At 42.9% G+C, this 143,950-nt stretch overlaps 4 protein-coding genes and 1 long non-coding RNA gene across 12 annotated transcripts; 1 reads left to right on the top strand and 4 right to left on the bottom strand.

Moving 5' to 3' along the window:
• Positions 1-33,516: 33,516 nt before the first annotated feature.
• Positions 33,517-37,085, bottom strand: LOC128408479 (uncharacterized). Its single transcript, XR_008329102.1, has 2 exons — positions 36,185-37,085; positions 33,517-34,109 (listed from the first exon to the last, which is right to left on the bottom strand). It is a non-coding gene; the product is annotated as an uncharacterized LOC128408479 (long non-coding RNA).
• Positions 37,086-40,709: 3,624 nt separating this feature from the next.
• Positions 40,710-65,398, bottom strand: EOGT (EGF domain specific O-linked N-acetylglucosamine transferase). 2 transcript variants are annotated; one of them, XM_053378247.1, is made up of 17 exons: positions 65,296-65,398; positions 64,055-64,197; positions 61,085-61,309; positions 58,892-58,992; positions 58,182-58,290; positions 57,953-58,047; positions 56,921-57,025; positions 54,979-55,085; positions 52,572-52,675; positions 48,408-48,500; positions 47,269-47,340; positions 46,953-47,039; positions 45,538-45,606; positions 45,326-45,387; positions 43,686-43,805; positions 41,671-41,773; positions 40,711-41,265 (listed from the first exon to the last, which is right to left on the bottom strand). In XM_053378247.1, exons 3-17 carry the CDS (start codon positions 61,292-61,294, stop codon positions 41,119-41,121), a joined length of 1,584 nt encoding a protein of 527 aa, XP_053234222.1. In that variant the 5' UTR covers positions 61,295-61,309; positions 64,055-64,197; positions 65,296-65,398; the 3' UTR covers positions 40,711-41,118. The 2 variants fall into 2 exon arrangements, with proteins under 2 accessions (XP_053234223.1, XP_053234222.1); XM_053378248.1 differs by lacking the exon at positions 46,953-47,039 and having other exon boundaries at positions 40,710-41,265.
• A 5,168-nt stretch (positions 65,399-70,566) lies between these two features.
• Positions 70,567-110,579, bottom strand: TMF1 (TATA element modulatory factor 1). The gene is made up of 17 exons (XM_053378246.1): positions 110,195-110,579; positions 87,304-88,547; positions 85,389-85,492; positions 84,431-84,557; positions 83,828-83,933; positions 81,954-82,096; positions 80,522-80,688; positions 80,116-80,272; positions 79,548-79,640; positions 78,686-78,842; positions 77,536-77,728; positions 76,490-76,559; positions 76,312-76,404; positions 75,352-75,471; positions 74,086-74,232; positions 72,521-72,646; positions 70,567-71,673 (listed from the first exon to the last, which is right to left on the bottom strand). Exons 1-17 carry the CDS (start codon positions 110,358-110,360, stop codon positions 71,530-71,532), a joined length of 3,357 nt encoding a protein of 1,118 aa, XP_053234221.1. The 5' UTR covers positions 110,361-110,579; the 3' UTR covers positions 70,567-71,529.
• Positions 110,580-111,680: 1,101 nt separating this feature from the next.
• UBA3 (ubiquitin like modifier activating enzyme 3) lies at positions 111,681-128,077 on the bottom strand. 7 transcript variants are annotated; one of them, XM_053378237.1, is made up of 17 exons: positions 127,963-128,077; positions 124,514-124,634; positions 123,188-123,268; positions 121,323-121,405; positions 120,462-120,542; positions 119,192-119,235; positions 118,903-118,967; positions 118,146-118,301; positions 117,962-118,064; positions 117,233-117,346; positions 116,958-117,011; positions 116,276-116,312; positions 116,121-116,202; positions 114,617-114,717; positions 114,302-114,365; positions 114,152-114,206; positions 111,681-112,882 (listed from the first exon to the last, which is right to left on the bottom strand). In XM_053378237.1, exons 1-17 carry the CDS (start codon positions 127,980-127,982, stop codon positions 112,794-112,796), a joined length of 1,350 nt encoding a protein of 449 aa, XP_053234212.1. In that variant the 5' UTR covers positions 127,983-128,077; the 3' UTR covers positions 111,681-112,793. The 7 variants fall into 7 exon arrangements, with proteins under 7 accessions (XP_053234212.1, XP_053234214.1, XP_053234213.1 ...); XM_053378239.1 differs by having other exon boundaries at positions 124,514-124,657; positions 127,963-128,035; XM_053378238.1 differs by lacking the exon at positions 127,963-128,077 and adding an exon at positions 127,691-127,753 and having other exon boundaries at positions 124,514-124,657.
• On the top strand, positions 127,468-142,824 carry ARL6IP5 (ADP ribosylation factor like GTPase 6 interacting protein 5). The gene is made up of 4 exons (XM_053378245.1): positions 127,468-127,555; positions 129,806-130,097; positions 140,394-140,611; positions 141,361-142,824. The coding sequence occupies exons 2-4, from the start codon at positions 129,922-129,924 to the stop codon at positions 141,531-141,533; spliced, it is 567 nt and encodes a 188-aa protein (XP_053234220.1). The 5' UTR covers positions 127,468-127,555; positions 129,806-129,921; the 3' UTR covers positions 141,534-142,824.
• The last annotated feature ends 1,126 nt before the right edge of the window (positions 142,825-143,950 follow it).

The raw sequence follows: 143,950 nt of genomic DNA, 5'->3' as shown, positions 1-143,950 counted from the left end.
TAGTCTGATGGGTTGATGCTGGAGTTACTAATCCCTGGAGTCGTGGATCCAGCAAGGGTTAAAATCTAATGGAGGATTCTGTTGTTGAACTAGTCAGGCGATTCCTTTGGCATTAATGGACATATGGACTATTGTTACTATAACGAAAGAAGTTGCCCTGTGCCAGAGGGCACATGGGTGGTACTGAGAAAAACCTATGTGAGAGAGCTTGAGAGCAGCCAGGAGAGAGAGAGAAAGAGATGCTTGATTTCTGCTAGAATCTAAGGCTGTCACTGGGAGAAGTAAGAACTTTTGGGGTGTTGATGCTGTGAGCCCCTCTATCCCAAACTCGGGTTGTATATATGTGTAAATAAACCATATGTCCTAAAGACACCACAGTCTCCGCTGTCCCTCATTCTGAGGAAACCAAACATTGGGTAAGCGCCTGGAAGCCCTGGCATCTCACACTACCTGGAGATTGGGGTGGCATGCAACAGTATTTTGCTAGGAGTACCCAGGCTGAAAGTTGCTGCTACCTCCCCTGTATAATTTCCCTCCCTTGTCTCACCAATAGATTTGGAATCAAGCTTCATTGAAATCAATACCTGGTTGGTTTCAATAGGAATTTATTTACAAGTTTGTGTGCTTAAGGATTGTAACTTAAAACTGTTCAAAGCTCCATTAGGAAGGCCAGGAAGGCACATGGATTTATGTGGCTCTTTACCAATTACATGTGTGTTTAGAACTGTAGCCCAAATCCTCAACACATGTTCAGGTGGATCCTCTTTAATCTTTTAGCAGCAATTTTCAAGGTTTCCTTTCTTGGTTATTGTTTGGCGTTTGTTATTTTCATGTAAGCTGCCTTGAAACTATATAGTGTAGGGCAGGTGTGGGGGACCTGGTGCCCTTGCATTGTTGTTGGACTACAATGCCCATCAGACCCAGCCACTGGCCAGTGGGGATGATGGGAATTGTAGTCCAGCAACAGCTGTTTCCCCTTCTCTGTTATAGGGGATACCGTATTTTTTGCACCATAACACTCACTTTTTTCCTCCTAGAAAGTAAGGGGAAATGTCTGTGCGTGTTATGGAGGGAATGCCTATGGGTGGCATGCCTACGGATTTTCCTCCTCTAAAAACTACGTGCGTGTTATGGTCGGGTGCGTGTTATAGAGCGAAAAATACGGTAAATACATTGTAGGGTGTCCTTTGAAATAAGACTAGAATGTTTACTCAGATGCTAAGTTCCACTTTGAGTTGTATAAGAGTGCACAGGACTGTAGTCCCTGCATGAAATTTTCTCCAACGTCATCTAATCTGATTTTAATTGAGGACATTATATGCTGATGACTCACTGTAGTAATTGTGTTATTTTTATTCTAAATACCCTTTAGTTTTATTAACTTTACCTCTGCTGGTGATATGTTCTTTTACTGATCCCAACCAATGGTTGCTGTATAAATTATTTTCTGCATTTGCAACTCTCTCTGTTAACCATTGGATAGCTTGGATTTGATAGCAAAAGTCAAGCTTGCATGGCAGAAGTCCGAGTGTGTTGCCCAATCTTAAACCTTAAATGGTAAATTCAAGAATTAAGATTTTGCAGCATTTATAGGGTTGCTACCTGCTTTTTAAAAAATCACAGTAGTATCTGAACTGAAGTGATATGTTTGCAGTCCAGATCCATGTACCTGAAATTTGCAAATTGCGTGAGAAGAGGGAGCAGATTGGCTAGAATAGTGTTCCCCCTCTTTCCAAATCATTTTATATCATTTGATGTCCTCCCGGCTGCTCAGTTCCATACTGGAGCCTGGGAGTTAACAAGAGCATGAGAGAAAGAGAGAGAGAGAGATGACTTAGGAAGAAGGGACTCAATTGATCAGGGTACCGTTTCTCCCTCCTTAGCCGTTCCCACCCCATGCTGTCACTTCCCTTACTGCTCCACTGGGCAGTGGGTTGTGTTCAGGCAGAAAGAACGACTCAAATGGCAGTACAGGCAACAAGGCAGAGCAGGGCAAAGCACTCCTGAAACCAGTCTGCTCCCTTCCCCAGACACATGAATGAATGGATTTACTTTATTCGGTCCCAGACCAGCATAAGCAAAACATCTAAATAAACAACACAACAGTATGAATCTAAGCGAATAATTATTAAATAAATGGGAGCAAGAACCAACCGTAGATTAAAACATATACATAGAATACTTGATTAAGCATAAATAATGGGTGAATAAAAACTAATAAGAATAATTTTAAAAGACTAGTTAAAACAGCTACAGTGGAACCTCGAGTTGCGGACGTAATCCGTGACGGAGGCACGTTCGCAACCCGCAACATTCGTAACTTGCAGTGCCGCGTCTGCGCATGCGCGTGACACGATTTGGTCTTCTGCGCATGCACGAGCAGCGAAACCCAGAAGTAACCCTTTCCAGTACTTCCGGGTTTACCACAGTCCGCAACCTGAAAACACGTAACCCGAAGCATTTGTAACCTGAGGTACCACTGTATATGGAGTGAGGCTTCAATGATACAGATCTAACAATATGGGCCTTCATTTTAGGACTGATTTGTAGCATAGACCATCCTTCGAGGAGTATCTATCATGGCAGTGCAGAATCTGGCAATGGAATATGTGTCTTCTGGGCTTTTGTCCTGTAGTAATAGGGAGATGTTGTGTTGTTCTGAACACCCAGGGAACTTATATAGGATGGGCTGGATAAACCTGGCTCGAATATCCCAGACACATGTATATCATTATTATTAATTGCCACTTAAACCACCATGCCAAGGCAATCTACACATAAAATAATTAAAAACAGTGTATATATTTGCCACGGATGACAGAGAACATTAAAAAAAAATCCTGATGGATCAGACCAAGGGGCCTACTAGTCCCCCATCCTTTAATACTGGACAGTCAGATACCTATGAGAAGATTATGACAAGCCTGACATGCAGGTAACAGACCTCCCTAGTTGTTTTTCCTCAATGCCTGGAATTTAGGGATATAGCGCCTCTGGACTTGGAGGTTCCATTTCGGTATTGTTGCTAATACTACTGATAGACCTGTTCTCTGTTAATGGGACTAATCCTTTACAAGGCATCTGTTTTGCCAAATGCAGGAGTTCTTTTGGATTCAGTGACAGTAACGCTGGTGGGGAGAGGTTCGGTGCTTTTCTTAAGTAGCAGCCTTGAATACAGAATAAAAACCAGTGAAACAATCTTTAAGCAGAATAACATAGCGCAAGCCAGATAAAATGCTTCCCCTTTCGGTTATTGGTTGCTCAAGGGAATGACAAAGGAGTGACTGCAGCGTGATTGTATCCCGATAAAATCTGTTCATGCCACCCGTCAAGTTTTTATCTGATTTTTGTTTTAGTGATGTTCATTTGCTTTACAACGGCGTTTCCGTATGCTGCACTGGCTCGCCAGATGCAGCTTTGTCACGCTGGCCACGTGACCCAGAAGTGTCTCCGGACAGCGTTGGCCCCTGGCCTCTTAAGTGAGATGGGCGCACAACCCCAGAGTCTGTCAAGACTGGCCCGTACGGGCAGGGGTACCTTTACCTTTACCTTTATTTGCTTTACAAGTCAAGCTTTGTTTACATCAAGGGCATGCAGATATTTTATGTACTAATTCTTATGTACTAAATTTAATTGTGATTTCTTTAGCATTCTGAAAGTTGTGATTGTCCTGTATGTTGTTGCTTTACTCTGCTGTGGTCTATGTACTAACACAATAAATGTTATTCTGAATTCTGGCATCCAGTGAAGTTGAACATTTGGAGGACTGGGGACAGAGAAAATTGGCCCGAATATAAGCCGCACCTGCAAATAAGGTGCACCTTTAAACTTCAAGGGGGGGGAGGGAAAAAAGACAATACCCAAATATAAACTGCTCCCTCAAAATTGGGTTACAGACTGAAAATCTGCGGTCAGTAGAATTGTAACTCCGAGCCAATTTAAACCTTTGATCGTGGAAGCCCGCAAAAGTTACCGTACAATCGCTAAAATTGCAAATCACTATTAAATTGCTACAATTCCGCAGGCACTCACTGGAACATGAACAGTCTCAAGCTCACAAATTGGCAAGAAAACATTTTTGGTTCTATTTTACTGTATATCTGTTTCAGCAGTGATATCGTAAAAGCCGATTTTTGTAAGGTCACGAATTTATGCCGCGCTTTTAACTTTTCACTGTCGGAATTGGGGGGGGGGAGTGTGGCTTATATTCAGGCCAATACGGTATGTGCTTTTTCACACAGTGCATGCTTAAACTATGGAACTGAGCCCCAAAAGAGGCATTGATGGCTACCAACTTGGGTGGCTTTAAAGTGGAATTAGACAAATTCATGGAGGATGAGGCCATTAATGGCCACTAACCCTGGTAGCTGTGTTCTACCTCCCTCCATAGTTGGAATCACCATGTTTCTTAATACCAGTTGCTGCTATTTCTGCAGGAAGGGAGAGGGCTTTTCTCTCAGATCCTGCTTGTGGCTTTCTCACACACATCTGGTTGGTACCACTGTGACAATAGGATGCTGTACTAGATGGGTCAGGGGCCTGATCCAGGAGGCTCTTCTTGTGTCCCTATGATAATGCAAGGTTCATGATCACAGGGAGGCAACTGCTGAACACTCTTAGAACCTCCCTTCAGTATTTGCACTAAAGACATGAGGATTTATGACTAAAGAGGGTTCTCCATTCCTGATTTTCACCATGTGAGCCTATTTCCTGATACAGTGGTACCTCGGATTACATACGCTTCAGGTTACATATGCTTCAGGTTACAGATTCCACTAACCCAGAAATAATACCTCGGGTTAAGAACTTTGCTTCAGGATGAGAACAGAAATCGTGCAGCGGCGGCGCAGTGGCAGCAGGAGGCCCCATTAGCTAAAGTTGTGTTTCAGGTTAAGAACAGTTTCAGGTTAAGAACAGACCTCCAGAACGAATTAAGTTCTTAACCCGAGGTACCACTGTGCTGTTTCATGGGATAATAGCTCAAACGCAACACAGCAATCGCGTCCATATTGGCACACCTTTCTCTGCACCATTACGACTGGTGCATAAATCATGGTTTGGGAAGTCCAAAACTGAAAAAGAGGCAGACTGTTGCTGCTGTCCATTGTTGATCTTCTGTCACTTACAATCATATATACTTTGGATTTTAAAAGGGGTTTGTAGACTATTCTAACCACAGGGTACACGAGACATGAAGTAATGGCACAATATTAGATAGTTCAGCGTTCTTAACATCAGAGCCCAGACGCTATGTCAATACTATCTATGCAGCTGTCAAATTATTCTTAAGTGCATCTTTTGCGTTGTCATGCGCACCATCTTTTAGCAAGCGGTGTATTGATATTGAGAGCATGAGTCTTCAGAGTCGTATTCTCCATTGGAATATATGTTTCAAGGCGCACAGGTTTTACAAGGGTCATGGTTCAAGGAGAAGTGGGTCACTGGATGCCTGGCACACTCAAGACGTGATAGCATCAATATGCACTGAGTCTTTTTGTACATTTGCACCAACAACTGCTGGCAGTTGGAGCCTCTGCCAATGAATCCTCTTGAAACATTCTTCTTCCCTTTCTTTCTCTTTGGCAATCACTCATAACCAAGTAAGATGGTCTTCCATGAATATGGTCTTAACAGTATGTCCGTAAGTGACTGTGGAGGCCAATTATGAATCCACACGTCCTTCCACAGTGGGGACATAGGTTTCTGGGCAGGAGTTGATCACGTTGAGGGTTTGCCAAATGTGCCTTCCTCTTAGCTTGTTTCTCCCTTCTTCTTACTTCACAGGGCCCCCAATTTAGTGGAATTTCACTACATGGATCTAAAATTAAGGGAAGGCGCTTTTCCGTGAGCTTCTTTAAATTCCCTTTCCCTAAAATCCTTGCCATGTTTTAAAAGGATTTTGGACCCAAACAGGAATCAGGCCCAGGGAGCCATGTGTCAGAAACAGTTTCAGGGTCAACACCAAGCGCCAACCTACATTCATTTTTGTATAGGTAAAGGAAAAGGACTCCACCTTTGACAAAATGGCTACCATTCTACTCAGAATCCCCCACTTTTTCTAAACACAGATTGTAACTGTCCATATATAAAGGCAGGCATATAGTGTTGGAGTTTGGTAACTATATTGTAGTGATGTGTGGAGAGAAATAGTCTGGTAAGGCTGCTAGTGGAAAGGATAAAGGAAGATTAAGTTTTATAACTGAGGTAAGCAAAGCCATTCTAGGTACATGTGACCAAGATGGATGCATGAAAACAGACTAGCTCATACTAATCAGCTTGAACTAAATAAACTTGGAGAAGAAGGAGGGAAGAGCTGAAAGGAAGCAATATACTTTACCAGCAAGTAGGAACCAGTGAGGAGAAAGAACAGGTTGCTTTTCTGTCCACACACACACACACACACGGGTAACTTATTGCAAGTTCTGTTGCTTTGCTCCCAATGTAGAGTGTACATGCATATTGCAGGGATAGGGATTATTATTGGTATTATTTTCAAGAAGGTTAGAGTGATCATAATACTCATTACTGCCTCTATTTTGATTTTCTCTTTGCTAAATGAAATGACGCAGATTGTAAGTAAACAATAATTATTAAAGAATTGCCAATTAAGAAACAACTAAACAAAGGAGATTCTATAAAGCATCCTTTCTCTTTTGTATGGCATTTTATTCAGAAGCCCGACTCCTGTAGCCTCACTGAATGCTAATGAACAGCATAATAATCTGCCAGGACTAGCAGGGGCTGATTAATTAAGAGCAGAGGGGCAGAATTCAAAAGGGTTGAACTATACTTTCCCCCCAAAATAATTCAATTACATGCTGTAAGCCTAACTGAAATCAACAGACGTTCGTTGGTTACATCAAGCATCCCACCCCATTTGTTCCTATCAGAACAGTTTTCTTCCTTGCTTGTAAGAGGCATAATTGGGACACCCAGGTGTGATGATTCAGGTAACGGAACAAAGCATCCTTGCCCTTATGGCCCATCTGCATCATATCCTGGCTTCAACATGGTTACTCTTGGTTGGACATATTCCAACATTAATGGATCAACGCAACAGTTCTTACATTTGGACTGCAGTGTTATATCACAACATAAGAAAAAATACCTAGAACTTGACAAAAGCCTCAATAAGTGTAACTGCGTAGGTGCATATTTGCCCCCCATTGTCAGGACCTCTATTTCCTTTGCTCCTCAAAACAGACACACATCTTTGTTGTTTACGTTTCTCTATAAAATGCACCCATTAAGTGCTTTTCTCATCCGAGTACCTAAAGCAGTGCACAGCATGAATAACAAGGGTGATTCAAACCACAAAATGAAAGGATACACTGCAGTCACAAAGAGAGAATCCATTCTACATCCTCCTGCCTTGGGAGGTGCAGAAGACCCAAATGCCATGGAAAACATTGTCCTCATTCCCTCAGAGATGAGGGAATAGGCCTTCCTGGCAGCAGCCTCCAGGTTATGGGATGCACTGCCCAGGGAGACCCAGCAATCTGCTTCCATGAGTAGCTCTCTCAAATGTAGGAACAACATGAATACAATGTGGCCCATTTAGCCACACTGTCATGGTCATGTGCCTCCTGATGGAATGATCTCCCTGAGGGGACCTGCCTGGCACCAACCTTGTCATCAGTGGCTCAGTGCATCTGGCTGTTAACCAGAAGGTTGGTGGTTCAAGCCCACCCAAGTTCTGTTAGATCTCAGGCCAACCTTGCCTAACCTCTTCCATCCATGATGGGGAAGCTGTAGCCTCTCCACCATGTACAGTAGTCATTGAACTACAACTCCCATCATTCCTGACCACTGGCCAACCTGGCAGGGGCACATGGGAGTTGGAGCCAAACAATATCTGAAGGACCACAGGTTCCCAGCACCACCTTTTATTAACACCTTGTCCATTACCTATAAAACAAAATACTGCCGAGAGCAGAGTTGTCTATTTTGGACGGGGGAGCCACCTCTCTTCTCGATAGCCTTTGAGTAGCTAGCAATAAATAATGAACCACAGCGAGAAGCAAAGATGGCAGGACTCAATTTTTCATTCAGTTTATTAAAGTCCAGCTTTGATGAACAACTGGGAAAAGGCACCGGAAAGGGGTTTAGCTATGTCTGCAACTGGATGTTTAATTAATGACTAAATGCAAAGGATAAGTAAGTACAGTCTCGCACTTGAGAGTTAAATATCCGATGTACCAATGAAATATGCCGTATCATCGCAGCAATATCATCCGTGCTCCGGATGCTTGCGGGTCATTCATTTGCCACACTTGTTGCTGCTGGATGTTGAGAGTCATGTATGGCAGGACAGGGGGCTGGGGAGCTGGTGAGAAATTAATCAGGATCCATCTGCTTCCCTTCTTATCCCGGACAATTTCATTACAACTAAACCTAAGATTAGAGGATTCTCATATCTGCTTTTTGTCCCCTCTGCGCAGTTTTGGTGCTCTCTGTCCTGGGTGATTAAAGCCGTTTGGTTTAAAGTAAGATTATTTCCAATCTTCCTTTCTTAAGGGAGATGTATAATGAGAACAGCCAGGAATCAAAAGCCGTTCTCAATTACCTCATGTACAAAAAATACTGCAACTCCACTTAAAGGGAGGGAATAAGCGCTAGTGGAAGGCAGACTGTTTTAAATATGCCCCTTTGCAGAACAAGCTCTTCTGTGATTGAGATATTAGACAAAGAGCCCCCACCTCACCCCCATCCACCATATTGCCATTATTTAATCTCATTTCCCTATGAACTTTTACAGATTCTAAGTACAACATCAAATGGTATTATATAACCGTCCGGCCATGTGACAAAACCCGTTGTCACCCATTTCATTCCCCCCTCCCTCTTCCAGATCACTATCTTGCTATTAATCCTGCATTTAATCTTAATCTTCTACATCTGTTCAGGGTTTAGTCAGTTCCTCCAGGGAGGGTCCCAAAACTATACAGAACGTAATGAAACTGCATGAGTTATTCTCAGTCAACATGACACCCACATGAAAGAGCAAACCAGAAAGACTGTTCAATGTCTCCCTGGATGCAGCTAATGGAGAGAGCAGCAGTTTATCATTCATTAATGGTGGTTGGGAGGGAGGGACATTTAACCATTAAGTCCTCTGATGGTAGAAGGCATAAACCCCAGACCTTTATGAGAGCAAGGCAAGGGCTTAGGAGACCTTCATTCAAATCCCTGCTCAGACATCAAGTCCACTGTGTCACCTTGGGCCAGGTTCTTTCTCTGTCTCTATATCTTACCTACCTCACAATTTCCTGAAGCTACGGCAGTCTCTGCCGCGTCTTGATTCTCAGAGGAACATAGACGCTGGGGGAGCACCTGGAACCCCCTGGAATCTTGCTACTGCTCTGCAGTGGGGGCACTGCCCAGCTTTTGGTACAAAACAGAACACTCAGGTTTGTATGCCATGTGGGAGAGACACCACAAGTAGAGCAGCCTTTTCACTGAAGATGGCTGCCCTCAAACTCATCAATGGTGAGTGGGAGAGTTAGCATGCTCATCTCCACTCTTCCCCCTTGTATGCTCTACCTGCTCTTTAGTCCAATACCTGGATAAATTTGAACACTTCTAAGCACAGAATTTAGCATGTGCTTAACGAAATATATGGAATTTCAAAAAATAATGATTGTAATTCTGACAGAATTGTGCCCGTCGTTGCATTTTATTTTTATTTATTTTTTTGTTCAAAGTCATTTTCTGACAGGGCCTGGATGTACAGTGGTACTTCGGGTTACATGCGCTTCAGTTTACATACGCTTCAGGTTACACACTCCGCTAACCCAGAAATAGTGCATCAGGTTAAGAACTTTGTTTTAGGATAAGAACAGAAATCGTGCTCCGGCAGCGCGGCAGCAGTTGGAGGCCCCATTAGCTAAAGTGGTGCTTCAGGTTAAGAACAGTTTCAGGTTAAGGACGGGCCTCCAGAATGAATTAAGTACTTAACCCAAGGTACCACTGTATACCCATTGCTAAAACCAATACTGTTGGACTCCATTTCCCATCAGTTGCAACCAGCACAACTAATGGAGAACAACATTTGAAGGGCATCACTTTGGCTAAAGCAAAGAGTGAAAAGTTCCTACAGGACTTTCTTGCAGCAACTTTTTAAAAGTTACAGCATTCCTGGCAACATATGTGGAGGGTACTAGAGTACAGATCTTAGCACTTGCCGAAAGTTTTTAAAACCACCACTGTCCATTTTTGCACATTAAAAGCCACAAAGAGATTTATTTACCACATTAACCCTCATCTCTTCTCTCTTACTAGATGTTTAACTATTAAAATATTCATCACACAATCCAAACCTTAATGCCAAGTGATTTTCCCCCTTAATACAACCTTTTAAAGGAAGAGCATCTGCAAAAAAATACCTTTAAGTACAGACATTAGTTTGCAAAATTGTAAAACCCCAAGGGGCTAAACAAGGCATGAGTCACACACAGAGAATGACCACACATGAACTCATTAAATACAGCCATTCATCAGATCCAGCACATGAGTAAATTCTAGAGATCTTAGTTAAGAACTTAAAATGAGACAGTCTGTTGCTGTTTCTGGTAGCTAGCATTTCATTAGTCTTTGCATTTCGTTAAATGTAGCTGGACACACAAAATTACAGTTATCTCTTATAAACCATAGAGCCTAGGACTTGCCGATCAGAAGGTTGGCGGTTCGAATCCCTGCGACAGGGTGAGCTCCCATTGCTCGGTCCCTGCTCCTGCCAACCTAGCAGTTCGAAAGCACGTCAAAGTGCAAGTAGATAAATAGGTACCGCTCCGGCAGGAAGGTAAACGGTGTTTCCGTGCACTGCTCTGGTTTCACCAGAAGCAGCTTAGTCATGCTGGCCACATGACCCGGAAGCTGTACACCAGCTCCCTCGACCAATAAAATGAGATGAGCGACGCAACCCCAGAGTCGGCCACGACTGGACCTAATGCCCAGGGGCTGTATAGCCAGAGACATTTTGGCAAATTTTAAAAAATAAAGCGAGATGAGCGCCGCAACCCCAGAGTCAGTCACGACTGGACCTAATGGTCAGGGGTCCCTTTACCTTTACCTTTACCTTATATACAAAAAAACACACAAAAAACCCTCAAGACCCTAATGGTCAATACACACATGCACACAATTAAAAATCTCACATGGTCAAGATTCTTGAGTTAGAATATAAGTGAGGCTCTTGAGTTAGAATTAATCTCAGGTTTTAATTTTTTGTTTTTAAAAGTTTCTAGCTCATATGATTACATTAGAAGGATCGCTGCAAGCATTGATCCTTCCACCCCACATGCACACACCAATTCAGACTCTCACAAGTTTAAAGTTCTTGAGTTGAAGTGCAATCTACATACTTTCATAAGAACCAACGTGAAAAGTATAATTATAAGAAAATGAGTACTAGTGCATTCCTAAACACAAAAGCATCTCTTACTTTTGTTTCATTTCATCAGATTGGAACCAAAGAAAACTAGCTGAAACGAGGTTTTCTATGCCGCCACCTCTGAACTTGGCAGTTCTGCTCCTCTGTTTGCCAAGCAACTGAACTTTCCCTGTGCAGTGTCTATTTGAATGTCCAGAGTTGCCATGTGTCCTCTTTTCCCAGGACACGTCCTCCTTTTCAGGGGTAAAATTTCTGTCCAGGTGGATTTTTTAAAATTTGCCAAAATGTCTCTGGCTATACAGCCCCTGGGCATTAGGTTCAGTCGTGGCCGACTCTGGGGTTGCGGCGCTCATCTCATTTTATTGGTCGAGGGAGCCGGTGTACAGCTTCCGGGTCATGTGGCCAGCATGACTAAGCTGCTTCTGGCAAACCAGAGCAGCGCACAGAAATGCCATTTACCTTCCCGCCGGAGCGGTACCTATTTATCTACTTGCACTTTGACATGCTTTCGAACTGCTAGGTTGGCAGGAGCAGGGACCGAGCAACGGGAGCTCACCCTGTCGCGGGGATTCGAACCGCCAACCTTCTGATTGGCAAGTCCTAGGCTCTGTGGTTTAACTCACAGCGCCACCCGCGTCCCCCTACATATAGTAGGGGTATTTAAAACGAGAGTCATCATAGCATCCTCTTTTTTGCTCTTCTAAATATGGCAACCCAAGTTCAAGCCTCTTAGTTGCCACCATCTTTCAGAAGAGCAGAGCCAGGACTCCCTAGTCCCATTGCTTGATCCCGCTTCAGCACCTGGTATTCCAGGTATGTTGCTGTTAAGGGATATATCACTTGCTTATAAAACTGGGTTCATTATTGGGAATATAATAATTTAATAATAATTTATTATTCATACCCCGTCCATCTGGCTGGGCTTCCCCAGCCACTCTGGGCGGCTTCCAACAAAATATTAAAATACAGTAATGCATCAAACATTACTTTGAGAAACATTACAGCTGAAAAGCAGTGTGCAAATATTGTTAAATAGTTTCCAGAAGGTTGTTGCAGTGTTAACCCATTGCAGCAAGAACAACAAGGTGCTTGTGGCAGCTGAAAGCAGAGATGGGGAACCTCAGACCTGGGGAGTGGGGAGGCAAACACAGTCTTCCATTCCTCTGTGTCTCCCCAGGGCACACCCTTTACTAGCTTTGCTTTGCATCCCCAGTGTTTTTGCCTGGCTGGTACATGTGCTACATAGAAGGGCCAGTCCTGGAGTAAAGAAGAAGAGTTTGGATTTTATATCCCGCTTTATCACTCCCCTTAAGGAGTCTCAAAGCGGCTAACATTCTCCTTTTCCTTCCTCCCCCACAACAAACACTCTGTGAGGTGCGTGTGGCTGAGAGACTTCAGAGAAGGGTGACTAGCCCAAGCTCACCCAGCAGCTGCATGTGGAAGAGCGGGGAATCGAACCCGGTTCACCAGATTACGAGTCTACTGCTCTTAACCACTACACCACACTGGCTCTCAGTTCGATGGAGTTATATCCAAGTGGTTAGCAACCGAAACCATCTGATATTAATTGAACATTTCATTGGCAAGTAAAAAGCTAGGAAAATCTTAGGCAAAACATGCTGTTGTTGCTATTGTTTATTAGATTTATATACCGCCTTTCATCATAAGAGCTCAGGGCGGTTCACAGAATAAAATAAAATGTTAGAGAAACAGCATTTCCACCCCCTTTAAACTAAAGCTGCAATCCTAACTATGTCAAGTCCAACTGAATTACCTTCTAGGTAATTAGTGTTTGGATTGCAGCCTATGTTTCTTCTCCCATCCCTCTTTTTTGTTCCTGTTTCTTTTGCTATCACACAGCCTCCATTGTGGCTTGCACCAAGCTCAGTGTTTCAGAGAACAAGCTGTTTTCCTCTGCATTAATTTTCTGCAAATCCTTTGCTTATTCCTGTTGCATTAATCTTAGGGCTGGAGCCTGTTACTAAGTTGCAATCTTCAATTTCAATGACATTATCTTTTAATTAACCCCAGGAAATTAATGCTTATAGCATTACAAACTAGCCACAGATTTCCTTTCCCACCCCAACCCCCCCCCAGTAAATATTCATTGAAAATGTACATGTACATGTTCATTGAAAATGACCGTTCAAACAGGCCTTTTAAAAGCTGCAGAATGCTTTTGCACAAAAGCTGGGATCCAAAGGATGACTTTAAGCACACACTCAAGGGCTTGGGCATGCTCAGAAAGATTTTATTTTCTTTTTAGATTCCCCCCCCCCCTTCCTTTTGAACAACAGGCCCCAGTTCCGTTTTGCAATTTGCTTTGGGGGAAAACCCTCTGTCTCAAAAACTGTTTTCCGCATTGGAAAAGAGGTGCAACAGAAAGCTCTATTATGCTATGCCATACACCACTACTAGACAAACTGAAAACTGGTGAATTGGTGGGTCTGGATGGCATCCACCCTTGTGTTCTCAGAGAAGTTATATGTGAAATAGCTTATCTACTATTTATAAGATACTACTTATCTTCACGGCCTAGGACCGGGACCACCTCTCCCGGTATGCCCCACGGAGAGCCTCAAGGTCCATAAATAGCAAGACCCTAGTGGTCCCAGGCCCTAAGGAAGTTAGATTAGCTTCAACCAGAGCCAGGGCCTCTTCACCACTGGCTCCGGCCTGGTGTAACGCTCTGCCTCATGAGACCAGGATATGATTTCTTTCCACAGGGCCTGTAAGACAGAGTTGCTCCGTCTGGCCTTTGGCTTGGAGCCAATTTGATTCCCTCCCCCTCTTTCTTTTTTCTTTTTCCTTTCTCCTCCTGTGATGAGACTGCATTTTAATATTTTAATGTTTCTATATTTTAATGTTGTATTTTAATCTTGTTTTTAAGTTGTATTCATTCAGCTTGTTTTTATTATTGCTTGTTAGCTGGCCTGAGCCCGGCCTTGGCTGGGGAAGGCGGGGTATAAACAAAAATTATTATTATTATTATTATTATTAACAAAAAATATTAAAGTTGCTGCTAAGATAAACTTCCATACCTGAGAATGAGAAAGTAGCCAGTATAACAGCAATTTTTAAAAAGGCATCCACAAGGGATGATGGATGTTACAGGTTAGTTAGCTTAACATCTGCCCCAGAGGGTGAAAAGTATTGTTAAAGATAAAAGAACAAAAAATATGAAAGAAAAAGCTTTGTTGAAGAAGAATCAGCATGGCCTCTACAAGTGTAAGTCCTGTCTCACTAACCTGTTAGAGATATTTGCAAGTGTCAACAAGCATATAGAGAGAGGTGATCCAATTGACATAGTGTCCCTGGACTTTGCAAAAGCTTTTGACGAAGTACCTCCCCGAGGCTCCTGAATGAGCTTAACAGTCCTGAAATAAGAGGCGAGGTCTATTGGCAAAACCTATTTGGTGTTTCGCAACTTTCCGACTAGTTGCAGGACCTTAGCCAGACCTAGCAGAGTAAACACAGAATCCATGGAAGCAATTGGCAACTTGGCTGCAGACAGGATGGACGAAGCAGGAACCAGGAACTTGCAGTTAGGTGTTTATTATATACAGTGGACTATTTACAGGAACAGAACAGAACACGGATCTTTAGCTTCCTCTCTCATACATGACTCACAACTCCTACACTGACACACTGAACTAACAGTTAGTAGGCCATTATCACTCCCTTGAGAGAGCTTGACCAATCATGGAGCTGTCTCCATGCCTCTGTATCACCAGGCAGACTTACTCCTTCACATGACCTTTTGCCAAACCTTAATTGACTCTGTGTGAGTAGCTGCACGTATTCAGATTCCCAACAAGGTCCTCTTGGGGAGCGGGGATTAGATTAAGGAACAGGAAGCAAAGAGTAGAAATAAATGGACACTCCTCCAAATGGAGAGAAGAGGAAAGCGGAGTCTCCCAAGGATCGGTATTGGGATCAATCATAGAGTTGGAAGGGAGCTTGAGGGGCATCCAGTCCAACCCCTTGCAATCCAAGAATCTCAGCTAAAGCATCCAAGACAGATGGCCATCCAACCTCTGCTTAGAAACCTCCAAGGAAGGAGAGTCCACAATCTCCATGAATTTGTCTGCGGGTCATGATCAGAGGCGCTAACACTTCTGAATACCAGTTACCGGAAACTACAGGAGGGGAGAATGTTGTAGCACTCGGATCTTACTTGTGGGCTTTCCATAGGCATCTGGTTGGCCACTGTCAGAACAGGATGCTGGACTAGATGGGCCACTGGTCTGATCCTGCAGGCCCTTCTATTATAATAATAATAATAATAATAATAATAATAATAATAATAATAATAGTAAGAATGTTATTCATGCATAATAGTTATTCCCAAACCTGGCCAGGATTTAATGTACATGGGCTCTTACCACCCTATTACATTATCAAATCAAGATAAAAACATTTTTCACTTCAATACTGCCAAATAAGTTAGGTCAAATTGTCTCCTCAAGTATTCACTTTCATCAAATTGGGTTTCTACTAGACCACTAAATTTCTGATTCCCATTCAGTGAGTCCTTAATATAGTCTACGTAGCACAGTAAGCAAACAAGCAGTCTCATAGTATTGGTAATGACAAATGCTTATAAAGCCTTTGATTGCTTAGAATGGGGATTTTTAATCCAGAAATTGAAAACGTATCAGTTGGGGAACAAGTCTATAAAGCAATACAGCAGTGGTAGAAAATAGTGCCTTGGGATCAAGGAACAAAGCAGGGCTCCCCCTAACCCTGCTGCTCTGCATCCCTTTTTACAGCCTCTGGTGGCAACAAAACAAAATCCAGTAATTAAAGGGTACTACTGGGTGAACAGCAAAGAACACCTTTTGATTTTATTTGCAGATGGAGTAGCTCTCACTTTGAGTGACCCTGTAGTGGTGATTCCAGTAATACAAGTCAAGAAATATGAAAAGCAGATGGTCTCCGCATCAGTTACAACTTCCCTTTAGTCATTCCTTTTCAATGCATTTCCCTGTCACTTTCCTAACTGCAAAATGTCTGTTTCTTTTTTCAAAAAGTGTTGCACTTAAGGCAACAGAGCACCTAAAAGCATTTTAATTGCATTGATTTAAATTTACAGTATACAACTTGAAAACCTGCCTTCTGAACTGCAGCAGTCTGGAGGCCCCCTAGAAGTGATAATGCTGAACTCTTTGTTGATCTAGGTTCTAGAGCATAAGTAGGTTTTCACATTTTCTCCAGCGTTCAGGAATTGCTGCCGTTACCTACAGCTAGTTTCAAATACTTCTTCTGATCTGATCGATGAAACAGCTTTACATCAAATGACCAGAATGATATGACACCCCCTTCTCTTTTTGTGTGTTTCAAAACTCTCTCCTGGATTCCTCACTTCAAAGAAAAGCATTAAGGTTATTAAGTGTAGTAATGATTGATTTATTACATAACATTCCGAAGTGTTGTCTTTGAAGCCCGAATTAAAAGGTCTCGTATTCCCATTTTTTTGTCTGAGGGTTGAATGCTAAAAATGCTGAGCGGATCATATCAAAGGCAATATTGTAACCAAGGGCATTTGAAGGAGGTTTCGGAGCATCTGTGCTCCTCTGCACAGATACTTAGCAGTATTTTAATGAAATGCTTAATATTCTGCCTAGGATTCTGGCAGTAGATCTTTCTTCTCGGAGTGGGGGAAACGGGGAGGAGATGAAGCAAATTGTAAGGGCATTCAGATCCAGTTTGGAAACCTTCTTACATGTGTGTCTCCGGTGGAGTTTTCAAGTTATTCGCTGAGGGAAAGCCAGCAATCCAAGTTTATTACGGCAAAAGCCAGTGACACTAAACACCACAAGATCAAACAAAAAGAAATCAACAACAACATCAGAAAAGAAAAAAAAAAGGATTACACAAGGGAACTTCGCAGTGTGCCATTCAACAGAAGAGATTTAAGCTTCCTGATTACTAAAGTGCAAAATTTGGCCACCTCATATGATATTGAGCTTGAGGAATCTTCCAGAAGGTATTTTCGTAGAATTTCGGGGGAGGATTCCAAATAATGTTGTAGGGGTATGAATTTTGATAAAAGCGGCAAAATAAGTTGAACTCGCTCTTCACTATAAAATTCGCAAAATAGAAGGATGTGTGTGACAGATTCTACCTTATTAGACATACAGGGGCAGAGACGCGCATGCATTGGTACCCGCGTGAATTTGCCGTACAGCACTGCTGAGGGCATTGTCTCAAAGCGGGCTCTAGAGAAAGCCCATCTATAAGCTTCGCTAGTGATGTTAGTTAAGTAAGGGGCAGTTGCAAAATTAGGCCAAGCTTTTAAACATCTATACGTCTCCGGGAGTAGGGCGTCTTCTTGTTGTAATTCGACATCGTAAAGTCTCTGAGTGATAATTGCTTTTGCCTTATTCAGAGTTCCAATAAAAAGGTTTTCAGGGTTTAGGCCAATTTGTTTGATCTTATTAGTTATTTGCATAAGCGAAGGAGGATAGGGAACTGCAGCCAGGAAGCAAGGTAACAGTCCCTTAGGATTGTAATGGATTTTCAGCCAGAGGGATATTGCTTGCTCCCAGACTTTTAATTCCACTCTGGGCAGTCCTGCCTCTTGCCTTAAGACTGCATTAGGTGTACACTTTGGGGTAGCAAATAATGATCTTAAGAATTTTGATTGTACTGTTTCAAGGGTCTTAAGGTTGGCAGAGGGGCTAATTTGAGAGCCATACAGGAGTTGAGCTAAAGATTTTGCCTGAAAGACTTTTAGGGCCATCGGGAGGAAGCCAGCTCCTTTCCTTCTGAATAATCTAAGGATGGCATTTGCACTTCTTCCTGCTGATATAGCTGATGTGGTCAGGTGTGTTGACAATTTGGCATTATAAGAAAAAGTAATGCCTAAGTATTGGAAGGTCTTAGTCTGTTCAATGGCGTTTCCCTTTACGCTCCAATTATCTTTCCTGAAGGAGCGGTTAAAATGTACAATTTTGGTTTTGGCAAAATTAATTGTTAACAGTTCAGTGTTACATTGGTCACTAAACTTTCCTAAGGCACGTTTCAGACCCACTTTGGTTTGAGAGAGAAGAACAGCGTCATCCGCATACATTAAAACTGGTACTTTTCTGCCGTTAGAGAACACGGGGGGGGGGGTTCGATTTCACGGCAACATGTGACCAGGGAGTTAACATAGATGTTGAATAAAAATGGGGCTAATAGGCATCCTTGTCTAACTCCTCTTTGGACTGGGATTTCTCTAGAGAGTCTGCCGTCCTGTGCGAGTCTTATCTGGAGGGTATTGTTCTCATGAAGCTTAATCATCAGAAGTAATAACCTTCTGTTAATACCCATATTGGCCAATTTGGCCCAGAGCCTACCCCTGGATACAGAATCAAATGCTGCCTTTAGGTCCACAAAGGCCGCATACAATGACTTTTTCCAATGTTTCACATACTTATAGACAAAATAAACTAACACTAAGCAGTGATCTATGGTGGAACGTCCAGATGTAAACCCTGCTTGTTCAATTTCTAGCAAGTCATTATGATCTAACCATTCACATAATTTTAGGCATAGATGGAGGGAAAGCCAGCTATGTTCCTCATGCAACCACAGGCTGCATTCACACAGCAGTTTATTCCATGTTTACACTGTTTCCCTACCAGGTAATTTTCCCATTATATCTGAGCTTTCTCACAGCCACTTCCAGAACTACAGTGGTACCTCAGGTTACATACGCTTCAGGTTACAGACTCCGCTAACCCAGAAATAGTGCTTCAGGTTAAGAACTTTGCTTCAGGATGAGAACAGAAATCGTGCTCTGGCGGCGCGGCGGCAGCAGGAGGCCCCATTAGCTAAAGTGGTACCTTAGATTAAGAACAGTTTCAGGTTAAGTACAGACCTCTGGAACAAATTAAGTACTTAACCTGAGGTACCACTGTACAGTGGAATGCAGCACAAGTTTAGCACTTACTTCCATATTCTTTGCAAACAGGGGTTTTTCAGGAAGCAAATCACATGAATATATCCGCTTTATATTCTACTGCACTTCCAGAAGTGGCTTCTATGTCATGTGAAAGCTCCAATATAATGTGGAACTGAAGAGTTAGGGGGAAGTTGTGCGACGTGAATGCAGCCACAGTGTTCGACAGACAACCTGGATTGCTAAGTGAAATCCCAGCGTTATGCTAATGCACTGCTCTCAGATTTGACAAGACACACATTCAGCATTTCTCCCCCAGATGATGCTTATTATCTTACCGAGTAATTAATTATAGCAAAACAATGCTTTTAATACCCTGATAACAATGCCTTCCACTGAAAAGATCCTGGTCCACTTTACAAGCATTAAGGAGGAGAGATTTCCAAACACTCATGCTTAAACTGTTATTGATCCACAGAAAGAGGAAAGGTTAAGAGAGTTGTTGACCAAGGATTGCAGACCTTCCAAGTGTCCCTCTTTTCCAGGGGCGTCTCTGATTTAGAGAAGCTGTCCTGGTTTCTGATTTGATCCCGGAATGTCCCATTTTTCCTTAGGATGTCCCTATTTTCACTGGAGAAATGTTGGAGGGTATGCAGTTATCCAACCCCTGAGCTGTCTGAACGCAATTCTGTATAGAGAAGTGTGTTTTTTTATGTTTAATGTTGTATTACATTTTTATATATGTTGGAAGCTGCCCAGAGTGGCTGGGGCAACCCAGTAAGATGTGTGGGGTATAAATAATAAAAGTATCCTTATGGAATGGGATGTCCCTATTTTCATCGGTGAAATGTTGGGGGGTTTGGGGTTGGTATTCTACCAAGTCCTACTCAGAATAGACCCCCTGAAATGATTAAACTGAATTGTAGAGTTGGAAGGGACCCTGAGGATCATCTAGTCCAACCCCCTGCAATCCAGGAATATGCAGCTGTCCCATACAGGGATCGAACCTGCAACCTTGGCATTATCAGCACCGCGTTCTAACCAACTGAGCTATCCAAGTCATTTTAATGAGTTTGCTTCGAGTGAGATTAGCATGGCATACCACCCTAAGGTTCACATTGTGAAGTCAGGGCTGGTGAACAGCCCTGCTGCTGGAACAGACCAAAGGTCCATCAATTCCAGCCTCCTGTCTCCCATGATGGCTAGCCAGATGTTTACAGGAAGTCCACCATCAGGATATGAGGGCAAAAGCCCCTTCCTGCCCTTGCTCCTAATGGCTGCGATTCAGAGGTGGAAGAGCATCCATGCCTGCTTTCTCTGAGACCCCTCATTCACCCCCTGAGTCCATGGTTAAAATTGTCCATGGTTAAAATTGTTGGGTACCTGTTGAGATCCATGCCCCAGACAGGGGGCTCACTGCTAGAGCCTCCGAATTAACTACCACTACTCCTTACTCTAAAGGTGTGGCCATTCACCGTCTTTCTAACAGAAGCAGGCAAGCAAAAATTGATGAAGGAAGGAAAGAGAAGCAGTGACCTGTGAGGGAACTCCAGGAGCACACTTGAGCTTCCAGTTCCCATTGTAGAATGTGTGAGGTGGGTTTTGTTTTGTTTTTGGTTGGAGGTAAGGGTTAGTCAGGTAAAGGGACCCCTGACTATTAGGTCCAGTCGCAAACAGCTCTGAGGTTGCTGCGCTCATTTCGCTTTATTGGCCGAGGGAGCCGGCGTGCAGCTTCCAGGTCATGTGGCCAGCATGACTAAACCACTTCTGGCGAACCAGAGCAGTGCACAGAAACACCGTTTACCTTCTCGCCGGAGCAGCACCTATTTATCTACTTGCACTTTGAGGTGCTATCAAACTGCTAGATTGGCAGGAGCTGGGACTGAGCAACGGGAGCTCACCCCGTCACGGGGATTCGAACCGCCGACCTTCTGATCAACAAGCCCTAGGCTCTGTGGTTTAACCCACAGTGCCACCATATTAATTGCAATTTATCCCTCCAGGCGCCTACATGTGGTGGTTGAACAGAGTTTCAAAATCCCATCCTTGGCAGCAAAATTAATAGCAAAGGAATTAGGCTATAAAACCTTGTTCTGAACAAGTTCAGCTAACAAAGAAAGCTGACATCCCCCACCTAACAAAGAACCAGGCAACAATTTGTAAAACTAAGTTTTAAAATAAGTTTGCTTACTTGATAATCGTGCATTGGCTCATAGCAACAGTGGCAGTAAAACTGTGGAAAAAATACAGTATATTTATATACTGTAACTATAGGTAAATAAAAGGTAAAGGACCCCTGGATGGTTAAGTCCAGTCAAAGGCGACTATGGGGTTGTGGCGCTCATCTCGCTTTCAGGCCAAGGGAGCTGGTGTTTGTCTGCAGGCAGCTTTCCGGGTCATGTGGCCAGCATGACTAAGCCACGTCTGGTGCAATGGAACACCGTGACAGAAAGCAGAGCACACAGAAACGCCATTTACCTTCCCACCACAACGGTACCTATTTATCTACTTGCACTGGTATGCTTTCGAACTGCTAGGTTGGTTTGAAAGTATAACCAGCTGTCAGTATAACCAGTTTCAGGCACCTGCTTGAGATGGAGCAAGCACATGGCACATCTGCCCTCATGGCTTGTCACAAGAAGAGAGAGACAGGAAGTACTATATGCTCATCTCTCATAGAATCAGAGTTGTTTGGAAGGGACCCTGAGGATCATCTAGCCCAACCATCTGCAATGCAGAAATATGCAGCTGTCCCTTACGGAGTTAGAAGCTGCTCCTTCCTCTCCAGAAGAGCAAGGGAAATGACATCACACAGAGTCCACTCTACAAATTGTATTTCTATGGTCTGAGTATCTGCCTATCAACAATACATCTCTGTGAACTTCTCCTGCTATCTAGCAAGAATACGTATTTGTTAGGTTTGGCTGCTAATCTCCCACAGAACAGTCCTTCTCTTTGCTCTTCAGCAAAAAACTCCAAAACTTGGAGGAATCCCAGGAGCAGCCTCTAAAGCACAAGAAGCTCGTGTTTGGGAACAAAGAAAACAACAACAGGGAAATCCCAGCAAAGGGAAAGATGGGGGGAAGTATTCTGTGGACTTGGAGGTTTATCATCAAAATGGATGGAAGGTAGGAAACTACTTTATACTGAGTCAGGCCACTGGTCAAGCTATGTGAATATTGCCTACACTTAGTGGCAGCAAGTCTTCAAGATGCCAGACGGGACAGTCCAAGCCAGGGTTTGGCAACGGAAGACCGTTTTACCGGCCCACGAGCCGCCCTCAAACCGAGCTGACCACTCAGTGAGTCCCCCACATGCTGCACTAAACTGGTGCAGCGCGGTGCGGAGACTCGCCAAGGGGTGCCATAAATCACGTCTGTGCACGTGCAGATACTGGAAATTACGTCTGCGCTTGTCCAGATGCCAAAAATTGTTTCTGCACAGGCACGATTTTTGGCGTCTGGGCATGCACAGAAACAATTTCCAGTGCTGTGGACATGCACAGATGTGATTTCCAGTGTCGTGCTGCCCCAGTCCAGCCCACGGACAATCTCCATGGGAGTGATCCAGCCCATGGCCGGTCAGCCTTGCTGACCCCTGGTCCAAGCTCTACCTGGTGATGCTCAAGGATTGGACTTGGGACCATCTGTCTGCAAAGCAGATGCTCCACCACTGAGCTGCAAATGAACATAACATGAAGTTAAGCATTCATCCTAGAGTTTTTCAAGGCTAGAGCATCCCATAGGTACCCCTTTGCAAGCGTATAGTTGTTACGATGAGAGAGAGATGTGCTCAGAGGCCCCTGATGATGTATCATTTCTAACAGGAGATATGTGTGGGAGCACCAGGACCAGGTAGGTTAAAGGAAGGAGACCATTACTAACCAGCAAAACTTGTTGCTTGCCAAAATGCTTTTAACATTACCATGCAAATTCCCAGTGACAGCATTAAACTACAAGGGGAGAGGAAAGCTTGAAAAAGTCAAGTAGGATCCAGGCCTCTTTAATAATGAATAATGATGCATCAAAGGAAAGAGATGTAAAAGGGCCGATAGGGCAGATCTGGTATTTTAAAGTAACTTAACACCATGGTAAATAAATTATAAGAAAGGTTTAGTACAACCCTGCATGTAAAGGAGGTTAGTGAGAAGGAAACTTTGGGCCTGCGACGGTGTAATTTTCATAATCCAAGAATTTAAAAAGTATGCTTTGAGTCCTTCTACACACAAAAAGGGCTACTTTTTCTGGAGCTCCGTTTCATGAATAATGGGAATCTGGAATCCTGCTTACAAAGCTGTCTAGATAAACTTGCAGGTTCCATGCAATATTTCCATCTGCAGGTGTTTTGTGGCTTACAACAACAACAACAACCCTGCAAAAAATATGCACTATGTGTGACTCAGCCCTTTGTTTTCTATATATAACCAACCACCCTGCTGAATGAAATCATTTCTACCCCAGCCATGCAGAGACCTTATTCATCCAGTGAAGATGAATGCTGGAAGGATTCAGGTCAGGCCAAAGGAAATGCTTGTTCACACATCACATAGTTAAGCAGCAGAATTAGTGGCCACAGGATGCAGTGACAGCTGCTGAACTGGCCACTTTAGGGTTAGACAAATTAGTGGAAAATAGGGCTAGATGAATACCAGCTGCTGGGAATCACAAGTGGAGAGAGTGTTTGGGCATCTGGTTGGCCACGGGGGGAACAGGATGCTGGACTAGGTGGACCTTGGGCCAGATCCAAGAGGGCTCTTCGCTGCTGCCCACTTCTCCAGCTGAGACTATAACTTAACGCTGCACAAAGGGGGTGAGCAAGAAGTCTACTGAAAGGGGTTTCCAGATTCCTCATTCAAAGCTGAATATTTGAGGAAAACCCATGGCCAAGCAGGAATTACAGCCTCTTCAACCCATGCAACGTTGCCTGACTTCCTGCAAACGCTTTAAAAATAATCACCAGAAAGACAGTCCTCCTTGGCTGCCATTCCAAATGGGCACTTAATAATTAAGTATGACTTCTATTTTCTTCTTCTCCTATGAGTAGCTCTCATTTATTTAACAGGACAATTTCTAATCCGCTTTTCAAAGACTCTCCAAACAGCTAAAAAGGATCCAACACACAATGAAACAGCAGTAAAAACAAAACAACAACAGAAGCAAGAAGAGCAGCTAAGAAAAAAATAGATGGTGTGTGTTGTGGGGGGCGGGGGGGGGGAGATGAGATCAGTGTTACAAACAATAAACAGCCCTGAAATCTACTGGTATAGAGCAGTATACAAACTTAATTAAATCAGCAGCAAGAACTAAATATCCTTAGGCAAACAGTCTCCACCTGACACAGAAAAGGCAACAGACTACATGGTCAGGTAAGGCTCTTTTGAGAAAGCATATATCGCAAGAAGAACTTTGTCTCTTTCAAAAGAAACAAATGGCAACAGGAAACTTCGGAGTCCATCCAAATACACAGCTAAGTCTATATACCAGAAGTCCCTCCACTTGAACTTGGAAATCTGAGGACCGCAGCCCCTATGTGGTCATTGGAGTCATGCAATTCTACCAGCATCCCCTGCTCACCTTTGTGCAATCTGTCACATCAGTATAGCCTTAGGTTTTGGGGTATATTATGGACATAATTACCAGGACATATTTGATTTGAATGACTCTGCGACCGAGATGTTCAGACCTCACTTGCAGAATCTACTTTGCAAGGGTTTCTTCACCTGTGGGAAACGTGTATCTGCTTGGCCAGGATGCTGAACTAGACAGGCCATTGGCCCGATCTAGCAGGACAATTCTTATTTTCTTAACTCCAGGTGGGGTCCAATCAGCTAGAACTAGGTGCCAAACAGTGACTCAGCCAGGTAGGCAGTCCACAAATTGGTGATTGGAGCCAGAACCAATCTCACAAACTATTTCATTCCAAAGTCTACTCCCTAGCAACTTTTTTTCAGCTGTCCACTACTAATACTACTCCTATTACTACTTTTTAGATGCTGCTATTGTGAAACAATTGCATGTCAGAAACCCACACTGATCTACTGAGAACCACCTGGAGCTCTACCAAAGGATGTCAAGCCTCTTTCTGCCCACCGCTGCTTTATTTGGCTGCATCACAGTTCACTTAAAGAGCCTTCCCTTTGTTCAGATCTCCTCAGTACCTTTCCATTTCTCTAATGCACTTCAGGAAGCAGGCTATGACGCCACCTGTGACCCGACTGAGTAGGAAACAAAAGCAGCCTTGCCTGCATTAATGATCACTCACAGCTTCGCCTCCTGCTGCCTGTGTCTGTGCAAAAAGTCTCACAGCTCTTCAATCGGAGCCAGCCTGCTTTTCTTTCTTCTCCCGTCCAGGGCAAAATATCTGCGGCATGGCTGTTTGGATGGCAGGTTAAGGAACTCTGGCAAGAAGCTTTGGATCCTAGCTCACCTGAGCATTACCCAGTCACCTAAAAGAACTAGTGTACAAAATGGCTTTGACGTTCTTATATTTGTAGGGCTGCAACATTTAAGGCGTATAAATCTGAAGGTTGGTCAACTAAAGCTCGAGTTGATTAATGGTGGGATGATTTTAATCAGTGAGGGGCAAATATAAAAGCTATTTTGGGCCTGAAGAAGGAAGCATCAAAGAAGGCTTTGCCTTCTACCATGGAGTAGTAACCAAAGCTTTAATCACACATACGTTTAGTCACACTGAAAAGTCAATGAAGAGGCAGGTGAGGAATCCTGCAAAGAACTGGCAGCCCTAATCTTTTTATTGCAGCAAATTTTAGTAAAATTAAAACCAGGGCAAGCATCTGGGATCTTCCAGGTGGTGCAGAAAATCTCCACGCCAGGGCCTTGAACCAGCATTACATAGCGCTCTTGAGGCCTTATCAATAGTAGCAATATCATGGCTGACACACTAGTTAAGCCAGCCTTCCTGCTGCCTTCTAGAGGTCCAATGGTCAAGGATGGTGTGCATTGTAATCCAAAACATGTGGAGAAGACCAGATTGGGGAAGGCTGAATAGTCTTATGAGGTGGCCTTTCCGCTCTGAGTATTCAAAGGATTGTTTACTTGAGATACAGTTGCTGTCAATGGTAAGGAATGGAAACATGGTCCATTTGTTGGAGGAGCCACTTCCATGTCTGCTCAGATCATCAGCTGAGGCTGTTCTCTTTGTGTCTCCCCTTTTGACTCGGACCCTTCCCTTGTTCCCAAACAGCTTGCTCCAGATGCAGTGCATCCCTTGACAGCCCAAAGGTTGCCCATGCTTGTGGGGAAACTCTCATGTCATAATGTTTTTTTATCTTCTGAGCCTGTTTCCATTTTTATGCTATTATTTTATTTCTTCAGAGGGATTGCCTTGCAACAAGAGCCATGCAAATGCCTTGGAAAGGGTGAAAGTACAGATACTCAGAAATGCATAAATAACAAACACATTTTTATTCACCAAGACACTTTAAAATCGCGCTCGTGGTGCTTTGATTACCGCTGCGGCTATTTTGTCTGATGTTTAACCTTGACGTTTCATGAAAGAGTTGGGGCTTTGAGCGTTTCGCAATACGGGGCTTTTAAATTGTTGCTTGCGATTCTCCTTGATAGGGCTGTGCCCTACTACACTGCCGAGTTTCTCCTTCGTCATGTTCTCGATTCACTGGAAAGTGCCCTGAAATTAAGAACAGAGCAGCATTTTACATAAAATAAAAGACCTAAGATGCTCGTCACTTCCTGCGCGGGCAATTGCTGCTTCCCTTCAATGAAATCGTAGCCCTGCAAACCAAAGAAATGCAGTTAGGACGACTTTGACAACGGACAGAATTATTACAGCATCAAGAATCACATCCCTCCATAAATGAAAACATTTCCATGCACACCCAGTCTGCGCAAAGCTCCTCGTCCCAGTCATAAAGATCTCTCTCACCGGAGAACAGCATCCAAGAGGTTAGCTGCTGCTTGTTGCCTGCTAATCTATTTAACCTGCTCTGCAAAAAGACAAACAATTCAAGCTGTGATCATCAGAGGGTGACAGGCGCGTCCTTCCGTCAGCAGACGGCACCTCTGCTTTCTAGCCTGCGGCGTTGGGAGCCCAGTGAAAAATAATAATAATAAGCAGCTCTGATTAACGTGGGTGGAATCTCCAGCTAGGCTGAGCATCCAATGGACCTTGCCAGAATCAGCCAGCCAGGCAGCCCACACAGCGACAGGGTGTGCAGAGGCTTGGCTAAAGATGCATGCCCTGTCAGAAGAAGTGGAGGCAGCGCTCTGTTCCCGCATGGCGAGTGGCAGGAAAGGACAGTGTCACGGAAACTTGGTTTCTAGGACAGCCTCGTGATTTCTGGAGCCCGGTGAAGCTGGGATTGGGCCCTGTGGCAGCAATCTAGCTTGCCTGAGGTAGGCGGGAGAGGAACAGGTGGCATCTGAAACGTCAAGGTTATGCAGCACAAAGTGACTTTACATCATACTTGCAGCTGTGAAGGACTGGAGAGACTCTGGTCGCATCCGCGCCATATATGAAAAGCACAGGGCTTCCCCCAAAGTGTCTGGGGAATGGTAGTTTGTTAAAGGTGCTGTGAGGGGTAAACGACAGTTCCCAGCATTCTGGGGGTGAGGGGACCATTTGATTTAACTGTGTTTTAAATTATGGTGGGGGGTGCTTTGTATTAGAGGTGTTACCTGCTTGCACATCTTTGCATTACATCTACTGTTACCTCTCTTATGTCGGTTTCCAGTGTCAAGATGGAACAAACTGCTGGCAGACCTATGCGTTGGAATACAAGTCTATACAGTGGTACCTCAGGTTACATACACTTCAGGTTACATACGCTTCAGATTATAGACTCCACTAACCCAGAAATAGTACCTCGGGTTAAGAACTTTGCTTCAGGATGAGAACAGAAATTGTGCTGCGGCGGCAGCAGGAGGCCCCATTAGCTAAAGTCATACCTCAGGTTAAGAACAGTTTCAGGTTAAGAACAGACCTCCGGAACAAATTACCGTATTTTTTGCACCATAACACTCACTTTTTTCCTCCTAAAAAGTAAGGGGAAATGTCTGTGTGTGTTATGGAGGGAATGCCTACGGGTGGCATGCCTACGGATTTTCCTCCTCTAAAAACTACGTGCGTGTTGTGGTCGGGTGCGTGTTATAGAGCGAAAAATACGGTAAGTACTTAACCTGAGGTACCACTGTATGAGCATTTGGCCCATGTATGAGTGGTGGCATCCTTAAGGCTCAAAGCTTATAACACTTCCCTGTTCATAAGCTGCATTTAACTCAACCGAACTCGCTTCAGAGCGTACTTGTACAGGATTCTGCTGTACATGGCTGGTGAATGTAATAACGAGAAGTGTAACCTGATGATGCAGCCATTTTTTATCCATTTATTCCAATCCAGTTGTCCATTTCCTCTCTTGCATTAAAGGAAGGCATTCAAAAAGATGCAAAAATATCTCAGTTCTGCAGGTTTGTAGCAGAAGCTGGCTGTGTGTAGTGCTGATTGGCCAGCACCTGTGATGTCACTTAGACAACCCACACACACACACAGCACCAGTTTTTCTATTCCAAGACATTTCCTTTTTTAAAAAAAGTAATAAAACACCTTTTAATTTAAAAAATATAAAAGACATCGCCTTCCCAGGTAGGGTATATCTGATGGCTATATTAGCATTAAACTCCCTGGTATATACATCCATCCTTTGAACTAGAATCCAGGTAGAAAACAGGCTCACATCACAGTTGAAGAATCTGTTCCAAGTCCTCCTTTTATATTACATCAGTCTTCACCCTAAATTATATCAAGTCCTGGGGAAATGTGGTATGCCATTACCACCTGATGCTAGTCTGGGAAGAAACTGTGCAATGCACAACAAGCCTAATTTTTATAGAAAAACTGGACATAATGATGGATCCCAACTCCCCAAATGCCATTACAGTACTCTCCAGGGGGTGGGGAGAGCTCTGGTGGCATCCTTGCTAACATACAATGCTCAACTCTTCCCCTTATGATAATGCAAAGTCCAGTCAGTTCCATCACACACAGGTGCTTTTCCTTTCTTTCTCTCATTTCTTGACTTCCATTTGACTTTCCTCTAGAAACATTCACTTTTTGCTTGAAGGGTATTTTCTACCAATCTGGATTCTATGCAACTGCGAATGAAGGCTTGATATCTGTCTATGCAAATCACTTTCATTACTAATGATTTCACTTTTTCTTCCCTCTCTACTGCAGGCTTTCCCCATCTACCAAGCTTGAGTAATGCAAAAGACTAAATATATTCAAACTGCCTTCTTCAAAAATTCGTTTTGCTTTGTAAAATTGTTGCCATGAAAAGGAGAGCTCACTTCTATTCCTTTCGGTTCTGGCAACTGCCCCAAGTTACCTTAGGTGTGTCTTAATGCTTAGATACTCAGAAAAATCAAAGCCAGTCCCCATTCAGCCTAACAGCAGAGACCGGCTGAAGCTGATAACCAGGCTATTTGGATAATGTTGCTTTGGATATAGTCAAAGACAGGTTCAACTGAGAACATCAAATATGATGGTCAAAACACTCCAAGGTATTTTCACAGCATTTCCATCAAAATTTGCAATATCTTCTATAATCCTGTAGCAATTTTTACTGCTGTAGAGAATAGTGTTTGTTGTCATCTCCCAGGCTATCATTTGATAGTAGAATAACTTGAGGAAGAGCGTTGCCTATTAAATTCACTTTATACATTTTTAGAATCTCGGGTTTGTTCTTTTGCTGGCCTTAACAAAGAACCTGGAAAAACACCTGTTTGTTCTTTCTCTCTACTTTCTGTTTAATTGAAAAGCATGTTCAGGACACACCAAACTTTCATTCTTTCCTGAAAAATAACCCAAGGGAATCACCCCAAAGAAACAGGCCACTTGAATTGTCAAGGAATCACATCGTGCAACCTTTCCAAGCACAGACTGCGTTTCAATAGGATGCAGCAGGAAATGGGAGTTTGCAGAGTGTGTCCTATTTTATCCTCACAACCACCCTGTGCGGTAGGCTAGGCTGACTGTGACTAAGCAGAGAATTTAAACACGTTTCCATAGTCTGGTGCCAGCCAGGACACACATTCACCAACATAATACACCATACTGGGGCTTGGGGTTTTGATTGGTACTTCAGCTGTTTGGTTTTCATTGACTGACAAGGACCTCATGAGGGAGATGTAGGTGGTTCACAAAGGATGCTTAAGCCCCTTTAAGAACTGCAGTACTCATGATCAGAAGCCCCATCTGATGTCTCTGTTGCTGGATTATTCCACTGCAGACTCTAGGTGAGATACCAGATGTTCAGCTGTTCCCCTGGCCCAATAAAAAATTCATTGCACATACAAAGCTGGCATGTCAGGAAGGTTCTGAAACAAATCTTCGCAACATGCTCATTTTGAATGCACAGGGAGTTTTAAATATGAAAGACAAGAGCATTCAAATATGAAATTCCCTCAGCCTACACCCAATGCTAGTCCTGTACGCAAGCTAACCTCCTGGGAATAATGGCAGTCACATCCATTAATCGTAAAGGATCTACTCTGAGTAGGACTAGCATTGGCTGTAATCCTCTGTGTCTGGAGGCCCAATCCAGCAATGGAGGCATCGCATGAAGCTGCTGACTGGTTGCCAGTCTGCATAGCCCCCATTGGCCAAAGAGTTTACCATGTTGAGAGCCAGTACTAGTGGCTGGACACCCTTTTTGGTCTTGTCCACAAGGCACCCTGTGGGCCTATGCAGCTGAAGGAAAACCCATTGTTGGACTCTCTAACCCCATCAGCCCCAGGAAGCATAGTAAATGTCAAATATGATGTGAGTTGTAGTCCAAAGACGTCTGGAGATTCACAGGTTCCCTGTCCCTGCTTGAGGGCCAAATCCAGACGGTATCTAACCAACTGATTATTTATTTATTAAAAAAAGTTAAATACCCCTGTATCATAAATATGTATCGCAACAATATAAAAACCTAAAACCCAGACAATAAAATCATAAAAAGTTAAAAGCAAAAAGAAACCAAAAACAAACACCACTAGACCATTGTGGGTGATGTAGTCTGAATTGTCTGCACAGAACAGAAGTGTCTGGCAGAACAGAAGTGATTTCAACAGGCATTTAAAAGTTGGAACAGAAGGCGCCTGCTGAATCTCTAGTGGCAGGGTATGCCTCAGGACTGGACGAATGACACTAAAGTTTGATTTATCGTTGTTGTCAAACGAGCCTCACCAACTCTGGGAACCAGTTGCCTCTTGAGCCTCTTGGGCTTGCCGATCAGAAGGTCGGTGGTTCGAATCCCTGCGACAGGGTGAGCTCCCATTGCTCTGTCCCAACTCCTGCCAACCTAGCAGTTCGAAAGCATGCCAGTGCAAGTAGATAAATAGGTACCACTGCAGCAGGAAGGTAAAAGGCATTTCCGTGCACTCTGGTTTCCATCACAGTGTTCCATTGTGCCAGAAGCAATTTAGTCATGCTGGCCACATGACCAGGAAAGCTGTCTGTGGACAAATGCTGGCTCCCTCAGCCTGAAAGTGAGATGAGCGCAGCAACACCAGTAGCCTTTGACTGGACTTAACCGTCCAGGGGTCCTTTACCTTTTACCTACAAGGGTTCAGTAGATCCCTGAGGTATCCTGGACTCAAGTTGTTTTAAGCAATGCAGTTGCTTTGGGGGATTACGTTATGTTGGAATACGCCGGGGGGTCTACGCAGCCCCCAAGATTAGACAAACCTCTCCGGGTGTGTTCCTGAAGTTGCACAGCTCCGGGACATCCATAAAACATCAGTCTCAGCACGCTCCAGCGACACATAGCAGATGCCTATGTGCACGCACACCCAGCAGAGTTTAGTGGAAACAAAGTGGAGACTGGTGTGCTCATTCTAAGCTTTTCTTAAGCAGTATATACAGGACAAAGCGAACATGGTGTTCTCTCCCTTCAGCTCCGAGAGAGAACAGAAAGTAAAAAGTACAAAAACACAACAGAGCGGAAGAGATAAGGCTAGCTTCCGTTCTCAGGCTTTCCAAGCCTAGAAAGTAAATACAGACATGTGATGTAACAGTCACACATCAGCAACGGAGGAGGGAAATGCTAACAGGAATGGAATGCTAACATGTTACGTAGGCCAAACCTGCCTGCCCTTAATCTGGCTATGAGGACAAGCCATGTAATGAACAGCCCCCACTTGGCTCACAGGTCAGTCAGGTTGTCTGACACTTGGGAAAAAGAATTTATCTGAAAACTGCTCTAAAAGCATAATGCGTGTTTACTTGGAAGCAAGTTTTTTGTTTTCAGTGATCAATATGTTTAGGATTGCTACATTAAGATTAATGTTATTACAGCACCTCTATACAGGTGAATGTTGAGCTATTTCAACAAAGGTAAACATGGGCTCTCAAACATTCAAAGCATGTAACACATATTCAAAGCATATTACTCCCCCCCCCCAAAAAAATACTGTGAGCTATAGTTCTCTCACACATACACACAGCTACAATCCAAAGCACCCTTAACTAAATACAGTCCCAGAATTCTTTAGGGAAAGTCAGGTTATTAAATGGGTGCTGGGTGTGCTTTAAATGTATGGCATGGGTCTGAGGCATTGTTTGGAAAGTCTTGCTACCTGAGAATCAAGAGATGTACAGAAGTTGCGTGTAACAAGGCTATCAGCCCTGAACATCTGTTCACAGGGACAGTTCCAATTAAAACTAGCATTTTAATCTGCCGTTAAATACATTACAATGTGCTATTTAATCTGTTATCTTGTTTGGTTGGTTGATATTCTTGGTATGTTACAGTTTTAAAATTATGCTTCTAAGACGCCCTGAGGACCTAGATGGTTAAAAGGTGGGGCATAAATCTGAAATACATCAAATTTCAAACTATATGACCAGCTAGTTAATAACTGAATGAATAGCTACTAATGCTTCTACAGCATGCTTTATCGCTCCCGAATTTCATTCCTTGAAGATGCTGGACATACAGATGTGATATTTGACAGTATTCTAGCTCCACCTACTGTCCTAACCTCTATGATTTAGAAGTAGCTGGAAATTGGAAAGAAAAGCTGTCAACGGTTGGAATTTTCTTACTCATCAATTCATATTTTTTTTTAATTAAAAAGATTATGTATTTCAGTGTTTACAGTGAGGAAAGAGAAATTATTTCACAGAATAACACTTTGTAGACATTTAAAAAAAGTTAGCGAGTCATTAGCAGAAGATATCCTAAATGCCACAACCAAGAGACAGAAAAGTACCATAAAACATTTAACTTTCTTTCAAAACCAGAGTAAAAATTTAACAGTCAAATTTCAGCAAAAAGAAACAAAAGGATTATCAGACATTGTCATGGAATAATACTTTCTGCTCATTTGAATTGTTCAGAAGTTGTGCACGACAACCAAGGACACTGCTTTTGGAATGCATTATGACCTCTTCCAAGCCCAAATTCTAACCAATCAAAAAATGAGCTATTCCATTCCTCAAAGAGTTCAGATTGGTTTACATATCACAAAACATTTGCATAGACGGGACTTCCACATAAGGAACACTATCTTATGCATGTAGACCATACCTTAGCCATGATCCTATGTATATCTGGATCACTGCCATGTACACGGGTTGGGAATGTGGTTAACGGTGGCGTGCCAACATGCGCCCATGCAGTCATGATGGCACACACCGCAATCTACATGTACATTAACTCTTCCATTTCCTATGCCTTCCTTCTATGTAGGGATTGTGTAAACATACGAAGTGGAATTCTGTGTAGTGGTTCAGCACCACGTGCAAAGCAGCCTATTGGCCTCAGCAGAGACTACTGGGTGAAGGGGTATTCTTACAGTCCTTGAACTTGTTTAATGGCGGATTCCCTCCGAGCTCCGGAGGGAATCGGCTCCGTAGTGTCTGGGTCTGCCCGCTGCGGCGAAGCGGAGACCCTTAAAATCACAGGCGCGGATACCTGTGAACACAGAGACTCGGCGGGCACCATTTGCGCCCCCCCCAATCCGCGACGGAGCCTTTTTAAAGGCTTCGGAACGGAGGCAGGGTGAGGCGTGGTGCTGAGAGTACTCCCTCGCCTACGGAGTGAAGCCGCAAGCCATTGACAGAGAGCGCCAACTTCTTCCAAGACCGATTGGACTCCAAAACATAAACCCGTGAGTAATACGGAGATTGGAACTTTAAAAATTTCTAATTCTGGATTTGGAACGAGCGGGAAGGGGCTAAAAAGGAAGTCCACCCCCCCCCTCTTTGTAAACAATTTAAAGCAAAGGACTGGGCAGCTAAGGTCGAGAGAATCTGTTTCTTGTTTTTCAATGAAAGATCCTGACTTCACGGTTTTGACACTATAAGAAGATTTACTGGAGGATAAAAAGAATTTTGGGAGCTGAAATTTCACCCCCCCCCCCCCGAGACCCGGGAACGTCCTATGAGAAAGCCTGTTGCATTGAAGATTTTGACAGCTGTCAAGTGAGCTGTTAGTCAGCTAGTTGTCAGCTGGAAAAAGAGAACATTGTTTCTACCGTTTTTGCTGGTTTACTTGGTATAACTTGTTGAAAATAAGGAGGGCTGATACAAAATAACTGGACTTTTGGTTTTGAGTTGAAAGGAACATTAAGGATCTAAAATCCCCCTAGAGGGGTAATAGGGACATTACATCACAAAAATGGTTGGAGTATGTAAATTCCAAGCAGAATTGGACAGAGCACTCGTTCTCTTGGGAAACTTGCAAGATGAATACAATGCTTTGTCTACAAAGGTATCACTACTATACTGGACAGTAAACAACAGCTTAGAGCCTGATAAGGACTTGAAACAGGAAGCCTGTTCAACTGAACAAATAAATGAAACTGAAAGTGTAGATATGATGGAGCAATATGCTGTTTTTGAAGAAAATGAAGGAGGAGCAGGAGATTTGCAGGAGTTAAAGGAGAGTTACAATATGAGGCCTGACATGATGATAAAAAAGGACAATAAAAACTGGATGTGGAAAGCCTGGTCTGAATGGGAGTTTGGAAAATGGAGAGATCCCCTTTGGAGGAGATCTGAAGACCTGAGGATTACAAATTTGTTGAAGGTGAAAGCTGGAGCCTTGGGGACATTTGGATTTGAAAGAAATTTGAAACAAGAGTTGGAGCACCCCATAGGCTTTGCTTTTAAGTATGGAGGACTGGCTGGAAGCAACATGGATTCTGTTGGGCCGGAGCCCCTCCGAGACTTGGGGCTTAACATCAAGGACTATCAAAGAGACCGGCAGAAAGGAACTGAGAGAGATACAAGGGCCTCGGATGTGAGATCTCCAGGCTAAATTAATAACATAAGGACTGATGGATATTGGTTGGGGACTGGAACCGGGAAAAGGGTGGGTGGAGGTTGGGAATCCAAAGGGTACATAAGGATAATTTGCTTTTTATATTTTGTTAATGGTAAGGAAATTGGGTAAATCGTGGAAGGGAAATTTTGGTTGACTTTAGGAAAAAGGTTTAAGAATAATTAATGGGGTATAAGTATTGATGTGTGATATTAATAGGGTAAAACTGGTTTTTTTTTTCTCTTTTTAAATTAATTGAGAATAAGGCTGTTAAAAATAAATAGAGGAAATGGAAAAAAGAAGTAAAGCAAAACAATAGTATGTTAGAACAAATGTTTAAGTTAAGGTAAAGAAATAAGTTAAGGACTTGCTGAACTGACAATTTAAATTGGAATACAAGAAGGGGAGGTGTGAGGAGGTCTGAGAAATAAGGTTAAGAATAATAAGTATCAGAAACTTTATGTGTTTTTTCTATTTTTTGTTTAGTTTTGAATACTATGTACTTTTGTGTGTTTTTTTTGGTTTGTTTATTTCCTGTTTTTGTCTGTTGTGTGTTTCTTGAAAATGCTAATAAATATTTTAATAAAAAAAAATATATATTCTTACAGTCCTTAACATAGTGGAATCCCAGAGCTATCCTTTCTCTCTTCAAATGTGGTAACTCAGCACACCATGCAGTTTGATGCATGCGCTCCAGGTGTGGCTGCAGCGCATGAATATCCCTGTAGATGAAATGAACTAGTTTTGACATCAGATAATCCACTGGAGCAGAGACACCGTTGATATTTGTAGATGTAGAGCAGATATTTATTATCTTTATAGATTTTGCTGGAAGCCACCCAGAGTGGCTGGTGAAACCCAGCCAGATAGGCAGGGTAGAAATATTATTATTATTATTATTAACCAAAGCATCACTGAGTAAATTCCCAAGGAATTGAGTTCGCTACTGGAATGAGATGTGCATTAAGTGCTATGCCCTTTGTTCATGACAGTAAATGATTTTGCAAAAATAACCCTGTAAAATATCTATCCTTCTAAACCAGGGGTTGTCAACCTGGTCCCTACCGCCCACTAGTGGGTGGTAGGGGGTTCTAGGTGGGCGGTAGGGGATTCTACGGCACAAGCTGAATCCTCCTTCCATCGAGCACTGGGAAATTTTACCATCAATAAAGATGCATTAGTGGGCGGTAGATATAAAAAGGTTGACTTACCCCTATTCTAAACTATGGCAGAGTGGTCCACTTAACTCTTAAGTGCATGGCAATACTTATCCTTTGCATTTAGTGTTTAATTAAACACACAGATATGCTTAACCCATTTTCTGGCATCCTTCTCCAGTAATTCATCCAAACAAAACTTCCAACACATGAAAAACTGAATGCTACCCTTTTTTTATTCTCATTGCAGCTCATTATTTATTGCTACTTCAAAGGCTAGCAAGCGAAGTCCTTAGAAATAGGCAACTCTGTTCTTGCCAGTACTTTGTTTTATAGATGGTGGACAAGGTATTTGCAGCAGGGTGGCCCTGCAGACAGAGACGGACTCAAACTCCCACCATCCCCCAACAATTAACGGTACAAATTTGCTTTTTAAAAAATGAAGCTTACAGATCAATGCAATATATATATATTTATTTAAAAAACCAGTGCATTTCAGAAAGTTTTTTTTCCATATGCAAAAAAAATACACTTTTACAGTTCCTTTCAAGTTCTTAATCAACTGTCCTGGTCCAAGGAGAAGACAAATACGTTTCAGAGAACTGTAGCTCAACCTCTGCAATACTTCAAGTCACAAGAGACCTATGTGTAAGCTACTCTTACAATAATTCATTCTCTTCATCCTCCATAGGCAGGACGGCAAATAGGCCCCACAGTATATAAATTAGCTCATGATTGTTAGAAAATGGATGTCAGTAATAGCCATGGTTGTCAGGTACATACCACTCAAGTATTTACATCTACTATAACACTCTCCTTCCTGATTCTGCATACCATTCTCTTCCTCAATGCCCTGATTCTAGGCTGCAATATCTGCTGATCAACTCACTTCAGAAGCTCAAATCATACGCACGTTTGCACCAACATAACTTTCTTGGGGGAAGGATTGTTTTGCGCTCATATATTTGCTTACCTGAGAGTAAGTCCCATTGAAGCTCATGGGCCTTACTCTTGAGTAGACATGCACAGGGTTGCTCTGTAAATCAAGTTACGTGCCGTACAGTATTTCGATCCTGAAGGGACAACTATACTACTGATGTGATTGACAGCTAGCTGTATTTAGCCCCCAGGACACTACACACAACTCAGTACTCAGCAGCTCTGTGCTGAGGGATCTCCTTAAACCAGCCTCCTCTCCTAGGCTACGAGTAGCCGGTGCAGCACTATAACACCGCAGTGCATAATGAAAAACTCACAATAAAATATGGGGGGGGGGGGAATGGTTTTGCAAATTAGAGCGTATGTAAAGTTAAGGTCAGATCTCTTTAGAAACCTGGCAATTAGGTAAAACTATTGCAACAAGAGGCCCAAACAGAATGTACTTAATTGTTAGAAAACAATAGTCTTCTGGCATCCTAAAAACTTCCAAATTTTATTATGGTATATGCTTTTGTGGACTGGGATGCTCTGTTTATCGAGCTTTCATTCATTCTTATCTGTTTTCAGGTAGGCTATACAGCACTGCATCTAACAATTGTTGTCCTGTGTTTTCCACTGCAATTTCCTTCACTTTCCTTACTGCAGATATACCTTCTTTATTTTTAAAAAGGTGCAAAGGTGCAAAAGGGCAGCAAACCCACTTTCATGAATTCACCAGAGTGCAACTGAACCCCCTAAAATAATGATAGCCTGGGAATGACCATAGAATCCACAAAAGCTTATGCCAAAATAAAATCTGGTAGTCTTTTAGGCACAAGACTCTTGGCTGTGTTTCTGACAGCAGAGAAACACCTGTGCCTCTCTGGAAAAAGTTAGAAAGGGCACATGTAAATCTAGAGGGATAACAGTGCGGTTAACTAGACAAATCAGGAACACCACAAAAGGGACAAGTCTTGCCAAAACTAGGAAAATAAAGGACACAAACAAAAGTAAATTGGCAGCTTGCCTCTACCTGATTTTGGGGGGGGGTCTTCCTTTTTCTTAGCTCCTATGCTGCAGCCCCCATTTAGCAGGGCTACCTGAGGAGAGGAATTCAGGAGGACTGGGGGAGCCATGCAGGAAGGAGGTGAGGAGCTCAGCATGCCCCATGCACCTGGAGCCAACCCACTGAGACAAACAGTATCTGTTTTGTTATAGTGCAGAGCTAGGGAACCAGCCAATGAGATGACAAAAGTTGCAAAACGAGTGGGGAACAAACCACTTCTGCTGTCATTCGCCCTATTTGTCTTGCTCTTCTTTGAGCTTGCTAGTGCAACACGCTAAGGAACACTGACCAGGTACTTGCCATGTCTGTGGCCAAGTAGGCCAGACAAGGACGGGCTGAAATGTAACGTATGTCAGAGAGGGAGAACCGTGGCATAGAAGCATAGCTGGCAAGGGCGATGGGTTGGTACACACAAGTGAGAATCCGCCACAATCTGTGGCATAACTGTGATTCGCATAAGGACTTGGCTCACAAGCATTCAAATAGATATATCTGAATGAGTCAACAGAAAGCGATTGCGTGAAGACATGTACACATGGTTACATTTCTTTCAAGGCACTATTATAGTGCAAGCATGAATTATGAAAAGTTAAATTAGTTTAAAGCTTTGGAGACAAACATTGTTCATGTATTAAGCCATAGTTTTCATACCTAACAGCGGGACAGTTTAAAATAAAGGCATTACCAAGAAAAACAACGACATACCCAACTTCCGTGCCAGGAAATGTCTTCCCATCAAGCTCAGCAGTTCTGAATTTCAAGGTTTGCACCTCACTCCCTGCCCCAAGTGCACTACTGCTTGATATCTTAGTTAATTCAGTTTGCACATGACTCATCTTAACTTTGAAATGGGCGGACGCTGATCACCAAAGAATTGATGCTTTTGAATTACAGTGGTGCCTCGCAAGACGAAAAGAATCCGTTCTGCGAGTCTCTTCGTCTAGTGGTTTTTTCGTCTTGCGAAGCAAGCCCATTGACGGATTAGCGCTATTAGCGGCTTTTAGCAGCTTATCGGATAAGCAGCTTAGCGGCTTAGAAAAGGGGGGGGGGAGGGAAAAAAACCTGCAGGAACTCGCAAGACATTTTCATCTTGCGAAGCAAGCCCATAGGAGATTCGTTTTGCGAAGCACCTCCAAAACGGAAAACTCTTTCGTCTAGCGAGTTTTCCGTCTTGCGAGGCATTTGTCTTGCGGGGCACCACTGTATGGTGTTGGAAGAGACTCTTGAGAGTCCCATGGACTGCAAGAAGATCAAACCTCTCCATTCTGAAGGAAATCAGCCCTGAGTGCTCACTGGAAGGACAGATCCTGAAACTGAGGCTCCAATACTTTGGCCACCTCATGAGAAGAGAAGACTCCCTGGAAAACCCTGATGTTGGGAAAGATTGAGGGCGCAAGGAGAAGGGGACGACAGAGGACGAGATGGTTGGATAGTGTTCTCGAAGCTACCAGCATGAGTTTGACTAAACTGCGGGAGGCAGTGGAAGACAGGAGTGCCTGGCGTGCTCTGGTCCATGGGGTCACGAAGAGTTGGGCACGAATAAACGACTAAACAACAACAAAGTAACAGAACTGAAAAGATGAGGAAGCAGATTAGGGTTGCTTAAAAACCTGCAGGAGTGAGAAATACACCAGGACCAAACGACATGTTATGATAAACAGTTTTTCCTGAAAGCATGCTTTAGGTAACCACTTTTATTCTGAAGAAAAAGCAGCCACAGGGTTCCTAATCTGGATCAGGGCCCTGCACTGGGTTCCTACTAAAAATCCACTTACTCACGCGAGCCACTGCTTGCCCCCTGGTGGCCCTGTGCTTAGTTTAAGCACGCATTTAAAAACCACGTTGTTTGTAATGTGTAGTTTGGCCTCCCAGATTCAGCTGAGTTCTTTTTCCACGGTCTCTCTTACTGCTTTGGAGTGCCTTGCAAAAACAGGAGTGTGATGCTATACAAGTCTACTCTGAAGTCTACTCTCAATGAGTTAAATGAGTTAAATCCCAAGTATGGTTTCAACCTTGAAGTCTTAAAAAAAAAGAAGCAGCAGATAGAAGGAAAGTGGACCCACTGCACTTATTTGTAACTTCACCCTTCTTTTTAGCAATGGGGGCAAAACCCCTAAAATAGGGAGGGAAGTAGTGCAAATATTAGCCATCTTAATAAATACACCTTGCAAAATGCAAATTTCTCAAGTAAAATTAGGAAAGGAATTGAGAGTGAGAACATTATTGGGCGGGGGGGACGACGACACACACAGAAATAACAGTGTGAGGGTGGGAACCATGATATGCAACTACCAATCCTTTTAACACTTTTCCTCCCGAGAGAAAAAAAAATTATAATTGTGTATCAGAACAATTGACATTTTATAACGCTGCTGTATTTAAAATACCCTGTGAAATTAGGCAATTAATCTAGAATTCATCGCGTTTTCTCCTAAACGGCCATTTGGAATGCTGCGATACATGATCAGCCGCCGAAAGCACCAGACGGACGAATTCTTCCACGTCGAAGGAGTAATTTGTAAACTTCGGGTGTTTTCCTAGTGTTGGGTGATGCCCCTGAAGAAAAGGGAGTTAAAATGGTTTTAAGGAAGCAAAGCAAGTCAGCTCTTTTCCCCTGGAAAACAAGCAGCAAATTGAGCATGCATTTTAATTCATAACTGCTGATTTATCGATCCTCCCTAAAGCAGCAGCGTCAGTAAGAAAACACCTAACAGCACTGCTATTGATAGTCTGAACTAATGGCCAATTAATTTCATTTCTCTCCCTCCTCCAGCTATTCATATAAAATGATCCTTTAATCAGAGCAGAGAATTTAATTTGGGCTGAAGCAGAAGAATCATATTTCATGTGGAAGAACTGAGATGGGTAAAACATTTTTTATAATAATAATAATAATAATAATAATAATTTTAAAAAAACCAAAAACACAGCACCAAAACACCTTTGCATCCCACCCAGTACCTCATCCTGAGGGAACACTTTGTCCTTCTTTTGCCAGGTGATGTAATGGACGCCTCTCAGCCTTGCAAGGTCTAAGTAGCAGCGCTCGTCTTCACAGTTGTATCTGGAGAAGAAATGATGGGGATTCATTAACAAAAGGCGCAATGGTTCTCTTTAGTGCCTGCCCTTCTCCTGCAGGAAACAGAAAGGTAATCATTCTACTAGAAATTGGAAATGGACAGGCTGCGGCTTCCCCTGCTACAGCTCTTGCTACAGAGAGAGCCAGGGTGGCGCTGTGGTCTAAACCACTTAGCCTCTTGGGCTTCCGGTCGGAAGGTTGGCGGTTCGAATCCCCATGACGGAGTGAGCTCCCATTGCTCTGTCCCAGCTCCTGCCAACCTAGCAGTTCGAAAGCACGTCAGTGCAAGTAGATAAATAGGTATCACTGCGGCGGGAAGGTAAACAGTGTTTCTGTGAGCTCTGGTTTCCTTCACAGTGTTCTGTTGCACCAGAAGCAGTTTAGTCATGCTGGCCACATGACCCGGAAAGCTGTCTGAGGACAAACGCCGGCTCCCTCAGCCTGAAAGTGAGATGAGTCACCTTTGACTGGACTTAACCATCCATGGGTCCTTTACCTTTACTTTACAGAGAGAGCCAAGGAACCAAATCCCCTTGATACTTGGGTTTTGCTCTAGCATTTCCTGCAGCATGCATTAAGGAATGCACTCAAGCTGTCTCTCTCCCTCCCCGCCCCCAACCTTTGATTCAGACTTTTTCTGGGTGGCCTTGGAAACATGCTAGCTGTTTGTTTGAGCTATTTATATACCACTTATGAACCAAAGACTCTAAGCAGTGTATATAAAAATCATAAAATGCATCCAATGGATAAAATAAATCACGATGGTTCATAAAAAACTCCCAGAAAACATCCTTAAAATGCCTGCTGAAGAAAGGGCTTTGTCAGGCATTCAACCGGGGAAGGAGCGGGCTGCCTAATCTAAGCCAGGAAAGCGTTCCATAGAATCAGGCCCACAGGACTGAATGTATGACTCCATGGAGTCATACTTGTCTCCGTGGAGACAAGCCATGCACCTGAGTCATGGGGGCCAGTAACACACACACACACCCTCAAGATCTGTGACTGGGGAGGGATACAAAGGATAACCTGGATCCAAGCTTTGTAAATTAATACAGTAACTTTGAACTTACTAACATACAGCTCAGAGGCCAAGGACATGCGTATGTGCCTGGTAACATGGAAGTTACAGTTCGTAAGACAATAATTTAGATAAAACTGAGCTTTAAAGAACCTCTAAATCTAGGGTTCAGCTACCCCCATCCTAAGACTCAAAAAAAGGATGGCACGCTTCATTGTGCCTGGCTTCTATAACATGGAGGATTATTTCAAATAATAAAGACCCTTTCCTATTAGTAAGGTGAAACTCATCTATAGCAAGAGTTCCTGCTCAGCTCTTTAAAGATAAGATGGCGAGGAGGGAAATGTAAACCTGCCATACACAGTTTTAGAGCAACAAGCAGTAATCCAAGAAAACTTTACAGAGGCCAGATAGACACAGTGAGAAAATGCCCTTTGTCAGAAATCTTTATAGAACTTCTGTGGGTTCATATCAACAGGCCTTGGGCAAGGAGTTAAACTATAAGTTCTTAAGGACTTGTTCGGCTCTCTATGATTTTATTTCTCTAATTCATTTTGCCACCGGGGCATTCCGCATCGCTGGCTGGGTTTAACATGGAGGTTTCCAGCTGCCAACCTCTGCCCAAACAAGTTAGCCAATGAACAGAGTTGCCACACTCCACCTGGTACACATCAAGGAATGTTTCTTCTAACTGTAAGACAGAGGTAAGTTCAGTATCTGCTCTGACGGAAATACAGAGGCGCCATCTCACCCTCTGTGACATGTGTTTGCTTAAAAGCACGGTTTATAAGCCCTTCTTCGGATCAGGACACGGCAGCCCAATTTTCATGCAAATACAAAAAAAGGAGCTATTAAACACATGAGCACATGGAGGCTTACAGTTCAAAGATGACAGCCCAGTCTGGCAGAAAGAGAAGGTGGGTGAGTCCTGCTCCATGCATCCCAATGAATATATCAGAATTGTGCGTGATTTTCAGCTGCTCCTTAAATTCGAGCTCCCTAGAGAAAACGTATAATAAGAATGGCTCTAACATGGGTATGTGTGAGTAGCACAACAGATCATCGTTCAGATAGGTCAAGGATATCTTATGGGGTGAGGAAGTAAGCTATACACCGGAATAAAATTCCTGGTGATGCTCAAGATCTTAGAAGAGCATATTGTTGCACTGGAGAAATTAAAAGGTTGCCATGTAAATGCACCCAGTAAACTGCTTCAGCGTCTGGTCTTTTTTTAAAAAAAAGAAATGTACATTATTAAAAACAAATGTTACTCCAACTCAAATCCATTATTAGCCTCAACATCAGTAATGTACAGCTCATTAATAGTTTTCAAACTTGTACAGTGGTACCTCAGGTTACATACGCTTCAGGTTACAGACTCCGCTAACCCAGAAATATTACCTCGGGTTAAGAACTTTGCTTCAGGATGAGAACAGAAATTGTGCTCCGGCGGCGCGGCAGCAGCAGGAGGCCCCATTAGCTAAAGTGGTGCTTCAGGTTAAGAACAGTTTCAGGTTAAGAACGGACCTCCAGAATGAATTAAGTTCTTAACCTGAGGTACCACTGTACTTCAGAGGGCAATCTGCAGAGCAATCCGACCTGCCCTCCATGTTGGGTTGGGTGAGGGGCGGGGGAGTCTAGATTAGGCCAGAGCTTTCCAAACTGTGTGTCGCGACATGTTAGTGTGTCGGCTGCAGTGTGCAGGTGTGTCACACAAACACTCCCTGCCCTCCTCCCGGGGCTGGATTAGTTTAAGCTCCAGATTGCTAGGAAAACTGAATTACTGTGTCGTGAAATGATGCACGTCTAAAAAGTGTGTCACCAACAAGAAAAGCTCTGGATTAGGCAGAGCAGAGGTGTTCCTTTGTTCATTCTGCGGGACATGTGATCAGGTGGGCTGCTGGCAGGAGTCAGAGGAAGGGGCAAGGGCAAGGCTGAGACAGCCCTGGATCCTGAAACCCTATTGGTCCCATCCAGGGGCTGACAATCCTCTCCCCGCCCCTTTTCTGCCCAAGTCACTGGGAGCAATAGGGCTGCCGATGTGGCCGTGGCCCTGCCCTTCCACAAAGCACTGAGGCTGGGAGGGGGAAAATGTTTTATTGTTCTCTTTATTGATCCTTAACAGCGTACACTTATGCATGTTTGCAAGTCCTAATAATATGTACAGTGGGAATTACTCACTAGTCTAACTATGTCTGGAATTGCAAACGTTCCAAAGATTTCAACAGGATTTACTTCCAGGAAATTGGTCCGTATCCAGTAATGGCTTTACACAAGCAGAAGAGGCAGTTCTCCTTATGGCAAGGTGGGGCAGGCCATTTTCACTGATCTCCTGTAGCCCTCTGTGCTCCCTCAAAATTAACTCCTCTGACAAAATTGAGAGCCTCACCTGAAACAAGCAGAAGCTCTTTCCGCTAGTGCAAAACCACCATGGGACACAACCCGTCATGCGGGTGCAGAAAGGTGAAAATCAAGGTAGGAACAGCTGCAGATCTGCTACGCCTTGCAGGTGTACTTACTTGTACTTGTAGTTCACTATTCGGACTTCAAATAACGGCAGCGTTTTCAAAGCGTTGGCAAGCTAGGGAGGGAGGGAGGGAGGGAGGGGGAAAAGCAACATTTCTGCATGATAATTGCTGTTTTTATTTCCCACCCATTTCCTGCACCCAACCACAGCTTCCTTGTGCCCACTGCTCTTTGGAAGCCTTTACTCAACAGAAAATAATCTAACCTCATTTTGGTTTAATATCTTCCTGTATTCTGTACTCCGGGCGAGTATTGTAACTCTGATTTTCCCATCCTGTTGGGGAACAAGCAAAACAAAAAGTAGCAAAATGAATCCATTTGCAAGTTGAGGAGGAGAAAGACCAGCTGACGGACAATGAATAAATTAGTGCCCTTGATGTAAAAACAATTAGCAGAGTGATTAAAATGTCTTTTCCTTTTAATCACCTTGTTTATATCACACACAGGAGAGAGGCACATTCCTTAAAATGGATTGTTCTAATGTGCACTTTCTGTCGATGCTCCTTCCCCAAAAGCAGTATTTGCAACCAACAACTAGTAAGTCATTTAAGAGTCCCCTTATGGACTTGATCAAGTCCCTCAACTCCCAATGAAACCACAGAGAACTTGATAGCACTACCAGCAAACCCCTTTGTTTTATTCAAGACAAAATGGCCCACGTCACCACAAACCACTGCAGTATCTGAAAAAGTGGAAGTCACACAGACAGACACAGTATGCTTTATATGTTGATGAATTATTGGGGTGCGGGGGGGAGGTGTTAGCCCACCTAACAAGGTTATTATTTCCCTTCCCAATTTAAAAATCCATCGAACCATCGGGGGTAAATTGTGTAAAAAAGAAGAAGAAGAAGAAGAAGAAGAAAGAATTACAAAGGTTTAACTGCATGACACCTATTAATACCAGCAGGAAATCAGGGCGAAATGGTTGCACACAGCTCGAAAACACCAGCCCCTTGTGATAAGCATGAAAGTATATTCTCCAGAAAATATTTTAAAGAACTCAAAAGCAGCCAAATTGATTCCCTCCCCAGTATACACCCTGTGCACGCGCACACACACACGCACACACTTATAGCTCTCTTAATGGAGCCAGCATCTTCCTGTGGATTCAGATATTGGACGAAAAGCAAATGTCACCCCCTGATTTAGCCAAGGGTTTACTGGGTGGCTCTGCTGGGCTTGTTGCTGCTGGAAAACTTGTTCTGGCAGCACCAAGCAAACCACGCAACTGCAGAAATGGCTCAAGGGTTCAGAGCAATGCCTCCTGTCTTCATAAAGAGATAGAATTCGCTACGGCGAGAGAGCTGGTGTACATTTATCACCCTGCATGTACAAGATGCCACAGGGAGCACAGAAGTACTGCAGGAAAGAGGCATCTCCTTCAGTATTTAAATTCTTTGCATCCCCTTCACCATTGCAAGGGAGCTTTCATTCGTCAGGAAGATATGCAAGTCAGTGGAAACAGGAGTGCTCAAAACTACAACGAAACTCAGGACTGTGGGTATCGGAAAAGAGAGCTTCTCAAGCTGTGAGCACGATCCGAAGCAAGAGAGACGGCGCATGCAAACTCAAGCTTCATTCACGATTCTTACAGAACGGCATAGAGCATCACTAATACCTTGGGTCCTTCTTGTGTGACATTTAATCTGTGGAGCACATGCTGGGAAAAGGCTCTGAATAATCCTGTACCATGACAGCTGGATATCTGAAATCACAGCAGACATATAGGAATAAAATGCACCCATGTGCTCAAATTTTAATATTTTTTTGCTAGTAACAAACCGTCCCCCACCTCCAAACAAAGCTTTTATGCATTGAAGTCCTTCTTCTTTAACATATCTCTTTAAGAAGCTCACAAATTTTATTCAAAATTTCTTCTTTTTTTATTAAAAAAAAAAAGGTGGGTGGGTGTGGAACCCAACGTATTTACTCACCAATGGTGTATTATAAAATAAGCCGTACCTCATTCGAGGCAACAGTGTAAAAACTGCTTCTTTGAAGCATACCTGGAAAAGGAGATCATTAACAAGTTACAGCAGAACTCCTGATATATAATTAAAAGAGGTGAATATAAAGCAGGACCTATTAATACTGCAACAGAAGCCAGATCACAGCACCAATCTGAGCCCCCCCCCCTGCGTTAAGCACTGAACAAATGACTGAAACAGAAACAGCATCTGACACAAAGACCCGAGAGGGTAAGATGAGGAAACTTTATAATGGGGGGGGGGGGGAGCGCAAGGTGAAAACTTTCCTGATGGGGCTACATGAAACAAAAGGGGAAGGGGGAATTAAACGCAGCAGACACAATGGAAAACAATGGCAGCTTGCCCCTGGATGGCAGTCGAGCCCCTCTCCCACATTCCTGGAGCACAGACATGCAAAGGTGTGAGAGGTCCTGAGCCTATGCGCATATGCACAGCACACTCACGACTACGTGTCTAGAATTAGGTGGGGTAACTGCTGTTAAAACCACACTCTTTGAAAGGAGGTTAGAAGTCATTCTTTAGTGTCCTTTGTTTTTATTTCTCTTAACGAAAGGCAAATTGAGAAAGCATAAAATGTGCAGAATCCCTTGGTGCGCCTCTGTCCAGATTACTGAATCTCCTACTTAATCCTATGCAAAACCATAAACGTAAACCTGTGTGTGTGTGCAACAGGTCTGCTGCAAGGTACTTTTCTCTCACCTACACCTGCGGAAGTGAACCGTGCAGGTGTAACCTTATAGTATGAATGAAAATCTTAAAACCCTCTACGGCAGGCATGCCCAACAGGTAGATCGCGATCTACTGGTAGATCGTGTGGTGTTCCTGGTAGATCCCGGTAGATCTCTGTGATCCCCTCCCCACCCCCAACAAAAATGGGTAGATCACTGCCCATTGTTTTATACTGTGAGTAGATCGCAGTGCATTGGGAGTCAGATGTCCCTGCTCTACAGCAAGGGTGGTTCAGCTGTAGTTTAAGGACCCATACATATTGGTAACATGATCACAAAACTGAACCAAAAGCACTGACTTCTGGGTACAGCCCTCAGTTTGTTGTTGTTTTTTTGAAAAAGCAAAATATTCCTCACTCTCTTTGAATCGTAGGATTTCAAATGTATTATTTCGTAGTCTGTAAATGCCTTCCACGTTTCGCTGAACAGGTCTCCGTATCCATAGGCACTCTGTGAAAATACAAAAACAAATGGAAGCACAAGTAAGGTTTTAGTGAGAAACGACTGATCATTATTTTCACAGCTTTCAGGCTTATCTATAACCCTCCTGCCTTAAGGCTAGAATCGTAAACACACTGAGCAGGGCAGGGCAGGGCAGAGCAACCTGTGGCCCTCCAGATAGTACTGGACCGCAGCTCTCATAATTCATGACATCGGCCATGCAGCCTGTAACTGAGGGGAACTGGAGTCCACCAACCTCTGGAGCACCACACATTCCCCATTCTTGTAATAGAGAGTATCCCCACCAAACCCTATGGAACTTACTCCCAAGAAAGCATGCATAGCGTCGAACAGTCTGTAATCACCAGCATCCTGCTCTTTCGTTTCCCAAAATTAAAGGGTAGATCCAAACTTTGAATTTGGGTATATTAACGTTAGACCAGCTGATAAACGAAGAGGGTGAATTTTTTATACATGTTCCATCTTAAGAGACAAATACAGATTACCTACAAATGTTCAATGGCAATATCTCCAGATAAAACACTTGCTAACTGCCACCTACGGACCAGCAGCTTTTACAGCCTCAGAGACCCCAGAGATATTGAAGCAGAGATATTGAGATTCTTACGCAACAAAAAACCCCGGCCATCAACATTTATAAATCTTTGTTATTAGCAAACCGATTTGATATACAGGTACTGAGGGAGGATTGGAATAAAGAATTAGAGATCGCAATTTCAACCACACAGTGGGAAACTTTTTCAACTGCTATAACAAGGGTGTCTTCTCTGAACCTTAAATTGAGGCTCATACAAAATTTGAAAAGGGGGGACATTGATCATCCTATTCATTGTTCTGCCCGCATTTGCCTCTGGCCCCTCCCTCCCCAGGCACTGTGGCCCTCGGAAGATTACCCAGAAAGGAATGTGGCTCTTGGATTGTAAAATGATCCCTAGCCCACCAAACACACACACACATTGTACACCTTGTCATATTTGTTTGTTTGTTGGGAAAGATACTGGGTACATTTCTCCCCACTGAGTTCCTGCTTTGTTTCACTCACTTATAAAGAAAGTAACATTTAGTAAGAACTGTAATTTTGCAAGAGCCAAAAGCTACATGCATTGCCTAAAGGGGAAAAAAGCCTCGCTGCCTCTCTTCTGCAAGTTTAAGCAGTTACTTGGCACCACCATCTGGCAATGCAAGGAATTAAATGCATCTCTTTTGTCGATCAGAATGGCATTACAGAATTTCAGAGTGACTGCGGGGAAGCAGCATACATTCTTAAACAGTGCCGCTTCCCAAGAAAAGGTAGTGAGGTGGGAACCCAAGCCATATGTGGTTGACAGTCCTAGAACGGAGAGCCCTAAGTATAGCTGGACTGGGTAGGGATGAAACCAGGGACTCTGATATACAGGTGCAAATAAAAACGTTTTTAAGTGTGTTGTAAAGTTCAATATACAAATGTGACACTAGATGGCGACAATGAGCTATTGCAATTTCAATGTATTTTTCAAAACGTTGTTGTTTTTTAAAAAAACACACACACATCTTCACAGCTTTTTTTTTATACGTGTGTAGATTCCACCCAGGAGCACCACTTTCCATGCCAAAGATCTGCATTATTAGCAAATAATGCATCAGTTCCCTGTTGCTTTTACTGCAGGTACTGCTGGTTTTCCAAATACTGGAGTGGCTACACTGTGGCTCTCCAGATATTGTTGACTGCCAGCTACCATGACCATAGGCTATGCTGGCTAGGGCTGGTGGGAGCTGCAATTGGATATATATTTTATAGGGAAAAGACATGGGTAGACCAGGCAGCTTCAGTACAGAGGGGAGAAAAAAACAAAAGAACAGTCTGCTGGAACTGGCCAATAAGTCCATCAAGTCCAGCATCCTTTTCTTACAGTGGCACAATATCTGCTATAAGCGGCCTTCTGAAGAAAATATCCAGCAAACGCGGGTGGCAAAGAACCCTGAAGACTATTGGTAGGCCTGGCAAAAGGGTGTGGGCAGTTCCTTGAACTGTCCAGTAGGTGGCAGGGACACAGTTATTTTAAGCATCAGTTGGTGACAGGAGGAGGGCGAGAGACAGGGAGCATAACACAAGAAAAACAGGAAACTCCAGTCTGTCACGCAGTGATTTCCTGCAGGATATTCACATAATGAGTCTACATAGAAATATACACACAGTCTTTAAAACATTGTCATACTAGTGACTCGTGGGTAGAAAATAATAATAATAATTTTTTATTTATATCTTCCCCTCCCTGGCCAGAGCCGGGCTCAGGGCGGCTAACACCAATAAAATTACAATAAAAAATAATGGGGTTATTAAAATACGGGTTAAAATACAATTTAAAATGCAGCCTCATTTTAATAGTAGCCCATAAATCAGAACCATCAGGGGAGGGAAACATAAGGGCCAAACTGAGTCCAAACCAACGGCCAGGAGGAACAGCTCTGTCTTGCAGGCCCTGTGGAAAGATGTCAAATCCCGCAGGGCCCTGGTCTTGTGACAGAGCATTCCACCAAGTCGGGGCCAGTACTGAAAAGGCCCTGGCCCTAGTTGAGACCAATCTAACCACCTTGTGGCTTGGGATCTCCAAAATGTTGTTATTTGTGGACCTTAAGGTCCTCTGCGGGGCATACCAGGAGAGGCGGTCCCGTAGGCTAGGAATGAGCTAGGAATCATGAAGTGCATCTGTTTGTAGTATATTTACAACCTAAGAGTTTTTTTAATTTATTTTTTGTGGGAGGGGGAGGGAAATATTGGTGTTGAAAACAGGCGCTGGATATGGGGGTGGAAAGAGAAGCCTTAACTTATAGAATAAGAGAACAATAAGAATATATGTTTAAAGAAGATTGGAAAACGTTTAATGAATATACGGGTGAAAATTGTGTACATTTGAAAATGTTGGCAGCGTTAAGATAAATTCAACAGTGTAAATAAGTTTTGATGGATATAAAAATGGAATACTGAATGGTTTAGTTTATGTAAAATATGCAGGGATCTATGGCAGGCTTCCTCAGCTTTGGCCCTCCAGATGTTTTGAGACTACAATTCCCATCATCCCACTGGTCCTGCTAGCTAGGGATCATGGGAGTTGTAGGCCAAAAACATCTGGAGGGCCAAAGTAGAAGAAGCCTGATCTATGGCATGGAAACTGAACCATGGAAGGAGAAGAAGGGAAGTCATTGATATTTTAAGGTTGTTTAAATGAATATTCTAAAAGGTAAAATTGAAAAACTGAATAAAATTATACCCAAAAAAAGGAAAAAAAGAGAAGCCTCCATAAGGAAGTCATGTGCAAGTGCTAAAGCAGAAGGCAGCCACCCACTCTGGCTGATATATAAGATATATAAACTAGGCATCAAATGGCTCCTAAAACCAAGGCTGCAGTTGCCAAAATGAAATGTCTAGTCACCATTTTGGGGCAAGATGGCTCTCGAGTCTTATTTTTCAAATGACTGTGGTTGATTCACAGTTAAACATCTGGCTATTCAGATGGCAACCTTGAGGTAGCTTAAGAGCTTTGAGAACTTAAAGGAAGAAAAGCCACTTGATCCTGGGACTGTCCACATATATATTGGCCTATTCCTAGCTCTTTTTCCTAACGGTGATTCCTGCTCCTGCTGCGCAGAAAATGCAATTTGGTTCCAGAAACTCATTCCGATGGTGCAGATAAAATAAAGCTGATAGAATTCTACAGGGTGGGGTATTAGTGTGTGGAAACAGTCAGGATCCAATGATCCCCCAATGGTGGAGATGGCAGGAGCCATCCTGGCACCCTGGGATTTTCACTTGGTCGCAAAGTGGTCCACAGCCAGGTGCAAAACGCGCCTGGCGTCTGGCTAATTTTGAACACTGACTGTATCCCTCCTATACAACCCAGTTGGAAGGATAGTTCACTTAATCCAGTTTGCTAGTGACAATGGTTTATACCAGTCTATGCACAGAGCATCTGGCACAGGTAGGAGTAACTATGCTTCTTGGTGATACTGTGGTTTACATCAGACAATGAATACACTACGCCTATGAACACCAGCGTGTTGTGAACAGAAGATCTTACTCACGGTGTCCCACATGACAATGTTGGTGTCCGTGCTGAACGAGTTGGTAATGTGCTGAGTGATGTAAAGATTGACAAAGTCACAGAAATGGTGGTACATGTTAACACCTAAGAGAAGAAAGAAAAACGAACCTCGTCATGGTTTCTCATTTCAAAACCTCTTAACACTTTCTCCTCATTTCACTGGAAGAATTTTACACCAGGGCCATCTTTAGCATTTAAGACTGTTTCTATGAATGCAAAAGACCTAAGATGAATATGAGTGTCACATTTGGAGTCTTATTTGCAAGGATGAGTCTTTGGCCAGTTGGATTTTGTGAGCATTTCTGGCTATTAACCCATTAAAACAGTTTTTATCATGTTCTTCCATCCCAGTGGATCTTCACGGTTGCTAACAATCCATCATTATATATATATATATATATATATATATATATATATATATATATATATATATACATACACACACACACACATACACACACACAAACACACGCGTGCGTGCGCGCACACACACACACACACACATTATCAACATTATCTGCGTGAGACAATTATCTGCAACATCTGAAAAGATTAGGCCACAAACCCAGAAACAAACCTCACTAAGACTGCACATGCAGAAGGGCAACCAAAATGATCAAGGGAATATAGCAACCCTCCTATGAGGAAAGGTTGCAAATTTGGGCCTCTTTAGTTCTGAGAAAAGGAAGTGGTGACATGATAGAAATTTAAGAGATGCCATAAAAGGACCAAACTCCCCCCCCCCCATTTTTTGCAGGTCTTGATTGTATCTCCAAGTTGTCTGCGTTTCCTTTTAACCAAATGAAGCCACTAAGAGTTACCAATAATCTGATCTGGCCAGTGATGCTGGATGAAAAGTGTTTACTCCTTCCCTGCCATACCCTCTTCCTAACCAAAATCAATACCACTTACCCCACAGACCTCCATAAGGCAAACAACCATGATGGGGTTGCTTTTATCAGGAAAAGTGAAATGGAGTTGGGGTGGAGAGAGGGCCTGAATAATACTGTTGAATTCAAATTGGCAACACATACACACACACTGCATTTCAATAAAACAGAAAACCTTGAGAGATTAAACCATGCATCTCCTAAACGGCATGCAGTTTACACCTAATCATGAGGCTGGAATGGTGAAGCAGCAAGTATGTGCCAAAGAGTGTGACTTGGATCTAGAAACCACAGGCTCAAGAACCATCTCTGCCAGTCTCTCTAAATGGCCTTGGTAACCATCCTTTCCGGTGGGAGTGGAGGAAGGAAATCCTACCGATCCCATTTCTCTGCATTCTTGCTTGAGGAGGTGAGCGCAAACAAAGACTGCAAAGCCCTTTGAAAACGAAAAGGGCTACAACAGTGAAGTGCAAGAACACTGGTGCAGCCCAGATGTTAAAAAAGAAAATTGCTGGGACATCTCTGTTCCAGATTTATTCCATTTATTTATTTCAAACATTTCTATGTCCTTGGACAGGAACCCTTGCTTTTTAACTGTTCTCACTCAGAGTGCTACTGCAAACGCAGGACAAAAGACTTTGAAAACACAGCCCTGCTTTTGAGTTTTAAAGAGCAAGGAGTCCCTTCAAGTCAACTGGTGAAGATCATCTTAGACTGAACCAAGCTGACCAGAATGCCAGGGCTGACTGAGAACAGGCTTTGAACCGAGCTCTGGAGCTTCACAAATAGTTTAGGATTTAAGAAACTTAAAAAAGAAGTTCAAAATAACTTATAGCAGGGATGGAAGGCAGTTCTTGTCCACATCGACTTCAGCCTGCGTGTGGCATGCATAGAAGTGCTATGGTCATGTGTAAGCCGCCTATGCACACACAATATATCATAATTGGCTTTCAGCCTGCCCCTAAGTGTGCTGGGGGATGCGGGTGGCGCTGTGGGTTAAACCAGAGAGCCTAGGACTTGTCGATCAGAAGGTCGGCAGTTCGAATCCCCGTGACGGGGTGAGCTCCCGTTGCTCGGTCCCTGCTCCTGCCAACCTGGCAATTCGAAAGCACGTCAAAGTGCAAGTCGATAAATAGATACCACTCTGGCGGGAAGGTAAACGGTGTTTCCGTGCGCTGCTCTGGTTTGCCAGAAGCGGCTTAGTCATGCTGGCCACATGACCCGGAAGCTGTACGCCGGCTCCCTCGGCCAATAAAGCAAGATGAGCGCCGCAACCCCAGAGTCGGTCACGACTGGACCTAGTGGTCAGGGGTCCCTTTACCTTTAAGTGTGCTGGGGCAATATCCAATTTGCTGGAGCATGCTACAAAATAATGCAATACATGCAGAATGCTGTGCATATCAATGAACTTTACATGACCACCTCCAAACATATCATCCTGACATACTGCCAGGAGTCGTACAGATCTGCACATATGAAAACCACACTGGCTTCTACCTGCATCAAGCTTCATGAAATAAGTTGGCTTGTCAATAATAACATCACAACTGCCATCTTCCATAGGCCTGGAGTTCAGTTCCGTATATGTCTGGAGCTCTGCAAACCTGTAATTACACTCATTTAATAGAAGCTGCAAAAAATTATTTTAAAAAAACACCACCAGTATCCAAAGACAATAATTTTTAGCAATGCACCAGGCAGACTTCTCTTCACAATGCTGGTGAAGTTAGACAAAGTTTGACAATTAAAATTATTTTTAATTGTAACTGAAGCTTCTTCAGTAAGGCTTCAAAAGGTTAAACTCTGCCTTTGATCTCAGGAGCAAGAAGCATCTTTGATCTATAAATCAAGAGCTGGGGAAAGTTTCAAGAGAGAGAATCTCTCTGTCCGTGCGTTTCCAATATCCAGTTAATTTGAATATATCTACGCTCATGTCAAGTGCACTGACCATGATTTTAAAGGCATCTCAGCAAAGACACAAGTTATTCATGACTGCAGGTACAAGACCAATTAGCATGATCCATTTAACAGCCTAGCAAGTCTCCTCCATGACGTAATACCATTTGTACTGGGCTCAGCTAATGGAACTTGAGCCCTGCAAGATATATTTCTAGAAGATGATAACTAAGAGGAGAGGGTTCTCTTCTGGATCAGGTATTGTTTCAGTAGCAGGAGGTATGAATTGGCAGTTCTCTAAATGGAGAAAGGGCTTTTTAACTGGTTCATAAATTATCTAGAGCTGGGGTTAGCAGTGAGGTGGCCATGTTTGCTGACAATAGCAAATTGTTCACGGTAGTTAGAACAATGAAGAGCTCCAAAAGCATGTCTCCGAACGGAGTGAATGGCCTGTAAATCTTAATACACACATGGCACTTGAATTGGTGGTGACTGACCAAGTCAGGGGTTGTAGCAGAAAGCTCAGTGAAGATGCTAACTCAGTGCGCGGTGGCTATGAAAAAGGAAAATCCTAAGCTAGGGATCGTTAGGGAAGGAATTGAAAACAAAACTGAACATCTCATCAGGCATTTATGATGTGACTGCATTAAGAATACTGCGTACAGTTCCAATTGCCTTGCCCCAAAAAGGATATTGTAGAGTTGGAATAGGTTCAGGAAAGAGCGACCAAAATCATCTAAGGGATGGAGCAACCCCACTAAGAAGAACTGCTGCAGCATTTGGGACCTTTCAGTTTAGAGGTAAGATGAGCAGGAGGTAACATGACAGAAGAACTACACATGGCATGAGGAAAGTAGAAAGTAGGGAAGTTTTTCTCCCTCTCTCAATAACACTCAATCTTGTGGACCTGGGAGCAACAACTGATGGACCAAAGGATTCCCCCCCACCCCGAATACAGGCTATACAAAATAGGCCACATCAATTCCCAGGTTTCCCTATTACTTGCGGATTTTCATGTTAAAAACCAACAACGGTTCCCATAGAAAAGAATGTAACGCAGCCACAATGACATGCTTTTCGTTGCTAACATTCTAGACTGGAATAACCATCACCTCAGTCATTGTCCCTTTGCTCCACCATCATAGAAGCCTGTTTTTTCCTTAAAAAAACAACTGCACCCCTAACTACAGCTATGACATGTTGTGGGAGACAGGCACACCGGATTCTGCCCAACATGGGGGGCTAGGCCTGGCAAGTGTGCATGACATCATGCATCTCACGATGGTATGGGGCCCACAGGAGGGGCCAACAGAGCCTGCAGTGCCATGGGAGGGCCCAATGGGGCCCGCCTGGCTGCGGAACACTGAGGGGGCCTGGCCCCCGCATTGAAAATTGGGGGGGCCTCCACCCCGACCCCATAGATGGGTGTGCCTGGTGGAAGAGAAGGGGAGTACTCAACTGAGCACAGTTCTGGGAGCTGAGCTTGTCTGCAAAGATGTCTATCATAGAGAAATAAGAACGAGCAGACAGCTACAATTCTTACCAAGACTGTAAAGGGCTCTTCCGCTGCCCTTCAGCAAGGAAAGCTTGAATGTCTAAATTGCAGTGGCCTCCAATTTCACCCTTCTGGAAGAAGTCTTCATTGAATCTATTTAAAGAGGGGAAACATTATTAGCAGAAGTTCAAATCAAGTGTCAGTTCTAAACTGGACTACCTTGTGAGCACTCTCTTGATTAATGATGTACATCAAGGCATTGATTCATCATCACGCTTTAACTTGTCACTCTGTACAACGAGTATGCTTACTCAAAATTAAACTCTGTGGTATTCAATGAAGCTCACTGCCAGATCACTGAGCACAAGCTTGCAGTCAAAGGCTACAATCCTAAACACCATGACTTCCATATAAGACCCCCAATGAATATCGTGGGACTGAATTCTAAGCAAGCGCAGGATTGCACTGCATGTGATACACTGGAAACATGGGTTGCATGGATCCCTGAAGTGTCTCGCGTGAACCACAATGTTGATGTCATTGCTTCAACATGCAACCAGCCTACAGTTCAATCAACACAGCTGCAAATGTTTTAAGGGTCTCGAGAAATAAGCGTAACGGTCATACAATGACTGTATATAGACACACTTTTGACGGTATGAACATAAAACCGAAACAAACTTATGAACAAAAGCATGCTTCATGAATTAAAGCAAGTACTGCATAAAACCAGCCAACTAGAAAATAACTGTGTTTTTCCAAATTCAGAAAGATGTTTGCAGAACCTGCTATAGCACTGTAGTTCAGCAACACCTGGAGAGCCCAAGGTTCCCCATATCTGTTCTACAATAATGAGGGCCAGCAAATGATTATTTAAAAAGTAAAAAAGAAGAAGAGATTTCTAGACATCATTCTTGGATGATTAAACCTATGCAGATTTCTGAGTCCTGGCATATATCTGTTAATGACTATTGGAGAAGTATTTAAAAAAATAGAAGTCTTTTATAGTTGAGCAGAATTGGTTAATAGGGATATTTAGTGTGTCTGTTTCTCCCGCTGAAATGTAAGTAAGGTACGTACCTCTCATGGTTTCTTTTGGGGTTTCTTAAATCAATGTATAGATTTGTTGCTCTGCAATACTGGAGGTAACGAGAACATTGAAGTGAAGAATCTCCCTATAAGAAAATGACAAAAGCAACATACATACATACATATATATATATATATATATATATAATAAGAAGAATTGGGGAAAGTGGAGCATAGCATCAGGAAACAACTTTCTCTGAATGCATACAAGCATGCTTACCATTGCCTGAGGTCTGCAGTGAGTCTTCACTTCATTCATCCTCTCCTTAACATAACCAAAGTCAGCTTGCTTCCAGAATACATGCTGGGCCTCCTCAATGGTGTTAGCCCTTACATGGTGAAATAATGCAAGTGTGTCCATTTGAGAAAACATCAAGCTTTAACTATGGGAATAAACCCAGTCTGTGGGTTAATAAATGCCACTGCACAACCTTATAAGCTAGGTTTACTGAGTGTAACAATGAACAAGAGTGAGCTTCAACGTATTCTGCCTATGCACAAAAAGGGTACCACTTAACTGATCTGCAAGAAGGCACAGGGGCGCCTACTTAGCATTTGGGATGGGAATAGATCAGTAGTGGAGATGTTAGAAGTATTATGCACATATATATATATATTTGTTGTTGATCAGTCATTTAGTCGCGTCCGACTCTTCATGACCACATATGCATATCTATATCTATATCTATATCTGTCCATCTATCTCTATATATTAATTAAAATGTTGCCCTACTATATCCCTGGTATATGTTATCAGAACCTGTGGCTCTGGAAAAACAAATGGCAACATATAAATTGGGAGGCTTTGGGTCTTGTTTCATGTACCAAAATAAATAAATACTAGCAGAAGGTCTCTATATGGAACTGAGTGTTGGGCTTGGCCTGGGCCTGAGTTTGCAGGAGGCACGGGGGCATGGAATGTACGCTTACCATCCAATCTCAGCATAATCACATCTCGGATATCCAAAACGGTTTTCAGGCTTGCATGATTTCTCATAACCCCAACAGGCTTTCAATTTCTTCAAGTATTTCTGGAAACACAGGAAAATGCCAACTTTGCTTTGGATGTTGGTGCCATGTTGCCGAACGAGCAAACTTGCAAAAATGCACGTGTGATCTATCAATAACCTGCATGTACTTTTTACCTCTAAAGATTTGAGCCTACTTCCAGTTCTACACATGGACATACTATAAGTCAATCAAGGTGTTTATTTCATAAAATCTATACAGTGGTACCTCGGGTTAAGTACTTAATTCATTACGGAGGTCCGTACTTAACCTGAAACTGTTCTTAACCTGAGGTACCACTTTAGCTAATGGGGCCTCCTGCTGCTGCCGCGCCGCCAGAGCACGATTTCTGTTCTCATCCTGAAGGAAAGTTCTTAACCTGAAGCACTATTTCTGGGTTAGTGGAGTCTGTAACCTGAAGCGTATATAACCTGAAGCATATGTAACCCGAGGTACCACTGTATGCTGCTTGACTGCAGGAAACCTCAAAGCAGTTTATGAAAAGAATAAAATAGTTAAGATTGTCAAGAAAGAAAAACAATTGAGAAAGAAAAAGGAGAAGAAATTGCAGAAGGAGAAAAGAAGAGAACAGAAACAAATTTAGATACGGTGGTACCTCGGGTTACATATGCTTCAGGTTACATACGCTTCTCCGCTAACCCAGAAATAGTGCTTCAGGTTAAGAACTTTGCTTCAGGATGAGAACAGAAATCGTGCTCCGGCGGTGCAGCGGCAGCAGGAGGCCCCATTAGCTAAAGTGGTGCTTCAGGTTAAGAACAGTTTCAGGTTAAGTACGGACCTCCGGAACGAATTAAGTACCTAACCTGAGGTACCACTGTACATAATCTTCCTATTAACATCTTAATAAACACTTAAATAAAAAGACTTCTGACAAAACGAGTCTTACAATCATTCTCATTGTACTGTTTATACTGTCCTTCTTTTTGTTGCACAGTTTCATATTCTTGAGTATTGTTCCTAATTACTCCAAAAGCAATATTTCTTATGTGTTTTATTTACAGGTATCACTCGAGTTCTGCTAATATGGTATGGTTGGTACAAAATGATCTTATATAATTGCAATATGAGATTGTAAATCCTTCGCAAATATTTTGTATATGTGTGTGATTTAAATCAATAAAGACTTTTTTTAAAAAAAAGTTAAGATTGTCAGTAAAAGCAATCAAGGCGTTCTAAAAGTTAAAACCAGCAATAAATTAAAAACACACCAGCATTCTATGTATCTGGGTAAAAGGTAAAGGTAAAGGGACCCCTGACTATTAGGTCCAGTCGTGACTGACTCTGGGGTTGTGGCGCTCATCTCGCTTTATTGGCCGTGGGAGCCGGCGTACAGCTTCCGGGTCATGTGGCCAGCATGACTAAGCCGCTTCTGGCGAACCAGAGCAGCGCACAGAAATGCCGTTTACCTTTACCTATTTATCTACTTGCACTTTGACGTGCTTTTGAACTGCTAGGTTGGCAGGAGCAGGGACCGAGCAATGGGAGCTCACCCCGTCATGGGGATTCGAACCGCCAGCCTTCTGATCGGCAAGTCCTGGGCTCTGTGGTTTAACCCACAGCGCCGCCCGTGTCCCTATGTATCTGGGTAGGCTTGGATAAAGAAGTATGTTGTTAGCAGCAGCCAAAGAGAATACAGAGGAAATTAAACACACATTTAAGCACCTATCAGATTAAGGCTCTAAAGCAGCCTTTTCCAACCTGGTGCCCTCCAGATGTCAACCCTGATCGTTGGCTCGGACTGATGCTACCTCCCTGCACACTCCATGCTAATATTCTTACCAGATGCAGACACAGATAACTTGGGCACCCGTCAAATGTATTTATTTCTCTTCCCAAGCCCTCTTCTGGCACCTTACATTTTTTTTTAACTCCAAGCCTTATTAAGCGTTATGGAGAACTTGAAAGCTTGCACACTATTTTGTGACATTTTGGATAGCCCAACAAAGGCAGTGACCTAACACGGAGTCTGGATTCATCACCATCATGGTTCCTGGAAAAGAAGCCAGTTATCATCACCTTCAACCTCTTTGATTCTAAGAACACAACAAATCGGCATTAGGCTCCAGTAAAAAAAAAAAAAAGAGGAGTATTTACTTTATATGGGCAATGAAGATCGTTCTTGCAAGCTGTGGCAAAGGGCTGGTTATTGTGCAAAAAGTATGGGATATGTTCTTCGGGCAAGTTGATGTTTCCATAGCTATACAATGGCACTCGTGGAATGTTGCTGCCATCAGTAAGACTTTCACCTTGGGTCCTGGCCAAGATTTCTTGAAGTAGGACTCCAAACGCAAGAAGCATTAACATGGCAATCTGAAAAACCTAAAGCAAACACACAGAAAAACAGTTTAAGAATGGCATACCTACGACTTCAGTTAATTGATTCTATTAAACCATAAACCTAAAGTCTGTGTACGTGTGTTTGCAGCTATAGATCTCTTGGCATGGAAGACTCTCCTCTTGGCATAAACATGTGTTCGTATAGCATTTATCGCTGTCGCAGATGCGGAGCCAATAGGCGAAGGCAAAGTCTTGTTCCCAAGAGATGCCTGGGAACTCAAGTCAGGAAACCGTGCAGGACTCTCGAGGGATTTGCTTCCTCTGCATCCAAGAAAAGAATGGAAACCAAAACAAACGGAGGGCAGAAAATGCCTGATCAGATAGCCACATTGCCTTTTGTGTATGTGGAATTCATGGGATTTTGCGCTTAGTGCTTTCATGGTTCAAACTCTGTCCCTGAGAACCTCTTAAAAGTCAAGGGGTGAGAGGCAGTTCTGAAACAACTTTCCACTACCCCAGTAGTTTTTGAAATGTATGTATGCAAATAAATGGAACATAATCATACCATAGCTAAAGCAACATATAAGAAAAGGTGGGAATTTAATAGGGAAACATAAAGCCATAAAGGTGGATGATCATCCACATGGATGATCACCTTTTTATACAGTGGTACCTCGGGTTACATACGCTTCAGGTTACATACGCTTCAGGTTACAGACTCCGCTAACCCAGAAATATTACCTCGGGTTAAGAACTTTGCTTCAGGATGAGAACAGAAATCGTGCTCTGGCGGTGCAGCGGCAACGGGAGTCCCCATTAGCTTAAGTGGTGCTTCAGGTTAAGAACAGTTTCAGGTTAAGAACAGACCTCCAGAACAAATTAAGTTCTTAACCCGAGGTACCACTGTACTGGGCCAGGTTGAAGGCAATGCTAATCTAGGCTGAATCAGCAGAAGTATGGGGTCCAGATCAAGGGAAATAATAGTACAAACAGTGTACCATTTTGAGCAGGGATTCCATTCCTGGTCCCTGTGTGTGTAAGCCTGTTACGCCCCATTACACCTCCACCCTGCCCCCATTCCTCTGTCTTCTGGGTCAAAAAGGGCCCATGCGTCAGCAGTTGAGCATCAATTGGACATGCCTAAAATGGTCGCCACTTGTACCATTTTGTTCTGACTTGGACAGACCACACCTGGAGTAGTGTCCAGTTCTGGGTGCCTTGATTTAAGAAGGATATTAACAAGTTGGAATGTGTGCATATGATCAAGGGTCTGGAACTCAAGCCTTATGAGGAACGGTTGAAGGAGCTGGGTGTGTTTAGCCTATAGGAGACTGAGAGCAAATATGATAGGCATCTTCTAATATCTTAAGGGCTTGTTTCCTCCTGCTCCGAGGTGGGGGGGGGGGGAGGACTCGTTCCAATGGCTTCGAGTTACGAGAAAGGAGACTCCAACTAAAAATCAGGAAGAACTTTCTGAAGGTAAGAGCTGTTCAACAGCGGAACAGACTCCCTCAGGAGGTGGTGGACTCTCCTTCCTTGGAGGTTTTTAATCAGAGATTGGGTGGCCACCTGTCATGTATGATTTAGTCAAGATTCCTTCATTGCAGGGGGTTGGGCAAGATGACCCTGGGAGTCCCTTCCAACTCTACAGTGCTATGATTCTATAAGGTTCTTGTACTATGGCACAAAGTACCGAACAACTTAGGTCAAGGCTACCTCCTTATACATACAGTGGTACCTCTGGTTGCGAATGGGATCCGTTCCGGAGGCCCGTTTGCAACATGAAAAGAATGCAACCCGCAGCAGCACATCTGCACACACGCAGGTTGCAATTCGCCGCTTCTGTGCATGCACGTGACGTCATTTTGTGCTTCTGCGCATGCGCGAGCGGCAAAACCCGGAAGTAACCCTTTCCGGTACTTCCGGGTTGCTGCGGGACGTAACCTGAAAGAACGTAACATGAAGCGGACGTGACATGAGGTATGACTGTATCTGAAGACAAGTTCAAACCGAACAACCCTTTCACAACCCCAAAAAGCTCAGCTGGACAGTTACTTGGGCTGTCTTGGCCACTGCCACGTGGTACAATTACATCCACTTGCACCTCCGTTCAGTGGAATTCACTGCGAGATTTCCAAGCTCTGTGCTCTAGCTACTGGCTGACCTGTTTCGGTGCCTGCAGCTCCACCGTGATGGAGAGGACGCTCAGGAGAACATGTGGATAATCTTACCCATCTCGCCACTGCACAATGAGATTAGTGCCTTGACAGAAACACTAGCATGCAGTCGAAATTCCTCTGCTCTTAAAGAAGAGTGCGTATTCAGGTTCGGTTATGCCTTTCCTGCTAAAAATTTCAGAGCGCGCTCTTTTCCTTTCCAAATTTAATACATACCAGTTTGTCACAGCTATTCATCCCAAAAAAGTGTCTATGGCCCACTAATACATTGTAAATGTACTAAGAGGAAGAAAAAGGACCACACAAGTAGTTTCTGGAGTAAATTATACATTGACTTCAATGCATACCGTTTATTATCGACTACATTGCCTAACACAATTCTCTCCACCATAATCTGGACATTTTTGATCTTTTTGAAACCGAACTTCCTTCTCCTGAAAGTTTTATGAATGCAAAACTTCGCCCCTATTCCACAACACGCCACAAAATGCATAGGGTTAGCATTATATTCTGTCTCCATGGAAAACATAATCAAGTACAGCAACTCCGCATCTTCTTGGATTTTGATATCTATGTCCATTTATCCTGGAAGACACCTGACAAACCTTACCTCTGTGGTTAATGGCTCTGGGTCTTTAGGAATGGGAAGGTAGAGAGAGAGATGCTGTCAGCCTCCCTGCCTGCTGCAGAGCTTTCAAACAGGCCTTAACCAAGGCTCATTGCCACAATATTTTTCAGTGCCAGGGTTCATACCTGTAACAATAAAGAAAAGTGTTTCTGAGCATATGCAGAATACAGAAACATAGAATCACAGAGTTGGAAGAGACCATGATGGTCATCTAAGTCCAACCTTCTGCAATGCAGGAATCTTTCAAACAACACCGTAGAATACAGTAATCTGGATCTAGTAGATATGGTCTGCACATAAAGAGCTACAGATTCCACAGCCCGACTTTTTTTCTCTTGCTGCCTCTTATTGCTTGGATCCCAGAATTCCTGTGTACTGACTCCTCTCTTAGTTCATTCACATCCCTTTTCAAAACACACCTTTTTTCCACAAAGACTTTGGCGCATTCCCCTAGTTCCCATGCCTTAACATAGTTAGGAACCCTTTGGCCAAGCATAAACACATGAAACTTAAACAATCACATGTATTGCTCCTGGCTGCTTCCTTCCTTGTTTCAAATTTTGGACTAAAAGCTCCCCAAGATCAGGAATCTCTTGCACTGTGCCATGCAAACAAGAAGGATAACAATAATGTTGAAGTATCCAAGCGGAAACATCAGGCAGTCAGAGATATGGAACAGGGAGAGAGGAAGACCTACAAAGTATAAGGACCTGAAGACAACAGAGGAAGGGAAGGGAAATGAAGGCAGCGACAAGCAGACACAGTTGCTTCACTGATTTAGGCTTCGCTGCAGCATGGAAAAAGCAAGGGAGCCAACCGAGGGTCTTCCAGATATTGGGACTACAACTCCAACCAGCCCCACCCCAGCCAGCATAGCTAATAATCAGGGATGATGGGAGCTGTCGCCCAAAATGTGGAGGACGGAGGAAGGGGTTGTGCTGAAAAGCCTGCAAAGGCAGCCCCAGAGCTTCAGGCAGCAAGGGAAAAGAAGTCATTTGGAGAAAAGTGCCGGGGCGATCTTTCATTTGGGCCGCTGAACTATAAAGAGCGGAGCTCAATGGGATTTGCTCCCAGGTCAATATGCACAGCTAGATCCATGCCCGATAGGATCGCATTGAGCTAAACCCTCGCCCCATCTTCCATCCGCCCGCTTCTCTCTCCAGAGATGGAATTTGCAGAGAGGCGGCACCTGCACTCAAGAGAGGGAAGAAAGCCACACTCACAAAAAAGGGGGTGGGATGGGGAGAGAGAAACCAGAAACTCTTATGCCTGCTGCCTGCAGAAAACTCCAAAGCGACGCGAGGAGACTGCGCGCCAAGGAGCCCCGTCCTCGTTGCGCTTCCAGCCCCGGAGACGCCCCGAAGCGAAGCCAGGCGCGGCGTGGCGCGCTCTCCGACCCAGGCCTGCGCGCCGCCTCGCAGCTTGTGCCTCCCGGGAGTCGGTGCCAAAGCCGCCGCCGCCGCCGCCGCTCCTGTGTGGAGCTGCCCTCCACCGGCGCCGAAGGGGGAGCGCGAAGCGACGGCGGCCAACGGAGGAGGGAGGGAAGGAAGGAAGGAGGGGCCACCACAAGGCGCAGGCTCGGCCCTCCGGAAACCCAGCGGCTTGGCGCCAGGCCCCGAGCGCGCCGCCGCCTGCGCCACCTTTTGGAGACGACCAAGGCGAGGAGAAGAGCCAGGTGGGGACTAGAGGCGCCTCTCGCGGACACCCAGGGAGGCGAAGGGAGCAGACTAGCGAGGGTGCTACGGTTCCCTGACACATTCACCTCCGAATTGGTCGCAGGGGGCGGGAAAGCAGCCGCTTTCGGCTCGGGAAAGGGGTCCTCTTGGCTTAAGGCGCGCGCTCTGCCAGCTAGGCGCGCCTGGCATCGAAATTCAGGGCAATATATATACAAAGCTATATGCATACATATATATACATATACATATAGCCTTGAATCTCGATGCCTTTTAGTAGTGATCAGTCAAACCTTTACCCGGCTGAGGGCCTTTCCAGGTGTTCTAGAGATCTCCAGGGCGGCTCTTCAACCAAAGTTAATGCTACACAGCTGCCAAAAAAACGTTTTAAATGTGTTGTAAAGTGCAATGCTGTACGCAAATGTGACACGAGAGGGTGAGAGCGAGCTATGCAAAATTCAATGTATTTTTCAAAACTTCTTTTAAAAAGCGTTTTTTAATGTGTGTGTAGATTCCACTAAAGTAGCATCGTCGTGTCTTTCCTTCACTTCAAGTTGAAATGTACCACGTTACCTTTGGGAGTTTCACCGAAGGCTGAGATACAAAAAAGAGGGAAGGAGATGCAAGAAAGAAGTTACTGGTGTAGGACATCGAGTCTATTAGCCTGTTGCATTTGGGGATCTTGAAACAAGCCTTTTTGCAAATTAAAACATTGGCTTCATAGAATTGTAGAGTTGGGAGGGATCCTAAGGATCAACTAATCCAGCCCCCTGCAATGCAGGAATATATATGCAGCTGTCCAAACCTGCAACCTTGGTGTTATCAGCACCATGCTTGGTTGTACCAGTAATTTTAACAGCACCACAGTACTGGGAAACAGAGAAGTGATAGCTGTAAAATGAGACCATCAAACACGATGTGATTCAAAGTGTTGTGCTAGAACCTGGGAAACTAGGGTTTAAATATTTATTTTAGAGTTAGGTTCATTAACCTAATGGGCATTATTTCTAAACACGTTTTAAAAATTGTAGTGAAGCTTAATCATAAAGGTTCACTTATAATTATGGCTCTCCTTGTACCAAAAGCAAAAAAATGCTTTTCGAAATGCATATAGAAAATTCTTGGTGGGAAACCTATTAATCAAGGCAAAGCCTATTGACAAGGCTTTCAGCATATTGCTGTTTCTGTAAGCACAGGAAAACCTCTTTTCCTTCCAATGCTAGGAAGTGAAACCATTCCAAACACATTGTTCTCTTTCCTCAAAGTCTTGAACCCATTTCCTTGTTTCTGCTTCAGCTAAACACTATAATCTTTAAACTAAAGATTAAAAATTGCACCGTAGGAAGTTTGTGATCTTTCAAAATAAGATCCTGGTGTTTTGCAACTACATTAAGAGTGTAGTACGACTGTAATTGTTTACTAGACAGTTTTCCTAATCTTAAAATGCATTTCAAAAATGTAAATGTCATCTGATGTTTTACAGAAAGAGCAATCTTGTAGTAGCAAAGCAATCACTTGTGCTCCTGCTTGGAGTTTTTTAAACAAGGTAAAATAACTGCAAAAGCCCATTAACAATATATGCTGGGAGATCCATGCACTTCTGAGAGTGAATGAAGTGAAGTCTATTTGTTTTTAAGAGTATAACACAGAAACGGTTTTCATTACTGTTATGTGCCTTTAAGATTGCATGCAATACAACATTAGGGGCTATAGCTCAGTTGTAGAGCATGCACTTTGCACGCACCTTGTCCCATGTTCAATCCTTGGCACCGCCAGGAATATCAGGGAAAGATCTGAAATTCCCTTCCAGTGAGTGTAGGTCCAGGGTCCCCAACCATTTTGGTCTAGAGCAGTGGTTCCCAATTAGAAGAGGAGGAGTTTGGATTTGATATCCTGCTTTATCACTACCCGAAGGAGTCTCAAAGCGGCTAACGTTCTCCTTTCCCTTCCTCCCGCACAACAAACACTCTGTGAGGTGAGTGGGGCTGAGAGACTTCAGAGAAGTGTGACTAGCCCAAGGTCACCCAGAAGCTGCATGTGGAGGAGCGGAGACACGGGTCTGTCGCACTTAACCACTACACCACACTGGTGTAGGGGTCTGCGGAATGTACCCAGGAGGTCCACAGCTCCATCCCTTGCCTCAACTAATTTTTGTTATTTTTGTACAAATTTTATGGTCTATTTTTGTGCTGTGTTATTTTTCAATATATTGACCAAAATCGGTTTTGAAATCACACCGTGATAACGGTATTGACCCAGCAATATGTAGCAATATATCGCTCCCCATGCAGGGGGGTGAGGGTGAAGCAGGGCAGCCAATTTCATGGCACCTCCGATATTGCACGATGATCTCAACTGATAACGCTGCTCATCTGAGCTGTCTTCCCTCACCGTGAGGGAGACCAGGGCAGCTGATTGCGAGGCGCTGCCTTCCCCTCATGCTGAAAGAGAACAGGGCAGCCGATTGCCCTTGCTTCCGGCAACTCCTGCAGCCAAGCAGGTGCCAAACATATTTCTTTGCTTTCCTTTGGATCACATCAGCAAGACTGGGGGGTGGTGCTTCTTGTTGTCTGGGCAGCCCAGGACCTCCATACATACTGCTCAGGTTTTCAGCCCAGGGAGATCACTTTGGTGCTGCTACACGGTGGTTTCACTTCACCCCCGGAGGTGCACGCCATTGTCTCTCAAGATAGGCAGATGCCAACAAGGTCTGGCTCTAATATAGGCGAGCCTGTGTTCACGTATTACATTACATCCTCACCGCTGGGTGAAGCCTTCAGCAGATTGGCTCGCAAGCCGTTGAACTCACTTTACGTTCTGCCACTGCTTCTTTGTTTGGAAGCTATTATTATCAACATCTCAACCACCAGGCTGCATTTTTGTATTTAAGAAAAATATAAAACACTGGTAACTCAAATACTTTACTCAGGCCAAGAGTCAAACATATTTAAATTATTTACATTACATTAACAGCTTAACTCCCATGACATTATTCATCTACATACTTTATTTAAACTACTTTACAGCCCTTTATAAAAATGTAACAATTCTTAAGAGGGCAAACCATATTAACACAGCTGAAATGAAGATTTAAACAACTGTATATACCGGCACTGTTCTTCCAGTTATTAACTAGAGATCTTAACTTACTCCCACAAAGTATTAAGAGGGCCTAGCAATGCATTGAGAAACCAAAGTCTCCTTCTGCAGTCCACTAGGGAATTCTCTCTTGCAGTATTGCTTTCCACACCAGCATTGTGAAGCCCACGGCTCCCACTTACATGAATAGCCCACTGCTCTCACTTACAGTCACACATGTCTGCCTACAGAGTTTTTGCACGTCGGCAGAATAGGGAGATGGAATATACAGGTGCGCTTCCAGAAGTCCTGAGCAAACAAATGTCCAGTGTCTGGTTGCTTTTGAAAACTGCATATGCATTTCAAGAGCTTGAGAGCCTAAATTTCACAGACCTCTCTTGCAAAAAGTAATTTTTTTCTACTTTCCAATTGTCATCAATTGGTAAATTGATAAAGGGCTGCAAAGGAACAAGGAAGTCTGTGTGTTTTATGGTGGAACATGGGCTACATAACCAATACTTGTATTAAACATGAAGAGGCAGCATGTGGGTAAGGGGTCTAAAAGATGCAAAATTTTGGGTGCAAGACTTAAGCTTTTTTGTTCCCAGTGCAAACACCTAAGTTCTAGTCAGGGGTTGTATTCTCCAGTTCAAATGCAGAGATAATTTATTCCAAATATAAATTATGAAAATAGCATGCACTTAAGTTTCTCAGGTCTTAAATTGAGTTTTCAGGAGCATTCCAATTTGTATTTTGCATTGGCTTTAAGTACTAAAATGCAGTGCCTTCTTGGAAAATAACACTTGGTAAGTTCTGCTGTCAGCAGGCATCATTTGCTTGTTTGTGTAAGTATCAACTATTATGCAAACCTCTTTTTGAATCAAAGAATTCTCACACTAGACTGTAATTTAGTCTCTTATCAGGAAGATTATTGCATGCTTTAAATATCCATCATTATATTAAAGTGATACAATCCTCCTGATAATGTAGCAGTTCAGAATATAGGTGAGGAACTGCTTCATTAAATGTTCTGTCACGTAACAAAAAAAGAAATCCTGCACACAGAAAATTAGTGGATCAGGAAGAATCCTAATATGTCAGGGAAAAGCCTACAGTAGAAGCTCTCTCCCTGACACACTAGCTTTCCTCAGGCAGACCAACAGTATAAGGCTCCCAGTTTCCTATTACATGGTGGTATGATCTCAGGAGGTTACAGCATATGATTTCCAAATAGACATGGACCAAAGGTAAGCAATTAAGGGTAAGTGGTTGATACAGTGTCAAAGTATCAAATAAAATCTTATAATTTCCATGCACCTTATGCTTGATAAAAGCTCTGTAGATAATTGGTTCAGGAAAAATAGGTCTTGTATACCAACATGACAGGATGCGTAAATTTTATCTATTTATCAGACTAAAAATTCCATGTAAATTCAGCTATGAAAATTCCAATTCCTGTGAGGAAACCTTTTTAAATCCTAAATAAATGCAGCAACACCACATATTTTCCTGAACATTTAAACAGCTTAAGGTCAGTTTAACAGAAATGGCCTTTTATAGCTGTCATACAAAGTATGACTTTAAGAAAGCACAATAATGTAAAGGTCCTCCTATGAATGTGGCCGATACTAGGGAGTTTTCTGTCTCGCTTAGGCTAAATAGTTGGGAAGGCAACTCAAGATGCTATTCCTTTTTTTATGTTCTGTCAAACACCTTCTAAAGATAGTTTCTAAACTACTGGAGTTCATTTGAAACATCTGGAACAAGTTTATTCACTTTTGAAAATAAAGTGCACTCACACACATGGTGAGAATTAGGCTATGACAGGAAGAGGTGCAACCATTTCAATATGTAAACTTTTAAACACCATGCTCCTTTTCATCCCCCAGAGTACTGCTGATTTTTAGGCAAATGTTGCTTCTTTTCTTTTGCTACAGTTAAAAGCCATTGAAGCTGCTAGGCAGCCCACTTCTATGTGGCAGTGGATTATGCTTTGGAATGCAGCCAAACATTTAAGAAACAGTAGAATTGTTATCTATTGTATAGGAGGGAGCTTGGTTGCTATTACCATACAATACCGATTTCCAGACTTTAAATGTCACCCTGTATTGTTGGCTGCAAAGGCAGTTATCTGGCTTTGTGGGCACCAGTACCCTGGTTAGGACACTACAGTATAAATCCAAATATTAATTGGTGGTGGTGGTGGTTGTTTTAAAAAAGACTTAAAAGGCATTCTAAGCCTTGTATTTCAGATAGCAATTATTTGCTATCGGTATTTATATTTTAAAAATCAATATATTTTTTCCACCAAATATTAATTTTGATAGGAACGAATCAGCATTAGGATATCCATGAAAAACTGTCAGTGAAATTATTCAGCTACATCCCCGTGAGGCAACTGCAATTAAAAAGCTCCTGCTGCTGAATGATCAGCATTATGCAAACTAATTTGCAACTTACTATATTGACAACAAGATGGTCTGCCTTTTAATTAACATTCAGCTATGGATATAAAAATTTAAATATTAACAAATAATTTAATTGCTGACAGTTGGCCATCACAAAAGCATAACATTCTTGCCAACGTACAAACCCTCTACAGTATAATCATCCTATAGTACAAATTCTTTACAACTCATCTGCATTTACATAAACATTTCTACAGTTTAATGCAACGTCGTTTGCAAGCTGCAACTTCAGCAATAATTAACTATGCCTTTGTTTTAGAAGTTCATCAATCTGAGTCTTGTACATATTTTTCACATCTTCAAGGTCCAACCTCAGTTCTTCTGCTTCCTCTGCTTTCTCACCATACATCTGGAGAATGGTATTGTACCTCTGATCCAAATCCTGAAACAACACAGTCCAATAGTTGATGACTTGCTCTCCTCATTTACAAAAGAGCTGCTAAGACACCTTTTAGAATGTCAAGATAGAATATACTAAAAGAAAAGTCAATTCTCTGAATGCCAATCTTTATGTAGCCAAAACAATACCAACCACACACAGTTACTGCATTTATTTGCCGCTTCACAAACACACACAAAATTCTCAAGGCAACTTTCAACAACATAAAATACAGAAGCAGCTAAAATCAGTTTTGGCAAGAAGCAAAATAAAGCAAACAAAATTTATTGAAGTGTTCATTCACCCGCTCCCCTAAGTTCATCCAGCAGTACTATCAAAGTCCAGCCCACTAAAAGATGAGCACCACAACAGAGGCAAGAATCATACAAAGGTATGATCCAAAATTAACCACCCAAAACCTGGTAAAACAGGATAGCCTTAGCCTGGTGTCCAAAGCCGTTAATGATGACACCAGGGAGAGCATCCTGCAGATGGGAAGCCACCAAAAAGAAGATCATTGCGGGGTATTTGGATCCTGAGTCACATAGGCCTTTTTAGGTGAAAATCAACACTGGTGTAATATGTGCAAAGTTGCATGTCCCATTAAGGACCCTAAAAACTGCATTTTGCATTAGCTGCAGGTTCCTAACCTGGAAATTACCTGGAAGTTACCTCAGAAGTAACTCTTGTAGTGTTCAGTGAAAATTATTTATTAGTATGTTTAGGAACGTAAGCACTGCTTTTCGCTGTACTTTGTAATAAAGCATTTCACTTTACATGTACAGCAGGGACATATTTACAGAGGCTGCTGCATACATTTCAGATATCATCGTAGAAACAAGCTACCTACCCTTAGCTGTGCACGTAGCTTGGGAATCTCCTTTACTTTTTCTTCTAAGTCATCATTTTGATTTGTCAGCTTTACCAGCTCTTCTGCCATTACCGACCGAGTTCTTTCAAGATTTCCGATTTCCAGCTAAGGTAACAAATATTTGACAGTTAAAATTCTACCAAGTTACTAATTTTGTTTCCATTAAAAGTAACACTTAAAAGTGTTAAGCTCGCAAGCTTATGTCCCATATTACAAGTACAGTGGTACCTCAGGTTACATAAGCTTCAGGTTACATATGCTTCAGGTTACAGACTCCACTAACCCAGAAATAGTACCTCGGGTTAAGAACTTTGCTTCAGGATGAGAACAGAAATCATGCTCCGGTGGTGCGGCAGCAGCAGGAGGCCCCATTAGCTAAAGTGGTGCTTCAGGTTAAGAACAGTTTCAGGTTAAGAACAGACCTCCGGAACGAATTAAGTACTTAACCCGAGGTACCACTGTATTCTGGTATTCACAGGAATAATGCATGTAAGTCGGGTTTCCAGATACCCCACCCCTTGCCCTTGAAAGCCTTATAAGCTGCTGCTACAGAAGAGGGACTGTGAGCAACATCATGGAACAGGTGTTTGTAGGACTAAGGTAAAACTGTGAAGCTGCCTTGTTATTTTTGCCATTGGATGCTGCATGTTGCTTTATTTTATACTACTGTGTATTTTTTGTGTTATTATTCTTGCTCTTGTTTTGTTACGTTGTTATGAAATGGTTGCTATGTTGCTGTTTTGCTACGTTATTGTGAAACTGGTTTTGTAGTGTTTGTTTGAAACGCACCCGTTTCTTTGTTGTCAGCCACTTTGAGCGTGAAGTATAAAATACAATAAATATATTTGTTTAAATAAATAAATAAAATGAAGGGATTAAGGTAAACCATTCCTACAAAGCAAAACCGACACAAGGTTTCAAATTATAACTGGCATATACATTTATTGTGTGCCTACAATAAATTACAAAGTTCCATCTCTTGTTCTGATGTAGCATCAATACACAAGGATTTGGATTCAGAGGACAAAATAAGAGAATTGAAACTGTGCTGGTCCCTCTGCTAACTGGAAAGTATTACAGCAGCTCATGAGCCTGAAAAATGGAAGAACTTACAAACACCTATTATGGTAGCTAACCTCTTACAGTAGTTACTTCCTACAAGTTACTGCAGTATTTCACTATATTTTTCTCACTGCGCCACGTGTTGGGACAACCCACAAAAATGTTTCTGAACCATTTCTATAATTTGTTCAACAGCGATCAAAGTGTCTGTGTTCACACAAGACTTTTCCAGGCTCCTCTCATCCTGTTGCTAGCCCTGGTATGCCCCCAATTTTTTGGGAGGTTGGGGAACCCTCTAGAATTTGCTCTGGGGGGATCCCCCAATAGACTGACAATACTGGATGTATTAGGCCAAAGACTGAACTCTGGCAAAACAAGCCCATAAAAATGAACTGATCACATCTGTCTGTCAAGTATGTATATCACACGTATGGAACACCTATTCCTACTTATGTTTAGACACACAGGTCAACACAGGTTACCTGTAGGTGAGAAATCTCGCCCTCTCGCAATTTTAATTGTGACTGTAGGTTTTCAATAATGCTTGAGCCTGCTCCCATTCTCATTGCGTCATATAGATTGTTCCCACTTGTAGACACTGAACCAAAGGAATGATCATGTTGGTCATCCTGCAATAAAAATTGTGATACACCCATGAAACTGAATACTTAGCAGTATGCAAGTTATTATTTTGTACCTAAAGAATGATACAACTTTCAAGATTGACACTAGAATGTTAACTTTTTTATGTTTAAACAGCGCTTGCAAAAGCAAGTGAAGACAGCCAGTTTGGTATGGTGGATCAAGGAGAAGTGGATTCGAAACCCTGCTCAGCTATGAAGTTCATGTGATAACCCCTGGCCATTCAATATTTAGCATCCTAATCACCATGACAGGGTTGCTGAGGACTGAACTGTTTGGAAAGCATTTCATGTATATATTTAAAAAATGGTCTTTGCAGTTTTTGTTAGAAAATATATATATTCAGTGGTTTGTCGAAGTAATGTTCCAGAAAGAAAATACCACATTTAAATCATTTCATCTTCTGATATTGATAAATGGCTATACCCAAGACCTGTCAGTTAAGCTCTCATCAGATTTCATCCAAGGTGGAATTTCTTCTTGAGAGCCAAAACGTACCACATAGGCAAAGAGAAGCAAGTTAATTTCCTAAGGTAAAGGTAAAGGGACCCCTGACCATGAGGTCCAGGCGTGAGCGACTCTGGGGTTGCGGCGCTCATCTCGCTTTATTGGCCGAGGGAGCCGGCGTACAGCTTCCGGGTCATGTGGCCAGCATGACTAAGCCGGTTCTAGCGAACCAGAGCAGCGCACGGAAACGCCATTTACCTTCCCGCCGGAGCGGTACCTACTTATCTACTTGCACTTTGACGTGCTTTGGAACTGCTAGGTTGGCAGGAGCAGGGACTGAGCAACGGGAGCTCACCCCGTCACGGGGATTTGAACCACCGGCCTTCTGATCGGCAAGTCCTAGGCTCTGTGGTTTAACCCACAGCGCCACCCGCGTCCCATAGTTAATTTCCTAATTACCAGCAAATATAAAATATTTAACCTTCTATGTGTTGCCCTATAGCGTCACATGAACTGGTGAAACTACTTCAAACTACCTGATCTCATTTTAACAGTGAGGTTTTGCTGGATTCAAGAAAACAATTAAGACAGCACAATGATATTAATAAAAAAAGACACTGAAGGAGCAAATAAAGATCAAATGATACATGGAACAATACCTGGGATACAAAGGATGCCTGGAGTCCTGCCATATCAACCCCACTTATTGAGCTTGAACGGGACAGAGTTGGAGTGCTTGAGACAGTTTCCATTGTTGATGAAGTGTATAATTTACGCTCCTAAGAGAAAATGTACAATATCCAAAGAGAAGAACAATATTAGTGCAAAGAATTTACCTACTTTGAAATACTCACTAAGATGATGACGAAAACATGACAAACACAAGATCTCCTGTTATGCAATTCACTTGTAACTTCAATAAATTAAGCAACAAAATGGACTTGATAGCACTGCTTACTCTGCTCCTTCAGCTTCCAAAGTCACATCATCTACAGAACTTGCTGATTATTTGAAGCAAAGTAACTTCATTTAGTAATCACACAGAGCAGAATGAAACCCTAATGTCATTTCAGCATCGGACACACTGCTGATGAAAGAGCAGCATGCTTGCTTTTTTTTTGTCAGTGTAGATATTTACATTGTATATGTAACATAAAGACTTCTTCAGTATCCTCAAGTGAAGAACAAACTAATGGAGCATCCCCAAATGTGTCCAAGAGCAAACTAAAATAAGGAGGGAATATTCTCAGGATTGAAGGCCAACGAGAAACCCAAGGGAAAGGGAAGGTTCAGGGAGTGTGACTTAAGGTCCCAGAAGGACGTATAAAGCCCACAAAATAAGAGGTTGTGGCCCACTGCCATGACAATTTCTATTGTGAACCATCCTGGGATCTTTGGGTGCAGAGTGGTATACAAATAATAACAACAACAGTTGTATTGTTATTACAGACAACTAAACCAGAATTTATATTGTATATAGTGTATGGCACTATCAAGAGTGGAACACAGAAATGAAGATCCCAGAAAGCTACCATCTCGCCTGACAACTGCTTTGTGTGCTCATTTAAGGCTTGCTTTGTCTCCAAGAACTATGGAAAGTGGTTAACATGAACAAGCACCTTTTCTCTCGCAGTTTCTTGTACAAAAATTGCTTTCTTCTTTTCCTGCTCAACTTTCATTTTCTCCATTTCCAGCTGAGTAGCTAGCAGCGTCTTCAGAAAACAAAAAAAGATGTAGTTATTCACTGAGAAATATTATTTGCGAAAGCAATGTTATTATCAAAGAATATATCAAAACCTTTTCTTTCTTTGCCTCTCCAACAGTTTTCACATACTCTTCTTTAAGGTTTTCCAGCTCGACTTCATACCTGCGCCAAGAGCGAGAAAACACATGTACAATCTCAGTAAATAGGAGGGATCTTATTATAAACATACTGTTTTTGTTCTTCTACTATTTTTATTGTATAGCTTTGTTTGTACTTATTTCAATAAAAAAAACTTTAAAAAATAAAATGAAATAAATGCACTGAAGTAGAATGAGAGATTTACTACAGTGGAACCTCGGTTCCCGAACTCCTCTGTTGTCATATGTTTTGGTTCTCGAACACCGAAAACCCAGAAGTAAATGCTTCCGTTTTCAAATGTTTTTCGGAACCCAAATGTGCAACGTAGCTTCCACTGAGTGCAAGAAGCTCTTGCAACCAATGGGAAGCTGCGCCTCGGTTTTTGAACATTTCGGAAACCGAATGGGCTTTCAGAATGGATTTTGTTCAAGAACTGAGATATCACTGTATTGTGTCTGGCCGTCAAGATTATATAGAACTTGCAAAATGGAAAACAGGCCCATATGAACTGCAGCATGCCAGTTTGGTTGCACATGGGATCACCAAGTAACCTGTATTATCTGCACTGCTGGTGAGATGGTTTTATTGGTAAACACACTATGCTGGTAGCAGCACTCACACAACAAATGTAACCATTTTTAAGAGAACAATATACATTGTGCTTGGCCAATCTGGCTGCGGCTAAGGGCAGCTGCAAGTCCAAGGACATCCGGCAAGCCACAGGTTTCCCATGCCTGCAGTATACGTTGTCACTCTTTCTGCTTTCTACGGCATTAGGAAAAATGCTCCCAATAGAATGCATGTATCCTGAAAGCATCTGAGACCCTAAGAAAACAATATTACTGAGCGGCCATACAAGTGGCACAAAAAATAGAATAAAATATAGTGTTAAAGAAGTATTAAATTTTTAAAGTAGCATTGTTCATTACACCCCACCTAGCTATTTCAACTGTGTTGTACGCTTTCAGAGAAACTGTTGTAAACTTTAGAAGCAATTTACCGATTGTTTTCATTTTCTAGTTTCTTAAGCCTGGCTTTCTCTGTCTCGAGTTGTGCTTGAAGGCGGGTATTTTCTTGCCTTAGGAGGCTATTTTGTGACTCGGTGGAAGAAAGCTGGATTTTATTGGCAAGAAGTTCCTCTGTAGCAGCGCGTTCTCTTTCAGCCTGTGCTGCCAAGGCAGTCTGAGATTCCCCTAACAGTAAGAGAACATTACTAGTTAGAATTTACAGATTTATGGAGGAGAGGTCTATAAATGGCTACTAGCCATGATGGATGGCTATGCTCTGCCCCCACAGCTGGAGACAGCAATACTTCCGAATACTAGTTGCTAGAAACCACAGGAGGGGAGAACATTCTTGTGCTCATGTTCTGCTTGCTGCTTTCCCACAGGCTTCTGGTTGGCCACTGTGAGAATGCTGGATTAGATAGGCCATCAGTCTGATCCATCAGGCTCTTCTTGTGTTCTCAGGAGGGGAGTGTAGCTTCTGGTAACTTTATGACCTCTCCCCCAAAGCTATTATCACATTAAATGCATGTATATATCGAACCAAACTGCGGGAGGCAGTGGAAGACAGGAGTGCCTGGCGTGCTCTGGTCCTTTGGGTCATGAAGAGTCGGACACGACTAAATGACTAAACAACAACAACATATATCGAAAATGGCTCTTAGGTATGTCACATACAAAGGACTATGGATTTAAGGCAGAGATGGTTCCTTTTAGACACTGGCTGGATCACTGCCTAGGTTGTTTTCCCATTCTAAGGAAGATTGGGGAGGGGGTGAGGAATAAACTGAGCCAGATTCAGATACAGACTGCACAGGAGATCAATGGTACCTAGTCAGGCTAGTTTTCCACCCACTTGGGCTGGGAGCAGAAGAAGCTGTAACCAGAGAAGCAAAATCAGAACCACATGGAACTGTGCTTTAGCGTTTTCTGGTCACACATAGGCTTCTGTAGATCCCTGCCATATCGTTAGATGCACCATCAGAACACATATCCCAGAAACATGCCTGCATCTCCTATTCTCTCTCTGTGTGTGCCTGCATAATCATGAGTTCCCATTCATATCCATTAATCTTGTGCTATGCGTGGAAGTTCTTGAGACTTGTCCCCCCCCCAAATCCCACTGACCAACAACTTTTGCCTTACCAAGCCTATCAGAGAGATTCTTCTCTAACTTCTCCCATGACAAGGTCTGTGCTCCCAAGGTTGCTTGCAGGTTTTCTATCTGTCGGAGCAGGGGCCTTGTAGCAGATGTAACACTTTGACTCAGCTCCTGGTTGCGAGTCTCCGCTTCCTGAAGTCTCTGAAATTATAAATTGGGTAAGCACTACTTTAAGCCCTAAAATACCACGAACAGAACCATCTGAAGCTTTATCCCTATTCAGGCAAATACAGTATTGTGCCACGTCCTCCGTTTACTGAAAAGTTTTCGTTAATGTACTGCAAAAAAAAGTTAGCAAGTAAGCAGTATGGTATTACAGACAGCAGAAGCTTTAAGCAGTATACCTTTTGCTGTGCCACAAATCATTTAACCGCACAATGAAAAGTTGGATTTTGCTGCTCAGCTACAATATACAATTGAACATCTACCTATTTTGCTTATTTTGCACAATTGCTTCTCCTAGTTATCAGGAGGAAGGTGTTATCTATGGGACTGAGCCCCACCTGCTGGCCACTGGCAAGACTATCAAGGCTCTGCACAAGTCCAAACCACAGAGATATTTGTTGCTTTGCTAAATACAGTAGTCATAGACTGCTTGTTATTGAAACTGAAAATCCAAGAAGTCCAAACTGATTGATAAATCTTGAATGTTCAGTAAAGCATGCCTGTTTCTAACTCTCTGCCCAAATTAAAAGTAGCCATGTCCTCCCTTTTAAAATTTCCTGTTATGGATCACTGGAAGGAGGAACAACAGTCAACCGTTCGTGAATTAGAAAACAATTTTTTCCCTAGCATTTGTAAGAGGCAAAAAAGAGACAGATCTCAGAAAACAATCTGCCAGAGTACCTGCTGAAGTTCACTAATTTCCTGGCGCAAATAATCCTCCTTTCTAGCCGTTTGTTGTTCTGCACGTTGCAGGGCCACTCTCAAGTCTGTCACCTGCAATACAGGGATACAAATACAGTATGCCGAATTGAATATGCAGATCTAACACTCCACTGGCCTTTTATCATGTATCAACACCAGTTGGCACTTCCTATAATTCTGATTATCATACCCAGAACACCATTAGGTTGCTTAAGGAGTTATCATCATTACTTTACCACTATGCTGTAGCTGCAGCACAAAGAGCAAGTGCATCCTGTTTCAAATACCGTATTTTTCGCTCTATAAAACACACTTTTCCCCTTAAGATTTGCAGCATTTCAGTGGCTTTCTATGTAATTTTAAAGCATGTCCCTCTGCTTCATTCATTCCTACTTGTAATTATGCCAAGTACATGTTGAATTAGATCTTTCTGGGAATCACTTATAATGTGGTTTTCAGGCTGCACTGCTATGACATGTAAGCATTACAGCATATACAACTGGCAAAAGAAAAACACTTGCAAACTTTAGTTGTACCCAACACTGACCTGAATTGCTAAAGCCTCTTGTTGCTGGCGAGCCTCCTCTTGGGCCTTCTCTAGAGCTAAGCCCAGCTGCTCCTTCACTTTCAGTTCATGGCTTACTGCTGCTTCTTGTGCCTCACAGTCTTTTGCAGCATTGGCTCTGTGAAGATCTGCAAGTTCCCTGTGAAAAATATGTATTTTAAACGTAGGTATGCATTGAAATTGATGGACATGACTACGTCCATTCTTTTTAATAAGTCCACTCTTGAGTAAAACTTAGTTGAACACCATCCTATGTTTATGTATTTAAAAATCCAACAGGAAAACAAAATGCACAGTACTGCAAATACTGGGGAAACCTAAAAGAGAATGTTGTCTTCTAGGCACAACAAATATCTGTTCTTGACCATTTTTATGGACATTGACTTACTTGTATGCACTATCAAGAGCTGCCTGCACACTTCGGTTCTTCTCTTCAAGATCCTCAAGATCCGTCTGGAGTCTGGTAATATCCTTCTCTTGCCGTTCAACCACACTGCTTAGCTGCTTGATGCTCTCCCTGTGCTGCTTTTCAACTTCTTCTTTGCCATCCAACACCTGTTACAATGAAAAGGCATCACAACTTAACTTCTCTTTACAGAGCTTTAAAAATCACTCTGCACAGAAAACAGCTGCTATCTTTATCGAAAGCTAGACTAAGGAAAAATATAAGCAATGAAGGAAAATGATTCAGAAGCTTCACAAAAAGTTTTACAGAAAATATCATTACACTAACAAAGGTTAAACCTAATTGTGTGTCTCTGCGCCTTTACACTTTTTTGGCATCTGAAATGGGCACACATTTGCAGTGACTGTGTTGAAGCTGGTGGACTTAGCTACTAAATTGTGTGCTGCAGTTAAGAATGGATGAATCAGTCTATTTCTGGTCCATGGGTTGTATTCAGTAGTGGCTTTGCAATAATACAAGAACCTCTACTTGTGCAAGGCAGGACTCCTGTGTTTTGCTGACTGCTCTTACTCAGTGCAGCCTTCTGTGCACTCCAAATGTCTCTTCTGAGGGTTGGGGGCCCTCTGGAACAGTGTGTGATATGACACAGAGGGCTGTAGTTAGTGAGAGGAAGATTGATGAAAATGATGGCCCTGCCTTGCACTAGCAGTGGTGCTTTCACTAGTGCAAAGCTAAAACTGGATACAGTTCCATGACATTTTCATGTGTGTTTGTTGTCAAAAAAGCTTCAACTGATGCAAAATTTCTGCCTCTTCATAGTACACATTCAACTGGTTCTATTTATTCATTTAAAATATTTGTAAGCAGCCTTTCAGTTGAAGCTTCCAAGAATGCAAAAATAAAAATAAAAATGAAACTACTGAATAACTAAAAGAGCAGATAGAAGGAGCAATAAAACCAGCAACAGCTATCAATTTTCCTCCAGGAACAATTCAAGGTGCTGGTTCTCACCCTTAGAGATTTATTTATATACCCAATACAGCTTCTTCCCATGAGGGAAACATGGTAAACTATGCTCTATGAACAGTCCCGACTCCATCTGCCCTCACTACATAAGCTGAATACATCTGCTGCAAGAAGCATAGCTTTGACCACAAGGCTGTGGCAAGGTTTTCACAATAAGATTCAGAGCTATTTTGTTTTTTTCCATTTTTGGAGAGAATTCTGAAAATAATATGGCTGCTCTTTGAGCACTATGGCTTTATATTTTACTGGGTTAAAAAAAATCCTGTTGTAAGCCTGCTTGATTCTTAAGAGGCAGGTTACACATTTTAAAAAATAATAATAAGTGAATTCACACATAGATAAAAGGCATGCAAACCCTTCCAATGCCATGTCTAAAAATTTACCCAACCTGTTTCAAATGCTGTAACTCTTCTTCTAATTCCGTAATCTTTTTATTCTGCTTTGTATTTGTTTTTTCTCTTTCCTTTTCCTTTGCCCTTAGCTTCTTAATGATGTTAGAATTTTGCAACTGTTGTTTTGAAAGCTTTTCTCCTGAAAAGAAAGATAAATCTGGTGAACGGGGATAAATGCATATTTAACATTAGGACTATGATTCTTCATATTCTGATTTTTTAACTTCCAATTATTTGGGCAAAAGGGCTGTGAAAGGGCATGTAAACTAACTTAATCACCAGTGAGGACTATGATCATAAAAATGACTTGAAGCCATGTACATAATTTCCCTGGCATGTGAACTGGGATAGATATAATCAGGTAAGACTAAAGACCCAAACCCTATGCATCAATCTTGAAGTAACATATATTTATAAATTCAGGTAGGTAGCTGTGTTGGTCTGACGCAGTCGAAATATATATATATAAAATAATAATTGTCCAGTAGCACCTTAGAGACCAACTAAGTTTCTGAAGAAGTGTGCATGCACACAAAAGCTTATACCAAGAACAAACTTAGTTGGTCTCTAAGGTGCTACTGGATATATATATATATATATATATATATATATATATATATATATGAGATACTAAAAGTTTTTATCCAAAGATTTGCAGGCATCTCAGTTTATTCCTTTGCCTAAATAAACATTTAGCCTTATATGAGCAAAGAAAAATCCAACAGTATCCACAGAGGTGTTTGCTGTCTACTCTGATAGAAAACACAATAAGAGCCCTAATGGATCAGATCTAAAGCCTATCTATGTCCCCATTCACAGAAGCCAACTGGGAGCCTATGAAAAGATAACAGGTGTAGTGTACAAAAGCTTGTGTAAAATAAAAATAAAAATAAGCAGGATCCAAAGCTACCACAAATGCTCTAAAGCACACATAAGAAGCATTCACACATTACGCTAAACCATGATTTAGCTAGACATGAAGCCAGGAAGACTTTGACATTCACTTCTGAGTTTCCCTGAATTCTAGCACGTTATGTCATCCAGACCAGTGATTGTAACTTAACTCTATGGTCCATTTAAAGAAGTCATCTTCTTAAACCATGGTCTGAGTCTGGCTTGTTTTGAAACTGAAACTAAACATTGCTGAAGTCCTCCCACCCACAAAGGGTAGGGGGAATGGCCTGCTGAGCCAGAGGTTCACTGTTGCTCCTTCCTGCTCATGTTTGTCTCACTAGGCTAGGACAGCCTCAACTGGGCAACGATAGAGACGTTCTATGAATATACGATTGAAACTTGCTTCTCCTTTTAACATTCCTCTTGTAGAAACAGCATGAGAGGAAAATTTAGTTGCAACTGAGCCTAGGGTTAACATTGTACAGTCATACCTTGGTTCTCAAACGCCTTGTGACTCAAATGTTTTGGCTCCCAAACACCACAAACCCGGAAGTGAGTGTTCCAGTTTGAAATGTTTTTTTAAACCCGAACGTTCGACACGGCCTCCAATTGAGTGCAGGAAGCTTCCGGAAAGGATTCTGTTTGGGAACCAAGGTACAACTGTATCTCAGAAGCAGCTGTCAAGGTCTAAGATGCACATCAACTGGTTTGTGTAACTCAGGGCTAAAGCCTTGTTATTCCACCTTTTTGGAGGGCTACACACACCTAGTTTTACCCTTTCATAAGCCATTAAAATTTTCACACCCTGAATTGTTTGTTGAAAAGATAGGTTTGAAGAGGGAATCTATTCTTCCCTTTCCAGTAAGGGCTGTAGTCGAAAAGTATTTCTTACAGAATAACTTTAAAGTGACCAGACATTTGAAGTAACATATGTAGCTAGTTTCCCAGGAACTGTTTTTAAGAAACTAATACCCACCTTCCTCCATTAATCCTTTAATTTGTTCATCTTTCTCCTTTAGTATTTCAGCGGTTTCATTACTGTTCAATCTAGTTGCTAGATCTTCTTTGAGAATCTTTACTTCCTAAAAAAGAAACACAAATAATTATTGTACCATTTCTAAATTTTGACTGTGACTTTAAATTTTTTTTACTTCACACTAGGTGGGGCCTACCTCATTATGACAATCATAGCTGTTAATCATTAACAATCTGTGCATCTCATGATTTTTAGCATGAAGCTAGTCTAAAAGCTAATACATTTTTTAAATTACAAGATCAGCCGCTGTCATCCTTCCGCATCACATTACCTTTATACTTATCTTTAAGTACTGCTTTTATGTGAAATCAAAAGCTCTAAGGAGATCTGATAGCTGAGAATATAGCTTTGAACATGTAACATGACCCCACCCAAAAAACTTTCTGGTTTAAAATGTTACACATTAGTGACAGGCTTTTTTCCTAGCAAAATCTGTATTGATTCCTTGCAAATTTACAAGACCAGACCTTATGGTTTGATTCACAGCAATCCAAAAGTAACACTAAATAAAAATAAAATATAATTCATACATAGGAGTGTTACCTTTTTTGCTGTATCTCTCTCTTTGCATGCTAGCTGAACCTTTTTCTCTGCATCTGCTATTCGCTGAGCAAACTCCTCTTTAAGAGATGAAATGCTACTGTTCTCTTCTTTCATCTTGATGATTTCACTAAACATAAAACATTTCCATCATTATGACTGTGCGTAACATTTCAAATGGGAAGCAGAATTTATTCATACAAGTGTACACCCCCCACTCACACCTGCAAACCCTCTTTCTCCTGAGAGGGATCAAGGCAACAAGAAAAGCAAGGAGGAATTACTTCTCTAATTCAATCCTTCAACTTTTTATCTGAATAAGTAGACCAATGGACATCACAGGAATCTGTTTTGCTTTCCAGTATTCCTCTACCCACCCCAAAAGCACTTAACAACGCACTAGCATCTGAGGAGCTCCATTCATGCAACAACGTATAACCATGACCTTACATAACCAAGCTTTTCCCCATCATGCTTTTCTTATATGACTATGGAGTACAGCCCTTATCAAGCCCCTAAAACAGGCTTCCCCAAACTCTGCCCTCCAGATGTTTTTGGCCTAAAACTCCCATGATCCCTCGCTAGCAGGACCAGTGGTCAGGGATCATGGGAACTGTAGTCTCAAAACATCTGGAGGGCCAAGTTTGAGGAAGCCTGCCCTAGAAGCATGCTTATTGAGGCAGCTCATGGGAAAAAGATGGGGCTTTATTAATATCACCTTGTGGCTACATTACTTAATCAGCAATTAAAATGAATTCAATTCAGTTCTATACAGTCACTGACATCTATCAACCCCTTTCAAGTTTTTAAATGGGCTGCTACAATCCATTTAGCTTAAATTACACAAAAGCTACATTATACAAAAGGCCAACCAAATGCATTTATCAAACAAAAAAATGGTTCACAATGTTTTCACATGATGTGAAGAGCCAAAGGATGAATGTTGTCATTTGAAACTTACTCATTAAGATTATCACAAGCTTCTTCTAGGCGTGCCTTCTCTTTACTAACACTTAACAGGCGAGTTTCCCTCATTTCCAGTTTTTCCGTCAGTGAATCAATAATCTGAAGAAGATTTAAGACACAGAAGCTGAGAAGCCTGGTAAGAAGGTTGAAAGATAGATCTCTTTGGGCAACATCGTAGAAGCAATGCCCAAAGTTTCACTCAAGTATTTTCTTAAGCAACAAAAGACATTTTACGTCATAGATGCTGTGCCTCTTTTTAGTCTTTCCTACACAGTCCTAATTCATTTTAAGTTCTGATCTGTTAAGATACAATCAACTGAATATGGTACATAGAGATGTGGTGATGGATTGTGGTTGAGTGCTGGAGAAGGTCTGGAGAGACTGAGGTTCAAATTCCTAGTCATGAAGCCTACTGGGTGACTCTGGGTTAACTCTCTCAGCCTAAACTACCTCACAGGGAGGGTTGTTGTGAGAACAGAATGCAGAAGAGGACCATGCATATTATCTTGAGCTCTTCGGATATAAATGTAATAAAAATAAATTATGTAGGAAACTCAGGTGGAGTAGATTTTTGGGCGGGGGCAAGTGCAGTAGGAGTGGATGTGGGGTAGCAGAGGAAGGAGAAACCCCACTGAACGATAAGATTTCTGTTGTGGAAAGTGGGCGGAGATCACTGGCTATTGATCCATATTGATTTCCAATGGAAATGTTTTGATGGACAGATTATTCCTCTTCGATTTTAAATGCACTTGAAAGAAACTGAAGCTATTGTACCATTTATGATCGTTACAATTTAATTCACAGGTTCCCAATTGGTTGATTTACTAGAAAGATACTCATGCATCATTAATCCTTATGCACATCTCCTCAGCCTCCCAAACACTGTATACATACTAGAGTAACCAGATATATACAAAAAATGCACACAATCAGCAAGCTCTACCTTTAAAGCCCTAAACGGCCTCGGCCCAGTATACCTGAAGGAGTGTCTCCACCCCCATCATTCAGCCCGGACACTGAGATCCAGCTCCGAGGGCCTTCTGGCAGTTCCCTTCCTGCAAGAAGTGAGGTTACAGGGAACCAGGCAAAGGGCCTTCTCAGTAGTGGCACTCGCCCTATGGAACACCCTCCCATCAGATGTCAAGGAAATAAACAACTATCTGACTTTTAGAAGACATCTGAAGGCAGCCCTGTTTAGGGAAGTTTTTAATATTTGATATTTTATTGTGCTTTTAATCCTGTTGGGAGCCAGTCAGATGGGCCGTGTGAGGGAACTGCCATCAGCTCAGAGGCGGGAGGTGGAAGGGCAGTTGGGTTACAGGGAGCCGATCATGAGAAACAGCTCGTCCTCCGGGGAGGAGCGAAGCCACGCCTCCAGTGGGGAAGGGATGCAGGGCTCGGAAGATGCAAGGGAGAGCCGCAACACCGAACCAGAGCAAAGCAGGGGAAGCAGGTCCCCCTTTGCCCACGCCCTCTCTGCGCAGAAGGCTTACGCAGAGAGGGGAGGCGTAGGTTGGGGGTCAAAAAACTGCTCTGCTGGGGAAAGTTTAAGGACTGCCGAATCCCAGATTCTGCTAGCGACTGAGCAGACATGGAATTGAGTTGATCTGCATTGTGAACATTTTGGACAGATAATAAAGCCTTGAAAAGACCAACAGGGAGTCTTGCCTGATTGCTCTCGAGCAACCACGCCGGCACACATAACAGGCATGGTATAAATTATTATTATTATTATCCTGTTATTTAAAGGGTAATTTCATGACATCAAAACAGAAAGAGGCCTGCAATCGTGCTGCCTTCAGCAATCTAACTGAATAATCTTACTGCACCTCTTCTCCCAAACATAAAAAGGGAATAACCATATCAATAGGGCAGCAGAAAGATGTATATGATGACAGTTCTGGGGTTACCTTGCAAAGCTCTTCTTTTTCACACTCTACACTTGACAGCTTTTCAGCACTGGGCCAATGTACTGCCACCTCCGCTTTCTGAGTCTGTCCATCAGTTTGCACAGAAACAGCCAAGACGTCTGGCTGATCTGAGTTAACAGGTGTCGCGCTTCTCCCACTTTCCTCCATTTCTGTTTCTTCTGTGGGTAGTGCAATAATTTCACTTAAGATTTGGTCAGACTTGCTTTTTATAGGTTCAGGCTCTTCAGATTTTAGTGTTGAAGGGCTGAGGGTTACAGATGCCGAAACGCATCCCCTACCTGACAATTCATCGTCTGAATTTATTTCACTCACACTCCGACTGTCTAAAGACTGCATGCTGAATGAGTCTATCCTTTCAAAAGCATCAGAGGAGCAGCAACTCTCAGTCAATTTTTGAAAGTCATCAAGGCGATTATATTCTGTGCAAGCAGATGCTGATAAAAGCTGAAAAGAAGTTTGCATCAGGTGAAGACTAGCTTTCGAATCGGCAGCCTCTTGCCTTGAGCTTACAGAACTTTCACTTATCACACTTTCGTGGTCCAAAACTTCAATGTCACTAGTTGTCGACGTCCCTGAGGAGAAAGTGCTAATTGGAGGTGAAGGTGTATTGCTTTGCCGATCCTCACTTTTTCGCTCTTTAGTTTCCAAACCTATACTCTTTGTCTCTGCAGGCAGGGGTTGTGTGGAGATGTCAGGCATATGACCAGGTTCTTCACTTCCTGAACTTACTTTCACAATAGCAGTGGCTTCTGCTACCTTGAGATTCTGAGCAGATGCTTCTTGATCAGCGTCTTTAGTGTTGTTTTCCTCATGCACATCTTCATTATGCTTGCCATCGATATCAAGTACTGAAGTACCTTCTTCTAACTTTTCCTGGGAATTACTGAAGTTTCCCAGTTCCACAGATGAAATTACAGAGAAATCTTTTCCTTCTGTTTCTGGCAGGTCAGCATGCAGAGATTCTTCTAGTGTGCTTTTTACTTCTTCTTTGGGTCGCTGCGATTTGGTGGGTGGCTTAGACACCACTGGACTTTGCTGTATGCTCTGAACATCCGTTAATGGGAGAAAGGCACTGAAGAAGTTTTCTGATTCATCTACCACAGTCCTCCTAACAGGCTTGGTGATGGCTGTAGGAGATGATATTGGCTGACTTTGAGATTCTGTATCTGCATTGGCTCCCCAGGTAGAAGTATCCCATCCTCCACTCGTAAGAGAAGTTGTTCCTAAAACCATGAGAGGAAAAGGGAAAACCAAATTTCAAAAGTTAAATCCATTGTACAGACTTCACAAATATTTAAGTGTCGTTAGCCCCAATTTCACTTTTTTCTGCATAAAAACACACTGATATTACTTCCTTTCCTGAAGCATCTTTGATGCAGCTATGACATACTTATCCCACATTGTGTCTCAATTATGTGTCCAGTTATGGATGGTTCCTTGGGGTTGGACACAATCTCCCCTCAACGAATAACCTGGATTCCTACCAATCCAAATGGAAAGCTACACTGCATGAAAAGCTAAGAGGCTTGGGGTTTTCCCCACAGGCCCTGATAGCTGTAGGTTATGAGAAATATAGAGCAATAATCCGCCAACGAATTTGGGATGCCACATGAGCGAGATGAATAAACACCCAGCAATAAAAGATAGTAAGAGAAGATTTACCCCAGCAAATTATTTGTCAAAATTACAAATACCTAAAAACAGACGGTCATTTACCCTCGCTAGATTCAACGTGCTGCCATCTGCCTTATTGCAGAGCAGATCTGAGTGTAAGCCATACATGGAAAGGGTCTGCCCCTGCGGCTCTGATGGAGGTAGAAACTGTCTCTCATGCCTTGCTACGCTGCCGTTTCTACGGGGATATACGCTCAGTATTTATTACCCCTGCTATGCAAAAATCTCCAAATAAATCTGAACTTCAATGTCTAAAATCCATCGTAGAGGACAAGGATCCTGAGATCACGTTAAGGGTAGCCAAATTCTGTGTGATTGCCATAAAACTTAGGGAACAAGCTGTGCTATCATAATGATTAAGGTTTTAAATGATAATTTTAAGTTATATGTTAGTGACTAAGTTTTAATTTATATATATTTTTAACTGTTGCTACATCTGTATTGTCCCTGTTATACCTAATTGCAAATTCAAATGTATTCCTATCGTGTTTTATGACTTCCTTGATATTGTATGTGGGCTGGAACTGGTCTGACTCTGAAATAATAAAATTCATTCATTCATACATACATAACCTTTCATGATTTAGATATGGCTCAAAATTGGGCACCTCTGCACTATAAACAAAACCACACTGATTTCTTGATGGCTGACAGCTAAAGTTATATGCTATTTTCATGCAACAGCATGCTCATACTTGGCACCAATAATTTTTGTGGTGTTGCATGAGCAAAATGTACACACACCTGACCACAGGAAGCTCTAGTGCAGATATAGGGTGTACAACAGGGCTCCCCCCCCCCCACTGTATATGTTGGACAATATTCCTGAAACGTAAGTATAGGAATAAATCTCAGCTGTGGGATTAATAAAAACAAGAATTAGTTGTGTGGTGTTCAATAAGTCTGGGCAAAGGCTTACATTTGATCACCCAATATGCTAAAAAGATAGAGATTACAACCAAGCAGCACTTTTTAAGTTGTTGTTTTTTAAGGTAAAGGTAAGTAAAGGTACCCCTGCCCGTAGGGGCCAGTCGTGTCCGACTCTGAGGTTGTGCACCCATCTCGCTTAAGAGGCCGGGAGCCAGCGCTGTCCGAAGACACTTCCGGGTCACGTGGCCAGCGTGACAAGCTGCATCTGGCGAGCCAGAGCTGCACACGGAAACGCCGTTTACCTTCCCGCCAGTAAGCGGTCCCTATTTATCTACTTGCACCCGGGGGTGCTTTCGAACTGCTAGGTTGGCAGGCGCTGGGACCGAGCAGCGGGAGCGCACCCCGCCGCGGGGATTCGAACCACCGACCTGACGATCGGCAAGCACTAGGCGCTGAGGCTTTAATTAACAGCTATTCTCCAATGTCCTCCCAATGTTGCCTTAAAACAACTTTTGAAAAGAGCCCTGCTGAGCGCACAGAATTAGCCATGTGGTGCTCTGGATTTTAGCCATCGTTTTATTTATTAGATTCATATCCTGCCCTTTCTCCCAAAGGGGCCTAGGTCGGCATCTGTATCTACATGTATGCCTTTACCTAGAGTAAGTGTTGAAATGAAAGGCTTTTCAGATAATCAACAGGAAAAAATGACGCAAGGAGGAAAGAGCACAAGTCAAATTATAAAGTAAATACATCAGGAAGTGTGCAAATAAGAGTGTGAGGAAGGGAAGGAAAGAGCAAGAACTGATAATATGAATCCAAGACCCACAATTGCTAAAGTAGCAACACCATGCACAAACATACTGAAACAGGCACAATAACTCTTTATCACCCAGAATAAGGGCTAGTAAAAGGCCTGTGTAAAACACCCTGAGAGAACATAAACAGTGCAATAGAATGGACTGCCAGAAAAAGACATGTTCCTTTTAATGTTATTATTACATATTATGATTCTATATTTATGTGACAGAAACCTCCTTGTGAGGTCTTCGTTCTAAAAGGTGGCTTATTTATTTGAAATATTTTATAAATAAGCCACAGACAAAAACACCCTTGATTTCAGACTAACACAACAGTGCAGAAATGATGTCAACGACCCTTTTTTCAGAAATCATACAGCAGCCACCCCCAACCTGGTGCCCTCCAGATGTTTTCGAGAAGTCCCTGTCATCCCCAGCCAGCATGTCCAATGGTCAAGGCTGATAGGAGTTATAGCCCAAAATACCAAGAGAGCACCAGGTTGTGCAAGGTTGTTCTATACCATAGAGACTCTAAGCAGGAGATGATGTCTGGCATGGTGGGCAGCTGAAGGGTAACCACATGCTCATTGAGAGGCTAGTATTATGCTTTTGGAAAGGAACATGTGATCGTGTCAGGTAAAATATGCAAAAGAAAAAAGAAACTGAAGGCCTTGCTACCAATTATAGGATATCTGTGACTACTGCTAGCTCACATTCTCACATACTCTGCTAGTAAAATAAAATACACAAAGAGCCGTCATGCTTAATGATCACCCTCATGTAAGCAGCAGGCAACAAACAAGAGTGGGAAATGCTAGGAACAATGACACGTCAGTTATTTATTTTGCCAAATGTTACTTGGGAGATGCAAATGAGGGTGGCTGATAGCAACTACTGTCTAGTTAGGTGCCAGGAAATTAGTACAGATACATTAAGGAAGCAACAGTGGTACAACGGGCTGGGCTTGTGAGCTGAAGAAAGAGTCCCAGATGTCCCTGTGGGAAGAGGGGTAAACCAGAATGTAATTATAAAGTTTTCATTCTAAAGATCACAACATTAAATTTAATCAATATCTGATGACTCAAATTAGTAGGGGTTTTCACTAGCTTTTCAGTACCACAGGCAATCAATAGTTTAACCCATTTCAAGCTTTGGAAGCCGCTGTTTGAATTCTAGGGAAGAAATCAGCGCTCTCCGATCATGGCGATGCGGCTTCACTCAGCAGGCTGGGTAGACGACCCTCAGCACTGCGCCGCTCACCCGCTGCCGCTCCGAAGCCTTTAAAAAGGCTCCTTTGCGGTTTTGGGGGGGCACAAAAGGTGCCCGCCGGGTCTCCTCGTTCACAGGCTTCCGCGCCTGTGATTTTTAAGGGTCCCCGCTTCGCCGTAGCGGTCAGGACAAGAACCCGCTAAGCAGACTTCCCCCGGAGCTCGGGGGGAAATCCGCCATTAATCGCTGGCGCTGACCGGAAGAGGTGGAGGGGGGGCATGGTGAGTGGGGTTGGGGTTGTGTGGCAATGTTTCTATTCTACTTGATGTATGTGTATGGGAAACAGCCTTACAGTATTATAAAAACTAACCAATAAACTTAAACTGACACAAGGCTCCCCTTTATCACATACACAGCCCAACAAGACAACAACTGTCTGTGTTGTTATTTGCTGTGTTGTCCGGATCCGTTGAGGTGGGGTAGGACAAGAAACAACTTCATAACTTGAAGTTACGTGAAGGAAGGAATGGAAGCATGTAACTAAGAAAGAGGAGCTTTTTTAAAATAAAAATAAAAATGAGTGTATCAAAAGAAAACTGAATGAGGCAATTACCAGGTCAAGAGAGGGTCTCCATAAAAGGCGGATCTACACGGATCCTCATGGATCCTCCACTTTTTAAAAAATAATTCCAACAAATGCAGTGTCAAATCACACCTAGAAGGCACGCCTACAAACTGGACTATAAAAAACGTGGATCCAACACTTTGCCGCGCTGCAGCACCACAAAAACATGGATCCGAAGCACGGATCCTCATGAATTCATATGATTTTTATATTGAAACAAAATGAAAACACCATGCTACTGTAGACCACATCTTAATCTGTAGGAGGAACCAAAGAAATCACGGATCCACGGCTTCCTGGCCACTCCATGGCCCAAAAACGTGGTTTTAAAGCACGGATCCTCATGGATCCTCACGCTTTTTGCACAAGACCAGCCCAAACTCACTGTCAAATCACACATCGTGTCCAGGGGCACAGCATCCACCACAGAAATCACAGGTCCATGGCTTCCTGGCCACACCGTGGCCCAAAAACATGGTTTTGAAGCATGGATCCTCATGGATCCTCACACTTTTTGCATCGGGCCAACCCAAACTCACCGTCAAATCACACATCGTGTCCAGGGGCACAGCATCCAACACAAAAATCACGGATCCACGGCTTCCTGGCCATACTGTGGCCCAAAAACGTGGTTTTGAAGCACGGATCCTCATGGATCCTCACGCTTTTGCATTGGGCCAACACAAACTCAATATCAAATCACATATCATAGCCACGGGCACAGCCTGCACCACAAAAAACTCGGATCCACGCCTGCCTGGCCATACCGTGGCCCAAAAACGTGGTTTTGAAGCATGGATCCTCATGATTTTTGCACAAGATCAGCCCAAAGTCATCATCAGATCAAACAACATGGCCAGGGGCACAGCATCCACCACAAAAATCATGGATCCACGGCTTCCTGGCCATACCGTGGCCCAAAAACGTGGTTCCGAACCACGGATCCTCATGGATCCTAACGCTTTTTGCATTGGGCCAACCCAAAATCACCGTCAAATCACACATCATTCCCAGGGGCACAGCATCCACCACAAAAAACTCAGATCCACGGTTTCCTGGCCACACCATGGCCCAAAAACGTGGTTTCGAAGCATGGATCCTCACGGATCCTCACAGTTCTTGCATTGGGCCACCCCAAACTCACTGTCAAATCACACATCATGTCCATGGGCACAGTCTGCACCACAAAAAACTCGGATCCACGGCTTCTTGGCCATACTGTGACCCAAAAACGTGGTTTTGAAGCATGGATCCTCATGGATCCTCACACTTTTCGCATTGGGCCAACCCAAACGCACCGTTAAATCGCACATCATGTCCAGGGGCACAGCCAGCACCATGAAAATCATGGATCCATGGCTTCCTGGCCACTCCATGGCCCAAAAACGTGGTTTTGAAGAACGGATCCTCATGGATCCTCATGATTTTTGCACAAGACCAGCCCAAAGTCACCATCAGATCAAACATCATGGCCAGGGGCACAGCTTACACCACAAAAATCACGGATCCATGGCTTCCTGGCCATACCGTGGCCCAAAAACATGGTTTTGAAGCATGGATCCTCATGGATCCTCACGCTTTTTGCATTAGGCCAACCCAAACCCACTGTCAAATCACATATCATAGCCAGGGGCACAGCCTACACCACAAAAAACTTGGATCCACGCCTGCCTGGCCATACCGTGGCCCAAAAACGTGGTATTGAAGCATGGATCCTCATGGATCCTCATGATTTTTGCACAAGACCAGCCCAAAGTCACCATCAGATCAATCATCATGGCCAGGGGCACAGCTTACACCACAAAAAACTCAGATCCACGGCTTCCTGGCCTCTCCATGGCCCAAAAACGTGGTTTTCAAGCACGGATCCTCATGGATCCTCACGCTTTTTGCATTGGGCTACCCCAAACTCACCGTCAAATCACACATCATTTCCAGGGGCACAGCCTGCACCACAAAAATCACGGATACATGGCTTCCTGGCCACTCCGTGGCCCAAAAACGTGGTTTTGAAGCACGGATCCTCATGGATCCTCATGCTTTTTGCATTGGGCCAACCCAAACCCACTGTCAAATCACATATCATAGCCAGGGGCACAGCCTACACCACAAAAAACTCGGATCCACGCCTGCCTGGCCATACCGTGGCCCAAAAACGTGGTGCCGAAGCATGGACCCTCATGGATCCTCATGATTTTTGCACAAGACCAGCCCAAAGTCACCATCAGATCAAACATCATGTCCAGGGGCACAGCATCCACCACAAAAAACTGAGATCCATGGTCATCTGGCAACGGCATGGCCCAAAAACGTGATTTTGAAGGTCGGATCTGCACGGATCCTAACGCTTTTTTCATTGGGCCACCCCAAATTCACTGTCATATCACACATCATGTCCAGGGGCACAGCCTGCACCACAAAAATCACGGATCCACGGCTTCCTGGTCATACCGTGGCCCAAAAACGTGGTTTTCAAGCACGGATCCTCATGGATCCTCACGCTTTTCGCATTGGGCCAACCCAAACTCACCGTCAGATCACACGTCATAGCCAGGGGCACAGCCTGCACCACAAAAATCACGGATCCACGGCTTCCTGGTCATACCGTGGCCCAAAAACGTGGTTTTGAAGCACGGATCCTCATGGATCCTCACGCTTTTTGCACTAGATCAGCCCAAATTCACTGTCAAATCACACATCATGGCCAGGGGCACAGCCTGCACCACAAAAATCACGGATCCACGGCTTCCTGGTCATACCGTGGCCCAAAAACGTGGTTTTGAAGCACGGATCCTCATGGATCCTCACGCTTTTTGCACTAGATCAGCCCAAATTCACCGTCAAATCACACATCATGGCCAGGGGCACAGCCCGGACCACAACAACTGAGATCCACGGCTTCCTGGCCACTCCGTGGCCCAAAAACGTGGTTTTCAAGCATGGATCCTCATGGATCCTCACACTTTTTGCATTGGGCCAACCAAAACTCACTGTCAAATCACACATCATGTCCAGGGGCACAGCCTGCACCACAAAAATCACGGATCCACGGCTTCCTGGTCATACCGTGGCCCAAAAACGTGGTTTTCAAGCACGGATCCTCATGGATCCTCACGCTTTTTGCACTAGATCAGCCCAAATTCAACGTCAAATCACAGATCATGGCCAGGGGCACAGCCCGGACCACAACAACTGAGATCCATGGCTTCCTGGCCACTCCATGGCCCAAAAACGTGGTTTTCAAGCACGGATCCTCATGGATCCTCACGCTTTTTGCACTAGATCAGCCCAAATTCAACGTCAAATCACACATCATGGCCAGGGGCACAGCCCGGACCACAACAACTGACATCCACGGCTTCCTGGCCATACCGTGGCCCAAAAACGTGGTTTTCAAGCACGGATCCTCATGGATCCTCACACTTTTTGCATTGGGACAACCAAAACTCACTGTCAAATCACACATCATGTCCAGGGGGACAGCCTGCGCCACAAAAAACTCGGATCCACGGCTTCCTGGCAACTCCATAGCCCAAAAACATGGTTTTGAAGCACGCATCCTCATGGATCCTCATGCTTTTGGAGCATCTCCACGCCCATTGTTCTGCCCAGACACTGATGTCCAGCACCAAGGGCCTTTTGGTGGTTCCCTCACTGTGAGAAGCAAAGCGACAAGGAACCAGGCAGAGGGCCTTCTTGGTAGTGGCGCCTGCCCTGTGGAATGTCCTCCCATTAGATGTCAAAGAGATAAACAACTACCTGACATTTAGAAGACATCTGACGGCAGCCCTGTTTAGGGACGTTTTTAATGTGTGACTTTTTAATGTATTTTTATTTCATTTTTTTTTGGGAAGCCACCCAGAGTGGCTGGGGAAACCCAGCCAGATGGGCAGGGTACAAATATATTAGTAGTAGTAGTAGTAGTAGTACTTTGTAGGATTTGATAATCTTTATAGGTCTTTTAAATTTCTAATCTATCTATATATCTATCCCCTCCCCCTTTTCCCTTTCTGTGCTTCCCTATCCTTATAAAATTGAATATATATATATATATTTAAAATTTACGGCTCCACAGTTTTCTTGGTCGCCCCATATTCATTACCCGACCACCTATGCTGCTCATGGCCAGATCACTTTGGGGCACTGCCCTGCTGTAAAAAGATTCTCATGAAGCACAGATCCCCATGGATCCTTAGGTTTTTTTATGTTTGGTCACCCTGAAATCACTATCAAATCACACATGATGTATATGACCACAGAATGAACCACAAAAACCACAGAGCACAGCCAAGGAACAAACACTATATTAAATACTTTAATCCTCATGGATTGGCATGATTGTTAAATGGACTCCACCAAATTATATTGTAAGATCACACCAATGTCCATGGAATGACCGAAATACAAACACTATCTGAAATGGTTCTGCATTAGCAAGAACATTGAATTAAAATGACATTCATATTCATAGCTTCCACTGTGAAGAACAGCACCTGGAAATTTTTGACGCTGCTAAACCTCAAGAATATCCAAGGCAGAGATTGTGATGATCTTACCTGTGAATGTTAATTATCAAACCAACTAGATGGAGACCACCAAAGTAACCATGAAAAACAATCACCTGTCTTGCGTCAATTCAGCTACAAATGGTTCTGGGACAAAAGTTGGTTGCTTTGCGGGGGTGGTAATTATAAATCGAGGTTTAACTGCAAGTTTTCTTGCCAACAGATTTTGTCAGTGCAAACTTTGAAATAGGGGGTTTCCAACGTGGTGCCCATGGGCATCATGGTGCCTGCTGACAGCTTTCCTGGAGTCCACCACGTGTTTTTAGAAAAAGAACAGGATTAGTGGTGAATTGTGCCCAGCATGACTTCAGATTGTTCATAGTACATTTGATTGACTGCAGGGACATATGAAGGGGCAGCGGGGTGATGGTGCCCCGGGGTGCCATGCTGGGGGGAGAGTGACAGTACGGTCGCTGTACCGGCTGCCACTTGTGCGGCGTCCATGTGGGCTGCCGCTCTTGCGGCAACTGTACAGGCAGCCCCTCTCGCAGCGACCGTATGGGCCATATGGGCAGCTGCTCTCGCGGTGACTGTACAGGCTCCTGCTCGCGTAGCGTCCATACAGGCAGCCCCTCTCACGGCGGTCGTACAGGCTGTATGGGCAGCCGCTCTCCTGGCGACCATACGGGCTGCCACACGCACAGCGGCCATACGGGCTGCCATGCATGCACAGTCCGTACAGGACATTGTGTGCGCACCCATCAGCCAGGACTTGTTACCATATTATAGCTGCCACAAAATCTATCAGCATGCCACCAGAACCAGGGAAGCCTTGCCAGTTGCAGCTCACACAGTTGAAGTGAAATAAAAGACAGAAGAGTAGATCGGGAAGAAAGTTCCCCAGGCTGCAGGAAAAGATAACAGTAGCTCCAGCAGCTGACTCAGTGCAGGCTGCTGAGGGGTTTGACTCCTTAAGATCACCAACTGACTATGAGACACCTGGAAAGCACTCAGCCTCAGATGACCTCCACTCCAAAAAGTGGGAAAGAGGATTTAACAGTGACCAATATTGATTCTTTTGATAGCAGCCCCATATTCTCAACACAAAGTGAGAAGTGTTTGGACAAATCACTGATTTGTACATCAGTTTCCCCATGGCACAACTGTACCTTCCCCACACTCAGTCTACAAACCATGGGACTTGTGGGTTCAGTTGGCAACATCCGTGTGTATGACTATGACATAACCACACTGAAAGGATCAAACTGGATAAATGATCGCATAATAGATGCCTTTCTTGCCTCCAGGGTGATCATGGCCAAAGAGCTAGGTCATGATGGAACAATTTTCCCACTTACCATACTTGCCACTTCATGCAGATATGTCAAAGATTGCCAGTGTAAGCTCTGAAGAACTGTTTGAGATTTGGAGTGCTAAAGAAAGATGTTTTGATTATTCCAGTAAATGACAGAGAAGTCCACTGGATACTGATAGTAATCATTTTTAAAAGGAAGACCATGTTCTATCTAGATTCCAAACATGGATTGAACCACTCTGTGATTGATGCAATAACATCCAATTACAGTTCATACAAAAGGATATGGCTGCCATTAGACCCTGGATTGCAAAAGAAATAATACAGTACTGTGGGGAAACCTTTTTTTAAAAAAGTAATATTTATTAATAATTTCAAAATTACAAAAAAAGAAGAAAATAGAGAACAACTACAGTACATGAAAAGAGAAAAAAAAGAGAGAGAAACGCAAAAACATAAAAACCAATACAACAATACGGCAAAAAAGGAAATAAAACAAAAAACACAAATCCCGGGTTACATATCTCCAACTTCCATTTGCTTGTTTCATTGACCTCCTCACACCTCCCTTTTTGTATTCTAGTTTAGTTAATTATTTCAGCAAATTCTTTCCATCTTTCTCAATTTTTGTTAAATAATTTATCTTATCAATTTAACCTATTATTTAACTCAACAGATCCTTTCCATCTTTCCCCATATTCTGTTATTCAAATTACCTTAATTTATTTAACCTTGTCTTACCATAAAACGCCTTAAGGCTTAAAACTTAATGCTCAGTTATCCATAACTCCTGATATATTCTGCTAGAGTCATATAGTTTCCTTCCAACATTTTCCTCAATATTCATTCATTTTAGGCTAATTCCCCCAATAAAAAGTTTTCTTTATAAATTTTCTTCCAATCTTCATCCAGCGTCTCTTCTTCCTGGTCCTGGGTCGTGTCAGTCCTTACTGTCCATTCCATCTAGTCCATCAACCTGGAAGTCTTATGTCCGAGGCTCTTAAGTCTCTTCCATGCCCCTTCTGCAAATCTTCTTTTTGTTTATACTTGCCCTTTTCCTTGTCGATTGTTGGTCTCTTTCTTAATTTCTTCCCTTTCTCATTGGGGAGCAGATCTCTGGGGGATTCAAATCCAAAATTGTCTCCATCTCCCTTCATCAAAGCCGCCCATTCCCCACAGTTCCACTCTCCACAGTCATCAGTGTACTCCAAAAGATATTTAAAAGCATATTTCAAAGTCTCTCCAAAGTTAAGAACCTCCTCAGCTCCAGACTCCCCCTGGCCCACTCCAACTTCAATCTTCAATGACAGCGGTTTATGCTCCTGTAGGGCCTCGGGTCTCTCCATTTGTAATGTTTGAGATGCGGCCACATCCTCCTCCATTATCTTCTGCACTTGCCCAGTCAATACAGGTTCATAGGTTGGTCCTTGAATGGTTTCTGTCTCAATATTCCCTGCTTGTCCACAGTTATTAACCACAACAGTCACCAAGTCCATTTTCTCATTCATCAAATCCATCTTTTCATGCATCTGTTCCAGCAAGGCATTTGTCTTGCATAAAGCAAGCACCCAAACTTCCTTCCTGCTCATACTTAATCAAGGTCAAACAAGTCTGGTCCCACGATCTTAATCTGACAGTTGTTGAGTCCTCAAGTAGACTGTAGCAACAATTTAACAGGCTCCCTCTAGAGGAAGCAATTTCTATTTGTATCCATTTCTTTAAGGCAAGTCCAGCAAAGGAAAATTACTTTCATTTTTCAGATATTTTGTTTCATTAGAATGCAAAAGGCAACATTGGAATCAGTTTATTTCTCTTCTTTAGTTATCTGTCAAAATATTCCATTCACAGTCAATGAACCTCTCCCATTATTTCTGTCTCTGACACCCCGTTCCTGTGGGAAAACCTATTTCGAAAGACAAGACAAATATTTTCAAGTGGAAATTGATGCTGTTCCTCCCAAAGAGACAAATCTTGAACGAGAGTTACATTACTGTGTCTCGATCATGCCCAGAGGGATGGAAGGATACACTAACCTATTGCTCAGATATTTTACCTTCCTTGTTCAAAGGCTGCTGGTCACTATGTTTCTTGAAGGAAGGGTGCAGGAGGCCCAGTGGTGACCTAACTATGGTTTACTGTGAAGGAAACTGCAAGGACTGGTACCACTGCTTTCGCATAGCCATTGATTCAAAAGATCTTCCAGAGGTTTTCGTGTGTCCAGACTGTCAATCCACTGTGGCCAAATAGATTTTGAAACTGCGAACTGTCATATTCCACAGGTTGGTATAATACAGCAAAATCCAAACATATAGTTTTCATCATCATGGCAGGGATGGTCCTTTTCCATAGAATTCTTATTTATGGAGTAAGTTTTTATATCCTGCTTTTCTCTACTTGAAGAAGTCTCAAAGTGGCTAAAAATCTCCTTTCCCTTCCACCCGCACAACAGACACCTTGTGAGGTTGGTGGGGCTGAGAGAGTTCAGAGAGAAGTGTGACTGGCCCAAGGTCACCCAGCAGCTGTATGTGGAGGAGCAGGGAAGCGAACCCAGCTCACCAGATTAGAGTCCACCCCTCTTAACCACTACACCACAGAAACGTATCTCTTAAAACTCTGGAGCAAGCTGTTCAGTTCAGCCTCGTAGTGATACTGATTTGTGGAGGGAAGGTTGGTGATGAGCAAGATCTGTTCCCATTTCCCAACACAGAGACCATAGAGGAGTTTCTTTTGGGGGCTGATCCTGCAGAGTGTTTCTGTTCAGAATTTCTGTGGCAGAAATTGGCTAAGTGCCTTTATAAACATTCAGCTTCTCAAATCGAACCCCATCATGAATCTTTCAGGTGTAGCTGTTGGAGGTGGAGGGCAGAGAAGGTGCTAGTCCTTACCTCCCTCCTCCCAGCCCCATGATCCGTTGCCCAATGGGCTGAATTTCAGGGCTTTTGCATGTAAAGGGCAAGCTTGTTCTTTACTTGTTTAGATCTTTAAACTTGGGAACAGATATTTGGCTCCATGACCACAATGACCAAAAGGGTCAGCTTCTAGAGGACTGTAAAGATCATGATTGTACTTCCCCTACCCTCAGCCCTAACTCCGTTGAGTATTTTTTGTTATGAGACTGAGTGTTTGGGGCTGATGCCGTAGCATTCTTGTCTGGGGGCTTGATGGAAAAACAGAAAAGTGACCCTCACCTAATTCTCCAATGCCCTTCAACAAGAATGCTGTAGGAAATATTGCTAAGCCCAAAGGGAGGCAATAATTTGCTTCAGCTCACCTTGTTAATGGCAGAGCAAAAGCTATGAGTGTGTCATTCTCAATCAGTCTACTTTCAGGACTGATTTTAGAACCCTCTTATATCAGGCCACATGGTCACTGGAGGTGGCCCCATCATGCAAACATGACTATCCACACAGGGACCATCTATTTTTGTTTTTTTCTGATACTGGATTTTAAGTTACAGATACATCTTTTAAAACAGCTGTCAGTATATCACACTGTATTCCACTTGCCTTCCAAAGGAACATGTGGCTCTCCCCACATAGCGGGTTAGGTTGAGACTGCTGATCCAAAGTGATCAGTAATTTTTACGGTAATTACAATCCTGCTTTCCCTTGTACCAGCTTACCTTGACTTTGGTAAGGCCTTTGAAAAGGTCCCCCATGATATTATTGCAAAACAACTAGTAAAATGTGGGCCAGACAAAGCTACTGTTAGGTGGATTTGTAATTGGTTGACGGGCTGAACCCAAAGATTGCTCATCAGTGGCTCACCTTCATCCTGGAAAAAAATGACTATTGGGGTTCTACAAGGTTCTGTCCTGGGCCTGGTGCTATTCAATATTTTTATAAATGATTTGGATGATGGAATAGAGGGCGTGCTAATCAAATTTGCAAATGACTGCAAACTGGGAGGAGTTGCTAATACACCAGAGGACAGAGTCAGAATTCAAAATGACCTGAATAGCCTAGAGAGCTGGGCCAAAACCAACAATATGGAGTTCAATAGGGAGAAATGTAAGGTACTACACCTGGATAGAAAAAATGAAATGCACAGGTGGGGGACACTTGGCTTGACAACAGTACCAGTGAAAGGGATCTGGGAGTCTTAGTCCACCACAAGCTGAATATGAGTCAACAGTGTGATGTGGCAGCTAAGAACGCCAATGCAATTCTGGGCTGCATCAATAGGAGTATAGTGTCTAGATCAAGTGAAGGAATGCTACCACACTATTCTGGTTGGTCAGACCACACCTGAAATATTGTGTCCAGTTGAAGAAGGATATTGTCAAGCTGGAACATGTCCAGAGGAGGGTGACCAAAATGTAAAAGGTCTGGAATCCAAGCCCTATGAGGAGAGAATTAGGGAGCTGGATTTGTTTAATCTAGAGAAGAGAAGATTAAGGAGTGACATGATAGCCATGTTTAAATATTTGAAGGGATGTCATGTTGAAGAGGGAGCAAGCTTGTTTTCTGCTGTTCTAGAGACTAGGATGCAGAATAATGGATTCAAACTATGGGAAAAGAGATTCCACCTGGGCGCGGTAATCCAGTCAGGGAAAAAGGGAGGCATACTATGTTTAGGGCACTGTTTCCAGCCCCTTCCCCTTTTCGGGGTGAGCATAGTGGATCCTAAAAGGGGCTGCTCAGTCATGGATACAGCTGCTGAGCTGCTCAACTGCCTCATTCCTTGAGTCAGAACACCTGACCGCCCATGTGCCGGTTCATGACTAGGGGCTTCACATTCCTGCCCCCGTAGCCATTTAGTGATCGCCATGGGGGGAGGGTTTGGGGGGGTTGGGTTGGGTTTTTGGAAGATGCCTGTGCGTGAATTTGTTTTATGTGTGTAGATCAGTGCACACTGATCAACGCACAGTCTTCGCAGTAGGGCTCTGTTCTGATGGCATGAGTAGTCACGACAAACTGGTGGATCCTATCTGCTGCAGCCTTCATCTGCCTTCACAGCCGTTGTAACACACTGCTTGTTATCACCCGTCTGTTCTGCCGTTGAGGACTTCTTGGATCATTCTTTGTCTAGCTCCTTCCCTGTTATGTACTAAGCTTGGATCCTAGAACAATAGGCAAGTAGGATCCTAGAATGCAAGAACTGATTGGCTTGCAGGAAAAGACCAATCAGGCTCCAGGAGGGAAGCAGAATCAGCCAGTCAGACGGGACTCATTGTGTAAATAATGTATATAAAAGCCTGAGGTTTTGGGGAAAATTCAGTCACTGTTTTACAAGCTGCAATAAAGAGCATGAAATCACTACAGGACTCTGAGCATATTTAATTTTCTTTGACCTTACCACCTTGGGTGACCCTGCTGGGAGTACGAGATTCCCAACGGCTTCGCTCACAAGGGTCATAGGAATGTGCAAGCCCACTCACCATGACAAGTGAGAGAACTGAGATAGATTGCACTGAGCCCTGGTCTCATTAGACAAAGTGTTCCACCAAAAAGGCTCTGGCTCTGGTTGAGGACAGCTGGATATGTTTTGGGCCAGGGACCACCAGTAGGTTGTTGTTAGATGAGCGTCACACTCATGGGGGTGTATTGGAAGATAATTCCCACAGATAAGAAAGGTCACAGACTGTTTAGGGCTTTAAAGATTAGCACCAAAACATTGAACCTGATTTGATACTCCACCTGGAGCCAATCCAGCTAATGAACAACCAACTGAATGTGGGCTCTCCACAAAGTCAGTCCAAGTAAGAACTCATGCATCTGCATTTTAGACCATTTGGAGTTTCTGGAGCAGTCTCAAGGGTAGCCCTGCATCTCTCTCTCTCTCTCTCTATCACATTTATACCCTGCACTCCCCGGCTCAGGTGTACAGCAAGTTAAAGTAGTCTAGTAGAGTGGTGCCTCGCAAGATGAAATTAATTTGTTCCGCGAGTTTTGTCGTCTTGCGATTTTTTTCGTCTTGCGAAGCACGGTGTCGGAAAAGTTTTGGAAAAGCTTCAAAAATCACCAAAGTCTTCAAAAACCTCAAAAAAGGCTACCACACCGCGTGCTACGAGTTGCTCCTCGAAGTCAAGTTGCAACTGTATTAACGGTGTTAAGAAAAAGGAAACAAACTTGCAAGACGTTTCCGTCTTGCGAAGCAAGCCCATAGGGAAAATTGTCTTGCGAAGCAGCTCAAAAAACCAAAAACCCTTTCGTCTTCCGAGTTTTCCGTCTTGCGAGGCATTCGTCTTGCGAGGTACCACTGTATGCAGGTGACTACTGCATGGATCACCATGGCTAGGTTGGAAAGGGACAGGTAGGGTACCGATTGCCTAACCTGACATAGATTCAAAAATTCCAGTTTGGCTACATTTGTGACCAATGCCTCCATAGAGACAGAAGCATCCAGGACCACACCGGGACTCCTGATGGCAGCTACAGGTGACTATTGCGCCCCATGAAGAGCTGGGAGCTGGCAAACCAAACTGAAATTATTCTGGCCCAGCCATTGGATAGAGATTCAGCCGACTCCGTTTCCTCCATCCCAGCACACCCACCTAAAAATTGGCCAATATATCCAGGGTAGCATCTGGCCAGGGCCATGAAGCAGTAGATCCATGATGTTTGTGGTCAGATCTGTGGTTATGTACAAGATATGTGAATAAAGGGTGAATTTGGGGTTCCCCAATGCAAAAAGTGTGATGATCCATGAGGATCCGTGCTTCAAAACCACGTTTTTGAGCCATGGAGTGGCCAGGAAGCCATGGATCCGTGATTTTTGTGGTGCAGGCTGTGCCCCTGGCCATGATGTGTGATTTGATGGTGAGTTTGGGCTGATCTAGTGCAAAAAGCGTGAGGATCCATGAGGATCCGTGCTTCAAAACCACCTTTTTTGGTCCACGATATGGCCAGGAAGCCGTGGATCTGAGTTTTTTGTTGTGCAGGCTGTGCCCCTGGACATGATGTGTGATTTGACAGTGAGTTTGGGGTGGCCCAATGTGAAAAGCGTGAGGATCCGTGAGGATCCGTGTATCAAAACCACGTTTTTGGGCCACAATATGGCCAGGAAGCCGTGGATCCGAGTTTTTTGTGGTGCAGGCTGTGCCCATGGCCATGATGTGTGATTTGACAGTGAGTTTGGGTTGGCCCAATGCAAAAAGTGTGAGGATCCGTGAGGATCCGTGCTTCGAAACCACGTTTTTGGGCCATGGTGTGGCCAGGAAGCCGTGGATCTCAGTTTTTTGTGGTGGATGCTGTGCCCCTGGCCATGATGTGTGATTTGACGGTGAATTTGGGCTGATCTAGTGCAAAAAGCGTGAGGATCCATGAGGATCTGTGCTTCAAAACCACGTTTTTGGTCCATGGTGTTGCCAGGAAGCGATGGATCTGAGTTTTCTGTGGTGCAGGCTGTGCCCCTGGACATGTTGTGTGATTTGACAGCGAGTTTCGGTTGGCACAATACGAAAAGTGTGAGGATCCATGAGGATCCATGCTTCAAAACCACGTTTTTGGGCCGTGGTATGACCAGGAAGCCGTGGATCCATGATTTTTGTGGTGGATGTTGTGCCCCTGGCCATGATGTTTGATATGATGCTGACTTTGGGCTGATCTAGTGCAAAAATAATGAGGATCCATGAGGATCCATGCTTCAAAACCACGTTTTTGGGCCATGCCGTTGCCAGATGACCGTGGATCTGAGTTTTCTGTGGTGCAGGCTGTGCCCCTGGACATGATGTGTGACATGACAGTGAGTTTAGGGTAGCTCTATGCAAAAAGCGTGAGGATCCATGAGGATCCGTGCTTCAAAACCACGTTTTCGGGCCATGGATTTACCAGGAAGTCGTGGGTCCATGATTTTTGTAGTGCAGGCTGTGCTCCTGGCTATGATGTGTGATTTGACAGTGTGTTTGGGGTGGCCCAATGCAAAAAGCATGAAGATCCATGAGGATCCGTGGTCCGAAACCACGTTTTTGGGCCACGGTATGGCCAGGTAGCCGTGGATCCGTGATTTTTGTGGTGGATGCTGTGCCCCTGGCCATGATATTTGATCTGATGGTGACTTTGGGCTGGTCTTGTGCAAAAATCATGAGGATCCATGAGGATCCATGCTTCAAAACCACGTTTTTGGGCCACGGTATGGCCAGGAAGCCATGGATCCGTGATTTTTGTGGTGTAGGCTGTGCCCCTGGCTATGATGTGTGATTTGACAGTGAGTTTGGGTTGGCCCAATGCAAAAATCATGAGGATCCATGAGGATCCGTGCTTCAAAACCACGTTTTTGGGCCACGGTATGGCCAGGAAGCCGTGGATCCGTTATTTTTGTGGTGGATGCTGTGCCCATGGCCATGATGTTTGATCTGATGGTGACTTTGGGCTGGTCTTGTGCAAAAAGTGTGAGGATCCATGAGGATCCGTGCTTGAAAACCACGTTTTTGGGCCATGCCACTGCCAGATAACCGTGGATCTCAGTTTTTTGTGGTGGATGCTGTGCCCCTGGACATGATGTGTGATTTGACGGTGAGTTTCGGTTGGCCCAATGCAAAAAGCGTGAGGATCCATGAGGATCCGTGCTTCAAAACCATGTTTTTGAGCCATGGAGTGGCTAGGAAGCCGTGGATCCGTGATTTTTGTGGTGCAAGCTGTGCCCCTGCAAATCATGTGTGATTTGACGGTGACTTTGGGCTGATATAGTGCAAAAAGCGTGAGGATCCATGAGGATCCGTGCTTGAAAACCACGTTTTTGGCCATGGAGTGGCCAGGAAGCCGTGGATCCGTGTTTTTTGTGGTGCAGGCTGTGCCTCCGGACATCATGTGTGATTTGACGGTGAGTTTGGGTTGGCCCAATGCAAAAAGCGTGAGGATCCATGAGGATCCGTGCTTGAAAACCACATTTTTGGGCCACGGTGTGGCCAGGAAGCCATGTATCCGTGATTTTTGTGGTGCAGGCTGTGCCCCTGGGAATGATGTGTGATTTGACGGTGAGTTTGGGTTGGCCCAATGCAAAAAGTGTGAGGATCCATGAGGATCCGTGCTTGAAAACCACGTTTTTGGGCCATGCCACTGCCAGATAACCGTGGATCTCAGTTTTTTGTGGTGGATGCTGTGCCCCTGGACATGATGTGTGATTTGACGGTGAGTTTCGGTTGGCCCAATGCAAAAAGCGTGAGGATCCATGAGGATCTGTGCTTGAAAACCACGTTTTTGGGCCATGGAGAGGCCAGGAAGCCGTGGATCCGAGTTTTTTGTGTTGTAAGCTGTGCCCCTGGCCATGATGTGTAATTTCACAGTGAGTTTGGGTTGGCCCAATGCAAAAAGCGTGAGGATCCATGAGGATCCGTGCTTGAAAACCACGTTTTTGGGCCATGGAGTGGCCAGGAAGCCATGGATCCGTGATTTTTGTGGTGCAGGCTGTGCCCCTGGAAATCATGTGTGATTTGACGGTGAGTTTGGGTTGGCCCAATGCAAAAAGCGTGAGGATCCATGAGGATCCATGCTTGAAAACCACGTTTTTGGGCCATGGAGTGGCCAGGAAGCCGTGGATCCGTGATTTTTGTTGTGGATGCTGTGCCCCTGGACATGATATGTGATTTGACGGTGACTTTGGGCTGATATAGTGCAAAAAGCGTGAGGATCCATGAGGATCCGTGCTTGAAAACCACGTTTTTGGGCTATGGAGTGGCCAGGAAGCCATGGATCCGTGATTTTTGTGGTGCAGGCTGTGCCCCTGGAAATCATGTGTGATTTGACGGTGAGTTTGGGTTGGCCCAATGCAAAAAGCGTGAGGATCCATGAGGATCCATGCTTGAAAACCACGTTTTTGGGCCATGGAGTGGCCAGGAAGCCGTGGATCCGTAATTTTTGTGGTGCAGGCTGTGCCCCTGGCCATGATATGTGATTTGACAGTGAGTTTGGGTTGTCCCAATGCAAAAAGTGTGAGGATCCATGAGGATCCGTGCTTGAAAACCACGTTTTTGGGCCATGGAGTGGCCAGGAAGCCGTGGCTCCGAGTTTTTTGTGGTGGATGCTGTACCCCTGGACATGATGTGTGATTTGACAGTGAGTTTGGGTTGTCCCAATGCAAAAAGCGTGAGGATCCATGAGGATCCGTGCTTGAAAACCACGTTTTTGGGCCATGGAGTGTCCAGGAAGCCGTGGATCTGAGTTTTTTGTGGTGTAAGCTGTGCCCCTGGCCATGATGTGTGATTTGACAGTGACTTTGGGTTGTCCCAATGCAAAAAGCGTGAGGATCCATGAGGATCCGTGCTTGAAAACCACGTTTTTGGGCCATGGAGTGTCCAGGAAGCCGTGGATCTGAGTTTTTTGTGGTGTAAGCTGTGCCCCTGGCCATGATGTGTGATCTGACAGTGAGTTTGGGTTTTCCCAATGCAAAAAGCGTGAGGATCCATGAGGATCCGTGCTTGAAAACCACGTTTTTGGGCCATGGAGTGGCCAGGAAGCCGTGGATCCGTGTTTTTTGTGGTGCAGGCTGTGCCTCCGGACATCATGTGTGATTTGACGGTGAGTTTGGGTTGGCCCAATGCAAAAAGTGTGAGGATCCATGAGGATCCGTGCTTCAAAACCACGTTTTTGAGCCATGGAGTGGCCAGGAAGCCGAGGATCCGTGATTTTTGTGGTGCAGGTTGTGCCACTGGGAATGATGTGTGATTTGACGGTGAGTTTGGGTTGGCCCGATGCAAAAAGCGTGTGGATCCATGAAGATCCGTGCTTCAAAACCACGTTTTTGGGCCACGGTTTCGCCAGGAAGCCGTGGATCCGTGATTTTTGTGGTGGATGCTGTGCCCATGGCCATGATCTTTGATCTGATGGTGAGTTTGGGCTGATCTAGTGGAAAAATCATGAGGATCCATGAGGATCCGTGTTTTTTAACCATGTTTTTGCGCCCCTGCGCCCCCCCGAAACAGTGGGTGCGTGATTTTTTTGATGCTTTCTACAGAGTAAGACATGGTCTACAGTATCATGGTGGTTTTATTTAATTTGAATGAAAAAATCATATGAATTCACGAGGATCCGTGTAGATCCGCCTTTTACGTTTTTCCGTCAAGAGAGAAGTGGGAGAGTGGAACCAAGACTGAGAGGATGGGCATGTATAGATGCAACAATGTGAGGTCGTATCTTTTTATTTTATGACACTACTATGTCTGTTACTTACAAAGGAAAATTTATAGATTATATGAATATGCAGGCATATTGGAAAAACAGCAAATATTGTTTTATGGAGGACAACTTGCAGCACCGTCCTACTTATGCAGAACGTGTCATTGCAATCTGGTGGAGCTTACTCAAAAAAGCGAACATGCACTGGAGGGCAATAATAATAATAATAATTTACAGTGCTTTTTTCTGGTGGTACGCATACCCCTAAACAGTTTGTGAATCCAGTTTTGTCCATTTACTGTATTTATTTTCCCAATTCGAACTATAAAATGGTGATTTTCTTGAGTCAAAATGAGAGTACCCCTAAACAATATAACCTACACACACACACAACCCAATAATTCCTGCCCCATCCCTGAATCTTAGCCAAAGCCTCTGAAAAGCACCAGGCAGTGTTTCTCAACCTGTGGGTCCCCAGATGTTGTTGGACTACAACTCCCATCATTCCTTGCCAACATGACCAGTGGTCAGGGATGATGGGCGTTGTAGTCCAACAACATCTGGGGACCCACAGGTTGAGAACCGCTGCCGGAGGGTGGTTTGGGAGCGGGGTGGAGGAGAAAATAAAACCAAATAAACCCGAGGCGAGGAAAAGGACTGGCCACGCCAGTCAGGGCCGGTGCAGAGACCCTCCTCGCTTGACCACAACCACGGGCGGCTGCGGACGAGGCAGGGGGTGGTGTTCGGTGATTCCCTCAGCCGCCCGCCTCTCCTGAAGGGCTGCGGGGTCTGAGGCGAGTCCTCCCCGCGGCTCCACCTACCCGCCTCTCGCGGTCGGGACGGGGCGCTTCCGCCCTGCGCCGCTTCGCCGCCTTCCTCCTCCTCCTCCTCGGCCTGGATGTCCAGCACCCGGTCGATGGACTTCTGCGCCTGAGACAGAGCCTGCTTGGCGAAGGTCGAGAGCTGAGAGGCGTTGAACCAACTCATCGCCGACGCCGCCCCCGACGCCGTTGCTGCTCCGGCCCCCGCCACGGCTCACGACCGGCGCGCTCCCTTTCCTCCTCCCTCCCGCTCCCCCTTCCTCTAGCCGCAGCTGCTGCAGCCGAAGCCCCGCAGTACACCGACCGCCATGAGAGAAGCGACGGTGAACCCGGATAAGGCAGCTCGCCAGGCAGGAACGCCGACGGCACGCTCCTCCCGCAAACCAGCCCGCGCATGCGCCAAAGCCCTTCCGCCTTCCACGTAGCAAAACAAGCCGGCGCCCTCGCTCACGTGACGCCGGGCCTGCGTTGCCATAGCTTCCCCGGAGCGTCAGTCATTATGGGGAGCGGCCCCCTCGCTTCCTGGTGACGTCGCGCCGCCAACGTCGTCGTAGCGACGGGCGAGGCACCTGGTTTCCCCGCCCCTAATACGTAATTGTCGCTTCCCATTGGCTGCTCGTAGCTCTGATCGAAACTCATAAAATATGCCTTATTTAATAGGTATTTTAAAAGCGATTTGGCGTCGGTCGCCGCTTATTGCACCCTGCCCTCTTAACATTTCCTGCAGGAAATCGCGCTTCGGAAAAGCCAAACTGGTCGGTTTCCAATGGCAAAACAGAAATGGGCCATTCTTTTATGAACATTTTCCTCGAAGCCTTATTTGAATTAATCCTAAATTATCATGTTCTGGAAAGAGACCCGTTTACACGTTATCCAGCCACAATAATTCCAGAATTTCGGTTGACTTACAATTTAAAATCGAACCTTTCAGCCCAGAAAAGTGCAGCTGCTCAGACATTAAAGAGTAGACCCCTTGTGTAATTCTTCCTTGACAGAAGATGTAAAACAGTGAATAGTCTTTTGACTTTCAGCCAAATTTTCTGCACGTGATTTAGTACTCAGAAGTGGTGGTGGTTTGGGAACATTGTTGGCCTTGAAGAATTGGGGGGGGGGGGAGCAAGTGTACAAGCTTTTATACATGTTAATGGGGCTGGCTTCTCAGTAAACTTCTATGGAGCTTAGGCCTAGGTAAATCTGAATGCATGTAATATCTGTTTGCTAAATCCTTGACTCTATTTAGGGAGTCTAAATACACACACACACACACACACACACACACACACACACAGAGAGAGAGAGAGAGAGAGAGAGCTCATACCTTGAAAGCTTATATTTAGTTGATTTTCAAGGTGCCACTGGAATTATTAAAAAAGATTTTTTCACCTTATTTATTATTTATATTTAGGGAGGTCTTTGGTAGTTTTTTAAAAATTTGACACTTTTTGTAGTTGTGCTTACAACAGATACTTTATGTCTCGCAAACATGTATGTTTATATAATTTTTTATTAATAAATATCCTAACATCAACCCTGAATATTAGTGGGCAACACCATGCATAGTAGCCGCTAATACTTGCAAATATACAAATGAAGTATTTAATTTTTATCAACAGGTGGTGATTTAAGAACAATATTTCCATATTTTGAAAAAAAATACATTAACTTTTGGCAATCCTTAATATCTGTCAGTTTCTTAAAGACATATTAAATAAAGAATTGGGCTGTATATATATTTCCCTCTGTCTGTTAAGTCCACTTCACAAGTAATGCAAAACCATGGCTTAGCAATAGAATACAAAGCACAGCAAACCTCAAGCTTGTGTTCTCTCTCTTCTCTGGGGTGTCCAAGTGATCAGAACTTTATGCCTTTGTTTTAGATTAGTTTAGTACATCTGAATCCCAAAAAGTGGTTAATTGTAGCTATGGTAAATGAAAACATGTCAGCTTCATAAACTATGGCTTGAATTTGGCTGATTTCCACTAACCATATTTCAGATAAATGCAATTTTTCCGGGTTTTGGAGAGCACAGTAAATTGTGATTCATCTAAAACAGAAACAAAAGCTTTTCAACTCTTCCTTGGAGCTGAACTAAAGAAGAAACGGGAGCACAAACGTGAGGCTCACCCATGCTCATTCTTGTAATACTAAACTTTGGTTTAGCCAGCCCAATGCCTCAGTCTAAGAACTGTTACATAGATACTAAAATGTAATTTAAAATCTTTGTTATTTATGTACATTCAGAGACTTCATAGGTGCTTCAAGAACTATTGCATTGACCATCATGACATTTCCACATGCACAAAGGGGTATTGACATTTTTTAGAGTGATTACAAATTGAAAAAGTTATTGCTTGCTATACACATCAGATTTCTGTACATGAGTGAGCTTTTATACAGATAACATCAACCAAATATTGGTTTGCAAAGACAGTTCTAAAATAAGAGCAATTTATCCTGGATAAACTAACTTCCATCAATGCTTGTATTAACAGGGATAAGGTCTGGCTGTTTCATCTTCCCTCCTCTTAGTGCACAATGGTAGTTCTACAAGGTGTGCAAGATTTTTTTCAGTGCATGTTTACAACACTTGCATTTATATCAAGTAGTAAAATGAAGTTTGAAGAGCACAGTCTGTGGTGTAGTGACATCTGCAACTGCAAGTTCTTGGCCATCAACAAGTCCAAGCTCTGTATCAAGAAAAAGTTATAAGCACAGCATTTCAGTCACTTCTATGCATGTATGGAAAATATGCAACTGACAATTGACTCAGAACATTAGGAAATAAAACATTTTCTGTTATGAGACAAAATAGTAAAAATGATTATTTTGCTTTTAGGAAAATAATTGCCCAGGTATTGGTGTGAAAACATTACAGTGGTGCCTCGCAAGACGAAATTAATTCGTTCTGCAAGTTTTTTCTTCTTGCGAGTTTTTCGTCTTGTGAAGCACGGTTTCCCATAGGAATGCATTGAAAATCAATCAATGCGTTCCTATGGAAACCGCCTTCAGACCAGGTCCGGGGACAGTCTGTCCCCCGACCTCTTCTGAAGGCTGGGGGGGGGGGGGACAAGGGCTTTTCTTCCCACCGCCAACCTTCAGAAGGCTGTTCTGAAGGCTGGCGGTGGGAAGAAAAGCCCTTCTCCCCACCTCCCACCCCGCAAGCTCCGGGGACAGGAGGGCTTTCCTCCCGACTGCCAGCTTTTTAAAAGGTCCCAGGACAGCGGAGACTTCTCCGCTGTCCCGGGGAGATTTTAAAAAGCTGGCGGGCGGCAGCGAAGCTTTCTCCGCTGTCCCAGGGGCTTTTAAAATGCTGGCTTTTGCCCCCCGCCGGCCTTCAGAAGAGGTCCAGGACCTCTTCTGAAGGCCGGCGGAGATTTCCCTATGGGATTTCTTCTTGCGAAGCAAGCCCATAGGGAAATTCGTTTTGCGAAGCACCTCCAAAACGGAAAACTCTTTCGTCTTGCGAGTTTTTCGTTTTGCGAGGCGTTCGTCTTGCGAGGCACCACTGTACAGCTATTAATTTGGACCAGTGTCCAAAGAAATGAACAAATTATTCTGCACACCCAACAGCATTTTGGACTCTGAGTATGTTTTTATTTCCAGTGGTTCTTATGGTTAGAATGGCAGTTATATTACAGCTTTACTCAAAAGAACAATCAGCTAACATTGAAAGAAAGAATAATCTTTATGTTTCTTATTTTCATGAAAACTAGTGTAGGAAGGCAGGAATCAGCACCTTTATGCACAGATTTTAAGAGTTGCACATCTCAAAGTCTTTGCTTTTGTCCCTTGAAACTTAACTATGCATGGAAGAAACTTTTGGGGAACTATTAATTCAAGTTTCCACCCACCTCCTATATACTGTATCAACATACAGATACACCTGACGTTGTACAAAGTCTATTTGCTTCATTAAGCTTTATATCCCCTAAGCAATATTTCAAGGTTTATAATACCTTTTAAAGTCTTTGAAAGATTCGGCCTTGTTCGTTCTTCAATAGAAGCTACTGACTGGGAAAAAGAGGACATAAACAGTGTTATTTTTTGCTTAAATAAATACACACACACAAACACACACAAATAAATTATAAGTATGTATTAGTCACCTGTATATAAAGGGTTTTATTTTTTCCATACATGGTGGCTGTTATTGCAGGAGATTTCATTTGCCTGTGGAAAAGAAACAACCAGTAATATTTTTTTGGAAACAAATATCACCATCCTTAATCTGCTAAGAATGTGTATTCAGCAAGCTATAGGGTTGTATTAGGGTTGTATTAATCAAACTCCTACTCAGAGTAGACACCATGAAATTAATGAGCCTAAGTTAGTAATGCCCATTAATGCCAGTGGGTCTACTCTTGAGTAGGACTAATGTTGAATACTACCCATAGATCATACCATATTAATTTAATACTTACAATGAAGCACTATTTGTTAAATAATCCAAGACTTCCTGAAGTTTAGCTGACGGAGAAAATTCTATGTTTTGAGGGAGCTGACTGCAAGCCAGACAGTTCTCCTACAAAGCAGTAAATGAAATAGTCAACATGGTTTAAAATTTAAATTAATCACTGTAATTTAATTCAAGTTCTCAAAATCTCATCTAAAGTATACAAGGAATTATTTGCAAATGAAAATTTATGCTTTCATTGGAGTTAGTAGGTACTGGCCTGCAGTTTAGTGCAGTTTTTTAAAAGATGAATATGAACATTTAAGACATTTCTGCAGTATTACTGAGTTATGTCATCAAATATAAAATGCCTAGTAGTTCAATGATTTGAACATTCCTTCTGTAGTAAAAAATAAAACAGTGGCTTATCCCTGAATTCAAGTCTCCCTTTCAAAAAAAGGGGGGGTGTTTGCCCTCAGAGTTCATTCAAATATGTTTTCTTTAAAAGAAAGAACTGACATCCTAAATATATTTTTAAAAAAACCTAACAGTATACGTGGAATAAATCAAGAATCAATGCTAGTGCATCAGATTCAAACCAAAAAATATATTATTATATTAATAGTGATTGTTTGACAGGCGAGGTGTGAAGTCATCATTCAGCAATAGAATGATTCTACTCAAGTACTTTGCTTCCAATAGCAGGGAAGAGACAAATGGGAGAGGAGGGGTGTTCAAATGACAAAATAAACTAGCTTTATTTATTACAAAGACATTCATCCTCTTTTTTTCCTTCAAGAAATACAAATAATAAACAACATATAAAAAATAGAGTCCCACACACAAATCCAATTTCCCACTTAAAATTCATCCTCAGGTGGTCATCTGCATTAAATCAAGAAGTGAGGGGCAAGCATGAGGATGGAAAATGTAGCTTCTTCCCCAGTCCACACATTATCGTCTCCACTCTTTTCTATGAAATTGAATGAAAATGTCTGCAGTGGGAGCCTGTTCTACGGCACAGATTTGTGGAAACTCTAGTCTTCCAACTTGCAGAGACAGTGATGGAACTAGTGCACTTGTACCTAGTCTCCTCCCTTGCGTGTTGATTTCATAAAGACAAACACTTGCTGAAGTCTCTCTTTTTTTCAGGTTAACTCATAAATGCTTTTTAAAAATTTATATGTCCTTAAAACAAGTGTCTGGTGGGCCTCTTTCTTCTACAGTTGAAGAAATCCTATTATCAAGGAAGTCCAGGTTTTATTTTCTAAGCATATGCATGGAGCAGGGTCTCTCCCATGTACTATAATAGCCAGGAGTTTCATAAGGAGAAAATGCTTCCTAAGGTATGTGAAACCTGAACACCATGAACAAGGTTATATCTACCACGAGCAACTTGAGTGAGCATGGGAGCGTCAGATAGTTGCTTAGTTTACAAAGTTTTAGTTTTATATTTTCGGCGAGAGAAGTTCCATTATGACCCAAGCACTCAATAACGAACAGCTAAGAAAAAATTATGTGGCAATACCAACCTTCTTTTCGGCTTCAAATGTGTATGTGTACAGTCCATCTACATCATTGAATACCAAATAGTTGTTCAGAGGCATGTATGCACTGTAATGAAAAATCTGTTAGCATTCATAAGCAACAAGTGTCCTAAAAATGTTTTAATTCAGAAACACGTTACCTTGTGGCTAATTTAAAGACTTCAGTGGCACATACAGCTAGAAAAAGAAAGAGATAAACAACTAAAATTACTTGAAAATTAGAGGAAAGTACGGATCAAACATTTTACTTAAGGAACAAGGAAAAGAATCAGCAGGTTTTGTGTTCAAAGTCTTCTAGAAGCTAAAGTATATGGTGAAATGTAATTATCTGAAGCAAATCTAGAATTACTACATGGAATTAAATGCAGTCAGAATATTAAACCCTTTATTGCCAGATTCTGACTTACCTATAACTCCCACCTGAAGGTGCCTTCCTAAAGATTCAGAACCTTAGAAATATTGCTAGACAGGTGTGCCAAATTTCCTTCTAGCAGTTTAATTTAAAGTTTATTTGAGGTAAATATATTGGTTATTTCAATGTGATTTACTAATAATTTTGCCAAGGGCTGCACTCATAGGCTGCAATCTTATATATATTTACTAGGGAGACAGTATAACTGTCCTTAATTAGACTTACTACTGGGAAGATATCCATAGGATTGCTCTGTCAAGTCCCCCCCCCCCCCGTATATTTAAGCTAGTTCGTTACATTCAGCCTAAATACGTAAGGAGAACAGGAAGACATGGCTTTCAGCTTAGATCTCCAATACTGTTCTTACAGATGTAATTGGAAACAAGTTTTTTAAAATTGCATTACTGTACCTGCGATGACAGCATTTGTAGAAGCTACAGCTGGAATGATCCGCTTTACAACCCCTGCATTGAGAGAAGCAGCACCACAAACTTATGTTATTTCTACTTTTAACAGTTGGAAACATAATTCAAGGAAAGTATCTACAGTATTTTGTTGTAGTATGGTCACTACCTCAACCAACATAGACTAGGGCAAACTATAGCTAGACATGTATTGCTTATCATTATGGTTTCCCAAAGACCAAAAAGGACCCATTGAACAGATGGCTTCTGCTGTATCATACCTTGTGTGAGCCTGTAGGAAAGACCTTTAATATTAAACTGTGCTGCCCTTTCTAAAGACTTTTCAAAAATCCACTGTATGTGCTCAGGATCATCTCCATCTAAAGCAACACCTTCTGCAAAAAAGGGGAAAAAAAGAAGTATGATTTTTACAACTTAAGCATGAAATGGTTCTTCATAACTGCAAATTACAGTAGTACCTTGGGTTGTGAACGGGATCCATTCCGGAGGCCCGTTTGCAACATGAAAAGAGCGCAACCTGAAGCGCCGTATCTGCGCAGGTGCGCGGCGCGATTTGGTGCTTGTGCACATGCACAAAGTGCAATTTAGCACTTCTGCACATGTGCAAGCAGTGAAACCCAGAAGTAACCCTTTCCGGTACTTCCAGGTTGCCACAGGACGTAACCTAAAAGAACATAACATGAAGCAAACGTAACATGAAGTATGACTGTATACCATTTTTTAAATAATAACTTGCTTGGGTGGAGTCTCAAAAAGAGAGACGTGACTACTATGAAATTTGCAAAGGGATAGGTTTATTGTGAAAATGTGATTTCTAAAAAAAGAAATATAAATAAGAGAATCATAAAAAATAATAGCCAGAAGTAAGAGGAACTCAATCATGACTCCTAAGTCAAATTGCACAAAACAAGTGAAATAAAATATGCTAGGATTATTATGTTATTCAGCTTTCCGTTTTGACAAAGGTTCAACGGTAGTTTATTGATTACCTCCAAAAGGTTGTTCCTTGGGCCACTGCAGTATCCTGACATATTCAATGCAATGTTCTGGTAGCCGAGGCATTGAAGCAATTGTACACATAGGAAAATTTACCTAGAGAGAATGGATAAGGTGTTTCAACATGAATGTTGAAGTGGCATGCCTGGCTATAAAGTATTTGTTCTATTTAGTTACCTGTGGTGGATAAAGTTCAAGTGTACATTCAATACAAGCTGTCATGCCAGGAATAATCACGCGAGCATTTCCTTTAAAGCCTTCAGTTCCTCCATCAATCAAAGGTATAATGGAACTTGGATCCAACACCCCATTTTCATGGTTTAAAAGTGAAATCTAAGGAGAGCAAAGAAGAGCATTAAGTCCATTTCCTCTAACCTCAACCCTCACCCTTCATAATATCCAAACTGAACAGTCCTTAGGGTATTATTTAACAGGACTTGCTGAACCTGAGTTGCCTGAAATAACTGCTTCATTAACTGTCCTGCATTTTTTTTGTTCTGTGGAAAATGGTGGCAGTCCTCATTAAAGTACCTCAACTTCCGAAATCAGCTCAAAATTATTTCTGCGCAACTCATTTATGGGCATATTTCAGGAGCCTGAGAGCACAGATAGCCATGAAACTTTCTGTCACAACTGAAATACGAGACCTTCATAAGCAGCAGGGCTTTATTAAAAGGCTACAGCTGCAGAGAGCCATGCTTTGCATTTCAAGTGTTCTCCCTTTTGTTTACCACATCCAATATGAAGTTGAAGAGCAACATATTGCAAATGCACATACCGCAAAAGCAAAATCAATTTTCACAGACACTATTGGTGACAATCCTCCCTCTAGTCTCAAAACAAGTCCCACATTCAGGGAGGGTTTCAGCAGTACACGACTTAATAGTGCCTATATTTTGCAACAACTGAGTAACTTTACTTCCTAGGTATTTACCAGCATGCCATTTATCCATCTTCTTGCAATTATTGAATCCAAGCCACATACAATTATATGAAATTCTGAAAGAAAACATAAATATTGTTATGCACACTTGATACTTCCCTCGCTTTTCAGTATTGTTAGCATATTTTTCTATTGTTTCTACACAAAGACAGTTTGCTAGCTGAGCTTTCTGTTTGTTGCATTTTCTCCTTCCTTTAAAGGAAAGAATAATAATGTTCTTTAACTGATTGGGGGGTACCCACAAGTCATTATTTTCACAATAGAACACTTAGTTACTTACGTCTATAGAAAGTGTCGTCTAGATCTTGAATTTTTTTGTAATGTCTGAAAAGATATACAGTAAAGGAATTCTCTTGTGGCAGTTACTTGGCCAAAACACAAATGCCCTTGCCTAATTTGGTATGCACGCCACTGTCCAACACAAAATGCCTTACTATGGCTCCTAACTTCCTCAAAATTGTCTCTTTAAGAATAGCTTGAAGAGTTATTTAAAAATTAGACTAATGACAACACCTTTTTTTTGGAATGAGCCTGTCTGTTTACTGATTGTTCCAACACCACTGGAGGAGAACTGATGTCACACTTGTACCTTTTCCATAGCCATCTCATTGATCACTGTGGGAAAGAGGACACTGAACTAAATAGGCTTTTTTGATCTGATCCAGCAGGCAACTTTTTCCCATCCCACAATGGCTCTAAATTCTCTGTAGACTTAAGATGATATTACTGCATCCAAGCTGGGACAGATGAAGCCTAAAATCAGGGGAAAACCCATACCTGGTACATCTCTCTCAGCATCTGTGTACACACAAGTGTAGGTGATGTGGATGAATAAGCATAACGGATCCATTTTCTGAATACTCAAGCTAATGTAGGAACTGCATTTAAATTAAAAATGCAGTAAGTTTTATGCACTGCATTAGAAACATGGCCAGTTCAAGGAGTTCCAGTGTGCCAACATCTGTGAACAGGCAAAACAGGCTTTTGTATCACCGAACCCTCAGAGGGCATTTTAGAAAGATTTACTGCTAAGACACTTGTAGTCTTAGGTTTCACTGTCAACTTTGTACATAAACTCAGATTTCAAAGACAGCATTATTATACATTATCACTGAAATGATAATCAATATCCACTATGTTTTTAATTGTTTTATCGTCTATCAGGCAGAAATTGAAAATGCCAGCTAATATATACGGTAAATAAAAACACAATCCACACATGCACTCAGAAGGATAGCATGTCTACAAAAACCAGTTTAAAGAACACACAATGCATATTCATGTTGAAGGTTGGGTGGCAGGGGCAGGAAATCATTGAACTTCAACTAACGCTGCAAAATGGTTTTGATGGTAAAGTAAGGCAAGGGGACTGCTATCCAACTCTGGAAACATTTGGTGCTTTTGATATTTCTGAAGAAACCCATTAGGCTATTTTATTCAATGATTAATCTATGGACTAAAGCAAGCCACACCAAAAAGGAAAAGGGGGGGAAATGCAGGTGACTGTGGACATGTGAATAAATTGAATCCTTTTCTTCATAAAAGGATACGGTACAACAGCGCAATTGGGAATTCGGCTGTTTAGAAATTCAGCAGCAACTTCTGCTTTTGGCCGTCCAACATCTTTAGGTCTGCAAAAAACAATATTTGTTAGGAAACTGAATCTGTTAGGATTATCCATTTTGCCTTACACAGAATCATGGGAGGTTAACTACAACCTCTGTTGCAATGCTAGTTTAAAGCAGGAAAGGCATGATTCAGAGGACTACACAGTAAGTCAAGGATCTCAGTTCCCATTTTTCAAAGGTATCTCCATCCACTGGTATGGAAAATTCAGAAGTGGCTTCAGAACAAGCAACTGGTGTGAAAAAATAATAACAAAGCACACATATGTGAATGTGGTATGCAGAAAGGGGCACTTGAGATCGTGGATTCTTATTTGTAAAAATGCCATATAATCAGCAGTGGGGTTTTTTTCACAAGCTCCATCTCAGATACAACTATTTGACAGATGGGAGACTAGTCCTGACACACAGCCCCACAGTGTTTCTCTTGCTGTCTCCCATATTTGAAATCACCACAAGGTTGAAATGTGTGTGTTGTTGTTTTTTTCTTTTAAAGGAAAAACATGCTATAGTGGTAAGTCAGAGGGAAGAGGCAGGGAGAGAAGCAGGCAAGTGATAGCAGTAGTAAGTGAGCACTAAAGCAAGCAGACTTTATTTGGAAAGTTAGTGGGGTAAGAGTGAAATGCTAATTTACCATTAGGAATGCCACAGCATACATGTTTATTGAAAAAATATTCAACTCCCTGAATTCTGTTTTAAAGGAAATCTTACTGAAATAAATGAAGTTTTCTTGAAAATGAGAGCCAGAGTTTGCAGTTTATTCTCAATAGGAAATGTATGACTTACCGAAACAAAAATTGCCTATTCAGGTTAGATACATCAATGGTGTCCATGTCAATGACATGAATCTGCCTAAAACCAGACAACGCCTGAAGACATAAAGAGATCAGGGTTACAATAAAAACAACAACATCTTTTCACTATTAGAAATGTTTGGACATATTTACTGCTTCTGAAAAATGGAAGTACTTGAAGGGGCTGCAAATCTATCATTAAGATTGTCCACACTTAGGGCAGTGGTGTGTGTGTGTGCACGCGCGCACGCGCGCGCACACACACACACACACACAAAAACATACAAATTGGATGATATATATGCCACAGAAGGTAAACCTTATGCAGCACAGGCCCACCAGCCACCATTGCATAACCATGAGATATTCTTTATAGAAAACCCCCTAAGAAAATTCTTCGTACAAACTGACTAGTACAAGTCATTTTAAACGAATTACTGGGTGAAAAATCAGTAGTCACATATCTTGTTTGCAAATGTGACAATCAGAGATGCTTATGAAATTCTTCCTCTTCTAACCTGACTCTGGATGTGGTAATTGCAAATTTGTCAATTTTGTTTGTAGGATATAACTGCTTTCTTCAAAGAGTTCCAAACTTTCTTCTTCTTAAGCAGATTACCAGTTAACAGCCAGCATCTATACTTTTCCTTTAAAAGTTACCAAATGTACACAGTACATCTGTGCAGTAATCATATCGGAGTGAGAAAAGATAAGATTGCTTAATTTAACTGGTTCTTTTGTGAAAGATTCCATTTTTGTGCAGTATTTTAACCAATGCACATATATTTATCAGTAACCTTTAAGGAGTGTGGGGGTATATCAGCTGAAAACTGCATCAAAGGGAGCATGTTCCAATCCCAAAATGAATTTTAGAAACTGTCCAAGTTAATTCAGAAGACAGGCAAAGTGGGACACATGATAGAGAAAAATTATCATTTACCATTTGTTAAGCAAGTTGTGCTTAACAGATATAGCTTCTAAAAGCAAACTCTGTAAAGTTACTATGGTTTCCACTTGTCCCCCATTTCTTCCCAGTCATACTGTCTTTTCATCCTGCATCTAAGTCCAAATATCTGCAGATGACAAGATATAGCAGTAATGTATTCAAAGCTCTCCCTATGGTTAAAGGTTATGGGTGACATCCATCCTCATCAATTCCCTGTAGCTCCTATATGCTTTGAAGGGTATCCATAGGAAGGGTAAATTCCACTTAAAAAATCAAAAGTCTGCTGCACAAGTGGGACACTACTCTTGGCTGTCACCCTACATGTTTATGGGTACATTTTGGGAGTTGTCTCTTACTATTACAACAGCTGAAGCACAGTCTACATAATTGTGCTCATAAACTAATGGAGATGTTCCAGAATCAGGAATGAATCTATTATCTGCCTTGGTGAGGCAAATCAGGTTTTTAAAAATCCTCATTATTGCCTGCTGTCTTGTTAGTAAGAATAATTTGTTGGCTTTGTTTTTGGACAGGATTTATTCTTCATCAGACTCAACTTACAGCAAAACTAAAGAAAACTTTGCAGAAGTAAACAGGACAGTATTCCAAATATATTGGAAGTACCTCTGAGATGATTATTCATTTTTCATAAGTTTATGCAGATTACTGAATTGACTGTGTGTTGAGCATGTATTTGATTCTGTGTGATTTTGTACTTTAGTTTGTGTATGCAAACTTGCTACAATCTAGCTACTAAAGTAGATTGTTAAACATGTTTTATATGAGGATAAGGGATCGAACTAATCACATAACCCTTTGACTTCTCAGCGTGTAGAGCAAAAAGCTGGGCAACATGATTATTCTCTCAGTGAACAGCACAGGCCATCAATAAATAAAAATGAAATTGTTACCAGATTTTTGAGGAGTTCACATCCTAATCCTCCTGCTCCAATAACTAGAACTTTACACGTGTTTAAGAGAAAGTCAAGGGGCTGCAAAGAACCAAGACAGACAAACAGTTGTTGAAAACAGAATAACCAATATTATCACAGAACTTATTATAATGCAGTAAAATATTTCAAAATTGTGAAAATACAGTTCATTGTAAATCAGAATTTGCCTTTTGCCATTCAAGTTAAATTTGATTAGTACAGATAAACCAGCATTGCTACTTAAGTTATTTCAAGCTTGTTAAGATATGTGTTGTTTGTTTTAAATTAAATCAAAGTGTATACAGGAACAGAGATTGCAATGGCACAGCACTGAACTACATGGTTTATACAGATATATATTTCTGCCAGTTGTAAGTCTTTATGCAATCGTAATCTGACTATGGAAACACACTGCCTGCAGCTGGCCTGCTGCCACCTGCAGAGACAACATCTAATCAATGTGCACATGTTAACCTATGTCTATCCCACTGGAGATCGCATGGAATTCTATGGGTCTCACTCCCACATAAACATACACAGGACTGCAAGAAGAATACAGGAGTATTTCCCTGATTACTTTTAGCCAGAACTAAAAAGGTCAGGTGCAAAGAATGATGCCTGGGTAGAGACAAGTGGGGAGAAATAGCATGCAAGGTTGGGGGGTTAAGTGCACAGCCCCATAGCTGCTTTCCATCCCCTGAACTAGGGCGGCATTACCCCTGCATCAGGTGTATTCTGCATATATTTTAAAACTCAGCTATAAAATTAGGAAATATGACATAAATCTAAAACAAGTATATATGGCAAACCCAAAACAAATAGGTAATTCATCATTATCTCACCAAATTTTACTTCAAATAGTTCCCATGTTGAAATCCAGTGGTGTCTGTCCATCAAATGGACTTCTGTTGAAGGACAGGACTTTCCCTTCTCCTCCCTCCTGCAGCCCCTTGCACATGTCCAAAATTAGCTCCAGATGTCTGGGGAACCATTAGAGCAGATGTAGGGGTGCATGGAGCTGCACAAGGGAGGATAGGAAGGAAAGTTTGCATGTGCAATACTGAATGATGTCCACTACAGCCAAATTTCTTATTGTACACATCAAAGCTTCAAGTGCCCTACATGACTTTTAGCATCCAAACTATAATTTATGCAAGACCACATCAGTCATGCAGAAAATTAGTTGGTTAATTGCAAAAGTTTGCAGTCTTGTTCATTTTTAATTAATGAAGTGCAAACAAAAGAACAGTTCACAACAGCAACACAATACTACAAACATTTGTATTTAAAATAACTGTTTCTCACTTGAGTGCCTGGCTCGAAATCAGGGTGTGTGAAAGGTCCAGATCGCTCGAGGAACTTCTTTACATGGTTCCAGCGACCTTCCCAGTCTCCATTGTCCCCACACCCACCATCAACAGCCATTCTGCACAGAACATAGAAATTCAGCTGCAAAAAACCAATGGATAAACACACACACGCACACAATCTCTACAAACTTAAGACTTTCCTTTTGTATGATTATACATATCACAAAGTGCTACCAATTTTATCTTGTTCAGAGCAAATAAATGAAATATTTTAGGACTCTGCTGGCTACTAGACAGTGGGTCTAGTGTCTAAGTCATGCATAGAGAGGACTCACTGAAAACAATCAGACTTAAATTGCTCATATTTTAAGCCCCATTATTTCCAGTGAGTCTACTCCAAGCATGCCTAGATTTCGATCCAACCCATTAATAATACATCTATTTACAATAAACAGATATGTACTCTTAAAATTAAATTGCTATATGTGATTAGTTATGAATATATATATGCATGCACAAACCAAATATTCAGATTTCTTTTACTTGGAAAACCAGTATGCCAAGCAGAGTTTTTAAAAATAAGGTGTTATTAGTATTCTTAAAGAACAATGATTAACACCAGACAGCTATTTCTGCCTCAATCTACTGAATATGCAGTAGATGTAATGCAAGGGTGGCTAACCTATGGCCTTCCATAAGTTCCTGAACTATGGCTCCCATCATTCCTGACCAATGTTGTGGTTGAGGAGTGTTGGGAGTCCAGTATCATGTGCAGGGCCCCAGGATTCTCACCCCTGGATTAAAGGGATAAGAATACAAAAGGCAAATCAAGCGTTTCACTTAATTGATGTTTTGATGGGATGTTTTTATGTGGAAGCGTACTTCTGACAATAAAAGAGGAAACAACATGAGTAACTGATACACATCCATTGGCAATTCATTTCTGGGAACCCTGTAGCTTGTTACAAGCAATTATCTACATTTTAAACACAAAACTCACTTTTTAACCAATTGAAAGGGAAAGTGACATGCAAGTCACTTACAGTACTACATGTTAACAGTGAATTGGCTAGCAAATGTTTGAATTTTGCCTGACACAACATAACATCCAGTTTCAATTTCTATTCTATGTCCAATTTTACTTTCACATTATACAGATCCCCGAGTCTCCTTAAAATACCAAAATTCAACCATTTAAATGTTTAGGTGTGCACTGCAAGATATGAATTTTGTGTGTATACTGATCTTGGGATGTTTTAGTGTTTTTCACTATCCAAACTATGGCTGTTACCCAGCAGGGCTTAATAGAGAAGTGGAGTTATTGCCACATCAGCAGGCCTGTCCATGCACACCATCCTGGAGTGGGTGCAGAGATGCCATTATGTGACAGCAGTGGGGTTGGCTCAGTATCAAACAGATCTCAGACCAGCTTGGTCCCTTCTCCTTGCTGTTTCAGGGCTTTCTACTTACTACTACTGGCAGCCTGTAGAACTTCTACTCGCCTGCTGTTTCAGTGGACAGAAGCAGTAGGGCCAGGCAGAGGAAATCTAATCCTTCCTGTCTGTCAGGTGCAAAAGGGAGGCTGGATTGCACATTTACTTTACTGCAGTTTTAATTTCCTATAACCTGTTCTGAAAACCAGTTTAAGGGCAGAGTATAATAAAATAAATAAAACATGATACCCTGTAGTCTGAAGTCACATCTCAGCAAGGTAACAAAACTGCCAGTTGTGCAAAACTGCAGTTTACAATACTGTTTATAGTTTTATATAGCTAGTGTTTCTAAGTAGTGCAACCATATTTGCATCCCATTCCTACACCTTTCTTCTTGCAATTAAAGTCCACTGAATTCAATTAGCCTTACCTTCAACTAAGCATGAATTAAATCAGGCTTCCTCAACCTCAGCCCTCCAGATGTTTTGAGACTACAATTCCCATCATCCCTGACCACTGGTCCTGCTAGCTAGGGATCATGGGAGTTGTAAGCCAAAAACATCTGGAGGGCCGAGGTTGAGGAAGCTTGAATTAAATTATATCCTACAGTAGCCAACCTGATGTCCTCCAGATACTGCAGAAGTCGTCCAAAAGATCCAGAGGACACCACATTGGTTATGGGTTACATCCAACGTTGCCTTAAGATAAGGCATTCTAGCACAGCTGATCTTTTCCTTGTTCTCCCAGAAAGCTCACCAAAAGATCAGGGAATACAAAATATTACGGGCTGTGTCATCTGGGGCTCTGGTGGGAAGGGGGAAATTCCCCAAAACTGGGTAGAGTAATTTCATTTATGCAACTCTGGTTACAAACTTACAAATTTTACATTTTAAACAACTGTATGGAATCATTTCCTAGTCACGTCCCTTACTGTCATATTTTAGTTTCGCTTGCCTTTTTATATGCACAACTCTTGATTTTTACAAAGGATTTCCCATTAACATTCACTCATGCAATATACTGTAAGCAGTTTAGCAATTTGCAATACATTATTACCCAAGCGGCTTGTGCACTTCCCATCAAAATGTGCATTACCCATGATCTCTTTGATCTTTGAAGAGACCCTAATCCCTGTTAAGACTTGCAGTGACCCTTTAAGGATCTGCCACACTGAAATGCATCTTAGTGCAAGTTCCAATTATGGACCAGTTGGTCTTCGCAAGAGATATGATTCCACCACACCTGCTGAGTCTGCATAGCCCTCATTTCACTGCTCAGATGTGGGCTCACTTGACTGAACACTTGCTCTGCACACACACAAAAACCTGTCCTGCATGTGGAAAACTAGCAGGGAAAAGGCTAGGTTTCTGCAAGCAGAGACAGTCACAATGCTACTATTCATGCAGAGCAACATGAAGCCACATGAGCAGCCTCAAGTGGGTGTGATGCTGATCAGCTCCCATCAGCATCAGCCAGCATGGCCAGTCATAATGAGAGCTGTAGCCCAGCAACATCTGGCCAGCCCCACACTGACTACCTCTGGTTTGAGGCAGAAGATTAGCACCTGAGGGAAGAACCTAGGCGCCTAGAGAGCCAGGCTGCAGGTGCTTTTGATAATTCACACATACTTGTTTTTCTCATATATGGGGGGGAGCCTGCCACACGTTCCCAATTCAGTGGCCCCCTCGCCCACATGTGCGGCCCCCCTCCATCCTCTGCCCCCTAAACCCAGCACTGACCCCATCTCTCTCTGCCTCTCTCCCGCTAGCCGCCGCTCCTCTAGCCTCCTTCTTTTCTTCTCCCTATAAAAGAGAGAGAGAATAAAAGAAGGGTCAGTCGCCGACAGGGTCAGGCTCGGGGCTCGCGCGCTCCCGCCACGACTTGAGCGCGGGGGGAGGGGGACAGGGCAGAGGCTGAGGGGGCGCAGCTCCCCGCCAGCCCCCTCCCTGGAAGAAGCGGCGGCGGCGAAGGCAGCCAAGCGCGTGGGGGTGGGGAGGAGGCAGGTACTTACGGCTCCTCAACATCAGCCATAGCTGAGCGCCTCTCCTCCTGCCCTCTCCCTCCAACGGCTCGCCCACAATGCACCGCGGCCGGAAGTTCCGAGCCGGGCTCCCACTCGTCCTCGCTGACGGAGGCGATTCGAGCTTCTCTTGAGGGGAGGAGGAGGAGGCAGAGAGGCCTCGCTTCCGGTTTCCGTTGGAGCCGGTCGCTTTTAAAAACACGCGCACGCGCGAACACAGACGCCAAATTCACCGCCCAGCCCAGCCTCATGTTTCGCCGTGGGTTGAGCGAGTGCCGGGACTAGGTTGTGGGTTCGAATTCCCCTACTCGGCCATGCAGCCCACCGGGTGTGACCTTGGGCCTGTCGCCTGCCCTCGGCCTAAAGGGCCTCACAGGGTTGTTGTGAGGATGAAACGGGCAAGAGAACCATGCACGCCGCCTCGAGCTCCCTGTGGGGAGGGGAGCAAATAAAGTGATATATAGAATAAGCTGTCTGTGGGAGGGCAGCATCCTTTGCTACCCCTCCACACAACCATGCGGTTTTCCAGCAACTGGTGCTGCTGCGTCCCAGGTGCGGAGGAGAAACTATAGTCTTTATTTAATTCCTTACGTACATGCTCATTTTATACCGCCCTCCAGCCACAGATCTCAGGGCGGTTCATAAAGTAAGACACCATAAATATCCTTTATGATGGTGGCTAAGTAGCCACGGATAGCCCCTTCCTCCACGACTTGGTCGTGGTATCTGACAGCCCTCTCCTCCATGAATCTGCCTAATCCTCTTTGAAAGCCTTCCAGGTTGGTGGCCGCCTCTGCCTCCTGAGCCCTCCCTTTGCAACCAAAAGCTTTCTTAATTTGGTACCTTTTTCTGTCACACTGCGTGACATCTTGGTGCCCTCCCGATTATTCCATTTTGCATTCTCTGCAGACGGCGATCCCTTCAACTAAGTCGTCTTCTCCACCTCTGGTGCAGGTAGTGGTGAGCTAGATGGACCAAGTTCCTAATTAAATTCATGGTTTAGTTGGCGGGCACCCGGTATTTGCATGAGCATGAGGAGCAGGACATGCTCAATACAATAATGCAACATGTGAAAATATTTAAATACTCCAGGATGTTGAATCGTCCGTCCCCCTAATTGTGCAATGGGCTTAGTTGTCACGTTGCAACAACTAGATCATTGATTTCCTAATAAGAGTTTTGTTAGTGTTTAGCATATTATGTGTGCGTGTTTTTTGCTTTCTTTAGTTTAATTGCAGAGGTTGATTAAAATCAGAAAAAAATATGTGCCTGGACCTCATTTCCAGAGAAAACAGTTATTTTGTACATGACCTTGAGGAAAATTTACTGGTGGCAGTGCAGTCCTATTCAGAAACACTGATCTAAATGGGGCATAATCTCAGGCAAGTGTGTATGTTATTGCAGCTAGAAAGTGCAACTCTAAATAAATTTATTTAGCACCTTTATACCCCACCCGTTAGCCAAAAATGCTCTCAGAGCCGCTTACCAAAGCCTATCAGTAAACTAGCCCTCAGGCGGCTTACACTCCAAAAAACAAAATGCGGGTGGAAATGTAAGGGAAGAGAGAAAAGCAAGTGGAGGCACAAATTAAAATTGCAAGTAGACATGCATAGCACTGTGCTGTGTTGAGCAACCTTGCAATATATATATAGATATCTGGCAGGATCTTACAACGGTGTTCGAGACTGCTACTGACCTCAGCTTTTTAAAAGGAGCTATTGTGTGAACTATATACATTGCAAATGTTGCATCTTAATTTGCAAACAGTGGGATTTTTGTGAAGGATAAAATCCGCCCTCCCGCGGCTGCCTTTTCCCCCCTTCCTGCTTTGCAGGCAACCAGAAATGCAACTCCAGTCAGCTGGTTGCTGCGTTGCCCTTCTTTAAGGCCGCCCTGCTGACGTCGCGCCGCCGCCGCAGCTGCTGCAGGATTCCGAATGGGAGAGGCATTATGGACGTGCAAGTAGCTCCGCTGAGATCCTGGGACGACTTCATTCCGGGCCACGACCGCTTCGCCCTGCCGGATTTCAAAGACATTTCCAAATGGAACAACAGGGTGGTCAGCAATTTGCTCTATTACCAGACCAACTACCTGGTGGTGGCGGCTACCGTGATCTCCATAGTGGGGTAAGGGCGGGCGCGTTCCGCGGCAAAGATGGAGCGGGGGCGCACACCTTTCCTGGCCTGACGCTGGCAACTCTAGCAGAGCAATGGTGCATTTTAGCTTCCGTTCTCCCTTTCTCTTCTGAGGGTAGCTGCTCTGCACATACTAATTGAATAAATTCCCATGGAACTTAATGGGGCTTACTTCTGAGAAGAGGTATATGGGGTTGTGCTGGGCCTCCTTGTTTGCTTTCCATCGCATTCGTATTTGTGGAGAAGCTTCTAAATAACATACGTTACCGGATGTGCACTGCTTCGCTCTCTGGTTTTAAGATGGAGGTAGCTTAGCTGTGAGCAAGACGATAGCAAATCCGCTGTATGTATCGCAAAGTGTCCTGCATAGAGCAATCCTGCGTGAAATTGCTGTTTTAGCCATACAGGGCAGGTGCTTTCTTCAGTGCCGTTGGCTATCTGTAACTTCCTGAGTTGATTTCCTTTCTCTCCTTCAAAATGTAGCTGTAGGCGTCTTCCTTGTTAAACGTACGTTTTCAAAAGTGAAACCTACGCTTCTATTAGATTTGGATCATGAAATCACCAGGGCAATTCATTAAGACTATGCATGAAGAAATCTAGGTGTTTCTGTGCCACCCCCCTGCCGTGCCTTGAATACAATTGTAACGTTGTATTCTGGAAGTCAGTTCTGTCTGTATATGACCCATTGTTTGTGGGAAATTGGTATTTTGCAACTATTCTTGTTAACCCTTTTGAGAAATGCACTTTTTTATTTTATTTTTTGCTTCTTTGGGGGTGAATTGGGTTAAATGTGAGGTACTTTTCAACTTAGTTCTGATTCTTTCACTTTTTAAATAAATAAATGGTGCTCTTACATAGTTCCCACCTATCCCCATAGTATAATAAAACTTAGAGAATAAATCCTCAGATACTCTCCCAGTCCTCATATTCCCTGTGACTGTTATTCATTTTGGCCCAATAAAAAGCTTCCCTTCTTCGAGACAGTTAGTTTTTGGAAAACATTGATAAACCTTGGTGCATGCTCTCTCTCCTATATATATATATTTAGAGAGAGAGAGAGAGAGAGAATGTATTTTAGGCCTAAACTGATGGGCATTGGTATTCAAAACTAACTGCAATTTCTTCGCATGAGTCATGCTTGCTGGACTGTGCCACATGGCATTTCATCCTTAGAAACTAGTTTGTTCCTGGCTTCTTCAGAAGACTTGAATGGAAAGAGAAGACTTCCTATGCTTCCAAACCATTAATGTGGCCTTGCCATTTGGAACTAGTCATGAGTCAGCCCCTCACTCATGTGACAAGTTCTGAAATTGTTGGTTGAAAATTTGGCAGTCTGGTGACTCATCAGTTTGGCCTCTGCTGCACTCATGAGAGCTAGAAGCTTCTGTTAAATGATTTGTGTGTTAGAAAGCAAAAGCATACCTAAGAGCCATTCTTGCTTCCCTTACTCATTCACCTCAGAGTCTGATTAAGGGGATCAGATTTTCACTGACCAGGGGTTTTTATTCCTGTCATGGTAAAGGTAAAATAAATGAAATCTTCAATCTGCAGAAGCTGTAGAATGAGTAAACTGAGATTAAGCTCACTTGCTATCTCTTAAGTCTATTATCATTAATAGAGCCTACTTTAAACATGTTTAACATTTCCCCTTGCTAGAAAAGCTCTCCTCAGAGTAGTGTTTCCCAACATGTTTTGGACTACAATTGTCATTCACCCCACCAGCAGGGCCCGTAGTTGGGGATGATGGGAGTTTTAGCCCAGGCTGCTTTAGAGCATCAGTGAGATTTTACAGCTACAAGTGTGTGCGTTTAAAACCCCCACAAAGGAATTATTTATATGATACTCAGAACACCTCCTTTTTGAAGAGAACCTGTGAATATATGAAAATTCTGAGCAAAACCACACAGGAAATCCTTCTTCCGTCTCCTTTGAATCCTAAAAGATGAAAGAACAAAAAAGCAAACTGTCTGCCATTTTGGCTTGGTGTTAGATTTAGGCTGCATTCATCAACCTTTCTTAGTTACACTTGCAAATCCTTTTACAGACTGGGTCTTTTACTTCATGCTAAAAGTGAGACAAGGCATATAATTGTTCCTTGATGCTTCCATCAGATAGTCAGAAACAAACAGGACTTTCCTTTATTCCCTAGAGGTGGACATTGTGTTTTTTTAGAGAAAGACCCTATAGCAGGCATAGGCAAACTCGGCCCTCCAGATGTTTTGAGACTACAATTCCCATCATCCCTGACCACTGGTCCTATTAGCTAGGGGATGATGGGAATTGTAGTCCCAAAACATCTGGTGGGCCGAGTTTGCCTATGCCTAACCTGTAGAATGGAAGGAAGTAATTCTGCTTGGAAGCTAATTGGTGTGGCCAAATGTTTGGAACATGGCATTGAGCACTGGGCTTATTTAACTGACTCTGACCTCTTGATGCAAGTTTAAGGGCTCTCATCCATTCCATTTTCTTTTGATGGCTTTCTGTACATAATGAAAAACGTCTTTCCCTCCATGATGAAAATAATTTATATAAATATTTGTATTCTATATATCTCAATATGTTTTACAACACTAAACACATAAAACCATACAATAAAACCGTAAAAAAGTTAAACAGATATCAATTTAACACACACCATTGTGGAAAGATGTACCGTATTTTTTCGTGTATAAGACTAGGTCCCCCCCCCCTAAAAAATAATGTCAAACATTAGGGGGTGTTTTATACTCTGGGCCATCTCCCCCCATTTTCTTAAATCTGAGTCCCCCAAAATAGGAGACATCTTATACATGGGGACGTCTTATAGATGGAAAAATACAATATTTTTAATTGCCTGAATAGGCCTGGCGGAATAGAAAAGTTTTCAGCAGGCATTTAAAAGTTGGCACAGAAGGCATCTGCTGAATATCTGCTCAACGGGCATGGAAGGTGTTAGGCTGGTATCTGATCTCCATTATTGGCAGGTGGAACTGCTATATTCATTATTCTATATCACAATGGAGTTGGCCAATATAGGCAACCTCACACCTGTGCTAATTACCTGTGGTAATTGGGAATAGGTGGAGAGAGGCCATGTCCAGTGTGTCTGCTTAGTAGAGAACAGGGGGGGGGGGAGATTTCCCTTTCAAAATATTTTTGATGTATGTAAGTCTTACTCAAAACATACTTGCTTGGAAGATTGTTCCATTCAGATTTACTTAAAAGCTTAAAAAAAAACCTAGCTGCAAGCTGCACTAATACAGAGCACTGTTTATTTTACAATTGCTGAGCTTGCATCTTGGTTTATATGGTTGCATGTTTTAAGGCTTTTCCATAGTTGAATCTTTCTGGCTCCTCCTTTTCCTGTTGTTGCTAGCTGTATGCACTGCAAGATCTTTCAGGGAGTGAGGAAGAGCCACCTGTGGTGTTGGCAACTAATTTTCATTTTATATAGCACAGAAAGTACTGTGCCTTAACTGTAACTCCATTACCCTCCATTGTTTCTTCTTGAACATATGTCATCTCCAACTCAGTTTTCTCTCCCAACTCTTCTTCCAATCAATACTCTTTTATCAGTTTACTGTGTTATCATCTGCCCTGTTGAACAGTCATGTAGCCTTGGCTTTGTTTTGTCCCCTTTGTCCTCTGTGTTCAGTCTGTTGCCAAGTTGTGTTCCTTTCTTAGTCTTCTGTAGCCAAAATAAATCTCCTCTTGTTCTGATCACATGATGTCTCTTCTAATCTGCACATTGACTTTATCTCTGCTCCTGGATCCGTTGCAGGCTACTTCCCGCCTCTTCAAAACCCTTACCGTCTTGTCTCCCCTCTTACATTCTTTCTTTGACCTTTGCTCCACCACTTCCATCCAGTTGGGGGTCTCCTGCTCCCTCAAATTACAGTGGTGCCTCGGGTTACATACGCTTCAGGTTACACACTCCACTAAGCCAGAAATAGTGCTTCAGGTTAAGAACTTTGCTTCAGGATAAGAACAGAAATCGGGCTCCGGCAGCGCGGCAGCAGCAGGAGGCACCATTAGCTAAAGTGGTGCTTCAGGTTAAGAACAGTTTCAGGTTAAGTACGGACCTCCAGAACGAATTAAGTACTTAACCCGAGGTACCACTGTACTCTACTCTTGCTGCACCTTATGCTTGGAACTGCCTCCCCAAACACCTGTGTGATGCTACTTGCATCTCTTCCTTCAAATCTCTCCTCAAAACTCACTTTTTCCATGAAGTCTTAAGCCTGGTGAACATTTAACTCAGGCCAACCAATGAGGAACATTTACAGTTCGACTAATTAAGTTATGAGGTTTATCAGATACTTCTGTCCTCAACGTCACAATTTAGTAAGGCTGGAGTGTTCTTAAAATTGGTACTTAAAGCTAAGCATTGTCTGTTATAGTATGCAGCTGAAACAAGGGCAGTGAAGAATAAAACTCTCAATTGGATGCTGTGGCAAGTCTTGTTTTTGCTTCTGGAGTTTTTCTATAGCTTAAGTAGCCATGTTTCAAGCACTGCCTCTCTTCTAGATCCTGTCTTGCTTCTATTACATTCATAGCTTTGCAGTGCCCTTTATTATCAGGTTTGTTTTAAATGATCACATTCAGTTGAGCCTCCACCAGCAAGGGCCATATGCAAAAAGTACATTATATTTAGCCTGACACAAGCAGGTTGCTGAATTAGATTTTGTATGGCATATCTTTAGTCTACAATTCTTGGTTTCTCTTTTCCGCTTCTGTCCCCTACACCTCCACCCCTGGTCACAGATGTCCGCTTCAATTTCATCACTTAACTTTTAACTGGCACTCTCTACAGCCAGCCATTGGTAATGCACTATGCATCTTTGTGCCCTTCCAACTGAGTAGGAGTATTTTTTTATCTCTCTGCAAAAAGGCAATTCTTTCCAAACTTAACATAGCCTTTCCTATAGTACTGCTGTAGAAAAAAAAATAAAAAGAACAACATAGTGATATGAAAGATCTGTTAATTTTATCTCTTTCAGTCAAGATCTCTTCCTAATTCAGGAGGAACTTGCCTTACTTTCTGGTCCCAGAACATGAAAGCCTGTGCTCCCATCACTTCCCTGAATGAACCTTCCCAGCTTCTTAAAACCAAGTATTTCACGCATTGGTGCCAAGTTGTTGGAGAATACAAGCTTGCTACAGTGTGCTAACACACTGGAAGCAGGGATCTGATAATCAGGCATGCAGTATGCAGTACTTACCTGGTGGTGGTACATAAGCTGAAACCTTATTACTAAATCTATTCCGTTACAGCTTTGTATTTGTTTGGTGGCTTCTTTTATTGTTCTTATCGATATCTCGGACTGCATTGGAAGCTTCCAGCTTCTGGGATTGTCCTTAATCCCAGCACCTGCAGCATTGCTTAGTCTGCCCATTTGAGTTAATGCAATGACTTCCTGCTTGCAGTTCATCCAACCAAGACACACTTGAGTATGAAATGAGATTTCCACAGTCAGTCTGTTCCACTTTGCTGCAGATGGTTGGAAAGCAAATCTTCCAGTAGCAAATCGAAGCATGTTCTGATGGCTTGGCTGTATAGAGGAGTACATTGTTTGTTTGCCTGTAGATCACTTCTTTATTTTTCGCCCCACCTGCTTTCTTCTAGGTGCAACATCTTTCCAGCAGGCAAAAGTTGTTTCCTGTATCTCTCAATGAGACCTTAAGGCATCCATTTAGTGGTCTATTTATATTGAGTGCTTTACACTTCCTGGTTATTCCTGCCACCACTACAAAACCTATTCCTTGGCAATAAGAACTAATCACCTTCTCCCCAAGTTTGTTTTTGTACGTTGTCCGAGTAACACCAACCTCAAATAACCACCGCACTACCATGCTACAAGATGTCTTTCACATATACTGGTGGTGTCTGATACGTTCAATAAATCTCTCTAACGAGGGCTATATTTAGAGTGTATCCTATAACTAACCTAGCTCCTGATACCACCTGTGGCATTTAATGACTCCCACTTGGAGGACTTCAGAGCACACTTCAGACATGATGGATTACTTGTCTTATCACCTTAGCTAAGATGGTATCAGCATTGACCGCCTGCTGTTAGAGAAGAACTTTCTAGGGTGTTACCTTGTATTCAGAATTATTCCAAACATATTATATGTGCACTTCTCTTAGGCAGCAGTTGGCTGTTATTCTTGCCAAATGAAGGCCACATAATTGTTGATTCAATAGAAATAAATTTGGAGCCAGCAGTTAGGACAGATTCTGAAGTAACATACAATGTTGGCAGGAGAAAGCTTTTGAAGGGACTCTGTACACTCATGCATGTTGTGTTTGAAATGCTCGGCCAGAGAATTTGCCTTGGGACAATTGCATAAGCAGGATGCAGCAGCAGCTAAGGGGGAATGCAGAAAGTTCTCAGTCTTTTTAATCTCAGACTATCCTCTGAAATGAGATTGCAGATGGTAACCTAGATACATCTCTGTTCAGCAGGCTCAACCGTAGTGGAAGAGAGAAAGTGATAGTTCCTGCTTTCTGCTTTGGGTCTTGGGGGAGCAGTGTGTTGGAGGTCTTAGGGCTTAGCTTGTCCCCTTTAAAGCTTGTAAAGATGGGGAACTTAGCTGGACTATGGTTTAAGTCTAGGATGTAGGCAGGCATAAATGTTGGGGCTCAACAGTTTCATAAGGGCAGTATCTGTTTACAGCCTGTGTCTACAGGTGGCTTTCCTTGGTGCCTTCTCATTGCAAATACGTAGGGCAGGAGTAGCCAATATGGTGCCATCAGATGCTTCTGGTCTGCAACTTCCATGACCCCATCACTATCCTTGCTGGATGGGGCTGATGGGAGCTGTAGTTCAACACGATCTGGAGGGACTGCGTTGGTTATCCCTCATGTAGACAGTGAATGTTGGTTTTATGATTTAATGATTGATGTGCCATCTTGTTCGCATCACTATGGCAAACATTTTACCCCTTTTAACTGTGTTCTACTGCCAGTTGCCCACTTGGTGCTTTGCAATTTGATGCAGATACAGAAGCAAAGAAGCTATTGCACTAGGCAACTTCTGAACCACTGCTTTTGACAGTTTTAAACAAGCTTCCTCACAGTTACAGATTAAAGGCCTAAAAATATGTCTTGATAAAGATTCTAGCAGGCACAGAGACTAACACTTCCAGTTATCAGTTTTTCTCGCCTTGTCTACTTTTTGACCTGTTAACCTCTCACTTCTAGGAGGCAGTATTCATGGCCATTAACAACAAATTCTGTTGGGTTCAATCCAGACTCATTCATGCTTGAGTAAAACCCATGAAATCAACAAGACATAACTTAGGTCCCATTGATTTCCCTGGTTCTACTCTGTGCACAACTGAATCTGGATCTAACCTAAAGCCTGTAGCCAAAAAAAGTGAAGCTCAGTTAACGACGCTTTATTTTGATCCAAATGGCACATTGAGTTCTGCAGCAGAATCTGACGTTTATAGTCGCAAAACCAGCTAGGTAACAAAGATATAACAAATCCAGTGTATTATCTTGCACTCTTTCCTTTTTAGGAAATCCGCTTTAACTTTCCTTGTGTTTAATTTCGCCTGTATTTGGGTTTTCAACAGCTTTCAGCCAATTCAATTTGCTTTGAAAACTGGAACCTTTGAGTATTGGTTCATTGCAAAGAGATTTTTAGCTGCATAGAATAAAATTGCTTTGAGTGTTTTCTGCCACATATACTAGTAAGGGTGCCAGAGAAGGCAGACAGTTGATTGATGTTAAACACTTCCCCCAAACCATTTTGAATTAGTCTGAAAGATGATGGCTTGCCTGCCTGTGTATTGCAGCAAGGACTGCAAATCACTTGCCTACAACCACAATAGCTCACGTTTTAAGGTGGGAACCTGGTCCACAATCAGTTTAGACTGTACTACACATCTCTTGAGGCCTACTGGAAGCTTGACACACACATGCACATGGGGAGCTGCCTTACACTGAGTCAAATCACTGATCAGCTCTCCAGAGGTTTAGACAGAAGTATTTCCCAGTCTTACCTAGAGATTGAACCTGGGACCTTGTGCATGCATAATAGATATTCTGCCACTGAGCTAACTGCTGTAGGAATCAATTCTGTTACCAAGTGCAATGTGTATAACTTTTATTTTTTTATTTCATACTTCTATAAAATTGGGCTACCTCTCAAAACTCTGGTACAAAACCCGATGGCAGTAAGACGCCCAATGTGATGATGTCCGCCTTGAGTTACTGTTCACTTTTTCCAGGCAGAACATTCAGAAAGTTTTGCTCTAAATATAGCTTGTGGCTGACCAGAAGTGACTCAGACACTGCAAACAGCAAGCAGACCCGGCCTGTTTTTAGTACGCCATGCGTGAGTTCCTGTGAGCAGCAGCAGCAGGTGGGCAACCCAACCTGAAGCTGTGATGAAAGGAAGATGGGTCTCCTGCTCTTTCACAGCAGATGTATCATCTCCATTTTATTAAACTGGCAAAGATGGTAAAACTAGCACACGTTAATTGTGTGTTGATAGACATGAATTAAACCATAGATGTACTTCTCAAGGCAGTGCTATGCAACGTATTGAGGAGGCCAGCAAGGACCCATTCACAAATCAGGGGCTTGGGCCAGGACTGGGTTCTTCACCCATTTGAGTTTATCCATGGCAGTGCAATGTACAGATGACCGACGGTGAGCCCACAGCTCTGTGTGCCTTAGTTTTGCCTTTGTGATGGGTGTTGTGCTTGTGAAAAGCATGTGAGCGAGGACGGTGGCCCATCCACTGGTTTTTATCTATACTAAACGCAGTGGGCTGAAATCTAGCATGTGTAAAAGTTCTGGGTTATATGTAAAACAGCGTCTTCTGTGGGTTGTAGGCAAATGTGTTCTGCTCACACAGCAGAACTGCCTTCCCCATACCCCCACCCACCCACATCTGTTCCAGAAAGGATTGGGGGAAATTCCTTAGATTCAGCCCCAGGTCACAGACCTGCAGGGTGGTTGTTTGTCCAGTTCAGCTTTTTCAACTGCGATAACTTTGGGTGTCCTCTTCCCCAACCCCAATTCCTTTGCATCCCGTTTGATTTTATTTTGTTGGCATCTGCCGAGCTGTTAGTTTGAAATTATTTGAATTGTACCATTCAGGTCTGTGGGTTCTCTGCACTTCGTCTTGACCCTTGGTAGTTTGTCTGACTCCTTGTGACGGGGTGAGCCAAGGAGGGATGCATGTCATTGAGGCCACCCCACCAGACAACTGCACCACCACCCACCTATCTGGGGTTCATGTCTTGTAAGAGAATAAAGCCAGTTTGGGACTGGCACTGTTGCCATAGAATACAATGTTGTATGCTGCAGTGGGTGGAAAGGTAAAGGCGATGTTGGTTTGTTTTTAAGCTATGTCCTCTATTACAGAGGACATATCTTGGGGGGGGGGGGTATGGAACTGGACTTATTTATTTTTACTAGCAAGTCAGTCCTGGTAGGGTAGATGAGTGTGGATGATGATGATAATAATAATAATAATAATAATAATAATAATAATAATAATAATATTTATACCCCGCCGATCTGGCTGAGCTTCCCCAGCCACTCTGGGCGGCTTCCAAAAAAATATTAAAATACCGTAATACATCAGACATTAAAAGCTTCCCTAAACAATGCTGACCTACATCTTTCTGCTTTGCATGCAGTATTTAGGCCCTGGGTTCTCTTCCCAGATTTCTGTCAGTTAAGGAGAGTTTGTGTCAGAGGCACAACTTCCTAGTGCTACAGCAGTTTCCCCAAATGCAGCACTCACTCCCCCTGCATAGAAGTGAATGGAAACTCCTTATTAGGATGCCATTAAGATGGAGACTATTTCTGCTTCCGCCCCTGTTAAGCGCAGCCTTTGAGAAGGGAGTCTGTTGAGATGAACATCCAGCCATAACTGCTTGGTGTGGTCTTGAAGGCGTGTGATGCAACAACTTCCCTGAAGCTAAGCAGGCAGCCCAAAATCCTCTGTATATCCTCTTGAGTTCCCTGGAGGAAAGACAGGGTATAAGGATAAATAAAATGCATACCTTTTTTTTTTAAAGATAGTTTAATCGCTTTCCCTCGTCTAATCCTTTCACAGGTATATTGGTGTTGCAATTCTACTGCAGTACTTTACAAATGAATAATTTAGCCACTGTTAATGGGCCAAACTCCCTCCCCCCCCAATTCCTTTTAGACTTGACTCCAGAAAGGGTGATTTGTAGATACAAGGAGATGTATGCAAAATGTCTTTATGTTGAAATAAAATGCTTGCATAACATTTGGAAGACTTTGAGGGCGTTTGTACCTTCTTGTCTCTGCAGATTTCTGAATCCACTGAGCATGATCCTCGGTGCTGCTGTGGTGGTCCTGGTGTTCACAGCATTTGTGTGGGCATCGCACAACAAAGACTTCATTGGCAGGTTTAAGAAGCACTATCCAGCTGCCTTCGTGGTCGCTATCATCTTGTTGAGCTACTTCCTGATCTCCTTTTTCGGGGGCGTCATGGTGTTCATGTTTGGAATTACGTTTCCTCTGTTCTGTGAGTAGAAGTCTGCTTATTTTTGAAGCAGCTTTTCCTTTTGCTGTTTTGTTTTGTTCTGTTCTGGACATTAAATGCCAACCTTGGTAGGAATTTTTTTTCCTCATTTACAATCATGATCAGAAGCCAATACATATGTTTTATTTGTAGAAATATTTCTGTATAGCTTACTGCCTCAGTCTCAAAGCAACATACAGCGTTTAAGCAACTTCAATATTAAAATTGCCATACAGCATAAAAATACAGCTGGTAGCCCCAGGCAGTATTATTATTAGTAGTAGTAGTAGTAGTAGATGAAGAAGATGATGGTGATAATAATAATAATGATGATGATGATGATGATAAAACCTGCTGGAATGAAGCACCAGCCCAAAAATACATTAAATGTATTTTTAATGGGCACTGGAACATCATTAATATCAATGTTGTCCTAAGCTCAGCGGGGAGGTGGTTCCATAATGAAAGTGCCACCACCAAGAAGACCCTCCCTCTGGTTGCTGCCAACCAAGACAGCCTTTCTCAGCTGATCATAAAGATCACACAGGGCAGTAATATAATAAGTGACATTGGTTTTTATTTGCCATTGTACTATGATCAGAAGCCTTCCAAAGAGTCATTATAGCTGGGCACTATCGGCAGACAGAATGCACTCTTGGAGCTGATGGTGATAGAATATGCATCTAATGTAGGTATGACGCAGACAATATCTGTTGGGTATTAATGTGCTTTTTTGCTCCCCCTCCCCCCAGTGATGTTTGTCCATGCTTCCCTGAGGCTTCGGAACATCAAGAACAAAATGGAGAACAAGATGGAAAGCATAGGCTTGAAGAAGACTCCCATGGGCATTGTGCTGGACCTTCTTGAACAGCAAGAAGAAGGCATCACCAAACTGGCTGACTACCTGGCTAAAGCAAAGGAGTAAAAAAAAACACGCATGCGGTTTATGGCTCTTTGGGCACTTGGTTGGGCTTGACCAGCATCGCTTTTCAGTCTGGGTGTGTGACAATACGCAGACTGCGAAGATGAAGTGTGGCAAAATAAACAACCCCAAGTTATTCAAGGACACCCTGACCAGCATGGGGAGGTGATAGTAACCCTTCTGTGACATGCTAAGAGATCTGACACACAAATCCAATTGGTGGGGCATAGCACTATTTGGGGGGGAGGGGGGAGTGTGGGAATTGAAGGAATGCCTTCTCTAAAACTATTTGTCTATGTTAGTGTTTTTCAAAGTATTCAAAGTGCACTAAATGCAAGCAGACCCTTTCACTCGCCTGTCTGTCCAAGGAGATAAATCCAAAATTAGTATGAATGAGGTCTTAAAAGTCCATTTTACAGTGTTTTGCAGTGCATCTTAATGTGCCTCTTGAGTGGTCTGTGTTTCCAAATGGAGAAGTGGAGAACTCAAATGTAGTCACATAACATGCACAGCTTGTTAGGACAAATCCTTATCTTTCTCCATTTACAAATGGAGACCTTCGTTCTGCATGAGAATTGCAAGTCTGCATAGATAACATCTAGCAAACAAACATTCCTTCAGTGAACCTATGCAGAATTAAAATATTTGGGGGGCAGGGAGTTGCATAACAATACAAACATGATTTTCTGTGCATGCCACATCCAACATGCTTTTATATAATAGAATTATGTAATTATTTAACTCGGCCAGGCTTGATCTGCTATTAAATAGAAGTATGAGTCCTTTAAGAGTCTTTAGTCAACACTTATAGATATATTTTATAGAACAGATGAACTGGAAAATGGACTCTTTAATTTTTGCTGAAAATGTATTGTACTGGAACGAAGGGTGGGACTGTCCTGGTTTTATTTCCTATAAGGGGAAAAAAACCAGTTCATGCAACCTTTTACAACATATTTAAAGCACCTTGAATTTTTGCTTGAAAGATGGTTGAAAACTTTATTCTAGTCCAACATTGCATATCACACACCTGTATTTTCTTTCTTCTGTGTATTTATGTGCTGTGATCAGACTTGTTTATTTATGCAGCAGATGTCCACAGAATAATATCTCTCATGTGATTCTTTGGATTGGTGTTAGCATTGTAGTCCTCTGCCCGCTCTTCCTTTTTTAAATTAAGAGATGTAATGCCTCATTCCATACCTTAATTGTAAAATGATTAGTATTTTGTTGGAAATATGGCTCTATCTATGTATTCTAGGATTTAAGAGAAGTAAACTGGTTTTGATCTGTATGTTGTCTCATTTTAACTGTGCTGAGTGATTCTTTTCAGTGTTTGATTTAGCCAATGGCTCCATCGTTGCCATTTTGATTCAAAGATAGAAGAAATAGTACACAGATTCTACTATAATTTTACTGATGCTTTCTCAGTGCAAATTATTTTAAAGGAAGTGATCACAAGTGCAAAGCAGAGACATTCTTGATTCTGTTTTTGACCTGGGCAAGAGTGATGTGTCTGAAATACATGGTTGAGAGACAAAACTCCCTCTTTTGAATTGGTTCTATTGCCGTTTCATGACCGGTGATGCAACATTTTCTGGGGATCTTGCTGTTGGGTTGCTGTTCCCTGTGAACACTGCTGAGATGTGCCTGGCCATGGAATTGTTAACATGCACAGAGTTCCGAAGAAGAATGTCTACCCAAAGAAACAGTGTTTGGATGTGCTTTAATGCATGCACAATTGACCTCTGGTAACAGAGGCAGGAATTTACAGGCTAGGCGTTGCAAATCCCTTTGTAAATTAATGCACTTTGTAGACTTTTACCATAATCTTGTCATGGTTGTATAAAAAGATGAGTTTCCTTCTCAAACCCTCTCACTATTTTTCATGTAAAACATTCATTTTTGTTTTGTTTTGAATTGAGAGTCTTTAATTCCTTTGTGCTTTATCAATAGAAGCATCTCTTTTCACTAGTGTCATAGGTGCCTTTTAACCTTGGGGAGATACGATGTATCTCCTGGGGGGCCATAGGATGCTGTGGACCTACCCCTCTGTAGTTCGAGAGAAAGGACGGTCTGTGGGAAACAGGCCTCCCTGATGTGGTGATGGAGGAATGATCCACTGACTGTGCTAAGAGGACAGTAGAGCCTGAAACAGGGGAGGCCTAGGTGTGAAGGTCTGTTGTTCACCTGACATTCGCCCAAAGAAGAGCACAATAAAATAGCGTGGGAACTAAGACATTTTCTCCCCCATTAGGCTTAGGAAGGCTGTAGATCATCTCATGGTGAAATGTATGATATGTGTTATTTTAAAGTTCCATCCATAAGTCACTAAAGGACTGCAGTAATTAGTAGTACCTGGCGCTTCAAGAATTTGCTGACTTACCTGCTCGCTTGCTCGCTCGCTCTCTTTCTTTCTC

Source organism: Podarcis raffonei, chromosome 2, assembly GCF_027172205.1.
Source record: "Podarcis raffonei isolate rPodRaf1 chromosome 2, rPodRaf1.pri, whole genome shotgun sequence".
In the NCBI taxonomy this organism is placed as follows: domain Eukaryota; kingdom Metazoa; phylum Chordata; class Lepidosauria; order Squamata; family Lacertidae; genus Podarcis; species Podarcis raffonei.
The sequence above is the reverse complement of the archived record's forward strand: the minus strand, read 5'-3'. Positions and strand labels throughout refer to the sequence as shown.

What these genes read in the sequence shown, in the direction of transcription:
- EOGT (XM_053378247.1), bottom strand. Translation starts at nt 61,294, where the DNA reads ATGTTAATGCTTCTTGCGTTTGGAGTCCTACTTCAAGAAATCTTGGCC. An exon ending in AAGAGCCCTTTACAGTCTTG is followed by an intron (nt 55,086 to 56,920) that starts GTAAGAATTGTA and finishes GTGTAATTACAG; the next exon opens with GTTTGCAGAGCTCCAGACAT. An exon ending in TGGGCTGTCATCTTTGAACT is followed by an intron (nt 41,774 to 43,685) that starts GTAAGCCTCCAT and finishes TTTCTTCTCCAG; the next exon opens with ATACAACTGTGAAGACGAGC.
- TMF1 (XM_053378246.1), bottom strand. Translation starts at nt 110,360, where the DNA reads ATGAGTTGGTTCAACGCCTCTCAGCTCTCGACCTTCGCCAAGCAGGCT. An exon ending in AAGAAACTGCGAGAGAAAAG is followed by an intron (nt 75,472 to 76,311) that starts GTGCTTGTTCAT and finishes ATTTTCTCTTAG; the next exon opens with GAGCGTAAATTATACACTTC. An exon ending in AGCTACGTGCACAGCTAAGG is followed by an intron (nt 71,674 to 72,520) that starts GTAGGTAGCTTG and finishes GTGTTGTTTCAG; the next exon opens with GATTTGGATCAGAGGTACAA.
- UBA3 (XM_053378237.1), bottom strand. Translation starts at nt 127,982, where the DNA reads ATGGCTGATGTTGAGGAGCC. An exon ending in ATTTCGAGCCAGGCACTCAA is followed by an intron (nt 123,269 to 124,513) that starts GTGAGAAACAGT and finishes GGTTCTTTGCAG; the next exon opens with CCCCTTGACTTTCTCTTAAA. An exon ending in GTGAACTCCTCAAAAATCTG is followed by an intron (nt 121,406 to 123,187) that starts GTAACAATTTCA and finishes TTATGTCTTCAG; the next exon opens with GCGTTGTCTGGTTTTAGGCA.
- ARL6IP5 (XM_053378245.1), top strand. Translation starts at nt 129,922, where the DNA reads ATGGACGTGCAAGTAGCTCCGCTGAGATCCTGGGACGACTTCATTCCG. An exon ending in ACCGTGATCTCCATAGTGGG is followed by an intron (nt 130,098 to 140,393) that starts GTAAGGGCGGGC and finishes TTGTCTCTGCAG; the next exon opens with ATTTCTGAATCCACTGAGCA. An exon ending in AATTACGTTTCCTCTGTTCT is followed by an intron (nt 140,612 to 141,360) that starts GTGAGTAGAAGT and finishes CCCTCCCCCCAG; the next exon opens with TGATGTTTGTCCATGCTTCC.